This window comes from Bufo bufo, chromosome 2, assembly GCF_905171765.1.
Source record: "Bufo bufo chromosome 2, aBufBuf1.1, whole genome shotgun sequence".
Lineage (NCBI taxonomy): Eukaryota > Metazoa > Chordata > Amphibia > Anura > Bufonidae > Bufo > Bufo bufo.
In genome coordinates this window covers 84,802,814-84,946,992 of record NC_053390.1, presented here as the reverse complement: position 1 = coordinate 84,946,992, position 144,179 = coordinate 84,802,814, and the positions used below count along the sequence as shown (strand labels likewise).

Genomic DNA, 144,179 nt, shown 5'->3' with positions numbered 1-144,179 from the left:
CCAGAGATCTCCATAAATGTTGTTAGGAGCTTCACACATTTGATTTTCCTGACTAAGGATCTGTACACATTATGTTCAGAGAGCCTTGCTTTAGAAAAGCTCTCGCTGTAAGCATCAAACATACGTAATGTGTCCTTAGTGTCCCATTAACCTGCCAGAGGCCAAAATTGTGTTCCTTTGGCCTGTGTCAGGTGAGCATACCACACAGTATTTTTATGGTATGGAATAGTAAAGTACTGTAGATGCTATTCCATACAATGGTATAAAGGTGATATGTTTTTTTTCACAGTGGGATCCCATTAGTGGCATATTGAAGAAATCTAATAACTATGTATAAATATATCAGGGGTCAGTACAGAGATCTATCCCATCATCTATTTATCCCCAGGACTGTGACTGTGACGAGGGGACATCCTCTGCATCTGGAGGAAAGAAGGTTTGTACACAAACGTAGAAGAGGATTCTTTACGGTAAGAGCAGTGAGACTATGGAACTCTCTGCCTGAGGAGGTGGTGATGGTGAGTACAATAAAGGAATTCAAGAGGGGCCTGGATGTGTTTCTGGAGCGTAATAATATTACAGGCTATAGCTACTAGAGAGGGGTCGTTCATCCAGGGAGTTATTCTGAAAATGTACACAAAGTAGTTGACTACAGAAGCACGCTTATTTTCCGACAGATCAAAGGCGATTATTAGGTAATTCTGATCACTCATGAAATTGGTCAATAAAAATGAGGCCATCTCTGCCTTCACACCCTCTCTATCTATTGGTGTTTTTAAAGGGAGTCTGCTATCATAAAAAATGCACTTGTTAAGCCAGGCACAATGCCTTGTAGGGCTAGCTCAGCTAAATGTAATGACAATGTTTTACTTCTATTGCTTTATTCTGGAGAAAAAGTAATTTTAATTCATTAATTCATATGCAAATGAGCAATGAAGTGCACCAAAGGACGTCCCAGGCCACTCTGTGAGCACTTGCTCCCCCTGCTTCCTTTGCCAGAGCCTCCATCTCTGTGCACCCTTGCTCTTCCTATCTTCTTCTGCCAACCCCTCACTCTCCTTCTTGATTGACAGGACCATGTTCCTGCATAATTTTACTCTCCTGTGAAATGCTAGGAATGACCGGTTGAAGACTTTTAGTCAGAAGTCAGCATCTAAAACTCAAGCAGCTGCGCAGCCACTGCAGGAAAACACATGGTATTGCATGGTCCCCTTTTGAATGAATAGATGACCATGGACTACATGGCTATGCCGAGTCCTCCTCTCTTTCCAGCGGCCCATCGCTAGAGCTAATAGAGAATGAGATGGATCTATGACATAAATCTTCCCCAATAGGCCATGTGAGGCAACTTAAAGTTGAAGGTGTTTTTTACACTGATGACCTATCCTCAGGATATGACATCAGTATCTGATTGGTCATGGGTTGACACCTGGGACCCCGTTGATCAGCTGTTTGAGTAGACCGCGACACTGTGGTTAGTGCCGCTGCCTCCTCACAGCTTACCAGCTTCCTTGGTAATTCACTTGAATGAGACTAAGCTGTACCTAGACCTCGTGACTGATGAACTTGATGTCACTGGCCTAGGGTAAGCTGTGAGAAGGCCATGGCGGTCACTGGAGCACAGTGGCCATTTCAAGCAGCTCATCTGTGAGGGTGCCGAGAGTCCAGAGCATAGGCCATCAATATCAAACTCTCAAAAAACCCTTTTAAGTATATTATCATTTTATAATATCCTTATACATACAAAGTCTCTCCAAATCAGGCCTGTACGTTATCTTAGTGCAGAATGACCACACATTTCACACAGTTACTATAACTTGCTCTCTCTCTCTGCCCTCGCAATGCACCAAGAATTATAAAACCCTGCAGGATTGTGGATTGGAAGCAGAAAGGTCCATAAGCCGTTGCTTAGTTCAGATTTCAAAGGCAAAAGACAAACCTTTTTCTTCTGTCGCTGTTCCTTGAGACGGAGCAGTGCGTGTCTGTCTGCACCTCTTAAGAGTCCAGCGTAAACTGAGGATCAGAGGCTTCTATAGCCAGAGCATTCCATGCCTCTGCTTATGTATGACAGTGCGACAAAGCTCCAAGCTTAAACCTGTGTGGGGAAATCCCGGAGTCTGCAGGTGACGCTTCTCTCCAAAGCCAGCAATGATCTGAAGTAGCGTGCACTAACTTAACCATGCAAGATCCCAATAAGGAGCCACGTTTTATCCTGAAACAATAATTCAGTCAATTTCATTTTGTACAGAATTATAACATCTGTTTTATTATGTCTCAGATTCGCCTTTGCTACCTTTATCTCTTGTTGACAAAACGTAATCAAATAAATTTTCTACTTTTACAGAGTCCAATGGAAAATGTCCTAAGTAAACGTCTACTTTCATCTTAACGGTGGGGTATGTCGATTTCTAAGCATCTTTCAGCGCGGTTACTGCAGCATGCAGGCTGCATTTCATTAACTTTATGTGTACTTATATGGAAACTGGAAAGCAAAAAGGGCATCGTAGCTAAGTTCTAGACACCTGATGCCAAATTCAACAAATACTTAAATCGAATTTTTCAGTTAAAATTGCCAGCAGTCAATACAATGATGATATGAAAAATCATCATAAAGGATAAAGCAAGGATTATCCTCTAATAAGCTGCTTGACAGCTGTAAGAAGCTGCTAACCCTGGTGATAGGAAAGTAACTATATTACTGACAACATTACCTGAGCAGATCAATTGCTGGTAGAAGGTGCAGAACCACAGAAGTACTACTATAAAGGGTTAATTCCCATTGACAGAGTTAGTGCAATGCCTCTTGAGTTAAATGTTGTAACTTGTTATATACATGCACTTAATGGCATTGTATGTACAGCATATTGTTGACAACTTGGCATATTGTGTTAGGTTGTTAGGAGATGGACTAGATCCACCTCCTTACTAGTACAGTAAGTGTAGAGGGAGTCTAGTCTGTAGCAGCCTAGAGAGAAGACGTGTCCAAGTTCAGAGATCTCTAATCTGTGACCCTACAACTGCCCAGAAAGCAGCCATACTACCAGAGTACTCCAGAGAGAAGGAGAGACCAGACATCTGAGAAGGTCTACAACTCACAAGACCAGGCATTGGACTCAGACAGCAAGGTATTGTGCTTGTCTGCGGCAGAAAGGCTTTGCTGCTATGAGAAGGAATATTGCAAAAGCATCCTGTAGTACCCCAGAGCAGGGGGTATCTGTGAATGGCTTGTTCTATAATATAATGTTATTAAATGTTATGTCATATATTATGTGTACAGTTGGAATGTACTACTACACCTATTTTGCACTACATTAAAGAGATATATATTCTTCTAACTCTAGCCTACAGTAGTTTCTCAATTCCTTCACCATACACAACCTGCCTTGCACTCATCCAAATACTTAACACCAAGGGTACCCCATCTGCCCCAGAATCAGGGTGTGCCCCAATGGAAGAAAGGGTGCCCCCTCCTTTCACTGCACGACCCTAGGAGGCAACTAGGTGGGGACAGCAGCCATGATTGACTGGAGCAACCAGAGCCACTACCACTCCCATCCTATGCTCCAGCTCCTCATGGGTAGTAGCAATCCTCCATACTTTGAGATAGATTGGCTACCCCTATCTCAGTTCCGCACCCCTCAGTCCAGGAATAGCAGAAGGACTCAACAAGAACCTTATTGCATGTCTGTGATTCTGCTGAGAGACTACGAAGTGTCTTTAGAAGGTGGGAGTACTATAACCACTATCATTATTGCTGTCCATACACTGATTTTGAGAGAATATTGCACTGATATAAGTGAGATAAATGAACATGCGGAGTACCTGTAGGTAGAAATATATGGAGGCAAAAACAATTAAAAAATAATAATATACTGATAGGGGTCTGTTATAAACCACCTAATATAACAGAGTCCACAGACATACTGTGGTACTGTGACTTTTACTTTTACTTAGTAAAGAGACTTTGTTTGTTGCTAACAATGGGCCTGATCATTGTCTCCATCGTTCAGAGGTCCTGTCTTGCACCCGGCAAATCATCCAACATCAAGCGTACCCCAATCACTACCAGGCAAGAGCCCCAATAGCAGAGAGTGCCCCGAGTGAAGATAGGGCGCACCCTCCATTCACTGCAAGGCCCCAGGGAGTTCCAGACGGAGGACTGCCACTGGGAACTGTGTGTGCTACTACCCCTCTCAGGGCCACAACAACTACTCTTTTGCTCTCTGTCTAGCTCCTGTCCTGTGGCTCACTGCAAAAGCAATTCCTGACATTTTTAATTAGACCTGTTGAATATCGTAAACCTCACTCCAAGTGAGACTTCTGTCATCGACCTTTGGTCTATTCTAAAAGGTGTTTCCAGGAATTAGGATTAACCATTAATATCAGTTCAATCGGGGTCCTAATCTCAGCAACCTCAATGATCAGATAACTGAAGAAGCTGTAGACACTGGTGAGAGCCATGCCCCCTTCATTTACTGCTGCTCTCCGTAGCTCAGTCCCCTTTAAAGGGGTTATCCCATGAATAATGTAAAAAAATAAAATCAGACATCCTATAGTACATGACAATCTCTTTCTAACAAAGCTAGAACCAGCCCTGTACCTCACATGGATCCAGAGATCTCCACATTCATTGCTCTGCTAGATTTATATCAAGCTGACAGCTCAAGGGGAGTGTCCTTTCTGCTGCAGCTCAGGAGGCGTGTCCATGCTCTCCCTATCACAGTTCAGGAGGCAGTTGAAGGATGAAACTGAGCATGTGCGACCATCTCAGGGAGCCGGTTAAAGAAATAAGAAAAAACTGCAGGTGGCGCTACACAGATACCTTTTATTGAATAACTCAGTGACTACGTTACATTTTAAATTACATACATTTACAAAAGTATTCAGATCCAGGTGCTGGTTTGAAAACTGTAGAATGTTATTCATGGGACATCCCCTTTAAGTGAATGGGACTGAACTTCAATACTAGTCACAGCCACTGTTAAATGTATGGCACTGTGCCTAGCAAACTATGAGAGGGATGCATCACTCATAGCAGTGTCACAGCCCCATCGGCCAGCTGATCAATGGAGGCATCAGGAGTCAGACCTAAACAGATCTGATTTACATAGTACATATAACAAAGTACATAAGGCCGAAAAAAAACATTTGTCCATCCAGTTCGGCCTGTCATCCTGCAAATTGATCCAGAGGAAGGCAAAAAAAAAAAACTCTGAGGTAGAAGCCAATTTTCCCCACTTTAGGGGAATAAAAAATTCCTTCCCGACTCCAATCAGGCAATCAGAATAACTCCCTGGATCAACGACCCCTCTCTAGTAGCTATAGCCTGTAATATTATTACACTCCAGAAATACATCCAGGCCCCCCTTGAATTCCTTTATTGTACTCACCATCACCACCTCCTCAGGCAGAGAGTTCCATAGTCTCACTGCTCTTACCGTAAAGAATCCTCTTCTATGTTTGTGTACAAACCTTCTTTCCTCCAGGCGCAGAGGATGTCCCCTCGTCACAGTCACAGTCCTGGGGATAAATAGATGATGGGAGAGATCTCTGTACTGACCCCTGATATATTTATACATAGTAATTAGATCTCCCCTCAGTCGGGGATAACCTTTCAGGGATTTCCTACACTAATTTCTTTAACTGCTGAAAAACAGGTAATTTATGGAAAGAGTATGATGCGTTTTGGAACTTCATAGACACAGGCTCGGACTGGCCCACAGGGGTACAGATGGACCCCTGAGCAAGGTGGGCCACTGGTCTTCCACCCCCACCACAAGTAGCACATAACACAGTAGACTTACTGCTACATACTGTATATACAGCACCTCAACCAGCCTAAGTTCATATTAAAAACTGGGTTAAATATTTAAGAAACTCCTTAGTTAATTATTAGGAAGAAGTTCATGTGGCTGAGATTACTTATAGGCACAGAGGCAGGACAGCCAGTATCCTCCTTTCCAATAGACCTGCCTTCTCAAAGTGGTTGCATGACCCCATAATCAATCATCTTGTAGCTTCTTGCTGCTGAGTGAGCAGGTAATATTTAACCTCTTCAGGACACAGGGCGTACCAGTACGCCCTGATGTCCTGGTACTTAAGGACACAGGGCGTACGGATACGTCCTGTGTATTTCCGTCCGATCACCGCCGCCCGGTGGACGGTGATCGGAACCCGGTGCCGGCTAAATGCAAGGGGGGTCCCGTGACCCCCCCCCCCCCCGTGTCGGCGATCGCCGCAAACCAATTCAGACCTGCGGTTTGCGGCTTTACCTGCGGTTTGCGGCGGCGGTGCTGCCATCGGGTCCCCATGCGGCTGTAGGGGGGACCCAATGGCATGGAAGGCAACGCGATGCCTAAGGAAGGAATCGCGCTGCCTTCCGGTGATGAGCCTGTGAGATCCAGCCCGCTGGATCTCACAGGCCGGAAGCTGTATGAGTAATACACACAGTATTACTCATACAGCTAATGCATTCCAATACAGAAGAATTGGAATGCATTGTAAACGATTAGACCCCCAAAAGTTCAAGTCCCAAAGTGGGACAAAAAAAAAAGTAAAAAAAAAATTTCAAAGTTTTAAGTAAAAATAAACAAAAACGTAATTTTCCCCAAATAAAGTTTAAAAAAATTGGTGAAAAATAGGGGAAAAAAAAAGTATACATATTAGGTATCGCCGCGTCCGTATCGACCGGCTCTATAAACATATCACATGACCTAATCCCTCAGATGAACATCGTAAAAAATAAAAAATAAAAACTGTGATAAATAAACCATTTTTTTGTCACCTTACATCACAAAAAGTACAACAGCAATCGATCAAAAAGGCGTTTGCCCACCAAAATAGTACCAATCTAACTGTCATCTCATCCCGCAAAAAATGAGACCCTACCTAAGATAATCGCCCAAAAACTGAAAAAACTATGGCTCTCAGAATATGGAGACACTAAAACATGATTTTTTTTTGTTTCAAAAATGATATTATTGTGTAAAACTTACATAAATCTAACCTGTCAGATGAATGTTGTAAATAACGAAAAATAAAAACGGTGCCATATTAGGTATCACCGCATCCGTGACAACCTGGTCTATAAAAATATCACATTATCTAACCTGTCAGATGAATGTTGTAAATAACAAAAAATAAAAACGGTGCCAAAACAGCTATTTCTTGTTACCTTGCCTCACAAAAAGTGTAATATAGAGCAACCAAAAATCATATGCACCCTAAACTAGTACCAACAATACTGCCACCCTATCCCGTAGTTTCTAAAATGGGGTAACTTTTTTGGAGTTTCTACTCTAGGGGTGCATCAGGGGGGCTTCAAATGGGACATGGTGTCAATAAAAACAGTCCAGCAAAATCTGCGTTCCAAAAACCGTATGGCATTCCTTTCCTTCTGCGCCCTGCCGTGTGCCCGTACAGCAGTTTATGACCACATATGGGGTGTTTCTATAAACTACAGAAACAGGGCCATAAATATTGAGTTTGGTTTGGCTGTTAACCCTTGCTTTGTAACTGGAAAAAAATTATTAAAATGGAAAATCTGCCAAAAAAGTGAAATTTTGAAATTGTATCTCTATATTCGATTAATTCTTGTGTAACACCTAAAGGGTTAACAACGTTTGTAAAATCAGTTTTGAATACCTTGAGGGGTTTAGTTTCTTAGATGGGGTCCCTTTTTGGAGTTTATGCTCTAGGGGTGCATCAAGGGGGCTTCAAATGGGACATGGTGTCAAAAAAAACAGTCAAGCAAAACCTTCCTTCCAAAAACCATATGGCATTCCTTTCCTTCTGCGCCCTGCCGTGTGCCCGTACAGCGGTTTACGACCATATATGGGGTGTTTCTGTAAACTACAGAATCAGGGCCATAAATATTGAGTTTGGTTTGGCTGTTAACCCTTGCTTTGTAACTGGAAAAAATTATTAAAATGGAAAATCTGCCAAAAAAGTGAAATTTTGAAATTGTATCTCTATTTTCCATAAATTTTTGTGGAACACCTAAAGGGTTAACGACGTTTGTAAAATCAGTTTTGAATACCTTGAGTGGTGTAGTTTCTTAGATGGGGTCACTTTCATGGAGTTTCTACTCTAGGGGTGCATCAGGGGGGCTTCAAATGGGACATGGTGTCAAGAAAAGCAGTCCAGTAAAACCTGCCTTCCAAAAACCGTATGGCATTCCTTTCCTTGTGCGCCCTGCCGTGTGCCTGCACAGCGGTTAATGACCACATATGGGGTGTTTCTGTAAACTACAGAATCAGGGCCATAAATATTGAGTTTGGTTTGGCTGTTAACCCTTGCTTTGTAACAGGAAAAAAACATTTTTAAATGGAAAATCTGCCAAAAAAGTGAAATTTTGAAATTGTATCTCTATGTTCCATTAATTCTTGTGGAACACCTAAAGGGTTAACGACATTTGTAAAATCAGTTTTGAATACCTTGAGGGGTGTAGTTTATAGAATGGGGTCATTTTTGGGTGGTTTCTATTATGTAAGCCTTGCAAAGTGACTTCAGACCTGAACTGGTCCCTAAAAATTGGGTTTTTGAAAATTTCTGAAAAATTTCAAGATTTGCTTCTAAACTTCTAAGCCTTGTAACATCCGCAAAAAATAAAATATCATTCCCAGAATGATCCAAACATGAAGTAGACATATGGGGAATGTAAAGTAATAACTATTTTTGGAGGTATTACTATGTATTATAAGTAGAGAAATTTGGTATTTTTTTATAAATAAAAATGAAATTTTTTTACTTCATTTTACCAGTGTCATGAAGTATAATATGTGACAAAAAAACAATCTCATAATGGCCTGGCTAAGTAAAAGCGTTTTAAAGTTTTCAGCACTTAAAGTGACACTGGTCAGATTTGCAAAAAATGGCCTGGTCCTTAAGGTGAAATAAGGCTGTATAAATATATGGTAGTGCCTGCGCTGTCGCTATATAGTTGTCTCTATATGCGCTGAGGCAGATAGAGCCGCTGCTAGGTACCTGGAAGGATATCGGCTGCTCCGATCCAAAAAAAATCCGAATCTGGTCCTATGGAGACGTTTTATTGATGATATTGTTTTTATTTGGAAGGGTGGAGAATCCGGATTGAACCACTTTTTAAATGATTTAAATAAAAATGAATTTTATTTAGAGTTCACACCCAAATATAGTAAACAGCAGGTAAACTTTTTAGATCTTACTATATTCATTGAGAAAGGGCAGATTCACACTAAGACATACTGTAAGCCCACGGACTGTAACAGTTATATCCCTCTCAGAAGTTGCCACTTACCAACATGGCTTATTAATATCCCTCGTAGCCAATACATCAGGATACGTAGGAATTGCACAGATATTGCTCATTTTGAGGATGAAATCAGAGACCTTAATACTAAATTCATCGAGAAGGGGTATAAAATGGAGGACTTAGAACCAACCATTAAACACATCAGAGAGGTAGATCGTAACCTATTATTGAAGGATAAAATGCAGGACCCCGACCAATGCCCCTATTAAAATTCCGATAATCACCACATATAGCGAAGGGGACATATTGCGACAAGACAAACTGATAAGTGATAGGATCCCAAAAAATCCTACCTTTATATTTAGGAAGGCTTTAAATTTGTGTACTATGGTAGCGCCCACTGTGAAATTCCCCCAAAAAAAATTATTGAGTCATCTAACACAAAAGGGTTTCTTCCCATGCAAACTGTGCAATAACTGTAGGAAAATTAAATATGGCACAATAAAATTCCCCATTACAGAAATAGGGGACAATCATCACAAATATAAAATTAACCAGTACATCTCATGTAATACTCGAGGAGTGATATATTTTATCAAATGTCCCTGTTTTAAAATATATGTGGGCCGAACCAAACGAGAATTAAGAACTATGATGGGGGAACATTTAAACAATATAAAGAAAAAATATGATGGTCATCCCCTGTCCCGTCATTATGCCCAATACCATGCAGGTAACTTTGCTGGTTCTTTCTTTGGAGGTATTGAAAAACTAAAACTAAATCTGAGAGGTGGAGACATTATTAAACAGATGTCGAGATGTGAAAGCAAATGGATATTCAGACTGAATACTTTAGCACCAAATGGCCTAAATCGAGAGATGGAATTATTTGCATTTTGAATGACCATCATTGGAAAACCTATGGAACTCTGATCATTGTTTGCTACAAATAAACGTATGTTACCATCTATCCATGTAAGACTTTATGCAGGAATCCTGATGAGGTAAACTATAGCAGTCGCCATGGGGACCGGGCACCTATTTAATCCAGGGAACAAACAGAGCAATTATCCCTGACGAAGAAGCCCGTAGGCTTCGAAACGCGTAGGTCGCTTTTTGGTCTCTGGATCTCTCTGTAGGTCTGTCGTGACATCACGCTACACGCTCCGGAACCCTGTACCAACACAGCTCCCTGGCGCGCACGCCAGCCACCGGCCGGGGCGGCATACGCGCTGTGAGGTTGAGCAAGAAGCATGAAGCACTGCAAAGTTATCCCACCATACCGTTAGACCGGACATCTGCTGTATATCTCATTTGACCAAGCCATTTGTCCTGCCGGAACAAGGTAATTGACAACCAATACAATTTAACTAATCACCTATTCCTATATGTCCAGCGCTGGTACCAAACATTAGTTTGTTTATCTTTGAAATAAGGCTGTGTCCTGAAGGGGTTAAATGTGTCCGTATGGTGGGCCCCCAAAATAAATTTTACTGGTAGGCCCTAAACAGCCCAGTCCGACACTGCCCCAGTCCCTCATCCCTTGCACATAACACAGAAGACTGACCGCACCACATACAGATAGGAAGTGTACAGAATTTCAACCAGGGGCGTAACTATAGGGGAAGCAGGGGAAGCGGCTGCTTTGGGGCCCTGACCCAGAAGGGGCCCATCCAGGAGGAGGAGGACTAAAAGATTTTGTCAGGGCCCCCTCAACAGTATTACACAATGAAATTATATGCAGTGACAGTATAGACAGTGTAGAAAACGGAAGGAACAGCTGCCGGGCTGGGTCTGAGAGAGAGATCTTTACTAGCCACAGGAATGGGGGCGGCATGAAAGGAAGGGGTTGCGAAAAAATTACTGGAGGAGGGGGGCCCCATTCAAAAATTTTCTGTGGGGCCCAGTCATTTCTAGCTACGCCACTGATTTCAACCTATGTCCATATAAAAAAACACTGGTAGATTATTCAACAAACTACACAGTTTACTATTATAGATGCATCATGTGGCTGAGAAGACTTCTAGGCACAGAGGCAGGCCAACCAGCATCCTCTTTCCTCAAGGACCTGCCTTCTCAAAATCGCTACAGGGACCCCCATAATAATTTATTTTAATTGTCTTGCTGCTGCTTGCCATTGTGGTAGCAGGTAGTATTTGCTTGTAGCTTTACATATTTTTTTTTTTTTCTTGTTCCTGACTTTTTTTAAAAGTTTAGGATGCTTTTAAAAATATCCAATTTCCCATTGTCCCAGTTAGTGTGGCCAATGGGCTCTCTTAGCTGGTCACATTTTGCTTTTTTGAAGTTTGGTATTTTTGTTCCTCCCTGTAGAAACACTCTCTTGAATGACAGTTGGAAGGTTATTATTTTATGGTCACTATTTCCCAGGTGTCCCCCAACCTGCACGTCTGTTGTTCTTTCAGGTCTATTGGTTAATATTAAGTCTAGTATGGCCATCCTTCTAGTCGGATCCTGAACCAGTTGGGAAAGAAAATTGTCTTTGGTTATTGCCAAGAACCTGTTTATTTTATATGTACAGGTTTCAGTTTCCCAGTCTATATCTAGGTAGTTGAAGACTGCATGATAATGAACTCATAATGATTTAACGCCTCATCTGTATCCTTTACTACTAGATTTTCTGCGGACTCTGATATTTTAGGTGGCTTATAACAAACCCCCATCAGTATTTTTTTTAAATTGTTTTTGTCTCCATGTATTTCTACCTACAGTGACTCCGCATGTTCATGTCCCTCACTTATATCTTCCTGGAGTGTGGGCTTTAGACAGGACTTTACATAAAGGCAGACCCCTCCCCCTCTCAGTTTTTTTTATGATCCTTTCTGAACAGACTATAACCCTGTAAGTTAACCTCCCAGTCACAGCTATCATCCAGCCATGTCTCAATTATACCCACTATGTCATATGTTATTACTAATTCCAGTTCACCAATTTTATTAGTCAGGCTTCTGGCATTAGTATACATACAATTAAGAGGTGTTTGGATATTTTTTACCCGACAAGTCTCCTCATGAACTATTCTAGTCCCTCCCTCCATATGTACATCACTCAGTTCCATTACCTTTCGCCAGGCCACTATGTGCACTATATTCCCTTCCTATAATGTAATTATCCTCCCCCTCCCAGTCCCTAGTTTAAACACTCCTCCAACCTTCTAACGATTTTCTCCCCCAAAGCAGCTTCACCTTCCCCATTGAGATGCAGCCAATTCCTTTGGTAGATCCTGTAGCCAAATTAGAAGTTGTCCCAATTCTCCACGAACCCAAACCCATCCTTTCTACACCAGTTCTTGAGCTACTTGTTAACTTCCCTAATCTCCTGTTGCCTTTCTGGTGTTGTTCGTGGTATCGGTAGTATTTCAGAGAATGCTATCTTTGAGGACCTTGCCATGAGCTTGCAACCCAAGTCCCTGAAATCATTTTTAAGGACCCTCCACCTACATTTAAATTTGTCATTGTCACCTACCTCTAACTTTGCCAATGTGGTCCATGACCTCTGGGTCTTCACCAGCCCTTCCAAGTAATTTATCAACTCCAACTGCAATATATCAAACTCAAGTGCCAGGAAGACAACATACCATTCAACAATCCCAGTCTTTGTGACAGATCGCCCTGTCAAATGATTGAGTCTCCCACTACCAGCACCTGTCTGGCCTGCCCTGTACCCCTGGTCTCGTGCTTACTGGAGCTGACATTCCCTGGGCTGGCAGAGGAAGTGTCTCGCTGAAGGAGTGCTATCCCTAAACTGACAACCCCTATTGAGTGTTTGTGTAGTGGACAGGAACATCCTTTCCATATTGTGAAGCCATCTCAGTGTTGCAATTTGCTCATTTAGATACAAGATACAGGCTTCCAAATCTGCCATTTGCTTAAATTTTGCATGGCAATATGCACCCTCAAACGGCTGAACCTCCTCCTCATGAGAGTCAAAACACTGAAACACTGACATCAACAATAATCTTTAATGGTGCATGGTTGGGTTTTGTTGCCTCTTCTTAGGAAAAAAGAAGGCACCCTATGGGAGGGGCAGTGAAGACAGAGAGGGTGCAGCTGAAACTGAAAAGCTTCTCTGAGGTTGCAAGGAGGAGGAGCAGGAGGAATCCTGTGACCCCTGGCTCCAAGGCACAGTGTCAGACAATCTCATCCTCACCTTTTGGAAGCCAGGGAGAACTGTGGCCTACTACTATTGGCTGCTGCTACCCACAATCTGACTCTGGGAGGATGAGGCATGTTTTTTTTTTTTTTATACACTTCCATTTTCCAAACATTTTATTATGATGCCTCGCAGGGTTGGTACACAGATTCTTAAATGGTACTAGCAAAATTGCAAGTGTTTTTTCTGTAAATTAAGGACAGAGAATCCTCGGTATGTGAAAGCGGTACGCATCTCATACTACTCACATTCAGATGTTAAAACTCTACAGAGCATTGCAAGTGTCCATGCTTATTCTTCACTAATACAATGAGGGATTCCCATGGAATCTTTCTTGGTGTGACAAAATGGATGTCCTGCATTTGCTTCAAAAGAGTCTTGACCTCCTGACAGTGTCCGTCAGGCGTCCTCAATTGGGATTTCATGCTCCATGGTTTGAGTCAACCCAAAATCTCATTATGAGAGAAGGCATTCAGATGAGATTAATCCAGGTGGTGCTGCCTTCTCACAAGGAGGAGGGCAAATGAACCTCCCAAAACTGATTTGGCCATTGCTATCACTTGGGTCCACTAGGCAAGAGAGCTCCACTCCATTAAATTTGGCAACTAGAACTGATCACCAAGTCCATTGCATCTAACAGGGAGCGTAATTCAGCACTTCTGTCTGCTCTTTACCCCTCAACCACAGGCTGTACTGGGTTAGCCAGATGGTGGCGAGAGTGGTCTTAAGCAAAATGTCCCACTGTCACGACCATGGTCAAGGTCGTGACTCCTTAACCGCATGCGGTTGCCTGCGGTCTCGTGTCGTTGTTTCAACCACAGGTGAAGGCCGCTTGTATGTTGCCTCACTTGTGGTTGCCGTTGGCAACATGTTCCTATAATGTATGTGGCAGTATAGCAGCCTGAGTTGGTGTTAGGCAGCTAGCTGTAATGTGCATGCGGTTGCACCAGGCACCTGTGTTTGTATGTGTGCACTTTTGTTGTTTTGGTGTGCACGGGATTTATGTTATGAGTACACTTCCCCTTTAAGTTGCGGTCTTCCCTTCCCTGGGTTGAGAAGGGTTAATTTCCTTCCTAGACTGTGAACACTGGGTGTGTCTGTGTGGGTGTGGCTACTTGGGCCTATATAGCCTCTGCTGAGAGCAGTAGTCAGAGGGGTACTTCAGCCATGGTCTGCTGGAGTCATCCTCCTACTTTTATATCACCTGCCAGTGCAGCTATGGTTCTGGCTTCCTGTGTGTTTATGTGTGCTGTGTCCTTTTGTCTGTGTGTGGACTTCAGCACTTGTGTCCAGGGATCCAGTCAGTGTGTCTGTGGCAGGTAGGGGTGGAAGTCTTTCACTCTCCTGCCATATCCATAGTCTGTTTATGTTTATATCCCCTTGCAGCTCGGCCAGTTTTAGACTCCTGTTTCTCCACATCCAGGAGGAACAGGTGGTCTACCCAGCTCCTAGTTCATGGATCGGCGGAGGGTGAGTAGGGATCCGAAGTTCCTGAGCATGAGCCCTCCTACCTTCAAGGTCGGCTCATGCAGCTAGGAGTCAGGGTCAGATTAGGGATGCGTTAGGAGGTGACCTGCTCCCTAATTCTGTGGTCCTGGCCGAGCAGCGACTAACATGTCGTGGCATCGCACGGCTGAGGGTTTTCCCCATCCTCAGCCGTGACAGTATGACAACAAAGGCTCCTCACCTGGTAACACCTTCGGAAGAGGGTGCAGCATGCTTCGCCATATGTTTGTGGGGTGCATGCGCGTCCTCCAGAGGGAGATCGTTTTGGAGGTTTCGCCGCTGACGGCGCGGTGAGTGGTTTTTCCCCGCCATTCCTTCACCGTTGTCTGTCTTGGTGTCCCCTTATTTTTATTCTTTTTCCCTTGTTTGTGTGGTGTGCGGTTGCACGCCTTCGGAAGAGGGTGCAGCATGCATCCTCATCTGTTTTGAGGTGCATGCGCGTTCTCCGGAGGGAGAGCATTTTGGGGATCACCGTTAACGGCGCGGTTGGTGGCTAATTCCCCGCCACCGTACCTTCCGTGTCCGTGTTGGTGATCCCTCGTTAGTGATGTCGCGAACATAAAATTTTCAGTTCGCGAACAGCGAACGAGAACTTCCGCAAATGTTCGCGAACTGGCGAACCGGGCGAACCGCCATAGACTTCAATAGACAGGCGAATTTTAAAACCCACAGGGACTCTTTCTGGCCACAATAGTGATGAGAAAGTTGTTTCAAGGGGTCTAACACCTGGACTGTGGCATGCCGGAGGGGGATCTATGGCAAAACTCCCATGGAAAATTACGTAGTGGACGCAGAGTCGGGTTTTAATCCATAAAGGGCATAAATCAACTAACATTCCTAAATTGTTTGGAATAACGTGCTTTAAAACATCCAGTGTGTGTATACGATCAGGTATGATGTTGTATCGATCAGGTAGTGTAAGGGTTACGCCCGCATCACAGACATTGACAGACCAAACTCCCCTTTTAATGCACCGCAAACAGTTCATTTGCACAACCGCAAACTCCCCATTTGCACAAGGTTGGATACCAAGCTAGCCACGTCCCGGTGATGTCATTGAAGGTTTCTTCCTCCACCCAGCCACGTACAACACCAAGGGTCCCCGAAAGGTCAATTGAATTGATTTTTCGAACGGGGAGATGGTTAAAAAAACGCTGGCTCCCTCCCCTTTGTTTTTATCCACGGTGACTGCGTCTGCGCCGTGCAATTTACTGTCACACCCGATATGAGTGGTATTTTCTGTAGTACTATTCTCATCAGTTTAATCCCTCTAACGTCCCCAATCTGGGTGCCATTTATTGAATAGATTTTTCGAACGGGGAGATGGTATCAGTGGTTGGCACTGGCAGTGGGCACACTACAGTCAGTAGAAGCGGGCCTGACACACACTGGCAGCAGGCAAGCAACTGAAATTACACTAAAGTGTAAAAATTAAATGCCTTATTTATCGGCAAGCTACTGTGCCACCCGGTATGAGTGGTTGGCACTGGCAGTGGGCACACTACAGTCAGTGGAAGAGGGCCTGACACACACTGGCAGCAGGCAAGCAACTGAATTTAGACTACTGTCTAAAAATTAAATGCCTTATTTATCGGCAAGCTACTGTGCCACCCGGTATCAGTGGTTGGCACTGGCAGTGGGCACACTACAGTCAGTGGAAGCGGGCCTGACACACACTGGCAGCAGGCAAGCAACTGAATTTAGACTACTGTCTAAAAATTAAATGCCTTATTTATCGGCAAGCTACTGTGCCACCCGGTATCAGTGGTTGGCACTGGCAGTGGGCACACTACAGTCAGTTGAAGTCGGCCTGACACACACTAGCAGCAGGCAAGCAGCTGAAATTACACTAAAGTGTAAAAATTAAATGCCTTTTTTATGCAAAGTCCTGTGCCAGCCGGTATGAGTGGTGGGCACTGGCAGTGGGCACACTACAGTCAGTGGAAGTCAGCCTGACACACACTGGCAGGCAACTAACCTTAGATTAAAGTGTAAAAATTAAGTGCCTATTTTTTAAGCAAAGTCCTGTGCCACTCGGTATGACAGGGGTGGGCACTGGCAGTGGGCACACTACAGTCAGTTGAAGTCGGCCTGACACACACTAGCAGCAGGCAAGCAGCTGAAATTACATTAAAGTGTAAAAATTAAATGCCTTTTTTAAGCAAAGTCCTGTGCCAGCCGGTATGAGTGGTGGGCACTGGCAGTGGGCACACTACAGTCAGTGGAAGTCAGCCTGACACACACTGGCAGGCAACTAACCTTAGATTAAAGTGTAAAAATTAAGTGCCTATTTTTTAAGCAAAGTCCTGTGCCACTCGGGATGACAGGGGTGGGCACTGGCAGTGGGCACACTACAGTCAGTTGAAGTCGGCCTGACACACACTGGCAGGCAACTAACCTTAGATTAAAGTGTAAAAATGAAGTGCCTTTTTTTTAAGCAAAGTCCTGTGCCAGCCGGTATGAGTGGTGGGCACTGGCAGTGGGCACACTACAGTCAGTGGAAGTCAGCCTGACACACACTGGCAGGCAACTAACCTTAGATTAAAGTGTAAAAATTAAGTGCCTATTTTTTAAGCAAAGTCCTGTGCCACTCGGGATGACAGGGGTGGGCACTGGCAGTGGGCACACTACAGTCAGTTGAAGTCGGCCTGACACACACTGGCAGGCAACTAACCTTAGATTAAAGTGTAAAAATGAAGTGCCTTTTTTTTAAGCAAAGTCCTGTGCCACACGGGATGACAGGGGTGGGCACTGGCAGTGGGCACACTACTGTCAGTTGAAGTCGGCCTGACACACACTAGCAGCAGGCAAGCAGCTGAAATTACACTAAAGTGTAAAAATTAAATGCCTTTTTTATGCAAAGTCCTGTGCCAGCCGGTATGAGTGGTGGGCACTGGCAGTGGGCACACTACAGTCAGTGGAAGTCAGCCTGACACACACTGGCAGGCAACTAACCTTAGATTAAAGTGTAAAAATTAAGTGCCTTTTTTTAAGCAAAGTCCTGTGCCACACGGAATGACAGGGGTGAGCACTGGCAGTGGGCACACTACAGTCTGTGGGCCTGCAGCTCCTCACACACAGGCAGGCCAGGCAACTGCAATATGTATATAAAGGAAAAAAAAAAAGCAGACTAATGTTGCAGCCCTAAAAAGGGCTTTTTGGGGTGCTGTCAGGACGCTGTCCTTACAGCAGAGATCAGATGAGTCTTTCAGGACTGGAGTGGACACTGAATTCACTAGCCTAGCTATCGATTTCCCAATTAAATCAGCAGCAGTTACAGTCTCCCTCCTCTCACTAAGACTGCAGCTTCAGAATGAATCTAAAATGGATGCTGTGCAGGAGGTGGGAGGGTCTGGGAGGGAGGGTATGCTGCTGATTGGCTGGAATGTGTCTGCTGACTGTGAGGTACAGGGTCAAAGTTTGCTCAATGATGATGTATAGGGGGCGGACCGAACATCGCATGTGTTCGCCCGGCAGAGGCGAACGCGAACAAGCTATGTTCGCCGGGAACTGTTCGCCGTCGGATAGTTCGGGCCATCTCTATCCCTCGTCCCTCTCCATGTTCCTATCTCTGGTCGTCTGCTGGCAGCATTCGGTTAGTGTTCCGGCTGCGTGCTGGTTAGGAGTGTCTGCTGGCAGCGACTGGAGTGGGGACGTGAGTGGAGAGTGGACGCAGTGTCAGTGCGCTCTCCCCAGGCTGTTTCTTTGCTGGTCTCCGGTTCCTGTGTGTTGCTCTGGAGCCTGGCAGTCGGCTCCTGGTTCCTGTGTGTTGCTCCAGGGGCCGGCAGCAGTCCTGGGGAGACGCACATGGTATGGCACTGATTCCCCTTCTCCTATCCTCTTGTTGGGTCCCTCACTTGATTTCCTTTTTTTTTTGGTGGGGGGCTTTGAGGGGTGGGAGTGTCACGACCATGGTCATGGTCGTGACTCCTTAACCGCAGGCTGTTGCCTGTGGTCTCGTGTCGTTGTTTCAACCACAGGTGAGGGCCGCTTGTATGTTGCCTCACTTGTGGTTGCCGTTGGCAACAATTTCCTATAATGTATGTGGCAGTATAGCAGCCTGAGTTGGTGTTAGGCAGCTAGCTGTAATGTGCATGCGGTTGCACCAGGCACCTGTGTTTGTATGTGTGCACTTTTGTTGTTTTGGTGTGCACGGGATTTATGTTATGAGTACACTTCCCCTTTAAGTTGCGGTCTTCCCTTCCCTGGGTTGAGAAGGGTTAATTCCCTTCCTAGACTGTGAACACTGGGTGTGTCTGTGTGGGTGTGGCTACTTGGGCCTATATAGCCTCTGCTGAGAGCAGTAGTCAGAGGCAGGGCCGTCTTTACCAAGGGGCAAAAGGGGCAGCTGCCCCGGGCCCAGTTGCTCCTGGGGGGCCCAAGGCAGCTGCCTCTTGAGCCCTGCTAGCTACTGCCCCGGGTGTCAAGCTGTCAGCTACACAGGGGTGCTGGCATCATGATCGTACTGTGTTAAAGTTGTGATCAGGACCTTAATGACATCATCACCATGTGACCAGTAACCTAGCAATTACTGGTCACATGGCTATGAGGTCATCACAGGTCCTACCAGGAGTGTTCTGTGGAGCTTTTTTGTGTGAACATTACATCAGAAAAAGGTGACAGGGGCTGTTATGTTAATATACTGTAAACTACTGTATAGTGGTGGGCTGTATACTGTGTGGGGGGCCTGTATATTGTGGGGGGCCTGTATATTGGGTGGGGGCTGTATACTGTGTGGTGGGCTGTATACTGTGTGGGGGCCTATATACTGTGTGGGGGCCTGTATACTGTGTGGGGGCCTGTATACTGTGTGGTGGGCTGTATACTGTGTGGTGGGCTGTATACTGTGGGGGGTCTGTATACTGTGTGTGACTGTATACTGTGGGGGGTCTGTATACTGTGTGTTACTGTATACTGTGTGTGACTGTATACTGTGGGGGGGGCTGTATACTGTGGGGGGGGGGGTGTATACTGTGTGGGGGCGCTGTATACTGTGTGGGGGCCTGTATACTGTGTGGGGGCCTGTATACTGTGTGGTGGGCTGTATACTGTGTGGGGGCCTGTATACTGTGTGGTGGGCTGTATACTGTGTGGGGGCCTGTATACTGTGTGGTGGGCTGTATACTGTGTGGGGGCCTGTATACTGTGGGGGGTCTGTATACTGTGGGGGGTCTGTATACTGTGTGTGGGGGGGGTCTGTATACTGTGTGTGGGGGGGGTCTGTATACTGTGTGTGGGGGGGTCTGTATACTGTGTGGGGGGGTCTGTATACTGTGTGGGGGTCTGTATACTGTGTGGTGGGCTGTATACTGTGTGGTGGGCTGTATACTGTGTGGGCTGTATACTGTGTGGGCTGTATAGTGTGGGGGGCCTGTATAGTGTGGGGGGCCTGTATAGTGTGGGGGGCCTGTATAGTGGGGGGGCCTGTATAGAGTGGGGGGCTATACTGCTGTACTGTATACTGTGGGGGTCTGAATACTGTATACTGTGGGTGCGGTATAGTGTGGAGTGCTATACTGCTGTACTGTATAGTGTGGGGGGCTGTATCGTGTATAGTTTGGGGTGCTGTATACAGTGAGGTGTTGTATACTGTGAGGTGCTGTATACTGTGGGCTGCTATACTGCTCTACTATATACTGTGGGGTACTGTATAGTGTGGGGTGCTATACTGTATACTGTGTGGTGCTGTATACTATAGGGTGCTATACTGCATACTGTGGGGTGCACTGTAACACTAGGGTGAGCCGAGCCCCGGTCTCCTTCCTGCAGAGTGGTGCCCACTTCCAGCCTGAGCACAGCTGCCCAGAGCACTGATCCTGAGCGGCTGGAGTCTTCAGAACTGGAAGTATTTACAGTCATTCACTGAACTCTATGAGGTGTGGATTTTTTTTTGTGTGTGTTGTGGTGGAGGGCATGATTGCCTAAGGTGTGGGAAGGCGGGATCCAGGGGGCCCAAGTGAATTTTTGCCCAGGGTCCAATCAATATTAAAGACGGCCCTGGTCAGAGGGGTACTTCAGCCATGGTCTGCTGGAGTCATCCTCCTACTTTTATACCACCTGCCAGTGCAGCTATGGTTCTGGCTTCCTGTGTGTTTATGTGTGCTGTGTCCTTTTGTCTGTGTGTGGACTTCAGCACTTGTGTCCAGGGATCCAGTCAGTGTGTCTGTTCCTCTTTATCTAAAATGATACCTTCCTTCAGCACCTGCTGTAATTTTAGTTTAGGCTCCAGTTTAAGCCACTCACGCAGGGTCCTCTGAAAATGACTGGCTTCAGACTCCCCAAATTAATTGATTTCACTAGTGGTGTCTCCTAGCTCTTCATTTCTCTGTAGTGTGGTCTACAATTCCTGCAAGTAGTTTGTAAACTGGGACAATGCTTCATTGTCTCTCTGGTGCCGGCCAAAGAACATTTCCCCACCATAACTTCAGATGATGTATTACTATACATATCTTCCAGGACAAAGAAAAATCTGTTCAGATGTTTGTCCCTGTCTTGCAGTTTGCAGTAGCACTGTCATTCTCTCTTCCCCTTCTAATGTGCTTAAAGCAAGCTCCACCTTCAGAAGTGGGGGCAAATTGCACAATCAGGCTGCCCTTACTAGTGTCTCTCTCCTGAGAAAAGGTTAGATCCATTACATTTTAGCAAGTGATTTGGCAGTGCCCCACTGGAATAATTGGTATTCTCAGGTTTGAGAAAGATGTTGCTACTTCTGTCACCGTACTTGAATCCATCTTGCTGATTAGCCCTGAGTGTAACGTTGCAGGTGAAAGGCAACAATTACACTAAAGCAGGTGATGTAATTTGCAATTCTTTACTGAATACAATTATGATACAACAAATAATGTGACAGGTGCAACCAGCACACAACTTGAATTTATGTACAGTCGTGGCCAAAAGTTTTGAGAATTACATAAATATTGGAAAAGTTGCTGCTTAAGTTTTTATAATAGCAATTTGCATATACTCCAGAATGTTATGAAGAGGGATCAGAAGAATTGCATAGTCCTTCTTTGCCATGAAATTAACTTAATCCCCCAAAAACCTTTCCAATGCATTTCATTGCTGTCATTAAAGGACCTGCTGAGAGCATTTCAGTAATCGTCTTGTTAACTCAGGTGAGAATGTTGACGAGCACAAGGCTGGAGATCATTATGTCAGGCTGATTGGCTTAAGCCTTAAAATGACAGACTTGACATGTTAAAAGGACGGTGATGCTTGAAATCATTGTTCTTCCATTGTTAACCATGGTGACCTGCAAAGAAACGCGTGCAGCCATCATTGCGTTGCATAAAAATGGCTTCACAGGCAAGGATATTGTGGCTACTAAGATTGCACCTCAATCAACAATTTATAGGATCATCAAGAACTTCAAGGAAAGAGGTTCAATTCTTGTTAAGAAGGCTTCAGGGCGTCCAAGAAAGTCCAGCAAGCGCCAGGATCGTCTCCTAAAGAGGATTCAGCTGCGGGATCGGAGTGCCACCAGTGCAGAGCTTGCTCAGGAATGGCAGCAGGCAGGTGTGAGCGCATCTGCACGCACGGTGAGGCGAAGACTTTTGGAAGATGGCCTGGTGTCAAGAAGGGCACTTCTCTCCAAAAAAAACATCAGGGACAGATTGATCTTCTGCAGAAAGTATGGTGAATGGACTGCTGAGGACTGGGGCAAAGTCATATTCTCCGATGAAGCCTCTTTCCGATTGTTTGGGGCATCTGGAAAAAGGCTTGTCCGGAGAAGAAAAGGTGAGCGCTACCATCAGTCCTGTGTCATGCCAACAGTAAAGCATCCTGAGACCATTCATGTGTGGGGTTGCTTCTCATCCAAGGGAGTGGGCTCACTCACAATTTTGCCCAAAAACACAGCCATGAATAAAGAATGTTACCAAAACACCCTCCAACAGCAACTTCTTCCAACAATTAAACAACAGTTTGGTGAAGAACAATGCATTTTCCAGCACGATGGAGCACCGTGCCATAAGGCAAAAGTGATAACTAAGTGGCTCGGGGACCAAAACGTTGACATTTTGGGTCCATGGCCTGGAAACTCCCCAGATCTTAATCCCATTGAGAACTTGTGGTCAATCCTCAAGAGGCGGGTGGACAAACAAAAACCCACTAATTCTGACAAACTCCAAGAAGTGATTATGAAAGAATGGGTTGCTATCAGTCAGGAATTGGGCCAGAAGTTGATTGAGAGCATGCCCAGTCGAATTGCAGAGGTCCTGAAAAAGAAGGGACATCACTGCAAATACTGACTCTTTGCATAAATGTCATGTAATTGTCGATAAAAGCCTTTGAAACGTATGAAGTGCGTGTAATTATATTTCACTACATCACAGAAACAACTGAAACAAAGATCTAAAAGCAGTTTAGCAGCAAACTTTGTGAAAACTAATATTTGTGTCATTCTCAAAACTTTTGGCCACGACTGTATAATAGACAACCATAGCAATGCACAACAGTAAATATTCAACAGTCCTTACACCAGGTGCCCTTTTAATTGAATGACTTGCACTCACTCTGGGTTCTATCCAATGCTTATTCTGATATCTGCTGCTTCTCTTCTTGCAATGCACCCCTCTGTTATGGGGCTGGTACACAGGTTGTCATTTATAGTAACATAGTACATAAGGCCGAAAAAAGACATTTGTCCATCCAGTTCGGCCTGTCATCCTGCAAGTTGATCCAGAGGAAGGCAAAAAAAATTTTTGGAGGTAGAGGCCAATTTTCCCCACTTTAGGGGAATAAAAAATTCCTTCCCGACTCCAATCAGGCAATCAGAATATCTCCCTGGATCAACTACCCCTCTCTAGTAGCTATAGCCTATAATATTATTACACTCCAGAAATACATCCAGGCCCCTCTTGAATTCCTTTATTGTACTCACCATCACCACCTCCTCAGGCAGAGAGTTCCATAGTCTAAATGAAATAAAAAGGACGATTCCGGCACTGTATTTTCTTCCCATAAAATCTTCCTCTTTATTGAATCACAGCATAAGGCCTCATGCACACGTTGTTTTTCTCGGCCTCCGTTCCGTTTTTTTTGCGGATAGGATGGGGACCCATTCATTTCAATGGGTCAGCAAAAAAATGCTGATAGTTCATCCGTTTCTGTTCCGCGTCCGTTGTCCGTGTTTCCCTTCAGCAAAAAAAATAGTGCATGTCCTACTTTTTTCACATTTGCGGACAAGGATAGGCATTTATTACAAGGTATCTGTGGAAAAAACGGATCCTCCAAAAAAAAAAGGATGCCGCATCCGTTTTTTTTGCCAGACGCACAATTTACGGACGCAAAAAACAACTGTCGTGTGCATGAGGCCTAAGTATGCGGACAGTATCACAAACAAGCAGTTGTTTACGCGTTTCGGAGACCTTCTCCTTAGTCGTAACAATGTGGTCCGAGGGTTTGAAAAATGTAAAGACCCATGTGCCCTCCCCCATCTAGTGGGTGGTGGTAACATGACGTCATAACTTAATCAGCCCGGAGACTTACACCTGTGGTATCATTCTCAGTGAACACATTAGTTAAAAATAGCCCCACACGATGCGCTCCGCGCTACCCAGCGCTTGGACTGTGCATATCACCAAGGCTGAAAGCCTTTGCATATCAAGAGAGCAAGCACAAGGTGTGAGGAAACGCATCATGTGAATAAGGCATATACAAAGTGTCAATAACAAGTAAAATAAACAGATATAACCTGTAGAGAACTCTACATGCGAAATGGGGAGATGGATTTTACACGGCCACAATCTCCTAGTTATTATGGTGTAAATGGACATGTTAGCACTTACATATGAATGAACCAAAATAGACAGGCATATAATTGAGTATTTTTCGTCCAATGGCAACTGAAGGATCAAATACAGACATCAGATATAAATAATTACTGGTAAATATACTTCAGTTCTTTCTTTTGATTGAGACCTGTTGGCACCCTCGTGTTTAAAAGGAAAATCCAAAAGGCCTCTCTCAAGAGTATTTTCTTTTGATGGTCCCCTCCCCTAGCTGGCACCGTTACCTTCTCAATTGCAAATGCACGGAGGGATCCCGTACTACGACTGTGTGTGTGGATGAAGTGTTTGGCAGCACCACATATATTGAGAATAGATGGATTTGAAATATAGTTCAGATGTTCCAATATTCTATTTTTGAACTTACGTACGGGGCTGCCAACATACATCAAATCACACTCCAGACATTGGATAACATAGACCACCCCCGTGCTATTGCAATTGATATATGTTTTTAGAGGGAAGGTTGTGGAATGGTCAGCATTTTAAAAACTTTTTTTGACTGATACATAATTGCATGTTTTACACGGATGGCTACCACATTTCGTAAAGCCTTTGTATTTTATCCACATGCTCTGTGATTTTTTATCTTTATTGGCCATGTACAAGGAAGGGGAGAGGGAACTTGCCATAGTTAATGCTTTTCTGGGTACTATTTTGCAGCCATATTTTAAAGCATTGTACAGAATATTGTCATCAAATAGAATAGGCAGACACCTCTGTACAATGCTTCGTATTTTATTGAACTGCCGGCTATATGTCAGAACCAATGTTGGTAAATCTTTCTCTTCTATTTCCCGTTTAGATTTATCCCTTACTTTCCGCTTATCCATATTCATGACTTTCTTACTGGTTTGATTTGGTGCTTTCACATTTTCACTGGCTTTTTGGTCTGCAATTTTGTTCAGGGCATTTTTGGATCCAAATAATAAATCGCATCTAGATTTATTTGATGCAATATTGATCCCTCTTTTTAACATCCATATTGGATATCCCCTGATTTTTTATCTCCTTTTAATTCCATCACATTCCTTCTGAAAAACTACTTCTGTGCTACAGTTTCTGCGTGCGCGCATGAATTCCCCCACAGGTATGGCCCTTATCACGTGCGCCGGATGATGGCTGTTAGCATGTAGTATGGAATTTCCTGCAGTTTTTTCCTATAGGTCTCTGTATAAATTAATTCGTCCGGAACACCAGTTAATTTGAAATCCAGGAAAGTAATAGACTCCACCTCCACAGTGCAAGTAAATTGTAAGTTGTACATGTTGTCATTCAGATAGTGCTTGAAATCCAATACGGCAGACACATCGGCGTCCCATACAATGAGCAGGTCGTCGATGTATCTGCCGTACCACACCAAACACCGACTGAAAGGACAACTTACACTGTATATATATATATATCTCCTCCCAGTATGCCATTGTGAGGTTTGCCAATGAGGGCGAAAATTTCGCCCCCATTGACACGCCTCGTATCTGCAGATAGTACTTATTGTTGAACATACAATAGTTGTGTGTGAGTAGAAAAGATGTGATTTCACAGACATAATCAATGAAATCATCTGAATGGCCGGTATATCTGTGGAGGTGGAATTCTAAAGCCATATGGGCCACTCTGTGGGGGATCGATGGATATAAGGCTTCAACATCAGCAGTGACCCACTTGTATCGTGGATTCCAAACTAAATTATACATAGCAAGCAACACATCTCCTGTGTCTTTGAGATACCCCGGTATTCTTTTCAGCATAGACTGCAATATATAATCCAGCTAATTGCCCATGTGTTCAGTTAGGGACCCGATGCCCTAAATAATGGGGCGCAGAGGAGGGGGAACCACCCCTTTGTGTACCTTGGGCAAGGCGTGCATGATAGGGGTTATGGGTGCATTCACACAGAGAAAGCGATGTTGTGTATCATTGAAAAAAAAACAAAGTTAATCCTTTCTAATAAATTTATTAACGTCCAGAATGGTAGTGAATAAATCAAAATCAGCTGACGGTGCAAAATTCAAACCTAAGAATAACACTTGCATTTGTTTTTCTGTCAATTTTACTTTGGACAAGTTCAGAACATCCAAGTCCTTATTGTATGACTCTCCATTCTTTATTTCTTGTGTGTACGGGTAGACATTGCATATATTTTTTCTATGTTTGCGTCCTGGGCGTTTTCTTCGTTTTTTGATGACTTGCCATCGGTGAGATCTCGTTATTTTTATTTTTATTTCTTTTATAGTAGGACGGCTTTACTCTGATATTCTCACATTCACTTGCAGGCAGGCTAATGTCCTCCTGTGAGGCTTGTGAAGCTTCCGTATATTCTGTAGAGTCCAATTCAGACGAGAAGCTGACTCTTGCGGTTCTCTGCATCTTTCGTTGATATTTACTGTGATGCTTTAATATGGACTTTGGGGTGGAGCAGAGGTTCTCCCTCCTACCCCATTCATACACCTGGTTCCGTGCATAGTCGTGGAGATCTCGCTGAAACTTTGAATGTTTAGTGCTCATAATTTTATCTTCCAGTTGTTTAACTGATGTCATAATTTTTTGCTCCATCTCAGTATAATCACAAACGTTTTTTATCGTTCCATAGTCTCACTGCTCTTACCGTAAAGAATCCTCTTTTATGTTTGTGTACAAACCTTCTTTCCTCCAGACGCAGAGGATGTCCCGTCATCACAGTCCCAGTCCTGGGGATAAATAGATGATGGGATAGATCTCTGTACTGACCCCTGATATATTTATACATAGTAATTAGATCTCCTCTCAGTCGTCTTTTTTCTAAAGTCAATAACCCTAATTTTAATAATCTTTCAGGGTACTGTAGTTGCCCCATTCCAGTTATTACTTTAGTTGCCCTCCTCTGGACCCTCTCCAGCTCCACTCTGTCTGCCTTGTTTACAGGAGCCCAGAACTGTACACAGTACTCCATGTGTGGTCTGACTAGAGATTTGTAAAGTGTTAGGACTATGTTCTTATCACGGACATCTATGCCCCTTTTGATGCAACCCATTATCTTATTTAGCTTTGTATTATGATTTCAGCTTTCAACCTTCTGACCAGTTCTCACACTTTGCGCACTTCTTTCTCTCTGAATTGAGAAGGACACGCTTGGTGGCTAGCTCCACCTAGGTGTGTAGATAAATCTGTGTCTGTTTTTTCTTTGTCCAGGACCCAGGGTTCTGTCTTCAGCAATGTAGAACATTTCACTGTGCAGTCTCAGAAACCTTTCCTAGCTGTCTCCTGATGTTTGGTTTCACCTCCTTCTTCTGGATACTGCTGACACATAGTACAAAGACACTGTAGCAGGATTTGCATGCTGGGTGAGTGCAGTTCATTTCGTTGTCACAGATCTCCAACACTGTAGTGTCTGTTGACAGATGAAATACTCATAATATTGTCCTTCACCCAGTCTTCTATCTTTATCTAGAGGCACTATTTTTGATCTTTGGTTTTGTTTCCTTCCTCTTGCCCCACCCTTAAGTACTATGTTCCAGTTTCTTGTCTATGTTGTTACGGACCTTCATCTAGATAACAAACTGCAATTCTACTATTCATGGGTGCTAAAGGCAATTATTACCGCCCATGTCTCAACGTTTTAGTGATATTTCTATCTGGGACATTTATGGGGCATATCAGTGGGACATGACATAAATGTCTGATAGGGTGTGTCCCAACTCTGAGATACGCTCCTGTCTCCAAAATGGAGCCCAGAACTGAATGGAGAGCAAGCTGCGCATGCATGACCACTCTCCATTCACCACTCATCAATATGAGACTTGCCAAAACAGCCAAGCTAGTGCTTGGCTATTTTGGCAAGTCTCATATTGATGAATGCTTGTGTGGCTTGCTCTCGATTCACTACTATGGGAAAATAGCTGCTTAGCTCTCCGGTTATTAAAGGGCCCTGTTCTGGAGGTGGGAATCGCATCTTTCAGGCATTTATGGCATATTCTATTGATATACCATAAATGTCCTATATAGGACAACTCCTTTAAGATGAATTTGCTCATTCATTGAATATGAATGCAGACTCATCCTTGAACACCAGGTGGTAAATTGAACATTAAGGGGTCCATTTATTAAGACCGGCGTCTATAACCCCTATATCTGGCGGTGGATCTGCCGAAGTTATGAAGAGGCGCAGGCCTCTCCATAACTTCGGCGCATCTAGCACCAGTCTAAATGTAAGACAGCTTCCTTGCTGTCTTACATGTAGACCATTTTCTGCGCCTAAAACAGGAATAGAAAATGATGAATGAGATGGGCCTGCCAACCCGTCCCCTTCCCTGCTCACGCCCATTTTTGTACACCTGCCGTGAGCGGGGAAATGTTGCAGATTGTGGCGCAACTAACCATTGCACTGCAATCTGCACCAGAAATAGACCTTAGGCTACTTTCAAACTAGCGTTTTCAATTCCGCTATTGAGATCCATCATAGGATCTCGATAGTGGAAGAAAACGCTTCAGTTTTGTCCCCATTCATTGTCAATGGGAACAAAGCTGAACTGAACGAAACTGAATCCGGATCCGTCATGGATCTGAAAAAACTCTTCGGTTACAATAATACAACTGCATGCATCTATCATGAACAGATCCGGTTGTATTATGCGTTCTACAGCCATGACGGATCCGTCATGAACACCGTTGAAAGTCAATGGGGGATGGATCCGTTTTCTATTGTGTCAGAGAAAATGAATCCGTCCCCATTGACTTACATTGTGTGTCAGGATGGATCCGTCTTGCTCCACACCACATCACGGACAGAAAAATGCTGCTTGCAGCGTTACTCTGTCCGCGATGGGGACGCAACCAAACGGAATGTATTTTGGTGCATTCCGTTTCGTTCAGTTCAGTTTTGTCCCCATTGACAATGAATGGGGACAAAGCTGAAGCGTTTTCTTCCGCTATTGAGATCCTATGACGGATCTCAATAGCGGAATTGAAAACGCTAGTGTGGAAGTGGCCTAATATAGGTGGATTTCTGGATCATAAATGACCCCCTAAAACCGTATAGTGTTTCTAAGCGGCAGAAATAGGATTGTAACAGTCTGATGGAGCAGAATGATTTCAGACTACCTAAGCTTTGCATACAATGCTATTATTCTTCAGCATGCTATGCTATTTTTTACGGATGACACACTGACATATTCATTTCTATGGGGTAATGCACACATCCATATTTTTCACAGATCCATGTGGCCAACTCACAAATTTCAGCATTTCTTATTATTTTCAGAATAGTCATTTCTATTGATGGGAGTGAAATATACAGGCACTGAAGCTATCTAAATTTTGTGGATCTGTTTTATGCGGACGCAAATACGGATATGGCCATGTGCATGGAGCCTTAATTGATGCAAAGCTATAGACTCTGATCCTAGCTCTTCCTAAACATCTTAGGAAGCCATCAGCAAAGAAAATAAACAGCAGATGGGAAATACCCTAATCTAGAAGTTTAAAAACATACGGTACATTTTCTCTCTTCAGCATGAACCGCTAAAACCTAGCTAATTTGCAAGGGGATTGCTAGCAATAGTAGTGTCACCTAGTAAAGATCCAAGTATTTGGCTAAGTGGAGATGATTAGTACTTCACGGCATTCCTGCTGGAAGAGAAAGACTAGGGGGCACATTTATTAGGACTGTCGTTTTAGACACCAGTCTTAGGGCTGTTTCACACAAGTGGATGCCGTGCGTGTCATCCGCTGCGTGAAAGACAGCCAAGCCCCGCACTGGACAGCAGAGACACGGAGCATTAACATGATTGATAATGCTCCGTGCCTCTCTGTGATCTTTTTACTACAAAATCACGGTGACAACTTTATCTCACTGTGATTTTGTAGTAAAAAGATCACAGAGAGGCACGGAGCATTATCAATCATGTTAATGCTCCGTGTCTCTGCTGTCCAGTGCGGGGCTTGGCTGTCTTTCACGCAGCGGATGACATGCACGCCATCCGCTCAAGTGAAACAACCCTTAGTAAAGCCCCTGCTCTGGCGGTGGATCCTCTGAAGTTATGAAGAGGCGCTGGCCTCTCCCTAACTTTGGTACATCCAGCGCCGCTGCTAAATCTAAGCCAGCTTCCTAGCTTTCGTACATTTAGACCATTTTCCATGCCTAAAACAGGCATAGAAAATGAAGAATGAGACGGGCCTGCCAGCCCGCCCCTTCCCCGCCCTTGCTATGCCCACAATTTTAGAACTGGTGTGTGCGGGGAGAAGTAGCAGATAGCGGCGCAGCTAACCTAATTTAGGTGAATTTCAGCTTAGTAAATTACCCCCTAGGTTCACATGGATGAATTTCACCTGACAAAAAGAATGGTAGATCACTTGGCCCAATTTTGGCAGTGGAAATGCCACCAAAACTGTGAAAAAAATTCTAGTTGTTTTAGCCCTTCCTCATTGGCTTCAATGGGAAATACACTTGAAATTGACTTCGAAGAAGTAACAGGCAACTTCTCAAGTGGATTTTAAGTCAGTGGTGTTTTTCCCACTGAAGTAAATAGGAAGCTATTGGTGGTGTTTTGATAGCAGATTACGCTATTTTACATGGTTGCTGTAAAATACTGATAAAAGCATGAAAGTAATTCTCATAAAGGGTTATCCCATGATTAATGTAAAAAATGAACATCAGGCATCATATACAGTAGTACTGTACATGAAAATCTCTTCCTAACAAAGCTAGAACCAACCCTGTACCTCACGTGGATCCAGAGATCTCCGCTCTCTTAGATTTATTTCAAGTTGGCAGCTCAGTGGGCATGTCCTGAGCATATTAGAAAAAGAACAAACATCAGGTGGCGCTATACAGATAAATTTCAGCGAATAACTCAGTGGCTATGCTCATTTTTTAATTACCGGTATATGCAATTACAAAAGCATTCAAATCCATGTGCTGTTTTGAGAATATCGAATATTTTCCGTGGGACAACCCCTTTAAAGCTTTCCTACAGATGGCTGAATTGAAGCATGTGCATAATAAATACATCAAAATGCATGTACAATGCACACAACAATCATAAAAAGATGACGTTGCACGCTTGAGTAATGTGACACAGATCTCTTATGTTATCAGCTTTATTGAGGAAGACCGCACAATCTAACCATCTTGCAATTTATGGGAAAGGTCCTTTAAAACAGCCAGTATTTAAATAAAAGATTTTACATTGGAAGTGCTGGTAAAAAGCATTGACTCAAATAACTTATAAAACCACAAAACGACCAGTATTTCTAGTGGTTAAATTCTTAGTAAAAAGACACATTAGTAAGTATCTCATTTGTACCAAAATACAGTCTCCAAAGAATAAAAATAAAACATTTTTTTTTACAAGAAATTTGAAGATAAAACTGCAGCATCAATATAATCTCATATTACCAGGTAAAGTGTTTTAGCAAAAAAATATTATTAGACTACATTAATCTTAGAAGGACACTGGGAAAAACACATGGTACGTAGTGTTGTGTAATGATGTCATGCCTGCTGTATGTATAGGAGATGATGGGCTGTTCTCATCTGTTCTAAAAGAAAGGTTCAGATAAACACTTAGGCTAAGTCTATAGCATGCTTGAAGTTGAGGCTACTTCAACCTATCCGGCATAGCCAGTAACGGCTGGAGCACCGCCAGGCCCCATTGACTATAATAGGACCCAGTGAGGATCTGGCTTGTTTCCGTCATGAGAGCTGGGATTAGACGTGTTTTGTCTGGCCAAATCCCAGCATTCATGTCGGAAACAGGCCGAATCCCCGCCGGGTTCTATTATAGTCAATGGGCTAGGACGGGGAAAGGCAGTATCCAGCTATGTGGGATATGATGAACTCCAGCAGGCTGTTTCTCTGCCGGAACAGCCTGCCAGATGGTGTTAACGCCTAGTGTGAAAATTGCCTAACACTCCAATTCTCCCAATGTTCTGTATACGCCAACATATCCATAGACTTTCATTAGCTCTTCATTTGCTTAGGTTAATATATGTTGGCAGGCATAGCTATGACTCATGAAGATAACCCTTTTAAATGGAATCTGTTAAATCAATCAAGTTATTGCTACAGTTCCAGTTTCTCAAATCTGCAGAGATCAACTGTTGTCACCGGGAAAGGTCTATCTGCCCACCCAATTAACCTGTAGGCCAAATGAAGCATTGCATCCAGGCCATACAAATATATGGCCACCCATGGACATGAAGGGTAATGCATGGACATGAAGGGTCTACCTGAGCAGAATTCGCTTTTACAAAGTGTCTCTCCATCCTTGTTCATAGATGATGTCTGTATGCCCTAACAGGGTGTAGAGACAGGGGTTGTCTTCATGAGACACGTCAAATCTAGGCAACTGTTAAGTCATACATCAGCCTATATCTGGGGAATAGTGTATGTTACTTCAAACAGTCTTGTTGAGTGCACTCTCCAAATGTGGTATAAACCTAGCCTTATTTACACAAATTTTTAAAAGTGTAGACCACTAAAATAATACTATCTAATGAAAATCTGGATTGGTTTTGGAAGAATAGGCTACTTGTGTATTCAGATGGGTGGCCTGGCTATTTATGTCTAAAAATGAGTCTTCTTCAGCATGATCTCATGAATATTTTGTATAACAAGTTGTGAGAGTTCAGATACGTCGATTTTCTTTTGAAAAGTTAAGAATTATAATTTTTTATCATGTAAAGTAAAAAAAGATCAAAGGTTCTTAAATATCGTTTTTAAGTTTTATCAGAACTGTTGCCCATATTTTATTGGATCATAGAAAATCTGTTGGATTGATGGATAGATTCAATTACAGCTGAAAATGTTTTGCAATTTTAATTCATTGTATTTAATTTAATTGTATTTAATTTTAGTTATTTTATTATCTGTCATTATTATCTGTAATTTAAAATAAAACAACAGATCTATATGCATCCAAAGCATTATAACAGACCTGCATTTAAATAATGTACATCATCAAGTCATGAGCACTTTTGGGACACAATTGCACTAAATATTTATAACCGTATATGTATATGAAGTTCTTCAACTCTATCCTGACACAGAGAATTTTAGATTTTGATGTAGAATTACGATTATGAGTGCTCATAAAAACAGGCTTTATATACGTATCATAGCTCTACAACTGAGACCATTGGCTTATATCATCTAAAAGAGGTACATACTGTACTATTATAAAAGCGGTAAATATGAAACTGATATAATTTCTGCCACAAGATAATATTAAATGACCCAGAGTAGTAGCTAGGCTTTCCTTCTCCCGGGGCAAAGTTTCAGATCTGTACCCTAGTCCTGTAGCTAACTAGACTGGCCAAGGCAGAGTGACTTGTTGATGCCCCCCCCTCTAGAACCCAACATCCAGGGAACAGGACCTGCCAGTCCCCCTAGCTACGGTCCTGATGTTTTCCACCCACAGTAAAGTTAGTTGTAACAGGTTATCATCTCTTTTTGTAGAAGCCATGCACAGAACTGAAATGGGGCAGAGCAGATTAGATGCTACGTTGATGATGTATTTACATCACGAGCCAATCTCAATGCAATAAAATAAGTTCTTCTCTTATCTTGATGACATCAGCTGTAATGCCGCTTAGTTAGTATAGCCCAGCGAGTCCCTTCTTTTAGGTTCTTACAAGCCATAACTACAAAATGACCATGGTAGAGAAAACTATATAATAACTCATTGTAAATGACAGTTGTTAATGTACTAATATGAGTATAGACTGGCATTAGATGTCAAGAGACTTACCAAACACTCACATTTTTCATTTAAAAAACATTGGTGCCTCGATTTTCAGGCCTATCCGCCAAGTTAACCTGCCTTTTAACTTCACACCTATATGATCAACTCATAAATAGTGTTTTCTATTTTTTTTTTTTTTACATATAAATGTCTCCACATCTTTCATAACTAGAACACTGTCACATATTAAGACGTTTTAAGCAGATAAAACATATGGGCTCATTTTAAAAAACTGTCCTTGTTTCCCAATACAGCTAATCAGAGCTCAGCTTTCATCTCTAAAACTTCTCCTGAAAAATGAACACTGCTTTGTGATTGGTTGCAATGGGCAACAATGCCATACGTTGAAGTTTGATAAATGGGACCCAATCTCTTTTTTGATCATGAGAAAAAAACAGATGCAAAATTGTAGACACACGACTCACACTGAAGAGACATAGTAAACATTCTATTAAATAAATAACTTACAAAGAAACAGAGAAGGGATAGGGGATGGTAGAGTACACAGGCATAACACAATAGTCATTTTTTTAGAACAGTTTAATCACGTTTATGTATCTTGATCCTATACATTCTCATCAGAAATATCCATTATTTCTGTAGTGTTGACCCAAGTGCTTCTGGTAATTGCTTATGTGGCTGACGTCTCATTGGACCTGAATACGCATTGATGATCTTTGAATTTGAGTTAGTATCCCATAAATAACATTCCCAGAAGATCATCTGTCTCATATCCATGTATCGTATGAACATATTCTTCAAGCTGGAGATTTAGCTTTTTTATAATCCCACCTGTAGTCACATCTATGACACAGTACTAACAAAATGTCCTCCAATGTCCTCCTAACACACTCATGGTCCACCAGAAACATCTTTCTTTTACAAATGTTCTTCACAAGACCGTAGTCCAAAAATACATCAAATCCTTCATGTAATGTTATAAAGGCATGGGGAGAAAGTGGGCGTTCATATTTTTCCTCCTCGTTTTTGGTCCTCTCTTTGGGGTTCCTTTCCCATTCAGTGCCACAAACATCTGTCTCTCGTTATTTTTCCAAGTAAGAGATGCATACGTATTGTAGCCATTCTCCTCTATCCTCTCTCTTAGTTTACAGTCTATATTAAATTCTTTCTGTTAATAGACAAAAAAAATACATGATCAATAAATATGAATATAATTTTTTTTTTTAAGTTTATATAAATCTATAAAATGTTTATTACTATGGAACAGATAGAACAGAATTGGCTTACATAGGTTAGAAGTAAAGACACATGTCCATCAAGTGCAAACTATAGTATTAGACCTAGTTGTCTGACCATTGTTTATCCATTTTAATGGTAGGCTACCACTGTGTAAAGTCCATCTAAAATGTATGTGTCTAAAATAAAAAAAATGAGGCAACTTTGCAATTAGTAAAAAATCACCAGAAAATTTCTGTTTTGTGACTACAGCTAATATGTGTAGCCAAATCTTGCATTTATACTCCTTCAATCTTTCCCATACTTCTAACCTACCTACACTTAGTAACAAGTATGGAGCAGACAGAGGGGAAGTTGAGTGCAGGATCAGGGTACATCTGTTTTCATGGAGATGCATAGGTCTGCATAACAGTTGTATACACGAACCTTAGGAGATTTATAATTAAGATTTTTTGCAAATATAAATTTTTCATATTTGACGCAATGGAGAAATACAGGGCATGTAAATTTTTGAATGGATGTCCTCTTTACCGCAAGACTGACCTACCTTTGACTACCTATCTACTGTACGATTACTCCCAACACCTTTCCTACTTAGACATAATCACTAGAGATGAGCGAATTTATGAAAAGTTTAATTCGGGTGATTTGTCGAACTTTGCAAAAAAAAAATTTCTGTGACGAATTACTTCATCACGAGGCGCATTTTTTTGTAAGTAGCGGGTGCAATGACAGGGAGCTGCAATAGTGCCGCCCCCCCCCCCTCCCGGTCATTGTACCACTCAGATGCTGCGTTCATACATGATCGTGGCATCTGAGTGTAAAAACAGTGTAAAATTAACATTAAATTTTTTTTTTATCAAACTTACCGCCTCCATTTGCTCGCGATGGTCCAGCCGCCGCCATCTTGCTTGAAGATCTGGAGCAAACTATCACGCGGTGCGAGATTACGTCACCACGCACGAGACTTTGACGAAGATCTCCAATCAAGATGGCGGCCCGTCGTGTTCAAATGGAGGTAAGTATGAATTGTTTTGTTTTTTACACTATTTCAGGTTAAATCGATTCGCTAACGCGAAGCACAAGGGAATTTGGCTTTGAGGCAAATTGAATTTATCCTGAAAATCAGATCGAAAGCCACTTTGTGGGATTTGATTCACTCATCTCTAATAAACACACATGCTCAATATATTAAAGTATATGAGATTTTTTATGTTTTGTTCATGAGAGCTGGACATATCCTAGTCTTTAAGTAGAGCTCCTTCTAAGGCCACCTAACATTTTGGGTTGCTTTCTGTCAAAGAAAGACCACCACTAATATTTTTTTCCTGAGTGGTCTCACTGCTTACTAAAGTCCATACTGTTTTGTCCATATTTGTTTCACACTACGGTCAATGTAAGAATATCTCTATGTAAACTGGCTGCTCATGAAATTTCCTCTAGTCTGTGAAGATGTCAAGGAACAGTAAATTGTAAACTTCATAAGTGTAGAAATCAAGGTCAATGAATAAACTCATGCCATGGAATATAAATAATAGAGAAACTAAAGAAAAAATATTTTAAAGAAAACTAAAAAAACAAAATAAGTTAGTTACTTACCGAGCCATAGACTTTGCCTTTTTTATTCATGGCTAAATAATAATTGCTGTGGATTGCTTTGATGGCCACAATCCCCCCAACATCCACAGATGTTATCTCCAATATACCTAAAGTAGATAAAAAAGGAATGTTAGACTTTTTGAAATGAAATGCTAATTACAAAAAGCATATTATTTTAAAGGAATTGAAACAACTCATGAAAAAAATTGTTATTAAATACACCTCAATAGCACAGCAAATACAGTTATCCAAAACCATATTAGAAACCAGTCTGGCCTAACACATTTTAGAAGTGTGGTTACCACCTTATGTGGAAGTTAAAGGGGTTTTCCAGGCTACAGATATTGATGACCTATTCTCACCCCCAAAATCAGCAGTTTCACACTGTTGTTAGCCAGACACAAACAAACAGTGCATGGATCAAAGAAGGAGGCTCTCTACGTTGTGTAGTTTCTGGTAGAAGTGTACTGAAACTCAGTTCCCATTCACTTGAATAGGTGTGGAGCTGCAGTACCCCTGCATGGCCACTACGCAGTGTACAGAGCTGCCTTCCTCCAACTCTGTATACAGTATAGTATGGCACCTCAAAACAGGTAACTGCTGGGGATGCGGACCAAAGGAGAGGTCATCCATATCTGTAGCCCAGATGACCCCTTTAGAGTGTTAGCTGACTGACAAAGCAATATGTGACTTATGTATCAGATAAAACATGCCATGTAAAATTATTGCTGTGATTTCTCTATGTGTTGCCCCCTTTTGTTCCAAATAACGACCTCTCTCTGTATCGGTCAATCAAATGACATCACTTCCTGCTCAGTGGCCATATAATGTACGATGAACCTTCAAAATACATTTTATACACTCTTGTTGTCCTGAGCGTCTCTGTCAATGTTTCTGCTTTGCAATGAGGCTTGAATCTAAGTCGGGGACATTGACAACTGCAGGAAATCCCTCCAGAATCTCTCTGGTCCTAGACAACTTGTCTATCGCCACCCAAGTGTCTATGTCGGTCATGGAGGGGACAGATTCCCCAGCAGGAAATGGATGCACCATGTGTCTGGAGCTATAGCTCCACGATGAGCACACGACAAGGGTCTATGTGTTGGCTAGCCACTATTGACAGACTCTTAAGATCTTGAGCAGACTCAACAAAGTAGGTCTTTAACAGTTATGTGACTCCAACAGCTTAGTAATCAGAACTTTATCAGCACAGTACTTATAATGTAATTTGTATCTGTAGTTTCAGACAACTTTTCTGAATAAGCTGCCATATGTGTATACATGAGTGATATCACTATATCTGACCTTTATATGACTGCCATTTTTTTTTGCAGTTTTCTTCTGGTCAGCTCCTCCTGCTTTATAACATATTGCCTCTTGATTGTATACTGTCTTTTATTAGGACAGGTTCTCTATTAACATTACTGGTGCATAAGTTGGAGAAACTCTCAAAGTCTCTATGGAAAAAGCCCAGTCTTTGTTTAAATCCAGAAGAGAAAGGATGGCAGTTAACTTTGTTAAGGTTTTCTGCCCTGGGGACATTAACTCTTTCAGAACTCATCTCCACAGTGCTTGTTTCCGGTCACACTCTCAGACCTGATTCAGCATCTCTTGCTTTCCAACCACCAATGTGGTTCTCAGTGGTTATTCTGGTCCACATCTCCTCAAAGTCTCACAGAATACCATGCACTCAATGCACGCATAGCTCTGACTTGTTTCCATTAAGGTGACTCCCTGGGATCTAAAGTCTGCTGTCTCAGCTATGACGACTTTCCATGCACTCCATGTGGTCTTAGCCACACACTGACTCGCTTCCAACCATGCAGCTCTTTCTATGGTGTGTGATACTACAGTGATATCTAGTGGTAGCAATTACCATTGCAAGAATACATTCAATTATTTAAATTGCATACAGGTAGCGAATATCATAATTCAACCCAGTATAATTCAGTATACATGACATACAGTATGTGTGTATATATATATATATATATATATATATATAAAAGAAAAGAGGGGAAAAATGTAGGCGACCTATAGTTCCACCCTCTTACAACCACAGAGGCTTCTCTCCTAAAAGAAATAACTTTAACGGTTACACAGAATAGTTTAAGGGAGAACAGGACAAGGTGGATTCACCTATTATCCGCAAGGAGGCAGGAATTGTCCAAAGTGGACAACCCCTTTAATGTTTATTGCAACCAACAAACTTGGACAATACTAGTTGACAAATTAAATATGGCTCAGAATCTATCACCACTGGTGAATTGCAACATGGAGTAACAGATAGGAAAAAGAAACTTTGTGAGTGCAAACAGGGGCAAACCTAAATTCCGAGTAAGGCTCTCTGACACATGCATCCAATAGCTGCAGGCACATGGAACATGTTTTACTGGTGTCAATAACCAAGAGATTACAGGAAACAAAACAGAGTTAACTAGTTATTTGTGCCAAGTCAACGTGTGGAATACTTAACATACTTCAGCGGCACAGTCTTTCACACTATGGTGTTCTGCCAAATCCACCAAACAAGTAACACGATAAACAGATGAAGTGGCGGCATGTGTAAAACAGCTGCAATTCACATCTCTTTCTATTTTATGGATTATATGTATGTAACAGGTAAAAGACGGCATGGCAGCCTATGAACGTGCAGCACAGATAATCGGGCAGATCATTGTATCAGACGTGCAAGTGGAGGTGCTGGGCTAAACTTCTTTGCTGAGAAGTATTTTAATTGCCTATATATATTTTTTTTTATAAAAATGTAATAAAATGCAATGGCTGATGGGAAAGGCAGACTTAAACAATTTAATATGGAATTTAGACATTGTTAAAGCAATATGTACAGTTGAGTGCACTTTATTATATTTCTTATTGCAAAACGTGTTAGCATTGTTATTTTTTTTTATTGCACACTTTCCATATTAATCAGAATGTCAATCAGCTTGCTTTAAAATACCCAGCCCCATGGTGTCTAATGGTCAATGTGCAGGGTTGGATTTATCTTTAGGCCTCTCTGGTAGAAAGGGATCAGTTACAGATTAATAAACTGAATACAGGGCATTATTATGTTAATCCCTTAAAGTTTTTTTTTAGAACTTACATATTACTTACAAATCATTTGGGCCTATCCACCACAGCAAGGTGAGCACTTTCTGGATGGGAACCTACTCTATATGATTCCTGTCTCTGTGCCAACAGGCCTCAAATCAATTCAAGATGTGCAGGCTACAGCTAGATACTGCACTAATTAAAATTAGCCTGTGGTAAAGATGGGTTTTTTAGGAGTGCTCGACAAGAATGAAGACAGCCACACCTCCAAATTCATACTGCAAAAAAGTTTGGGGGTCCACCAACAGATCAGCTGTCTTGGGCAAGTGATAGGCAGTGGAAACTATACAGTGAATGGAGCTAGAAACAGATGGCTTTGTTCACTGTATAGTGGCCATTCATGGTACTGTAGCTCATAAGCTCATGGATTAATTGATAATACACTAGTGCAGCCACCTCCATAAAAGTAGAAGTTTTGGCATCTTGCTGGTCTGGAGCATTCAGACGTGTTAATGTCAAGGAGGAAAGACATCAGCAATGATCTTGGAGAAACAGTTGTTACTACCCATCAATCTGGGAAGGGTTATAAGGCCATTTCCAAACAATTTGAAGTCGATTATTCTACAGTGAGAAAGATTATTTACAACTGGAAAAAATCCCAGGCAGTTGACAGTCTTCCCAGGAGTGGAAGTCCCAGCAAATTCATATCAAGGTCAGACTATGCAATGCATAGAGAAATTAGAAAAATGAAGAGCCACATCTAATACTCTACAGGCCTCCGCTCACATGTTAAATGTTCAAGTTCATGACAGTACAATGAGAAAAAGACTGAACAAGTATGGCTTGTTTAGAAGGGTTGTCAGGAGAAAGCCTCTTCTTTCTAAAAAGAACATGGCAGCACCGCTTAAGTTTGGAAAGTTGCCTCTTAATAAATCAAAAGACTTCTGGTACAATGAAGCATATTTGGCATTGAAAATGTGCCAGTATTTTTAGTTTTTTTTGGACACTTTTTTTTGGTGCACAGTAAAAAATTCTGGCGCATAGACAAATTTTGACACAGACAGAATTCTAACGTTAATCTGGTGCAGGATTTATCTATGCACTCGAATAGTAAAGACTGTGATTTGTATTCTTAGACATTGCAAAGTACAACATCATTAGTAAATCTGTTCCAATGTTCTTTGGACAGACAAGACCAACTTGGAGATGTTTGGCCAAAACGTTACCACATTGGACGAAAACTAAACAGCATATAAATACAAATACCTCATAACAACTGTCAAGTACGGTGGCGAAGGAGTGACGATTTGGGCTTGTTTTGCAGCCACAAGACCTGGACACCCTGCAGTCATTGAATTGACCACAAACTCTTCCATATACCAAAGTATACAAAGATGAGACCATTTATCCAACAGTTAAGCTTGGCCAAAAACTGGATCATGAAACAGGACAGTGATCCCAAGAATACAAGCAAACCTACAACAGAATTGTCTGAAAAAGAAAAGGGTAGTGGAGCACGTGTACTGGTCAGCTAGTCAAAGTCTAAGGGACTGGTGACAGTGCTTAAAGGGGTCATCTGGGAATAATAAAAATGGCTGCAAGCAACCTGTCCTAGAATGTGAGCAAGACTGGTTGCTTCCACTTACAGAGCTGCCTTGGCACCTGCATAAACTACCGTACATATTGGTGAGCATTCCTGTCAGGCTGCTCAGCCAAGATGGCATATCGTAGGCAGGATCTATTGCCATCTATTGTAGAGTAGTGGAGTGTGTAGTGAGGCACACTCCCTAGACAGCTCTGCAAGTGGAGGCAACCAGTCCAGCTCCCATTCTAGGACAAGTTGGTTGTGGCCATTTTAAATCATTTTCTGAAAACCCTTTAAAAGAGGAACCTTACTGTGCACAATGAAGGAATAATCACAAACTGTGAAATATTCTTTATCCTCACAGAACTTTCTGTTGGAATGTGCACAGCTCTTGAAGTCCCTGATGTTGTTGAATAGATTTCGATGTTTGGAGTTAAATGTTCTGATATGCACATGTGCCTTCTCCTCTGCGCCTGTTTTCGTTGGTGTACATTTCCAGAGTTAACAATCTGTATTGGATTTATAAGGATTTTTTTTATTTGACACACAGATAAAACTGTCCAGTCCTGCAAAGCATTTTACTTCTTCATCCAGAGTAGAGATGTTTATAGAAAGGTTTCAGCCACAATACATGAGGTGGAGACGGTGGGGCCGGAACACAGAAATATAGCTCTAAATTTATCAGTAAAAAAATTAAACAAATATGCCCCTCTCAATAAAAAACTTGACGAGCTATTTTATATTCGACCTACAATGACTTATAAAACAGGGCAGAATGGATGATAGATACAGTACATAGAAAAATAGATAGATAGAAAGATAGATAGATAGATAGATAGATAGATAGAAAGAAAATTGAAGAATTAAGCAGCATTCCAAAGTAAGGTGAAAGGGTGGTGGACCTACTTAATTCACCCCCATATGCAATGTTTCAGCCCCCATAAAAGAGGCCTTTCTCAAGCTTGAGAAAGACCTCATTTTGTTGGTCTGAAATGTATTTGGGGGGTGAATAAAGAGGGTCCACCACCCTTTCACCTTACTTTGGAGTGTTGCCTAATTCCATTGGCCCATAACCCATGCCCTTGGAAGGATTGCACCCATTACATACACAACTCAACAAGTGCTGCTGTTTTCTTCTGTTGTAATAGATAGATGGATAGATAGATAGATAGATAGATAGATAGATAGATAGATAGATAGATAGATAGCACCACTCAATTGAAAAACAAACTGAAATCTTTTAGGTAGAGGGGGAAAAAAAACTAAAATAATGTGGTTGCATAAGTGTGCACACCCTCTTATAACTGGGGATGTAGCTGTGTTCAGAAGTAAGCAATCACATTCAAAATCATGTTAAATAGGAGTCAGCATACACCTGCCATCATTTAAAGTGCCTCTGATTAACCCCAAATAAAGTTCAGCTGCTCTAGTTGGTCTTTCCTGAAATTTTCTTAGTCGCATCCCACAGCAAAAGCAATGGTCCACAGAGAGCTTCCAAAGCATCAGAGGGATCTCATTGTTAAATGGTATCAGTCAGGAGAAGGGCACAAAAGAATTTCAAGGCATTAGATATACCATGGAACACAGTGAAGACAGTCATCATCAAGTGGAGAAAATATGATACAACAGTGACATTACCAAGAACTGGACATCCCTCCAAAATTGATGGAAAGATGAGAAGAAAACTGGTCTGGGAGGCTACCAAGAGGCCTACAGCAACATTAAAGAAGCTGCAGGAATATTTGGCAAGTACTGGCTGTGTGGTACATGTGACAACAATTTCCCGTATTCTTCATATGTCTGGGCTATGGGGTAGAGTGGCAAGACAAAAGCCTTTTCTTACAAAGAAAAACATCCAAGCTAGGCTACATTTTGCAAAAACACATCTGAAGTCTCCCAAAAGCATGTGGGAAAGGTGTTATGGTCTGATGAAACCAAGGTTGAACTTTTTGGCCATAATTCCAAAAGATATGTTTGGTGCAAAAACAACACTGCACATCACCAAAAGAACACCATACCCACAGTGAAGCGTGGTGGTGGCAGCATCATGCCAAGGGGCTGTTTTTCTTCAGCTGGAACTGGGGCCTTAGTTAAGCTAGAGGGAATTATGAACAGTTCCAAATACCAGTCAATATTGGCACAAAACCTTCAGGCGTCTGCTAGAAAGCTGAACATGAAGAGGAACTTCATCTTTCAGCATGACAACAACCCAAAGCATACATCTAAAATCAACAAAGGAATGGCTTCACCAGAAGATGATTAAAGTTTTGGAATGGCCCAGCCAGAGCCCAGACCTGAATCCGATTAAAAATCTGTGGGGTGATCTGAAGAGGGCTGTGCACAGGAGATGCCCTGACAATCTGACAGATTTGGAGTGTTTTTGCAAAGAAGAGTGGGCAAATCTTGTCAAGTCAAAATATGCCATGCTGATAGACTCATACCCAAAAAGACTGAGTGCTGTAATAAAATCAAAAGGTGCTTCAACAAAGTATTAGTTTAAGGGTGTGCGCACTTATGCAACCATATTATTTTATTTTTAAATTTTTTCTTCCCTCTACCTAAAAGATTTCAGTTTGTTTTTCAATTGAGTTGTACAGTTTATAGGTCACATTAAAGGTGGAAAAAGTTCTGAAATGATTTATCTTTGTCTCATTTTTTTACATCACAGAAACCTGACATTTTAACAGGGGTGTGTAGACTTTTTATATCCACTGTATGTATAGATAGATAAATGGATGATGCCAATATATATGGTTGATGATGGTTATTAGAGGTGGGACGAATCCAATTTTTTTCGAATCCGAATAGGTTCTCGAATATATTGAATCTTTCGAATCTCAAATCCTACGAATCCTGTACATAAGAATTATGGGGATCTGTGGATGACACTGTTATGGAGGGGTATTTGTGGATGACACTTATGGGGGGGATCTGTGGATGACACTGTTATGGAGGGGGATCTGTGGATGACACTGTTATGGAGGGGGGTCTGTGGATGACACTGTTATGGAGGGGGATCTGTGGATGACACTGTTATGGAAGGGGATTTGTGGATGACACTGTTATGGAGGGGGATCTGTGGATGACACTTATGGGGGGATCTGTAAATGACACTGTTATGGAGTGGGATCTGTGGATGACACTGCTATGGGGGATCTGTGGATGACACTGTTATGGAGGGGGAATCTGTGGATGACACTGTTATGGAGGGGGATCTGTGGATGACACATACCGTATATAGCATCTTATGCTATATGTGTCATCCACAGATCCACCCCATGACAGTGTCATCCACAGATCCCCCCACCATAACAGTGTCATTCACAGATCCCACCCCATAACAGGGTCATCCACAGATCCCCCTCCCCGCCGCTCACAGTAGTGTACATTTGACAGTCACATTTCTAAACTGTAATCCATATCCTGCAGTAACTTTAACTTTAAATAAGCGGCTGCTCATCTCTACTAGTACCTTACACCACTCCTCAGCTAGCTTCGGTAACAGGGCCAGGCTACAGCCTACAGGCAATGCACGGGCGGCTCTCACAGTGACGTCACGCGCCTGCGCCACCTAGTGGGAGGAGCAGGCGCGCCGCCCGCACTGCCTGTTAGTTGTTACAAAGCGAGCGCTGATTTAAAGTTAAAGTTACTGCAGGACCAGGTCAGAGGATACCGATTACAGTTTAGAAGAAATGTACACTCCTGTGAGCGGTCAAAATGAATGGGGGCACATTTCAGTTGGGGGGCACATGGGGGGGCACAGCGTGATGTAGGGGGGCCGTGGCCCCCTCTGGCCCCCCCTTGGTGGAGCCACTGGGGAAATAGCAGGCGTCTCGAGAGGCGCGGGGACGTGACGGCGCGGCGGGATTCGTCGGATTCAAATTTCGTAAATTACATCGGGATTCGAGTCCATGAATCCCAATAATCCAGCAAAATTCGAAGGGATTCAGGGATTCGTCGTCCCACCTCTACTGGTTATGTTATGATAGATAGATAGATAGATAGATAGATAGATAGATAGATAGATAGATAGATAGATACCAACAGATAGATAATCACCTGAAATGACACTATCAGTAATTTTGTGATACCCCTGTAGCCTTTGATGGATGTACTGTTCTCACAAAATATCCCTGCTTCTACGGTACCTAGTCATGAGAAAACTACTGAAGTAAATGAGCCTCTTCCCAGCCATCTGGTTCACGTTCCTCCCTTCACAACACCTGCCCTTTGCTTAGACCCTTTTAAAACACTCTTCTTTGAGATGTGTTTCAGGTGTCTCATTTGCAAAGTACAGATAAGACACTCAAAGCATTAGACGGAAAATTAAGAGACTCTCATGGGGGTCAACCTTCGCCTTTGAACATGAAAGTCTCTGAAGCTCTGAGATCACTGACAACCACCTGCATGAGCATAGTACATTATGAGGTGTGAACATGATTATGAGGTGTAGTTTTTTGCTAGACTAAAAATAAGCCTGCCAAAAAAAAATTCTGTAACGAGCTCATGTTAGCTCTCAAAACTAATAATACCAACATTTACACCTCTCATTGTAAGTATAACCTGGAGCAAAGAATTATGGAAGGCAGAGCTGTCTATATGCGGGCCCCCTGGATCAAAATGCAATAACATGTTTGATTTTTTATTATTATTATTTTCTATTATCTGCATATTATATTTATCTATCTTCTATCTATCTATCTATCTATCTATCTATCTATCTATCTATCTATCTATCTATCTATCTATCTATCTATCTATCTAGCAGAGGGCAGTGGTGAGCAATGCAACTGTAGGGGATGTGGAGGTAGCAATTACACCCAGACCCTGGTCAAGCAAGACTATGTGAACTTATCATGTAGGGCAAAGTCATGTGCCTTGGGCTGGTATGGTAGTACACAGAAGGGGAGATTTATCAAAACTGGTGGGAAGGAAAACCAGCTTAGTTGCCCGTAGCAAGCTATCTCATCCCACCTTTCAATTTTCAGTGGAGCTCAGAAAAAGGAAAAGTGGAATTGGGTTGCTATGGGTAACTAAGCCAAGTTTCTTTTGTACCAGTTTTGATAAATCTTCTCCAAACTGTGTCACGCGACAAACTCAGTCCTGCTACATCTGAACCTAATGAACAAAGTAAAGCAACTACCAGTATATTGGTATAAGTAGCTAGCTGAAGCAGCTGGAACTGGCTGAAGGGTTCCATGCATTTCTTTCAGACCTATGCTAAAGAAGCTTGCCTCATCCCGAATGATTTCTTCACCAAGAATTAAAAGCAGCTGCACCCTGCCGTATACTAAGAGGAGAAATTATCTGGTAAATCTGGTGCAGATTAGACTTAAATAATTGTATTCCGTCCTGTAACATAAACAGCCCCCCCTCCCCCGATACATCTACGATGCTCGGCGATTTCATATACAGTCATTCAACACCTCATCAGACTATGATAAAGACTTTCAACTCACCAACACACTTAAAAGGCCATCACACTGCGGCCATCATCTTACACCTTGGCAAATTCATTATCATCACATGTATTTTACAGGATGGAGTGGTTAGATCACTCAAAGTGATGTCTAGACTGACACTGTGATCTAGCTTCGCGTGTGAGTACGGGGGGCACTTCAACCGCGAGTGATGACAACTTTGTAAACTATGCAAGACATTAATTGCGCAACCAAGATGCTCCATTTCAAGTGAGAAGAAAATTTGTAGCCAAGATTTCATCTATTGTTTTCTAATTCTTAGAAACTTTTTTTTAGAATATCCCCCCCCACCCAGAAGGACCTGTTGAAGAAAGCATACCTACCTGCTCCTTAATGCTCAGTTCTTGACCCTACCGCTGTCTCCCCTGCACTTCGGTCCCCACAAGTAAGCTTCCAGCATAGGCAGGGTCACATACAACACTGCAGGCAATAACTGGCCGCAACAGTGACATGTCCCCAAGCGGCATGTGACCCAGCAGTGACATCCTGCTTGAGGTACCGTCACTGCTGCAGCCAATCATTGACTGTAGCAGTGAACATGTCCCCTTCCATGCTGGAAGTTTACTGAAGCACAGTGAAGACAGTGGTGGACCCTCAAAGCCGAACTGATTGTCAGGGAGCAGGTAAGTACACTTCCCGACAGGTCCCGATGGGTGAGAGGGTGTTTTATAGTAGGTTGCACTATACAGATACATCTAAGGTTAGAAAACCCGTTTAGGAGGGTTGATCATTTTAGAGAATCCCTTATGGTCAAAATGAGTCCATAATGATGCGTTGATGACTAGCTGTTCTGCTGCTCCAAGTCTCAGTGATTAGCTTTTCAATTCTGTTACAATGCCCCCACAGGAGAAATGCAACATTACACAGTTCCCAATTAAATGAATGTGCTTTCCATGTAAGGTGCAGACCAGTTGGGTCCTCCAGAGCAAGAGATAAAGGATCCCTCTCTATTAACTTATAATTCCCCAACTGAGTATTTGAAATGGGTTTTTCAGACAATTTTCTTATAGTGAAATATAACAAAAAATGGTCTTCTGATACATTATGGATAAATGTCAGAACTCAGAAGGTCATGTAGATAAAGCTCATGAGCTCAATTACCACCAATTTCCATAATGCATTGCAGGGGTTGCACTGGTCTATGGAACAACAACCCAAATATTTCCATCACTGCAAGTCTTGGACACAACATTCTTAGTTATATGGCTACTAGGTGTTGCTTCAGATATCTGCAACGTTGTGAATCTTTGAAAATTGGCAGGGGCCCATATTCTTTGACTTCGCCAGTGTGATCTTTTGGCATGTATCTATAACATATTGGGAAATCAAACATATTCCAATTACTAGCATTAGTAATCAAACTTCTCAAAACAGTCTCTGGGGAAAAACTGTGTCAATATGGCTGCCATAACAACCTCCATCATATACCCAACCTCCTAATTTTCCAAGACCCTAACATAACAAATCTGTCTTGTTATGGCATCTTGTCACCATCAGTGACTCTTTACCAACAGCGATCAAACTGTTCCACCCTCATTATGGTGCTAGATTTTGATCTCTAGGACGGAAGGCCATTGTTTTACATTTTCATTCCAAATGGGTCAAATACCCACCTATGTGTTTGAGATGGGACTCCTCCATAGGTTCTCCCTTATAGCAAAGGAGATGTCACTAACTTAGGCTAAATTTGCTCATTCCAAAGGAGCTATAGGAGCTACATTGTCTACCTCTACCACTGGTGACCACCTACAGGAATGTAGCCTCACAATTTTTTGGATCTCAGGGGAGGGGGGGGGGGGGGTGTTCTTATAGTGTCTCCCAATAAACTTTTGTTGAGCAGAAAAAGCATAGTAAATTCTTGAGAAGGACTTTTGTCTTTCCTGTCCAAACGATTTCGTGTTACAACATCCATAGTCTACACTAATCATTACGCATTACGCATTCTTAAAATAATTTGGATATTTGGATATTTTTTTTCCACATGCAGCATTTTCTTCCACAGTTCAAGGCGAGATATCCAGCATCTCTGAGAGACTATCTACAAACTGACAGATGTTTAGAGAAGGTCCAGAAAAGAATGCATAGCCCGGGTTTCAGATTTGCATAGCGCTTCACAGATACAAAGCGTAGGAGAGCAACGGAGTCTCAGATAAAAATGGGGTCAGTATGTAACATGCTTTGTGCTACAGCAAACTTCCTCCTGTCTCTTATTTATGAAGTACAGTGCGTTAGGGCCCCGCCAGTAATGAATATGTTTAAATGCAGGAAAATTGAAAACACATTGACGTGTAGCCGTGCTGAGCCAGAGCTCACTATGCTGCACATGCTCAACGTTTGCCTTATTATCTTGTTCAGTAAAATTCATCCAACATGTGCGCAGATCTCTGCAAGCCCCATCCAGAGGAATGAGACACTTACAGAAATGTATGCAATAAATCTGTCGCGTGTGAACATGCACTTAGAGGGCCTGATGGGTGGCACGGTGGCTAACACTGGTACCTAGCGCTGGGGTCCTAGGTTCGAATCTGACCAAGGACAACATCTGCATGGAGTTTGTGTATTCTTTGGTTTCCTCCCACACTCCAAAGACATACTGATAGGGAACTTAGAGTGTGAGCCCCATTGGGGACAGCTTGATACTAATGTCTGTAAAGCGCTGCGGGATATAGTAGCGCTACATAAGTGCAAAAAATAAATAAATAAATAAGAAAATAATATGACTAAGCACATTGCTAACAGTAGCTAATGGCGGGAGGCCATGTGCAAGGGGCCGTCTGAAAAACAGCACCGTGGTTGAAAGGCTTACTAAACCGACACCAAAAAGGTGAAGATTGTGGAGCATCTATTCTCATGACCGTTGTGTCATGCCTCTGTTATTCCACCAAGCATCTTATCAAAGAATTGCCAGCTGTTTGACACTGGCAGCACTGATTGGATACTGCCAGACTGTGCAAGGGCGAGCCCTCAACTGGGCTGATTTCAACTGCTGGATACTTCTGTTCTCGGGGAGATAAGCCAGTGCCAGAGATGTCTGGCAGCGGCTCTTCCCTTCTCCGTGTACAGGATATCTGGATGCCTGACCACACTAAGTAGAGGGGTCAGAAGAATAGCTAATGGCTTTACTTGCAGGGTTGACAAACCATGGGCTAGTGGCTTAAACTGGTTATCCCACGATTGATGTAAAAAATGAAAATCAGAGATCCTATAGTACATGACAATACCTTTCTAACACAGCTAGAACCAGCCCTGTACCGCACATGGATCCAGAGATCTCCCCATTCTTTACTCCAATTGCTCTGGTAGATTATCTTCAGTCTGGCAGCTCAAGGAGATGTGTTCTTTCTGCTGCAGCTCTCTCCCTGGAACTGCCCCAGCTTCGACTAGAACATATGGCTGGTGGCGGTTGAAGATTTAAACTGAGCATGTGTGACCAGCTCAGTGAGATGCACAAAAAAATAAGAAAAAGAACAAACAGCAGGTGTCACTATACAGATACATTTTGTTGAATAGCTCACTGGCTATGCAAAATTTTTAATTACATGGAATTACAAAAGTATTCAGATCCAGGTGCTGGTTTGAAAAATGTAGAATATATTTCATGACACAATCCCTTTAAATATGATTTTTAGACATCAACTGCAAATCCATGTCGATGTAAGATTGAGTGGAGCTGCAATGAGTTATTAATGAACCAACTGACCCACAGCCCAATCGCGAGAATATTAATACTACTACTTCTACTACTACTAATAATAATATGATTCAACTAGATCAACACAGCCTGTTGTTAGCAGGGATATACCAATTAGATATAAATCAACTTAAAGGAGGATCGGTACTAGGTGCATCAGCGGGTGCTACCATATCTATGCAAGCAAGCCGGTCAAAGTCTCTTTTTTCCTTACCCTGTATAAAGTAGTGTGTCAATGTGGATTGGCTCTGTTTGGCGTGTTTTTGTAAATGTGTTTTATGTATATGTCTTTTATGTCATTTAATAAAAATAACAAACTATTTTAATGGATACTAATAATAATAATAATAACAATAATCTTTAAAAACAAAATTAGACATTGCAAAATAACAAATTAACCTATAATTCATAGTGCAGAAATGAGGGCTTTCTCATGAGTGCTCACGATCTATGGGGAAGTAGAGGAGTAAAAGGGTAAAAAGAGCTTGTTTTCCACAATAGGCCGACCATCTTAATTAAATAGATAAATACATATAAAGCTGGATGAGCCACCTGGCAGTATATGTAGTGCTTTTGAGTGCATGTGTGTGGTGGTTGACAGGACCAGGTTCTGATTCTGACGAATAATGTAGAAGGATGGGGGATGGAGAAGCGTTAGATGTGGGGATGTGACAGGTCATCCTTGGAAGATCATCTTTTAGGGAGCACCTAAAACTGTGGTTGTTGGGTTTTAACCTGATTGTCTGGGATAGGTCATTCCAGAGAACTGGTGCAGCTCGAGAGAAGTCTTGTAGATGGGAGTAGGAGGTTCAGGTAATGGTGGATGTTAGTGGTAAAACATTGGTGGAACGGAGGGTGCGGGTAGGGTGGTAGAAAAAGATGAGTAAAGGGGACATACAGGGGTGCAGCTCCATGGGTGAGACTTTATGAGCGAGAGAGAATACACTCAACTTGATAAATAAATTGACAAGCACCAACAGATCCATCAACAGCAAAGTCCATCATCATCTAAGTAATAGTAACAATGGCTTTGATTATGTTTTCTGACCTGCTGTTTAGGGCTCGTTCACACGAACGTGTGCTGCCCGTTGCCGTATTGCGTACCGCATTTGCGGGTCCGCAATACACGGGCACCGTTCAGTGTGCATTCCGCATCACGGATGCGGACCTATTCACTTCAATGGGTCCGCAAATCCGGAGATGCTAAACGGTGCGGAACAGAAGCACGGAACGGAACACTACAGAAGCACTACGGAGTGCTTCCTGGGGTTCCGTTCCGTGCCTCCGCACCGCAAAAAGATAGAACATATCTATCTTTTTGCGGAACGGAGGGAGCGCGGACCCATTCAAGTGAATGGGTCCACGATCCCCATGCGGCTGGGCCACGGTCGGTGCCCGTGCATTGCGGACTGCAATTTGCGGTCCACAGCACGGGCGTGGGCTTCACGGGTCGTGTGAACAAGCCCTTAGTATGTAGTATAGTAGTCCAGCGTTATTAAGTTACTATTCCCTTTTCCTGCCTTGTCTGTGTGTGGCTCTTCCTTACACCGACCTACTACTGAATTTATGTAAATTCACGAAGGACAGGGCTACAAGTTCTACTGAAATAATAAGGCGGACCGATATTTACATGTCAGGGTTTTTAATCAGCAGGATCAACCCCACAATGTAGTATGACTGGTTTATTAGGGTTAATCCTGTTGACATGTATTATTTAAAGGGGTTGTCAAGTGTTAGTTTTTTACAGAAAAAGCACCATTCTTCACTGGGGCTGAGTTGGACAGAAGGGCCGCAGGCCTAAGTTTTGACACCAAATATTTTCTTCTAACATGTATGCTGACTATTAAACTTTCTGCACATAACGATAACATAACTGGTCCACATCCTCCAGAGCCACCTGGCTGACCTTCTCAATAAATATCTGAAAATGGTAGCGCATGTCAAGCAAACAATAATGATGGCAGGAGCTTACACATTATTTAAAGTGGATTGTAATTTCCCTTTAATTGCTTCTGGAGTGTGGTGGGAAAATAAAGTAGCCGAATGAGCCTCATAAAACATGTGCTGGAGACAGTTGGGACATTATTCTTCCCTCCCTTCAAACATGGATTATGTTACTTTAATAAGAATACCACGCTTTCATCTTAAAGATTTGTCAAGGTCGGCAGGGTCACTCATTAAGAAACCTTAGTGCTGATTGTGCAACTGCCATTTGGAAGCCGCCAGTCAAGCTGCCACCAGGTTTAGCACCGTAGACAATGACAAAAAACACAAAATAAGTATGATGGAGGCTGTAACTACGTATAACCATAGGGTCATCTGAATAATGTAATATTCCTGCGCCATGGCTGGACGTAAACTTGAGCCATGCAATGCCACCCATGTGACCTACTGAAATTGTAGTGTGATTAAAGGCCTCCTGTTCATCACCATTTTGCAATGCTTGTTGCTTGGTACCCAGAGACCCCTACTATATACTGTACCTCCATGTTCCCCCAATCTCATGCAAAATCTATCTAATGCCAAATTATTAAAGGGGTTCTGCAGTTTGTTTAAACTGATGATCTATCCTCTGGATAGATCATCAGCATCTGATCGGCGGTGGTCCGACACCCGGGACCTCCACCGATCAGCTGTTTGAGAAGGCAGCAGCACTCCAGCAGCGCCGCGGCCTTCTCACTGTTTACCATAGGCCCAGTGACATCACGGCTAGTATCAACTGGCCTGGGCGGGGCTAAGCTCCATTCACTTGAATGGATCAGATGCTGATGATCTATCCAGAGGATGGATCATCAGTTTAAACAAATTGCAGAACCCCTTTAAGGAAGTCTTCCCAGGAAGGCAGTTTAAGGTAACATGCATAGTACTTTAGATTCTGTTAGATGTCATACGGGCCCCATGAGGTGCCATATTCTCCTCTATTGGTCAATTGTAGCAATGGTGTATGTAGTGTTATGATAGCATTAAATGTGTCCCCTGTCACATGAGTTGCTCTGTAGTGTCTTGCCATACTTGCTCTGCTATATTATGTTTTCTGTTAAATCATTTATTTTTACTCTCTGGAGCACACATATAGACGCACAGTCACACTAAACGCAAACAGTTCTGCTGCATGTACATATATACACCCAAATTTGCAGCAAACACATTGTATGCACACATCTGTGCAGTACCCACACACTATACGCACAGCACTACTACATGCACAGTAGATACACACAGCACTACTACACACACAATAGATACGCAAACACACACCACTGTTATAAGCACATTAGATATACATACAACACTGTCAAATACACAGTAGATACACACAGTACTGCTACATGCACAATAGATACACACACAGCACTACTACACGCACAGTAGATACACACAGCACTGCTACACACACAATAGATACGCACAGCACTGCTAAACACACAGTAGATACACATAGCACTGCTACACACAATAGATACACACAGCACTAATACATGCACAGTAGATACACACAGCACTGCTACACACAATAGATGCACACAGCACTGCTACACACACAATATATACACACACAGCACTACTACATGCACAGTAGATACACACAGCACTGCTACACACACAATAGATACACACAGCACTGCTACACACACAGTAGATACACACAGCACTGCTACACACACAATAGATACACACAGCACTGCTACACACACAGTAGATACACACAGCACTGCTACACACACAATAGATACACACAGCACTGCTACACACACAATAGATACACACACAGCACTACTACATGCACAGTAGATACACACAGCACTGCTACACACACAATAGATACACACAGCACTGCTACACACACAGTAGATACACACAGCACTGCTACACACAGCACTGCTACACACACAACAGATACACACACAAACCACTGTTACAAGCACAGTCTATATACATTCAACACTGCTAAATGCACAGTAGATACACAGCTCTGCTGAATGCAAATACTATATATCCATCCCTGCTGAGAATATTGGATATCCTGTTTTCAGAACTGAAATGGTGCAAAAAAGTTGTGATTTTTTATTTTTTTTTGGCAAGTGACCCAATAAAGTCGCAAAGTCTGTGTAGCTCCATCAATGGAAGTCAGCTCCGGAGCTACACAGCTACATTGTAGCAGATTGCCATTACAGTGCTTCTCACATACAAGTCAATGGAAGCAGCCACTACAATGTTGACAGTGCTGTGTAGCTAATGCTCTGAGTTCTGTAGATGGAGCTACACAGACCAGCCGATCATCAAGGTTTTGAGGTGTCGGACCCCTGCCGATCAGCTAGTGATGGCCTATCCGGAGGATAGGTCATGACTTATAAAACCCTGGACAATCCCTTTAATGGTAAAGCAGCAGATGGAGTGTGTCCACACTCTTAGCCTAACAGAGGGCATAAGTGTGAGCAGGGATTCAACGATAATAATCAATGTGTTAATATGTTTCCAACAATCGTTTTTAGAGCAGCATGCTACTGGCCACTGGCCACGGCATGAAATCAAGGCTGTACACATCGGGCTGGTACTGGTAGACACATTTACTATTCGTGCCTGTCAATATGTCCCACAACCACCACAAAATGCTCAACGGTTATGCAAAGAAATGACTACAAATAAAGATTGTTTACTGGGTTGGTTCATTTGTAATGTTCTTTATACTATATAAATACTTTTTATTGCTTTTTTTTTACACACATATTATACATTGTGTACAATGTCCCAATGTTATTAAAGTCACAGTCACCCTGAATCATGTACATGACCATAGCTGGTGCTGGTGATATGACAATGCAGGAACCTGGCCTGGTCAATCAGGAAGGAGAGGGAGATTCTGGAAGAGGAAGCAGGAAGAGCAAGGGAGCACAGAGTGGCTTGTGCCTGTCCTCAGTGCACTTAACTGCTCATTTGCATATGGATTTTAAATAATTTTTTCTTCAGAATGAAGCAATGGATCACCAAGTGATCACTAAGGTATCATTATATTCAGCTGAGCTAGGCCTATCAGACACTGTGTCTGGTTTACCAGTGAATGTCCTGGTGACAGATACCGTTTAAATAGAACTAGTGTGACTACATGAAGAAGACTAGAAGGTCCCAAAGAGAAGCACATCATATAACGTTCAACTAAAATTGCAAAACAAAGTGACCAAAATATACCAGTCTGGAAAGGGTTACAAAGCCACTGCTAAGGTTCTGGGACTCCAGCAAGCCACAATGAGGCATTATCCAGAATGGTGGAAACTTGGAACGGTAGTGAACCTTCACAGGAATGGCTGGCCTTCCAAAATTTCACCAAGACCCAGACAAACATCTAAAGAAATACAGGCCTAACTTTCTATGGGAGAGCTGAGAGGCGCAAACCACTGCTGACCAAAAAAGAACACAAAGGCTTCTCCTAGGTTTACAAAAAACATCTATATGACCCCCAAGACTTTTCGCTAATTATTTTGTGAACTGTTGAATCAAATGTGGAACTTTTGGAAGACATGGGTCCCATTATATCTGGTGTAATATTAATGCTGCATTTTATCATAATAATTTCATACCAGCAGTCAAACATGGTAGTAGTAGTAGTGTAATAGTCTGAGCCTGCTTTACTTCAGTAGGACCTGGCAGGGGAAGCAGGACTCACACGTTTTCTCTGTGTATGGGTGGGCAAAGTAGACCTCACAGGATTCCTCTAAGTGTGGACATGGGAGGCAGGACTCACAGGCTTTCTCTATGTGTGGGTGGGCAAAATAGGTCTCACAGGCCTCTGTGTGTGGGTGTGGGTGGGGAAGCAGGACTCAGGTTTCTTCTATGTGTGGGCAGATGAAGCACGGACTCTATATGTGGGAGGAGGCAGGAATCACAGGCTTTCTCTGTGTGTGGACAGGGGAAACAGGACTCATGGGCTTTCTCTGTATGTGGAGGAAGCAGGAATTACAGACTTGTGTGGTCAAGGAAGACAGGACTCACAGGCTTATCACAGCTTATCACATGAAACCAATGAACCGACTCATAGAAATTCTACATTACTGAGCTTAGCATCTTTTCCTGTATCCATTACTACAGACAGAGTACCTGTCTAAGATGGTGTATTATATTATATTATTAAATTATGAGCCTTTCTGCAAATTGCAGCAGCTCTGAGGCTACTAGTGCCTATATTGTACTTGAGCTTTATCTGCTGGAATTTGATCCCCCTCCATTGCTGTGCTCCATTATTGGAGCTGGGTCTTTATAATAACAATATAATTCCTTAAAATACAATCCCCTTATATTATAGCATATGTAAAAGAATTATGACCAAACATTGCCGCTATCCATGCAGACATAAAGCTCCATACCTCAGTCAGATCTCACAATATAAGTAAACCAATATAATATGTTACTATATTTGCATAAATGAAAGAAGTTTTATAAGTAGAACAATATGTTCTCAATCTATTAGGAATTCACTCAGAACAATGACTTTCAGACGAACAATAAAAGAGGCCCCAATATTAGAGGAAGGCTATGAAAATACTTCTGCATTTTGGATGCCAAGACCTTTATAAGGTTGTAAGGACTGAAGTAATCAGGGGATTTACCCTACTATGTAACATGTCAATGTGCAGAGATAACATACCCTAAACATTGGCATGCAGCCCGGGCCTCCCCTGCTGTCAGGACTTGATGGGAGTTGTAGTTTCGCAAAAGTTGGAAACCCTCAGATCACTGCATTCAACTAACAGAAAATGAAGATTATAATAAAAAATTTTAGATGACTGAATATTTTTTTTGATTATTATTGACCGGAGGTATGTCGATAATTTGGCTGATATGAACCAATAAGGGAGGATGTTGTGAAAACTGACTGTATAATGATTAATTTACAGGAACTGATAGTCAATAATATATTTATCCAACGTCCTTCACCCTCACATACCAAACCCATCACCGGAAACAGATCCAGTCAATTATAAGTACTCTTAAGTACTCTAATCATTAAAGATATATAGCCAACCAAGGGGCTGATACAATGTGCACCAAATTGACTTTATAAGACGAAACTATAACATTAAAAGGGCTTTACAAGGTTTTAGTATCTGTTCAGATGGGGGGAAGGCTACACCCAGGACCCCCACCGATCAGCTGTTTCAGAAGGCAGACATTAATTCTCTAGACCCCCAAAGATGTTACAATAAATCATTAACTACACAGAGAGAACTGGTTTTCCAGTCACTGCCTATAAATATACCCTAAGGGGGAAAAAAACATATGGCCTTGTAGTTTTGCTGCAAAATGTCCACTTGGTTTTGCAGGTAAAAAAATAATTATCTCAATAGATGAATACACTGTAAATTACTTTAAGGGGGTTTTCGGGGATTTTATTCTGATGACCTATCCTCAGGATAGGTCATCAGTATCTGATCAGTGGGGGTCAGTGGGGGTCCGACACCGCTCCTGTGAGCACTGCGGCCTTCTCACAGCTTACCAAGCAAATTGTATAGCGTCTGTTCTTGGTATCGTGCTCAGACCCATTCACTTCAATGGGGCTGAGCTGCTCCTCATGACCGATGAACGTGATATCACATGGCCTAGGCTAAGCTGTGAGAAGGCCGCGGCGCTCACAGGAGCACTGGTGCCATCTCAAACAGCTGATTGGCGGGGTCTGGAGTGTCGGACCTCAACCGATCAAATACTGATGACCTATCCTAAGGAAGCCCACATCTGGAAGGGCAAGTGTAAGGAGCCTAAACTCAATAAGCCCTGATCCACCAAGTGAAAGCTATTTTTGGAAGTTTATAGATATTTTTGATATTAAAGGCTTGATTTGATTTAGAGTAGTTATAACTGATGGTCAATAAGTAACAATATTGGGATAGGTTCACATCTGGATCAATGGTTCCATTCGGAGCCTTTGTAATAGATTCTATCAAATTTGATGGCAGAAATAGTTTAGGGCACTATTGGGATCCAGAACTGCTGCTAAATTAGTTTTTGGGGAATTACATCTAAGGATCAGAATATCCTATCTATCTATCTATGTATCTCTATCCATCTGACCATTCGTCAGCTCATCCAGCTCATTTAAAAATGTATCCAACAAGTGGTGAATTAAAGGTTGTATCCTTTATATCCACTGCTATGGAGGTTATGTGGGTTTGTTTTACACATTTATTATTACCCTGATTCAATCGGTACACAGACTTATGTACACAGCTCCCCCATATGTTGTGCTCTACTGAAATCCATATGTAAACACACACCTCCATACAGTGATGTCACTGCAGACTAGTTTAGGGACACCTTTATTACACAATTTTTGAATATATATATAGTATGATGGACCATACCATTTTTGGTCCATACCAAATACCATTTACCGTAGATGTAAAACGTCCTCCATATCTATACTGTGAAGTCATAAAACAATGATAGTAGTGAAGACTAGTGTCGGGCGAGCATGCTTGGCCGAACACTAGTTCGGCTCGAGCATCGCTATGCTCGGCACATCGCAGTGTTTGGCTGAATATCGCGTGTGCTCGAGCGCGATGCTCGAGTCAGTGTATTTAAATTTTATTTAGCCTCTATTTCGGAAAAGTTTCTGGCGGGATTCGAACTCACAACCTTCTACATTACAGCCAATAATGTTAACCACTGCGCTATAGAGCGGTATGGCCAGTTGCAAAAAAAAAAAAGTTTTTTACTAACTGGCTATGCAGCTCTATAGTGTAGTGGTTAAAATTCTGGGCTGTAATATATAAAGTTGTGAGTTCAAATCCCTTCAGAAATAGAGGCTAAATTAAATTTATATATATATTTGTAAGAAAATGTGTAAAATTCATACATATATATATATATATATATATATACATATACATCCTCCAGATGTCTAACAATAACTGGCTAGATGGCATTAAGGAGGCACCAGGCTCTGATGTGTCATTCTAAGGATTCTACAAAAGATCCTCATCCCATGCTCAACCTCTGCACCCACTCATACACACAAGTTCTGTCTGCTCACCACCATGAGGCCTGATATCTTCAGTTAGATAAAATTAGTCTACCATAACTGGCCTTCAGCTTTCACTTGACTCTTACTTTATAAGTTATACCTCCCTATGTTGTAGTAAGGGGGTTATCTCCTATCCACAGTATAGAGGATAACTATTAGAGCCCCCGCCATCTTGAAAACATGGTCCCCACCATCTAACTTGTGTCATTTATAGTCTGGCAGATTGCTCAGGTACCAAGTCCTGTGAATGGCTGATACTTCATCCCTCATGGCTACACTCTGCATACAAGTGTTCATCAGCTGCTAATCACACTCTGGTTTTATAGGATAAAGAGTATAATCACGGCCAGGTTTCTGCATGTCGCTTTGGAAGCTGAAACCAGGAGTGAATTCTAAAAAGGACAACAGGCAAGTTGCAGGTGAGTTGCATGTCCCATGCAACTTCAATTATAGTCAATGGATTAAAAGTCAACAGCGACTTGTGATACAAAATTCATTAGGCCTGGATTTTTTGCGATTGTCACATCGCAGTCCTAGGATGTCGTGTTGCACTACAACACCATTTACAAACATTATGTGCAATGTTGCGTGGCTTTCTTGTTCCGCTACATGTTGCTGTGTAGCCCCAGCCTACATTCTATGTCATTGCATGGTGGAATTGTCCTCTTGCCATTTAATCTGTCAATGTCTGAGAAGTGCTAAATGTCATCTCAGAATCCAGACCTGCACAGATCCAGCCCTGGATCCTATTACACACTGCAGATGATTTCTTTACCATTAAAGGGGTTTTTCAGGCAACACATATGATAACCTATACTTAGGATAGGTCATAATTCTCAGATTGTTGGGTGTCCGACTCCTGGAACTCCCGCCAATCAGCTGTTTGTAGCAGTCACAGGCACCGGAAATAACTTACAGAATAGAGCCAGAATCACAGCTTCATTCTCAGCATAGTGGCCACAATGGGTAACTGCATCTTAGCTCCCATTCAATTGAATGGAAGCTCACCTGCGGTAACCTGACTGGCCACTATACATTAGGCTCTTGTCTCTCTGTTAGTTACTACAGCTGCTATTAACAGCTTATTGGCAGGGGTTCTGGGTGTCAGACCCCCATTAATCTGATATTGATGACCTATCCTACGCATAGGTTATCAATATATGTAGCTTGGAACAACCCTTTAACCCTTCACAGCACATACCCTGAAGTCAACGCCGGTAAGCTCTACTCTGTTTCCTGGTGCATTCAGAAGAACAGAAATATTGGGATATGGGATGAAAGAAAGAAATGGGCATCCCACAATAACTTACAGGACAGGGGAATTTATGATGCCCCAGGATTGTTATTTCATAGGGAATGCAAAGGTCCAGAAAGAAAACATTTGATTGAAATGTATAAATTATTTGATGTTTTTTTTTTATTGCTAAACAATGAAAATGAAGGAGTCAAAAAATATTAACATTTTCAAAAGAAGGACGCCCAGCACCCTGTGAGCGATCTGCTCAGCTCCTTCTGTTCTATAACAGATCGCATTCACCTGGAGTTACGTAGTTTGCACTGGTAGGTTTGTTTTTGAGCACTCACATAATGCTACGTCCGAGCGTGAACACCGTAATGTCAGTAGCTCCGGGAACAGATGAAATCTCATTAGGCTTTTGGTTACAGAGAACCATTATGAAACATTTGTTCTTGTTCGTCACAAATCACATAGTAAAATGTCATTATTAGTAAAACAAGAACTGTACTAAGAACTGACTCGAAGACCTCAAACACATGACCGAATTATAGCTTTGTATAAGTTCCAAGTAGAGATGAGCAGATTGATTCTACATCTACACAAATTAAATTCATGAATTTCCCAAAATACTCAAATTTCGGCGAATTCAAAACTTTTGTGATTGGGTCCGCATAAATTGCTCAAAATGGCAGCCACCACTGTACAGATAAGAAGACAGAGAAGAAGGCATCTGCCACCAAAAAAGGATAATTTTTGGACTGTTCTTAAATTTAAAAAATCCTCCAGTGCCATGTATTATTAAACAGGCTGCTTGTTTCCACCGGCTCCATCCGTTTACCCATAGCCCTATAGTTCACTGTCAGTTTAACATTCCAAATACTGTCTTGGTGTTAAAGAGCTTGGAAGGGGTTGGATGTAGTCCTAGGAGACTTCAGGTGCCATACACCACTTTTACTACCAAAATCAAATAGAACCTGACAGTCCAGATTCAATCAAATCGAAGCCAAAGCAAATATTCGGGAGTTCTCTAGTTCCCAGTTGTACAGAAACGTGTTGAGCTGCCCATAGATGTCTACAGACTCATATTGTACCCCTGTAGGTCTTTGATTTCTTTTGGAGGCTCAGACAGAGTTTTTCTTTATATTTATTCATATGGAGACTATGAGAAAATCTAAATCATGACATGTTCCATAGCATGCTTCACCGTCAGACAGTTCTATATGGAGGTTTCCTATGGCAATCTTACAGGCTCTATGCATATGCCATGTGTATACAAAAACAGAGGGGGAAATTTCCCAAGAACTGCGCTTTCTGCGCTGCCGGAGGATGTGCCTAATATATGAGCAGCTCATGCCTTATCATAAATTAAGAGCATCCCCTGGCAGTCCGTGTGTCTAAACATATTTCTACAGTATCTTCATTTGCACCAGAAAACTGACAAAAATGAAGACAAAAAACACTTGTTCATCGGGTGATCCTGTCGCTCGTGCAGGTACCTAAATTATCGTTCCTGGGCAGAAGATTGTGCTGTCTGAACAGCGATCTGCTGCCCAAAAACAATTCAGCTGTATAAGGACAAGCGATCGCAATGCAGAGCTTCACCTCCACTGAACGAACAGCCAACTGTCGGGAAGGAAGCATTCTTGCTGCTGCTCAGGACGTGTAAATGTGCCTTTATTCTAGGTTTATAATCTCTAAATATTAGACAGCATTAATAAATCTGCCCCTGAATGTCAACCTCCACAGCCATCACAAGATTACGCCCAAGGTGGTTGAAAGTTTTTAGCCCTTGGGTCCAGTTTTGGTTCTCATACTGCAGCATGAGTCAATCTGGCACTAGTTCCGGCAAAGAGGTAGTTTTACGTCATGCACATGGCTGTTTTACAGTGCTGTGTGGGAGCTGTATATTTAGTACCAAAAATGGGACTGGATCCTGGGAGATCAGGAGGGCCTATGCCAAAGCTACTGTGAAGAGATTCCATGACTGCCAAGTGCATCACCAACATTCTCTCTAAAAAAAAAAAATTGAACAGATCCAACAGATAATTCTATAAAGTTAAGGTCCCTTCTCAGTAGGAAAAAGCCTTGGGCCAAAATATTGGAGATAAGCGTTCATATCCAATAAATACTCCATATAAATGTGCCACTGATTACCTGTTGAATGAGCAGATGCTCATTCATCGGGTGGTCGTATCTTCTGGATCCAAAATCACTGTTTTGGAGCTGCACATCGTCCTGTGTAAGCAAGGATCTGCTGCCCGCAAACAATGAATGTGTATGGAGATGAACGATCACAGTAGTGATCACTTGTCTGTATATAGAGAGGAGGATTGCTGCATGTAAAAGATCTAGCAATTATTGGGAACGAGCAGTTCGTTCCTGATGATTGACTGTGAATCAGCCTATGTAAGGGGCCATTACATTTGCACGACAACCTTTTGATGGCAATGTCCCTTTAAAAAAAACGCTTGGGACACAGTTAGAGAGTATTATTTATTCAGCACTGGGTGGTTTATTTATTTATACTGACACTTAGACTCAGATAAGAGAGCTACTTCTGTGATATGAGACTGATCTTTCCAGCTCTCCGCGGTTTCCTATAGGATCAGGTTCCCATTTCCACAGGACAGGTAAGATAATAGCATTCCCTCCCCAGCCTCGGGTTTAAACTAAAACACACACAAGGGAAGGAAGGGCGACTCAAGATAAAAAACAAAGATGCTGAGAGATTCATTTTAAATCCTTGGTGATCAAAGATAGAAGGAGCCCAATACAAAAGAATTTCATGAGAAACCAGGGGGAGTTGTAGCTGTCGCTGCCTCCTCATCCTCTCATTATAGGTTTTCTTCATAGAAACAGAATACTGCGTTGTTGTAGAGAAGAAAATGAGGCACAATTCACTTTAAAAAAAAAAAAAGCATCTGTCCTACTTGTTTAGATTTTCGAAGGCTTTGATGTGACGTTAGGAATATCCGCATGGTTTTACCCTTGACTAGCCTGATTTTTAAGGTTAAGTTCAAAGGAGAGCCTGCTACAATCAGGCTGTGTCATTATTGCAAGAAAAATCTTTGAAAAATTAAAAAAAAGACACCGCCTTCTGTAAATTGACAAAAACAAACTAAGAAATTGCATAGACAGCAATTCCCTCATGTAGAGTTATTATTGAAATTGCTCCCTTCCAATAGTCAAAGACGGGTTAGCAGGTTATGTCAGCAAATATGTCAAAAGTCTAGGAGGCCTGTAGTCTGTCAATGGCCTTAGATAATATAGCGTACATAGGAATATTCTCCATCTCTGTGTAGTGTTGCACTTATTGCACCACTTTGTGCTCCAGAGCAGCTCTTCCTAGTGTAAATGCAAATAGGAAGTTGTAAGTACTGTATAGTCAGTTATCAGAGGCCATAGGGAATTTAGTCACCCCGGAAGCATATTTCCTTTTCTCCATTTCTGTAAATTTTATAGAATAAAGTTCTCAATACCTTTTAGACAGCTTATATCAGGGGGAGAAAAACAGAACTGGATCGGACATGCACAATGCTATGCTTAGATCTAATAAACTCACTTCTCAGCGCAATATTAAGTGTACAGCCCCCCATACTGCATGCTGTACAAGAGGCATTAGTGTACATTTTGATCAAAAGGCATAAGCCCGCTCACCACGTCAAGGTTGCCTCTTAGAGTGGGACTTGTAGTTTCTGATAGCAAAGGACATGTTGTGTTAGACAATTCTTCAGATAGTGCAGTACTGTGTCGTAGCCTTTGTTTTTGTGGCGCTGTGCTGGTGGGTGTGTGGGACCCAGTGCCGTGGGTGGCATTGTCAGATAGCAGGGTTGCTGTTTGACTCCTGGGTCCTGCCGCCTACTAGGGCAGTGCGAAGTTGTCGTCCGCACGGTGCCTCACCTATTTGTCAGAGTAGGTCCCACTCTAAGAGGCAACCTTGACGTTGTGAGCGGGCTTATGCCTTTTGATTAAAATGTACACTAAAGCCTTTTGCACAGCATGCAGTATTGGGGGCTGTACACTTAATATTGCGCTGAGAAGTGAGTTTAAATTAGATCTAAGCATAGCATTGTGGATGTGCGTTCCAGTTCTGTTTTTCTCCCCCTGATATACCTTTTAGACAGCTGTTAGTAAATTGTTGGTTCGGTTGACAGCAGTAGTATCTCATCCAACCCCCATATGCATGGATGCTCAATTTGGCTGAGCATGCATGTGATCTCAATAAGAAAAGTGGAATAAACCACTGCCAGACTCCTCTTATCTTCCCAAAAGCAAAAGGATAGGACATGTTGAAATCCAACTGCCCGATCCTTCTCTCCCCTGACATTGAGAGATGGGATGCGCTCATAGACAGCAGATGACAGTGCCAGTCCAGCCAAAATCGTCAGGTTCAGCCCAAAATAATCAAATGTGTATGACCAGCATTAGGGCTTTTGGTTACTACTGGAAACAGTGCAAAGGAGAAAACTGTGACACTGAGGTAGGAACATTTATATGAGAATCCACATGTAGGACCATGGAAGCACAGAAAGCAAACCCCTCCTTGAGCTTCCATGAATTTCAATGGTAGACACCAGTTATAAATATTAGCAATTTTTTTTATTTAAAAAAAGTATAATTTTACGGGTTGTCGACTTTTTAGGCAATCCATATTTAAATTCGGTACTGGCAAGTGTCCCTCTCATACAACCTCAGATGAAGTTATGAGAGCCTTTAAAATGATCATCCAGCTCAAGAAAGAAAAATCACATTAGCTATGGAATGGACACAACACTAGCTTTTTGGATTCGGTCGGCTTTTGCATTCTGGCGCTACTGAAATCTTGAACATCCCCATTAATTATAATTGGGACTGCCGGAGATCCGGCCGCAATCCGGCATATATGCAGAGAATTGGCCGTAAGAAAAAAACATATAAACAACATAACCAGTATATACACATAAACAATATATACGGTACAGTATATACATATAAACAACATACTGTATATAGTACAGTATATACATATAAATGACATACTGTATACAGTACAGTATATACACAAACATTTCCAGTACAGTATATATACACAAACTACATATACAGTACAGTATATAAACGACATATAAAGTACAGTATATACACATAAACGACATATAAAGTACAGTATATACACAAACTACATATACAGTACAGTATATAAACATAAATGATATATAAAGTACAGTACATAAGCATAAACGACATATAGTACAGTATATACACAAACTACATATACAGTACAGTATATAAACATAAATGATATATACAGTACAGTATATAAACATAAACGACATATACAGTACAGTATATAAACGACATATAAAGCACAGTATATACACATAAACGACATATAAAGTACAGTATATACACAAACTACATATACAGTACAGTATATAAACATAAATGATATATAAAGTACAGTATATAAGCATAAACGACATATACAGTACAGTATGTACACATAAACTACATATACAGTACAGTATATAAACATAAATGATATATACAGTACAGTATATAAACATAAACGACATATACAGTACAGTATATAAACATAAATGATATATACAGTACAGTATATAAACATAAACGACATATACAGTACAGTATATAAACATAAATGATATATACAGTACAGTATATAAACATAAACGACATATACAGTACAGTATATAAACATAAATGATATATACAGTACAGTATATAAACATAAACGACATATACAGTACAGTATATAAACATAAATGATATATACAGTACAGTATATAAACATAAACGACATATACAGTACATAAATAATATGTACAGTATATACATATAAATGACATATACAGTACGGTACTGTATATTTTTAACATAAGATTTTCTAAGGCTACGTTCACACTTGCGACAGAGTGATCTGGCAAGCAGGTTCGTCGCATGCAAGCGGACAGCATTTGTAGACGGATGCGAATGCGTATCCGTCTTACAAATGCATTGCGAGAACGGATCCGTCTCTCCGGATGTCATTCGGAGAAATGGATCCGTTATATATTCTTTTCAAATTTTTACCAGTCTGCTTATGCGCAGACCGGAAGGACGGATCCGGCATTGCGGTATTTTTAATGCCGGATCCGGCACTAATACATTTGCGGATCCGGCAACTGATCCAGAATTTTGGACTCATATAATACCGCAGCATGCTGCAGTATTTCCTCCGTTCAGTGAGTGAACTGAAGACATCCTGATGCATCCTGAACGGATTTCTCTCCATTCAGAATGCATTAGGATAAAACTGATCAGTTCTTTTCCGGTATTGAGCCGCTATGACGGAACTCAGTGCCGGAAAAGAAAAATGCTAGTGTGAAAGGACCCTTACTACTTTGAATTTCATAAAATGATGTGACCAGTTTAATCACAATATACTTACTCATTACGTATCGATAAAGATTACTTCAGTTGTTCCTCATAATGCTATGCCTTGGCGATTACAGTACTTTTTTTTTTTCATATAAAAATCTTTGGATTCAAAAATAAAATGCAAAACCAATGCCAAAAATCACAGAAACCAGCAAAACAATAATGATAACAGCACATACATGATATCACAATGATCTGCAGAAGAAAATCAGTGACAGAATATAAACTACTGTTCCCGGGGAGCTCACACATGCTCAACTTGCAGGGAATTCCAGTTAGATAAGACTCCTACAAGAATAAAAAGAAATGTGGTTGTCTTAGGCTATGGGCACATTTGCATTGTGGCTCCTGTTCATAATCAAAGCCGCTGCACACTGATCCATAGCATGGTGGATGCAATCAAGTATCGGTAGAGTCTGTCAGGGTTCCATCGAGAGTTTGTGGTTTTTATGAATGCTGTTGTGAATATTGTCTTACATTTGTCTCTTTCTTCCCTCACCACTTTTTGTGGAGTCCAACTTACTGGTGGAACTATGAGCTGCCCAGCATTCCCTCAAACAGATAGCGTAATACAAAATAGGTCAATAACTGAACTTGGTGGAAAATGTCAGCTGAAGCACGGGTAATCATAGCACAGTAAAAGGGGGCCCACCAACACATTAATATAAATTATATAGCAAGGGACAGGACTACAGATTCCATGGTCGGAGTTACTGTTGGGTCTCCATATATTTGGGGGCTGACGAGGCTACTACCATTGTTTTTATTTGGCCAAAAAAATATGCAATAAAGAAGAAGATTTCTTTACAAGTGTCCTGAGGAGGTGTGTTTTGCGCCAATCTGAGATCCAGTCATCTGTATATTGCAAGTTCCTTTGGAGAAAGCTGGGCTCCATCTCCTGAAGCTTCTGAATACGACGGCAGCATACCCTTCCATTGGACACATTTTATCTACATACGGTAGAGTTCTGCCTATTTGTAGCACAACTCTATAAGGGGAGCCTCCCTTTTTTACCTTGTTTATATGCTCCACTAATTTGGAACCTACTACCCTATGGGGCGCTTTCTGTCTTTTCTTTGCTTTCCTAGCAAAATTCGCCCGATTATAGAAATCCATATATTTGATTGTCATGGTGAAGGTGCTTTATAATTAGCATTTCATTCTCAACACATAGTTGGAAAGCAAGGGGCCCATATGCTGTTCTTGCACAGAGGTCCTCTGCTGTCTGTGTCCTCCAATGAACTGAAGGAATAATTTTTTTTACTAGTTCTAGAGGAACAGTTTTAGAAACACGGCAGGAGAGATGTCCATTCATCTCACTTTGGGTTTATTCAGTTTTTCCCAGTCGTTTAGGTCGCTGTCTCTATCACTACTTTCATCTCTGGTTCATGTTGCCTGGCCGGAATAATGTGTAATTAGCCTGGGTTCACACATGCAAGTAACTGATCAATAAAGAAGTGATGAATCACTTTTCAAAGAGTTCAAGTACCAGTGACATTAAATGGGTCACCGTCTGGTACTGGTTCAGACATTTACCGATGTGTCCTTCCTTACCTTACCTCTTGACTCAACATATTCTGAGATGTGTGGTGAGAGATGACATGTAAAAAATAATAACATGATATTAGATATTCTGTCACATGATGTCTAGCATATATGTCTCAATGTGCGGCCTAGTGATTGTGATATCTAGTGCATCCTAACAGTTTTGCTGACATGTCACAGTATCATCTTGAATTTGTTGAGAAATTAGAGTCTTTAACCAAATTCAAGAAAAAGTAAGTGTGGACACATCTGTAGCCACTATTTGTGTCCTGAAATACTTGGTTGTTTGCCTCCAGTCCTTACCCATTTCTAGAAAGAAGTGCAGTATGGCTCTCTGAATTTTTCTTTTCTCTTGTTTGCTAATAATGTACGAAGGTGAAGGCGAGGATGACACCAACTTATATTGAGAATTATCATCTCCATGGCTTCCACAGAAGGCTTCTAGCCTTCCTAATAAGTATGCCCTTGAATGGACATACAGTACCATGTATTTGCGCATGATCCATCTACTACAGAAATTACTGGCTGTACACTTGAGATAACTTTCAGCCAACTCTCCCGATTTAGCCAAGTGTCCATGTGTTGTGAAAAGGAAGAAAACCACTGGCAGCAGCTTATCTCTCCATGAACTAAGGCCTCAGTGGAAAAGACTCAGACCCTTTTATTTCTATGGGGCCGCAAAAAATGCGGACAGTCATCCATGTGCTGTTTACATCCTTTGGTCTGCATGTCCATCCTGCAACGAAGATAGAACATGTGAGAGTCAGGAGGCCCCCATACACATTAGATGGTCACCCGTTACCATTGAAATCCGCAGGTTCAGTCAACATCATCAACTGTGTATGGCCAACTTTATGGAATTGGACCTTGACCCAAATCTTGTCAATATTCTGCCCACATCCATTTGTTCAAATCAAAAAATTCCCAGCCGCCTAGCTTGCTTAAATCTTATATCTTTATTATCAAAAAATAGTCCTCTAAAGGGATGCGTTTCCAAAGGGACGGCTGAGGAAGGCTATGTGTGCCGAAACGCGTCCCTTTAGAGGATTATTTTTTGATAATAAAGATATAAGATTCAAGCAAGCAAGGCAGCTGGGAATTTTTGGATTTGGATTTTGTGTGGGGATCCCTCCCCTTTCCCGTGCAGCCGAAACAGGACCATGAGCTGTTGATTTGGATCACATCCATTTGTTATCACTATCGCTTTGTCTATTAACACAATGTAAAGTGTTCAGGTACTAACACATTCAGTCATAGAGATCAGCAGTTATCTGATAGCATCCCTTTTGCCACGTCTGAGGAGATTCTCTCAATTTTAATGGTACCTGACAAGATGGTCACTTTTGGTTCCAGACAAGCTAAAAAGCCAATTATGGGGGTCAAAAAGCTAAAACAGCAACAGAGGACAAGGCAACACACATGCAAACATATAGTGGTTTCCCTGACTTAATTTAGGAGAGCGCAGTGATAAAATCTTATTTTGGGAGGTCTTGGAGTGTTTTTCTAATACTACCCATTGGTACCAGGTCGGAATTTGAGGGTTTCTTTACCGGAATGTTATCTGCATAGGCAACTTGAGTTAAACACCCGGAGTTAAAACTCATGACAATTTACAGCTCCACTTGGCCCATCTTTTACAGCACATCTGCTATAAAGTTAAATGAACATTTCCTCTCTGGCTGACTCTGTGTGCATGTTTGCATCAAATGATTGTGGCTGACACCTTTGATCTGGCCAGTAAGTGATGTGCTTCTCAAGAGCTTTTGTAGTTTAGCAAGAGGAAAAGATAGTTTGAAAGGTGCTAAAATCTACTGTCACTACATAAGGACAACCCATCCTGTAGGCTTTATCAGGGCTACGTGTCAACAACATGTGAGGTTCCTACTTTTTATTGTGCACTTATAATTTCCACATTCTGCTCCCACATTAAAGGGAATGTTCTGATAACAAACCAAAAATGTGAAATATGCAAATCTTTCATTTCCAGACAAATACACAAGGTATTACATAAAACGCTGCATATTAGAAGGGCTCTATGAAGTTGGGACTGGATATAATAATCAAGGGTATATTGGGCTGCTGTTAACTAAAGCTACTTTGTCCTATGACTCACAGATTTATTAAAGATTCCGAATTTTCTGGGTTTCAATTTGGGAGAATCAAAGAGATGGAGAAACAGAGACTTTTCTAGTCAGTTGGGGCACTTTTGATTTGGGTCGAATTTATTTGGACCCAAAGAAAATCAGCCATCCAATTTGGTCGGAATTGGGACAATATTTTAAGAAATTTGCTCATCACTAGTGATTTCTTCTATGTACTTTATTGGCTGAACATAAAGAAAAACTTGCTCCTTCTGCAAATCCTACAAGAAGCCTTACATAGGATAGAAGAAGAGGGCACAGGATTTGGAAGTATTCTTAAAGTGGTTGTCTCATTGCATAGGTGGTTCTGCCAGGGAAAGCCACAGCTAGCCAGATATTTCCTCTGTAGCAGGAAATGCAGCACTACATGGCATCTAATACATGAGGCACTCTACTCGGCCAGAATTAACGGACAGGGCTCCAGTGCCTGTGTCCATATGCCTCAATAGGTTTTCAAATGCCGAATTCAGGGCAGGAGCCGACTGGGAATGGGAATAAACACAAAAAGTGGCCCCATTTTGTAGTTGGGTCCAAATTGATGGAAGGCATGGCAGCAATACCATATTGTGGCACATTATACCACCCCAACAGAGCCAAATACCACAGTCCATCCCAAAATACTGCCAGCAGCACAAACTCTACTGGCGGGCCATGAGGAGGGCTCAGGCGGCCCCCTGGGCATCTTCCCACCGGGAAATTTCCCTGTAAGGTCTATGATCAATCTGCCCCTGATTCAGGGTCAATACAACACGTTTCAAGGCCCAGAAAATGTTCTTCTGTTTGTTTGCAGACCCTTTTCGTCTTTGAAACTCCAGCTGATAATTGTTAATCATAATGTACAACACGTAATAGCTCAGTAGTTTGAACAGAGGGACCACAGCAGTTTGGGAACCTTAAAGAGCATGTGAGCAGGATCCACCCTATTAAACCAGGCACACTTACTGGTAGGGTTTCTCCTGCTAAAATACTACATGTGAAGCTGAGGTGTACTGAGGCTCCATCCCTTGGTGCACTTAAATAATCATTTGCATAAAGTCTTTTTTTGGGATCATTTTAATCAGCAGGGTCAACCCCACCAGGCAGTATGCCTGATTTAATAGGATTGATTATGCGGATAGGTGCACTTTAAAGGTATGTATACCCAGAAGTTTATTATGTGAACCTATTGGTCATTTTTAAAAAAAAAAAATTATTTTATCCCCCGATAATCTCTGTACAGAAATATTTACAGGAGTGTTTTTTTTCAGTATGTCATGATTTTTTGACTCACGTTTCATAATTGTAAGACAAACTTATGAATATCGAGAATCTAGGAGCAGAACGAAATAACATGACAAGTGTGCAGGAGCACAACTAAGCATAAAAGACATATAATAACATGTCTACAGTATTAAATAACATAAGGTGTCTGCTCTTTTTATGTTGACATACTAATAAAAATGAGTCCATTTTAATGAAGCCTTCTGAAGGAGTTAAATTGTGCCAAACATGGCAAATTGTCAGCTATAAATTAGACGCTGTAGAGATGTTGAGTGAAAATTCACAGGAAAGGCTTTTTCATAAAGTTTGGGTTATTAAAGAATAATAAAGCAGCTGGGGATTTCATTCTGAATCTGTGATGGACACACTCCAGAGCAGCAAGCTCGGCTACCGCATGTCCTGACTCACACCAATCAATTCTACAACACATGTAACATATTAACAGGCCAGTAATTAGCAGGCATTCCTACAAGCTTCCCTCCCGCACACACTGCCTTTCCTCCTCCTTCTAGCTTTTATTACCTTTGATGATTCACATTAGCCCCTAGCATCCACAGCTTAGCTCCACACTATTCTTTCTGGCTGCACACAGACTTGTATGGAGTCCTTAGACAATTTTATAGACTGTATTTAGATAAGTAAGTGCTGTTTAGGGCCCTTTTACGGGGGCCGACGATTGACTGAATGAACATTCATAAGAGTGCTTGTTCCTGATCATCACCCAGCGTGAACAGTAATCAGCCTTCGAACAGGTAGCGATCAGCCATCAAATGGGCGATCAAGAAATGCTCGCTGGTTGGAAGAACATCTACCCGCATAAACAGGGCAGCACATCTCCCCATGTAAACAGGGCAGCACATCTCCCCATGTAAACAGAGCAGCACATCTCCCTATGGCGGCACATCTCCCCATGTAAACAGGGCAGCACATCTATCTATGGCAGCTCATCTCCCCTTGTAAACAGGGCAGCACATCTCCCCATGTAAACAGAGCAGCACATCTCCCTATGGCGGCACATCTCCCCATGTAAACAGGGCAGCACATCTCCCTATGGCAGCACATCTCCCCACATAAACAGGGCAGCATATCTATCTATGGCAGCTCATCTCCCCATGTAAACAGGGCAGCACATGTTCCCATGGCAGCACATCTCCACATGTAAACATGGCAGCACATCTTTCTATGGCGGCACATCTCCCCATGTAAACAGAGCAGCACATCTTTCTATGGCGGCAAATCTCCACATGAAAGCATGGCAGCACATCTTCCTATGGCAGCCCATCTCCCCATGAAAACAGGGCAGCACATGTTCCCATGGCGGCACATCTCCACATGAAAACATGGCAGCACATCTTCCTATGGCAGCACATCTCCCCATGTAAAAAAGGCTGCACATCTTATGCAAACAGGGAAGGAAATCTCCCCAGGGTACCACATCTTCCTATGTAAACAAGGCAGCTTATCTATCCATGTAAACAGAGCAGCACATCTCTCAATGTAAACAGGGCAGCACACCTTCCCATGACAGCACATCTGCCCATGTAAACAAACTAGCACATCTCCTTTGGTAAACAAGGCAGCAAATCTCCCCAGGGAGCACATCTCCACGGCCAAGGCAGTATATCTCCTATGTAAACAGCGGAGGAACTGCCAACAATATGCAAACAGAACAGGGATGAATGATCACACTAACAAGCATTGATTGGCTTGTCATATGATCGTTTGGTGCTCGTTCTAGGCTGAAGTAGCGCACTCTAAAAGGACCCGTAGATGGATATACAATAGCTCACATTTCAAAAATTTGCCAGAAATGTCATAAAAGGGTTGTCAGGATTTAGAAAGTTCCTCCAATGAGAAACTAATCGCAGGTTTCTGGGACCCCCATTGATCAACTTTGGCATGTATGTAAACCTGGCAGCAAGTGCTCAATTTCCCTACAGTGCCTCTGCATGAGAAATGAAGCATTGCATAGTACCCATTGAAAGCAAAGAAGAATGATTTCTAGAAGCTTTCAGCCCTGGCAAATAGATGAACATCGTAGGTGCAGGACCTTCTGCAATTAACTTTGAAATCACTAATAGGGCATTTCAAAATATATATTTGTTTAAACCAGATAACCTATTTATGGGGCTATTCCACAGACCTTTTTATTCAGCATTTTAAAACACATTTAAAAAACTCCATAAATATCAAGCATGGTGTTTTTGCTATTTTTTTTTTATTGTTTGACATTTTGGACAGGATTTTTTACATAGACACTAACCAGAAAAATGCTACAAAATGGCAAAAAAAAAGAAAAACACTATGTATGTAAACTTTTCAAAATTTATACGAACTATGTAGGAACGTCTTTCTGTAGCATTTTTTCATAAAAGTACTGGAGCAAAACAACCATGAAATGCCACCGAAAGTACATCAAAACACTGGGTGCAAAACTAGCACTCAGGTGTAAAATTGGTGGAGCTAGTATACCCCCAATCTCAGGAATGATAGCGGGGTTTACTCCCCCCCCCCCCCCCAATAATGAATGCAACTGAAACCTCCAAGTACCAGTAGCTACACATTTTAAAAAGGCGGGGGGGGGGGGGGGAACAACATTTATAAATTCTTCAACAAATAAAAATGTCATAATATGATTTTTCTATCTTATTGATCCTGGTACTCAGCTGGCTGAAATGGAAATTGATTAGATGAGCAATATATAAGGACACAATATCCAATCAGTTGCTGGCGAAATTTAGCATGCCATAAACTGTACCTATATTACGCTGACCTCCGCTGCAGAGTGGTGGCAGGCAATATAGATGTGTTATAGCCTATGGGATTATTATAAGAGCACTTTTGCAATTCTAGAAATTAATAATTCAAGTAGCTCATTAAGTCTTAGCAAATTCAAAAACAGATATCTAACCCAAAATCAGTGACTCAAAACAAATAATGCTAGCCTGGTTACCTTAAGAACACAGCTCAAGTTAAATATGATTCAATACAAACTTCAACTTCATATACAGTAGTACTGTATATCATGAACTTACATATGGGGACAACAAAATCTCTAGACAATTTTTTGCCAAATTTTCAAAAACATTAGGACACATCCTAAACCGTTTTCACATGCCATGTATATGTCTTACCCTTGGCTTACAGCTTTACAACATTATGAAAAGATAACATGCTGTAAATATCACCCTGATATCTTTTTTGTCTTTGGAAATAACTATTTCCTTTGAGAGTCCAAAACAAGATTACAACTAACCTAAAGAGCAGTACAAGAAGTCATAATTCTTCCTTTCAGCCCTTCTGCGGTTGTTATAGATGGTATCCATATGCAACTCTTGAACACCTTAGCAATTGGCAGCTATTAACCTCTTTCCCAATCTTGCTTTGGGAAAGGTCATTCTACTTCACTGAAGTAACAAATGACATCCTCTCAACCATGGCCCAAGGTCAATACTGCTTTTATTGACTTGCCAAGGGCTCTCGGTCTGATAAACCTTAAACTGTGGCTTGGAGTAACAATTAAGAAAAAAACTCCAAGATGATCAATCAGGGCAGATTTCAAAATTGCTTCTGAAATCCAGACAAAATTAGCATGGTAACATTTTGATGGTCATTAGATAAGTTCCTCTGCTCCATCAACCTCAATGGCAGAGCAGGAACCATACACACAGACCTCCAGAGCTTCCTTGGCATAGTGGTCAACTAGAGTTGACTTTCTGGTTACATCTGGGGGAAAAAATAATATTTAGAACATTTGCTTCCCAGGGACATTTCTGATGCACGTCAGAAAAATCCTTTGTTTAAAAATGTTTTCTTCATGAGCAACGAACGTTGTCTTTGCCAATACGTGATACAATGGAAGCCTGCAGATAACATCTGTGAGGTAGAGAAGCTGGCAGAGCAGAGATAGTCTGTAACGTGATTATGACACATACATTGACAGGATACTGACATTTGTACTCTTTGTGCGCACGTCCAAATCCTTCCCCAGCCAATGGCTGGCAGTCTCTGTTATTTAAGGCACGCTTCCTATTGGGAGGGTACCTAAATTTTAGGTTTTCTAGTCTCTAGTATGCAGCAAAGGTGTTTTCTCTGTCTGAATACCCGTATAACTTATTCCAGCCTGACAACTGACTGACTTCTAGTCGTCTGCCCTGATGTTAACCTGTTTTTTGAATTGCCCAATTGCGTAACAGATATTAATAATAATGGGCTAATGTTTTAATATGTAAACTTATGTTTTGTATATTTGATACCCCATAAAATATTGTGCACCCCTATGATGTAATGAGTGTTGTGCCCACAATTCCACAGTTATTCCCCTGTGTGGTGATGTTATACAGAGTAATCCCTTCATACCCACTGTTCACATCACTTTTCAGTTGGCAGAGTACAGCATTCAATAGCTAGGCTTGTGCATACACAGAGGTGTCGACAGTTCCAGGGTATGGAGCCAGGTTTGAAATTGCACATGTGTGACCACCCAAAAATGCAACTACACTGCTTATTAGAAACATGTTTATTTTTACACTGTGAGTTAATGGGATTTGTTAATACCCCATTCTCTTATGTTGTTAGCCAAACCAGATTAACACCCATCTGTAGACAAAACTGTTTGGGAGTGCTTGCACCTCATCAGTACAGTGTAGAGTTCTGATTAACTCAGAAATGGTGCTGTCTACAAATGGGAGTGTCTGGTTTGGCTAATATTCCTAGTCATGCATCAAGTCTCTTTGATGGTTCGAGGATTGACTTACAGGGTAGCTACCTGTAGGAAGTACTAGAAAGACAGTTTCCTTCCTTCTGAAGGAGAGCTAATCCATAATCCTGTCCTAGAGATCTAAAGTCTGACAGTGTTTTCAAAATGGAATTCCCATCTGCTGCAAATAAGCTATAAGGGTCCCTACTGAATGACAGAAAGCAAACATCTTGAAAACTGTAGGGAAAATTGTATAACTTTACATCATAAAATGAAACATGTTTTTAATATGTCTTTGGATAGGTGGATGGGCATCCTGGAGGCTGTAACTTTTAGCCAACTAACTTTCAGTTTTGTTTAGCTTTGTCTTTACTTTTATGTGTAAATAGTTTAAAATTCTTCCCTATTTTTGAATAAGAAGAGACCTGTTGATGAAGCTGAGCTAGGTGGGACGAAGTTGGTGCGAGAACCGCTCCCAAGAACCTTCTTCCTGTTCCCAGGGTTCCAGCTTAGCAAATCAAAATAAAACATTGCTGTTTGTAACCAGGGAGCCTATTGGCATTTCATGCCAGCCCTTGGTTTGGCCAGCATGAAGCTCCTGACATGTTCCTTTTAATAATTATGCATAACCTCTACACATTTGACCAACTATGAGCAGTTCACTTGAAAAACCTGATTGATCATGTCAGCCCAATAAAAATGTTGCAAACTGCTTTTAAGCACATTGAACAAGGACATGCAATGTTTTATAGACTGAATTATGCCATCAGCCACCATGACACATGAGCCCCAAAGCATTCTAACACAACTCAATCAAGTTCACAAAGCAGCAAACTTTAATTCAACATCGTTTACATCTTAAAGAGGTTGTCTTGTTTAGAAACCTGCAGCAAAAACCATATTAGGGAGATGTTTATAGAGTTTTAATTGTTAGCCAGAGCAAAAACCTGCTATAAAGAGCTTCTCTCACTTTGAAGGACCCAGCTCATACACTATGTGGACAGTACAGTAACTTCGATAGACACAGTGTAATACTTAATTTCCCCTGTGGTGGAGCTGCATGGAAATAGGACTCTTGCCACCAGGTTCCAACTAAAGATTACAGCAGAACGCTGGGGATCCTAGTAGCAGGACACTAGGTGATAAGATTATTTTTGGGACTCTTCTAACTAAAGAACTAGAGGAATTTACTGATGAAAATGCAAGGATGACCAATTAAATGGGGAATGGGGGGAAGCGGTTAAAGCATGTGATCACAACCTCTTGGGAGAGCAAGAGATCCCTACAGTGTGCCTTCTACTGGCCCCTGTTCTCCCAATAGGAAGAAACAAGAGAAATAGAGATGAGTGATTTGATTACAAAAAAGTAATACCAAAAAGTAGAATCACAAAATTTGTGTGATTCGATACGGGAGAATCTAGAAAGGAGAGAAAGCAAGTGACCTTCCCATGCAATTAGGGCAATTTCAGAATCAAACCGAATCGAATCGTAAGAAAGTCACTCATCTATAGAAGAAATCCCACTCATACCTGAGATGGAGAAACCTCTTAAACTGTAGTCTGAGAAGTTCATGAATTGGTTAAATAATCATTGAACTGATTTTTATTTTTTGTGTAACAAGCAAAAATAAAAAATCCGGCAAACACTTTTCATCATGAAAAACAAATGTCTTCCCTGGAGCAATTTTTTAGCTACACAGCAGATCCTATGTATACACATCACAGCTTGGGCTGGAGGCCAGGATCCTGTATGGGTTGGATAAGGCAATGCTCAACATATGGATGATGGCAGTCGCATCTTGTCATTTGCAAGGAACATTACAACATAAACAAAGTGAGACCATGCCAGAAGACACAGTTGTGTTTCTACGCTTCATATTATCACAATTTCACACCGCCATTCATTACACGGTTCTGACAGCCTCCTACTCTTCCACCTCATAGCTCAGCTTAACGATTATTATGTATCAGGCTGCCTTATCTAATTCATTCTGCTCAACAAATTCATTACTCCACAGATTAGGAGCTTTCCCAAAACCACATGTGTCCGTCTGCCCAAAATTCCCGTCTTCATACCTGTGTTTTGGCAGCATGATGCAGGTAGCAGAAACACAATCTGCCTTTTATATTATTTTTATGGGTTCTGTTGACAGGGACTGGCAGCTTTTTGAATCCTTGCCCTATACTTTTTGCTTTCATTGCTGCTCAGTAATTTTCCCCGTGTATTACTGGAAATGCACAGTTTTTGAGCCAGGGAAGCTCTCAAGCTGTGTTCTTGGTATGATTTCCAATTATGAACAAACACTTCTATAAAGTCATCTGTTGTGGCACTGCAGCCTGTGTGGTCCCAAGTCAAGTGCAATGCCGTATAATGCAATAATTAGATTTGACTGAATTATTCTTAGACATGTCGACAAAACAAGTGATGATATCTGGTATCCTCTGTTTCTGTTGATTTTCAAGTAGACAAAAAAATCCACAATGAAATCAGATCTGTTAACTAGCAATGAATGCAGCAGCCAAGCCTCATTCACCTTGACCACCCTGTAGAAGATAAAAGTCCAGTATAGGTGACCAGTGTGGACAACAAACCTACAACCCCCTTTAGATAAGTGATTGACAATGATGTGCAGAACTTTTGGGCTGTCGGCTGCACTAGAGAACCAGTTTTCTTTCTTCTGGAGTAGAGTTAATTTGCATACTTGTTTCCCATATAGCTTTGCACATAGAACTCTATACAACAGTTGTGTCTCTCCATTGAGAACCCATAGCCACCCACCCAGAACTGCATCAAAGACATCTCATCCAACCAGTGCCCTGAAAAAATTACCAAAAGAGCTGTCTACTCATGAGTGTCTGGTTTGGCTAATATCTCTAATCATGTTTTAAGACTCTTTTATAAATTGGACATTGACTTATAGGGTACCTACCTACAGGTGGTGCTAGAGAGATGGTTGCCTTTCTTTTGGAGAATCTGCATTTTTACCATGTGCTTGTAACTCCATACACCAGCTGAATCTCCTCAATGAGAACAAGTATCCGCAAAGAAATCTCATCTAGAAAACCAGCACCCTTCTCCGTATTGGCAAGTGGCAAGAACCTGATATAGCTGTCTGATTTGGTCAATATCTCTAGTCATTCTTCAAAATTCCCCGGCCAAGAAAACTGAAGACTTGCCTGAATGCCGGCATTTTTTTCCATAGGAATGTATTAGTGCCGGATCCGGCATTCAAAAAAAGGTGAAAAAAATAAATGCCAGATCCGTTTTGCCGGATGACACCAGAAAGAGGGATCCAGCGTTTCAATGTATTTTTCTGACTGATCAGGCATTTTTAAGACTGATCAGGATCCTGATCAGTCTTACAAATGCCATCAGTTGGCATACGTTTTGCCAGATCCGGCAGGCAGTTCCGGCGACGGAACTGCTTGCCAGATCACTCTGCTGCAAGTGTGAAAGTAGCCTAAGGCTTGCGTTTTTGCCTGATACGGGCAGGGATCAGCAAAAATGCTTCCATTTGTGATAATACAACCAGTAGCATTTGTTATTAACGGATCTGTTTGTATTATTTTTAAAATAGCAATGACAGATGCCTGATCCGTTTTCAATTGTATCCGTTTTGCACCACATCCCATGCCTGAATAGCATGCATTTTTCTGTCTGGTACGGGAATGCAACCAAACAGAACAGAATGCATTTTGGAGCATTCTGTTCTGTTCAGTTTTGTCCCCATTGACAATGAATGGGGACAAAACTGAAGCGTTTTTCTCCGGTATTGAGATCCGAATCTCAATACCGTAAAAGTTAAACGCAAGTGTAAAAGTAGCCTAACTTGCATGCTGTGAAGGGGTAAAAGAGGACAAATTAACTCCACTTCATGGAAATGAAGGGTTAGGAAAACAAGACTGTCAAACATTTGGCACCACCTATAAATTTTTGGGAAATTTGGTACGATACACCTGACATTTTTCCAGATGCAGGATAATAAGATAAAAAAATAACCTTTTTACTTACAGAAATGTTGATGTTTGGAACAAATTATGAATTGATACAGTTTCAAAATCTAATCTCTTGGGTGGTCCTACATCTGTAGCAGCCCGATAATGCTTTTGTCACATGTTTGGCCACTTCTTTCTTTTAGATGGGGGAGTTGAAGGGGAAGTGCCTCATTTGTGTTTTTTTTTTATGTGCTTGAATGGGAACTTATTTTGGAGAGAGAAGTGCCAACAACATATTGTGGGTCTTTTATAAAGACATTATTTAGTAGAGTTAAAAAAATGATATTTGCTAGAATATTTTGCTGTTTTACTCTTGCTTAAGGGTTTTCTGTTTAAGGGAGCCACATATATTACTGCTGCCATTTACAGCAATATTCAGTACCCTATTGCCCACTGAATAATTGTACTCCAATAAATAGCACTTTTCACATCTGTACTTTTCTAGATATTCAGTAAAATTTGCATGTTCTCACAAAAGGCAAAGTAGAGATGAACAAATCAGTTCTATGCTAAACAAACTTATCATAAATTTCCCACAAAAGATTCTAATGTCAGCAAATTTCAAACTTTTGAAATGTGTCCATTACTCAAAATGGTGGCCACCATGTTACTGATTGGAAGACAGAGAGGAAGGCAATTTAAAAAAGCTAGACAGTGCAAACTGTCAGGAGCCGCTGTAGAGGATAGCAGTGGTAGTGGCCCTGATTAAGTGTTGTTTCACAGTTTACTCCCTCAGGCCATTGCTCTTTATGAATCGGTGCAGTGGAATTATTGTACAGAAGAATGAGACCAGTGATGATCGAGCACACGGCGGTATTTGGCTGAATACCGCATGTGTTTGAGCGCAATGCTCGAGTCTCCGCCCCACACGTTTCTTGGCAGCTAATAAACGTGCCGTATCCATGTTGGCTTCTGGCATTACAGTGATTGGCTGGCCGGAACGCGTCATCGGGTGCTATATAGCACCTGATAGCGCATGTTCGGCTCATACTTAGTCAGGGAGAGGTGAGAATAGGAAGGGACAGACAGTGTGAGGAGTGAAATAGGAATAATTTTATTAGAAAAACTTTTCAGAGACCCAAAAGTCCTTTTAAGGACTAATGTGTGTGACAGCAGCAATATATATTTTTAGCGCAACCTGCGCTAAATTGCTAAAACTTAACAGACCCAAAAGTCCTTTAAAGGACTATTGTGTGTGGCAGCAGCAATATCTTTTCTTAGCGCAAACTGTGCTAAATATTTAAAACTTTACAGACCCAAAAGTCCTTCTAAGGACTATTTTGTGTGGCAGCAATATCTATTTTTAGCGCATCCTGCGCTAAATAGCGTACAATAGTTAGGCCGCTGCAGACAGCGACATTAGCTGCGCCACATCTCCAGTGTAAAGTGTCCGCATCCAAAAAATATCTGTGACATCCAGTGTACTTTTTCCATAGACGGTGTCCGCTGCGGACAGTGACATTAGTTGCGCCACATCTCCAGTGTAAAGAGTGCTCATCCAAAACATATCTGTGACATACAGTGTACTTTTCAATAGACGGTGTCTGCTGCGGACAGTGACATTAGCTGCGCCACATCTCCAGTGTAAAGTCTGCGCATCCCAAAAAATCTGTGACATCCAGTGTACTTTTTAAATAGACAGTGTCCGCTGCGGACAGTGACATTAGCTGTGCCACATCTCCAGTGTAAAGTGTGCGCATCCAAAAAATATCTGACATCCAGTGAACTTTTCCCGTAGACGGTGTCTGCTGCAGACAAGTGACATTAGTTGCGCCACATCTCCAGTGTAAAGAGTGCGCATCCAAAAAATATCTGTGACATACCGTGTACTTTTTCAATAGACAGTGTCAGCTGTGGACAGTGACATTAGCTGTGCCACATCTCGTGTAAAGTGTGCGCATCCCCAAAATATCTGTGACATCCAGTGTACTTTTTCTATAGACGGTGTCTGCTGCGGACAGTGACATAACCAGTGCCACATCTCCAGTGTAACGTGTGCGCTTAAAAAATTTATCTGTGAGATATAGTGTACTTTTTCCGTAGATGGTGTCCGCTGCGGACAGTGACATTAGCTGCGCCACATCTCCAGTGTAAAGTGTGCGCATCCAAAAAATATCTGACATCCAGTGTACTTTTTCCGTAGACGGTGTCCGCTGCAGACAGTGACATTAGCTGCGCCACATCTCCACTGGAAAGTGTGCACATCCCAAAAATATCTGTGACATTCAGTGTCCTTTTTCCGTAGACGGTGTCCGCTGCAGACAGTGACATTAGCTGCGCCACATCTCCAGTGTAAAGTGTACTCATTTAAAAAATATCTGTAACATCCAGTGTCCTTTTTCCGTAAACGGTGTCCGCTGCGGACAGTGACATTAGTGACATTAGGTTTTACACAACTTCGAGGAATCAACACAGATGGTGAGCGGCGATAAGGTTATTATCAGCATAACCATCCCACTTCTGTGTCTACTCAAACACTCGCTGCTCACAATTAAGGCGGACATATTGCATATGAAAGAGGTGGAAATGGGGGAAGACAGAACACAGGGTGATAGCCAGACCACCCTCAGTTCATCTCCTCAGCGCAAATCGGATGATGATGAGGAGGAGGAGGAGGAGCAGAAGACGGTTGCCTCCGCTACAGAGGGTAGTACCCATGGAAGTTTTATTCCATCTGCTCAGCTTGGGTAGGCAGAAGAGGAGGAAGAGGAGATTGATAGTGATCCTCCTGATGACAACTCTTGCCTGTTCGTATTCTGGCACACATGGCTGACTTCATGTTAGGCTGCCTTTCCCGCTACCCGCGCGTTATACGTATTTTAGAAAACACGGATTACTGGTAGTTCACACTTCTCGACCCCCGCTACAAAGAGAACTTCTCATCTCTCATTCCTCTTGTGGAGAGGACGAGCAAAACGGTGCAATACCATAGATCCTTGTTGAAATATTGCTCCAAAAATTTCCATCTGACAACGCTGGCGGCAGAGTCCGTAGTTCCTTGGCCAACCGAGGAAGGGAGACAAGGGGAACACACAGCAGTTCCAACAGAGGCAGGGCAACACTCTTCAAAGCCTGGGACAGTTTCATGACACCCCGCCAGCACCCTCACCATGATACGCGGCCTAATGTCACAAGGAGGGAAAAATTTTGAAAGATGGTGAAGGAGTACATAGCAGACCGTGTCAGCGTCCTCAATGATCCCTCAGTGCCTTACAACTACTGGGTGTCCAAGCTGGACACATGGCACAAACTGGCGCTCTACGCCTTGGAGGTGCTGGCCTGCCCTGCGGCCAGCGTTTTGTCTGAGCGGGTATTTAGTGCTGCTGGTGGCATTATAACAGATGAGCGTATCCGCCAGTGAACTGAAAATGCTGACAGGTTGACTCTTAATTAAATGAACAAAGCCTGGATTGACCATGACTTCTTGACTTCACCAGAGGAAAGCTGATGAACATAAAGGCACTTTAAATGTGTTGTTTATAATATACTGAATAGACTGTATTCCCATGCACCCATTCCACCACAAACAAGGGTATATGGTTGAATCTTCCTTTTCTCATCCTCCTTCTCCTCTTCCATCATATTAATATGCTTATTCATATCATATAATGCCCTTCGCATATAATGTTCTACAGGGTCAGCTCACCACAGGCCCTTGTATATAATTTTTTAGAGGGTCAGCTCACCAGCAGGCCCTCGCATATAATGTTTTACAGGGTCAGCTCACCAGCAGGCCTTCACCTACAATCTTTTACAGGGTCAGCTCACCAGCAGGCCCTCACATATAATTTTTTAAAGGGTCAGCTCACCAGCAGGCCCGCACCTAAAATCTTTTACAGGGTCAGCTCACCAGCAGACCCGCACCTAAAATCTTTTACAGGGTCAGCTCACCTGCAGGCCCGCACCTAAAATCTTTTACAGGGTCAGCTTACCTGCAGGCCCTCACCTAATTAAACCTAATAGGTAATTTGAGCGCATGCTGCCTTGCTTGGATCTGGTAGCCATAGCCCTTTCTCAGTCTCCCTTTCCGGAATCGCACCATGATTCCCCATTACCCGTGGTCACCATGGTTTGCGCTGAAAATAACATTGAAAGTTGATAGGGCAGACATCCGAATGGATCGTCCCTATCACAGGGACGTGCGATCAGCCCCAGGTTATCTAGAGTCACTAAAGCGGCAGTAGGCCCTCGCCCATAATGTTTTAGATGGCCAGATCAGCAGGCCCTTGCTACAAATGTTTTTGAGGGTCACCAGCAGGCCATCAATCATCATTTTTCAAGGCTGTGTATGATGCCCTCCTTTATGTGTAACAAAGGGTGTATTGGAGTGTCGGTTCCTTGTAATTTTTGGCAGCCCTTTCCCTTAGTGCATAGGCTTTATGAGTGTAGGAGTCCCACTACATGAACAATTGTACCACAATGTAAATGAGGCCCTCCTTTATGTGATATACAGGTTGTATCAGAGTGCCTCTTCCTTGTCATTTTTGGCAGCACTTGCACTTTATATACAAGTAAATATACAGGAAAGAATGTTTCCTAACAATTTTCCTCTAAAATCGATTTTATCTTCGGTTTGGTGCTTATTACTCAGTCTGTAAAAGTGGCGTACTACTTGGACAACTTCGTTCCCAGCAGTGACCTGGGAGTCCAAAATGCATACAGAGATCCTCCCCATGCTGTTCCTGAACCATTTTGGTGGTGTTTCCATCAATTTATGACCCTTTCCTATGAACCAGGCACCCTCCCCTCTTCAGAGCAGGGGGTGCCTGGTTTAATGCTCGGGTTCTCCCATTGACTCCCATTATACTCGGGTGCTTGGTAGTGCACCCGAGCATCCCGATGTGTTCGGCCAGAGCACCCGAGCACTTTGGTGCTTGATCAACACTAGTAACAAAGTTTTTTTTTTTTACTAAGTGCAACACAGAACTTGAAATCCATACTGTAGCAGCCAGTAATTCTTATAGGGCACCAGCCAGGATATTGAGGCAGGTTGCTTGGAGGCTGCAATTCTGGACTTGGGTGATACTGGCCTAGTGGTTGTTTGATAATGGATGGCTTGGCTGTAATCCCTCACCTTACAGCAGTGCCTGTAGATGGAGATGTAGCAGGTCATTCTGCTGTCTCGACTCTCAAGGCAATTTGGAGTCGTTCTCTTTGGAGAAATCTGTAAGAGGAGCAGGAGCACAGCAAGTTGCTTCCTCTCCTTTACCTCTCTTAGTAAGAAGCAGGTCCAGCCCACTCCTCCCAAGAGTAGAGGAACAGGCTGGTTAATCCTGTTCCTTCCAACCTTTGCCATTCCATTCCTTGCTGGTAGCTACAACCAGGAAACAAAAAAGTACAATACATCAATACAACAATATTATTTGTAGTACCCCCAGGTCTGTGGTACTACACATCCATTTACCCATAGCCATATATGTCACTGTCACTCTGTTCCCAGCCAGGTCCTGGAAATAGAGACCAACTGGTTCAAGAGCAGCATTGTAATGCGGAGGATCAGTGAGGTGAATAATGTTTATTTTAAAATCTTAACCCATTTTGGCCAATACATTTTTATCGCCCTAGACAACCCCTTTAATACCTCTTTATTCTAATGATTAGTGGAAATCCCAGACCTCCACTGACCCCATACTGATAGTCTATCCTAAGGATGGGCCATCATATTTCTGGAAAAAATAACTTAAAAAGAAATAGTAAACCATGTGGCCAAGATCTGCCTACAACATACACCGTTGATGAAGCATCATTTGTTTCTTTATGCAGACCACTGATTATTGTGTATATTCTATACTTATTACTGATTATTGTCACAAGTGCGAGTAATATAAACCACAGTGAATGTACGATCAGACTCCCAAGTACATCATTATCACTTACAGATCCAGGACCCTTTTATTTTTGTAACTAAAAATCTTTTCAACAAGCCTTTCTAAAGTCACCGAAACCTCTGTCTACAAGGTTCCTTCCATCAGTCATAATGCGAGGTTACAAATGATAGATTACACATGCAAATGTCGTAGCTGTGTGTTTATTTAACAAGGGTATGATTTTTGTCGTTTCTGGAAGGTCATGCTTCACACACTTTGTAAAATAAATCCAAAGCTTTGACTCATTTTTAGCTTACTCCCAATTGTTAACACAGGAAAGCTTGTGAAAACATAATATTTTGTATGATGCCCACGCCTCACATACAAAGTCGTTAATAAATCAAATAAACATGGCCATCCAGCGGGTCCCGGTCAGCAGTGTTTTTGCCGACATGAAAGCGCAGTGTACAGGGTCTATATGTGTACACAGGAAGGGTTAGAAATGTCCTAGTCAAGTGGAACCCTCCCCTATAGCTTTCTATTAACTACTTCTCAGAACATGGTCCATGCTATATGTGGAGTTTACCACCCCAGTCTATCATGGTTACTCCTGATTTGCTGTCACCTTCAGAATGAAACATTAGAAATGGAACAGATCAAACTGGTGCAGAAGATCAAATGCCAATAAGTCAAATGACCATCAAACCTAATATCAAGGTTGCCCTAAAGAGAATGCCATATTAGATATTTAAAGTGGATTTCCATCTTTTAACACCATGTTATTTTAGGTGCTGATTTCTTAATATATATTTCTAGGAGTCAGAGCTCCATTTCTTCGGATACCCTAAATTCCCTGTGTAGACATAGTTATAAAAATTGTGGCCTCCTGCAACCACCACTAGAGGGAGCTCCTAAGATTACCACATACTATGTTATTATTGAGTTCAACTCATAAACTGTATGCATGAAGCTCCCTCTAGTGGTGGCAGCAGACAGCTAGAATTTCAGCTCTTCAGCGGTCTTTGCAGAAATTTTGAAGCTTTGTATGAAGAAAAAGACTTGTCTAAAAAGATATGTTAAGAAATTATTCAGCACAGAATTTAGCTTGGTTTTTCATTCACTTGTGTCGTGTTAAGCACTTTTAAGATTCCAGGAAAACCCAACCATAATGGTGACATAACTTATAGTCATATAGAAACCAATCTGTTTCAGCTTTTTAGTCGGATAAGTTTTTGAAAGAGGAATTGCCTGTTGCAAATCCTGGTATTCCCTATGAAAAATTCTCTGGTATCATTTCTTATACTGTAACTCTGTGTTGCTCCTAGTTCATCTCTGTTATTCCTTTACACATTTATGAATAAATTGGAGTCTAAATGTTACCATATCTCCTTTTCAAGCGGATGTGTCCTCACACAATGTAACACTGTCTGCATTGATTGGACACTATCAGACTGTGCAGGGACACCCTAGTAACAACCAGCTGTCAAGAAATAATAGAGGAATGGCACAGCATAAAGCTATTACAAATGCTCCAGAATTCTTATTGTAAGGTAAAAGGATTTACTGGAACAGATATATAAGGAGAGGTACTGTCATATGTACTGTCATGAAAGGATATGTGAGTGATTAGAGTGTTGGAGTAAAAGTCTCTATATTATTGTGTGGTCCCATTCAATGTCTGAGATTGGTACCAACTATGAGAATAGTCCTGCCATGATGAAGATGTATACAAGAATCAACAAAAAGCAGTCACTACTATATACATGTGTTTTTCGGTTCTGATGGAAAGCTTACAGACTGTAGCTGGCACTTTAACAGTTAAGCAAGAAAAGACAATTTACAGGGGTAAGTATTTCCTTCTGTGGTCTTCTCCAGCACTAATGTCCGGATGTGGCTTCCTAAGGCATTTAATAGGCCCCAGAACTAGTTATAGCGAGATGGGATCTACATACCACATAGAGATGGAGGATCCAAAGGGGTTCAGGGACAAGTGTAAAGCAGAAGAAGTGACAGAACGTATCTAATATATGACTGTTGATGTTTTCATATTGTTAATCGACGAGAACGAAACCTCCACCTTCTCTATAAAACAGATGACAAGGTTTGATGTTGTATTACAACCTGGCCTTTTAGTATGCTATAAATACACAGGACAAGACATTTATGGGACATTTCCAGGAAGGAATTACTATAATACCTAATAGACATCACAATATTATTTAATATTTACTTTAAGAGGAGCCTGTACATTCCACATGTAAGGCTGTATATATAGACACACGATAGATGGATAGATGGATAGATAGATATTTAGTGCATGCAAAATACAATTATTAATAACTATACAAATCTTTTTCTAGTTTTGTTACTTCGTTCCTTAGAGTGAAACTTCTCCGAAAGACCGCCTCAATAAAAGAGTTGCCCAGTTTACAAGACCCATATTGACATTGCTAGCATAGGAAAAGGCCGCAATTTTCTACTCCTGAAAAAAACCTTTAATAATGTGATGGCCTCTATTCAGGATCTTTATCCCTTGGCCAGAGTGGAGAGCAGTTTCAAAGAGCATCTCTAGCTGTGGAGGACTTGTCCATGCATTACACAAACAACTTGTTGAGTGAATGTGTAATGCTATATTTCTCCTGTTGGGGTGCTTCAGGGAAATTGAAAACTTAGTGACATGTTTACCAACAGATTACAGCTGGTTCCTGGGGTTCTGAGCAGACACTTTATGATCATCTTATTTTTAAAGGACTTTTTTAAAAATAATTCCCTATATAATCTAGGTATATCTATATTGTTGGAGGAAACCTGTTTCCTAGAAGATTATTCTTATTGCTTTTGTGGGAGGGTAAATCAATTAGATTTCAGGCTCACATGGTGCAGTTTGGTGCCCTTTTTTCTTACCCAAATCAAGGTGTGGATCTTAAAGAGACTAATATATATTTATATATATTTTTATAAAGGAAATAATTCTCCTGCTACTCTTTTTCATACATCTTATTTGGAATTCTAAAGTAATATAGAGGAACTCTAGGACCTTCATTATTAGCCAGTGCATCTACAAAGAGTATTCCTCTCTTTGGAGGACCAATGACGTTAATTTATTAAATACACAGTCCAATCATTTTAATAGAAACTGTGTAATGCTTCATTTGTCCAGTGGTGGCAGTGTAGGGAAACTGAGCTCTTGCAGTCAGTTCCATCATAGATTTTAGCTGCTGACTGGGTGTCCATGCAGAAGGACACCCTGAGATCAGCATATAGACAGAGAATTGTTAAAATGGACAACTCCTTGAATGATCTGGAATGTTTCATTGATGTCTAATGCCATTTAGGAACAGGGATGAACCTCCTCAGACGTTAATTATATTGACAATAATTCTAGTTACTAATGTGACTCAAATAAACCCTTGTCCTCCGAAAAGCGGTTTGAAAACCTGTAACACTGATCTGTTTTTATGGGAGAAAAGTATATAATTGTAACACAAACATGTGGTGATTCAACAGCAGATTCCCTTCATATGTAAACTGCTCACAGATCCGAATGACACAGAACCATGACTTTCCTCTTCCAGGTCTTAGTAAATAGGAGACCTGCAAAATTAGCTTGAGAAGGAAGAAAAAAGTTGACAAGCCAGAAAGAATTTAGTAAGCCATTTAGTATGTGTGGGATGGTTTTCATTATGCTTAAGTGAATTAGGCTGTTTCCTTTAAACAGGAGAGATTAACAAGCTGCCCTCAGCCACCTTTGGGATTTTGACACTTTTAGTGGCTCGTGACATATGACTTGTGAACAACAACCTTCCTCTTAAAGCTAAAATGGCTTCCACTGCCATGGGGTAATGGACCATTTCACAGGTTACATGTTTTAAAGGTGTTTGGAAAATTAGGCAAGACAATTCTAGTTTTTTCATTCTTGCAGTTGCTCACAGTTCAAGAAAGAAAACATTCCAACAGGTATCAGAGAAAAACATGCTATTTACTTCTACTTACTTACAGTAACTGTCTCATGTATTGACATTTTACCCAGGTTGTGCATTCCAGTGGAAACCCGAAAAGAATGAGTTTGCAAAGTTTCAGGCCACTCAAGTTAGCTGCCATGTTGGCTTTCCTATCTCAACGTATAAGTCCTTTTCTCCTATGTATCATTCAAAGTAGATCCAGAAGACAAGACATGACATGGTCTTGCGATGTCCATGGTCTCCACAAAGGAAGCATGCCCTATTTTTGGCCATGATTATTACGGGTCTGTGAAAACCACAAACACAATATGAATGGCATATGTTCTGTCAGTCATTCTCACAGACCATTAGTAGGCGATGCTCTGGAAATTCATTTTAAGCCTAGCAGAGGGCAAAAACAGGCACTTGGACCAAACATGGATCCTTCACAGACATCTTCACGGCTGAACCACTGACCATCTTTTCACAGATGTCATCAAGGTCATGGAGGTGTGAAAGAGGCCTAAGACTCAGTTTTTTTTTTCTTTTAGGGCATTTTTCATATGATCTCCCAATGTATACCTCCAATGGAAGGCATTCACCACAATTAAGTTTAACGCTTTATTTTCATCTTTAAAAACATATAACTCCGATATATAACTCAAACCAAAAATATTGCGTATGGAATAATACCATGAACACCTATAAATATACTAAACACCTCACGAAATAATGAACAAGAAACTTTATTAATGTACACACATCAAGACAATTGTATAAATAATAAAAACATATATTGAGAAGTGCAAGGATGTAAGGAAAAGATCCTTCCAACCACAGGACTAAGTACAAATCAATAATACAGCTCAGCAGCCTTAATAGTGTAATGCCACACGCCTATAATCATGGAAGTAAAACGGTACCAACAGTTATCCATAACCTACATATCACTAGGAACATCTGCAGTAACTCCTAAGGAGCCGCAGAGTCCAACAAATATGGCTGAGAACTATGATATACATATATAGTACATACCCGGGTTCAAGGGAATGGCCCAACGTCCGTTTCTCTATCGCGCTTTGTCAAGGGCACATCTTTAAAAACATGTGGTCCCTGATGCGGGTCACATACACACAGTTTTCTGTCTGGCTAACTCTTGCCGTATTGCTGGATTGCAGCCAGATCTCCGGTTGCATCCGGCAGAGCCTTATGTGATCACAGAATGTCATACACGACTTTTTAAGTAAGTTGGGGCACTCTTGATTAAGACCGATTCCACCGAATCAGACTCAAAATTCGATAGCTAACTAAATGGCTAACTATGGTTATAACTTCCTATCCCCAGTTATAATGGGAATAACAGCTCTGGAGCACTACAGCATTAACAAGTCTGGTACAAACTAAGCAGGAAAAATGTAATGTTAACCGGCACATGTTTGCATTACTTGGTGGAGGCAGTGTTGGACTAAGGTTCCCTTGGCCCACCAAAAAGAATTCTGAGGGCCCACCCGCCACATACTGTAAGAGTAAATCCACTTTTAATTTCATTGCAATTAGTGTTGAGCGAAGTTAAGCGTTCAAAGTGGAATTCGGTCCTAAGTATAGGAAAACTTCAATTTGCAACAAATACAAATTTCCTTATGCCTCATGTTACTGAATCAGTTTTTCCTAAAATAGCGGCTGCACATGTTACAAAGTAAATATAAGAAGCCTGGGAATGCGAGATCACCCATAATTCCATGCAGCCAGCCAATCCACAGGTAGCTATCCCTTGTGATGTCACAGCCCTATAAAGCCCTCGTCCCACGCGTATTCCGCCATTGCCCTGTGAGCGGAGGGAAGAGAAGTGGCAAATGCTCATGCGCTAGGGACGGTGTTGCTGCAAACAATTAATAGAAGAATACTGGAGAGGGAGGGTACAGGGAGAGGGCAGGGAGACTGCAGCTTGACAGTTTTAAAAGGTGGATGGAAAAGTGGCCATGCTTCACTTTTTGAGGTGAAGTAACTATGAGAAAAAGGGGACATGATACCCAAAAAACAATATTTTATTATTATTTGTTAAAAAAAAAAGGCTCAAATAGGCATATACAGACTTTGTCCAATATGGTGACTCAATTGCAAATACATGTATAGGGTGTAGGATAGGTGGGGGGCAATTGAAATGGGAGTATCTCTAGACATCCTTAAATAGGCCCTTAGCCCAGGGTCACCTCCTAAGTGTAGGGTCTCCCTGTCCTCGTTCCTATCCTAACACCCTAAAAAGCCCTACAAAATATGGTAATAAATATCCCTGCACCACGACGCGTTTCCCCTAAAGCAGAGTTCATCAGAGGGTTATGCTGGGAAAAAGACTAAGTAAAGAAGTTTTCAAATGCTGTAGTGTAGGGAAAAATAAAGATAATGCTCACAATGATAGTCATATAGATAATAGTAATAATATATAATGGAAGAGCTCATAAGTAATAGATAATTAAATAGTACTTGCCACCACAATCGATATTAATAGATGACTACCGTGGGGTAGTTATCAAGGTACCTGCAATAAAATATAAACAGCTGCTGTTGAGGCTGGACCTCTAAGTATTATAAATAGCCATTATTCTCATACTTACAGTGGTGAAAAAGTTACTGGCGTGCTCCTCCATTATGATGTCACATGGAGTTTCCGCCCGCCGGGCCTGAGATTTCCGGCGCTGTGAAACGCATCCCTGGAACGTAAGGGTCACTTCCGGTACCGTGGAACGCATTGGCTGCGGTGTGGAAGATATAGTATGGAAGAGGAATGGGGCCAACAAAAATTGTAGATAGATACAGCAGATTTTTAAGATAAGCACCAATGATATGATATCCTTTATTGCCCCTTTATTCTTCCCACATTTGGATCACTAATGGAGAAAGATATCGCCAAACAGGACAAAGAAAAGAGAAAAAAATTACCATGCAAAGATACTGCATAGTACTGTTAAAATAGTAACAGATACAGTGGTATATTAATTCACCAAAATTTTGGATGCTTCCTGCATCCATGACCAGTCACAGGCTACTTGGATACAAAGGGGAAAAATTAAAAGAAAAGTGAAAAGGAAAATAACCCATAGGAAAAATTTATAACCGCAGCACTCTCTGTCTTCAGTAATGTATAGTTTATTCACCAACTGTGAGATGTTTCAACTTCACAGAGTCTTTCTCAAGCATGTGTGTTACAACAGTGGGAGACATAGATATATACACCTAATATCAATAAGTTAATTAGATTAGGGGGCCGCCTTATCCAGGATCTTCCCACCATCCCATTGTTAACACCTGTGTTTATCTTCTTAATAACAAAATATAGATCATAATATAAAACTCTTTGTGCTTATATATCAAAAGTAAATGCATTCTACATACCACATTCGTGTCTCATAGGAAGCCGACATTGAAGGCATCATTTAGCGTGTCATAATGTCCATTGCACATAATGTCCCATATGAGGATGAGGGTCTAAAAGGGGCAGTAATCAATGAAGCAGAGTATAACTTTTTATTTCCAAAATCACCACAGATTGCGACTTTCTATGGCTTGCCGAAAGTCCACAAAGGCCTTCACCCTCTAAAAGGTCGTCCTATTGTATCCGGTGTTAACTCTTTGACCCACAATTCTGCCGTTTATTTGGATAGAGTTTTGAGAGGTTTTGTTTCCTCTCTTCCATCATACACAAGAGAAATGGACTTCCTTCGTAAAATTGAATCAATCGGTTGATCCTTCATGCATTCTTGCTAGCATTGACGTTGAATCATTATATACATCTATTCCACATGAAAAGGGTCTTCTTGCTATCTCTCACTATTTGAGCACCAGGGGTATACAGTTTAACAAACATAACCAATTTATCCCGAACCTCCTGAATTTCACTTTGACACAATTATTTTCTGTTTAATGGGTTCTTTTACCACCAGCTCAGGGGGACTCCGATGGGGAGCCCATGTGCCCCTTCATATGCAAATCTCTTTCTGTGCTGGTGGGAGGACACAATTGTCTTCCCCGATTATCCAACATGTTGGAATGATAACATATCCTTTTATACCCTTTATAGCGACGATATTTTTCTTATTTGGAATGGGAGAAGGGAGGATTTCCACTAGTTGGTTAATATCCTTAATAATAATGAGATAGGTCTCTCTTTTACCTATGAGACCCACATGAAAACCTTAACCTTTTTGGATGTCTCAATTGTAAAACAGGATGATCGACTAGCTACCTCTGTATTTCATAAACCCACTACCACCAATAATATTCTTCATTGGGACAGTTACCATCCACCCACATTAAGAGAGGCATACCGAAGGGACAGTACCTGCGCATGTGCAGGAACTGTTTCAATCGTGAAAGTTTTTATGTCGAATCAAAAAAACTCTATAACAGACTTCGGGCAAAAGGCTATCCTGAATCAATTTTGTGGAGCGCCTTTTAAACAGGCTGAGTCATGTGAAAGAAGTGATTTCCTTGTCCCAAGAACTGCAGGGCCTCAGGACCCACACTATATTCGCTTAAACTCTACATATGATATAGCCAACAAAGAAGTCACAGAGATCCTTAAGAATTATTGGCCTATACTATCTATGGACCCTGACCGTAACAAGGTAATTTCGTCTGACCCAATGGTTACATATCGTAAGGACAGGAGTTTGCAGGATCGTTTGGTTCATAGCTACTATGTTGGTCCCAAAAAAGAAGGCACCTGGCTGGACAGGAAACCGTTCCACTGTGGTTCCTGTAATGCATGTGATTTTATACGTACCTCTAAAACCATCAGGTGCTCAGTAACAAATGAGAACTATGTCATTAAAGACTTTATAAATTGCAGAAGCAAAGGTGTTATTTATATTTGCCAACGTACATGCCCCAAAGATTACATTGGCAAGACTATCAGGGAATTAAGACATATTAATGATATTGTTAAAAAGAATAACACCCCTGTGGCCAACCATATAGTGGATTTTCATGATGGTGATCCCCGAGCTATCAAGTTTTCAGCTCTTCAGTTGATACCGTTTTCTCCCAGAAAAGGAGACTGGGACCGGAGGATCCTTCAGAAAGAATCTGAGTAGATCTACCGTTTCCGATCCCAGTATCCTTTGGGCCTGAATGAAAGATTGACCTTTACTTATTTTATTTGATTACTTTATCCATTATGTCTGGGTTATTTTCCTTTTCACTTTTCTTTTCATTTCCCCCCCTTTGTATCTAGGTAGCCTGTGACTGGTCATGGATGCAGGAAGCATCCAAAATTTTGGTGGATTACTATACCACCGTATCTGTTACTATTTTCACAGTACAATGCAGTATCTTTGCATGGTAATTTTTTATTATTTCTTTGTCCTGTTTGACAATATCTTTCTCCATTATTGGCTCTCAGTGATCCAAATGTGGGAAGAATAAAGGGGCAATAATTGATCATATCATTGGTGCTTATCTTAAAGGATAACTGTCACATTTAGACCCTAATTTCAATTTTCATATATGTAGTTACTAATAACATGATATTCCAGAATCAGTTACTATTAGACTGACTTACCCCATATTTAATAAGATTCAGCCCTTAGCAACCAGTCTGCATAAAACTGCAATTTCAGTTAAGATGGCCGCCACTGCCCTCACCCTGAGGCTAATCCCGCCTGCCCTCACTAGCCAGTAACAATAGCCCCCCAAAAGTGTCAGTAACCAGAGCCCTCACCCCTAAAGGGTTAATCTGCAGCACAAAGGGGTCCTCTTACCACATGTTGCTTTCATTTATACACTGAGCAGATGGCAGATCTCCCTTCCCTGGTCTGCGCTGCACCAACTCTGCATTCTCCAGCTCTGCTGAGTGAGGGAGCGTCTGCCAGGCACAGGGACAGGGAGAAGTGCACACAGCCCAGGTACTGTTATCAGCTGCTGGGGAGGACCTGGCTTTAATCATTTACTTATAGTCCCTGGCTGTCAAGTAATGTGACCTTGCACACAGCGTACTCCGTCTAGACCAGGCATGCTCAAGCTGCGGCCCTCCAGCTGTTGCAAAACTACAACTCCCAGCATGCCCGAGCAGCCTACAGCTATCAGCCTATAGCAGGGTATTGTGGGAGTTGTAGTTTTACAACAGCTGGAGGGCCGCAGGTTGAGCATGCCTGGTCTAGACGGACCATGCCTAGCAACCCTATTTTAAGCACAGATAAAAGTAGGCAGTACAGGGAACAAAAATGTGGAATTAAGGGGTAATTGAATACACAGTGAAAAGTTGAAATAAGGCCACCAAGGTGATATTAATCACCACAATCCAATACTCAAAAAAAAAATCTTTAAAAATCTTCTGTATCTATCTACAATTTCTGTTTGGCTCCATTCCTCTTCCGTACTATATCCTGGCCAAGTTCGGCTCTTGCGTTCCACACACCAGCCGATGCGTTACACCACGCCGGAAACTCCACCACACCGGTGGGCGGAAACTTCATGTGACGCCGGGATTTAAACTCATTGCCGGCGTCGGATCACTGCAGTATCGCCTACTCATAATGGAGGAGCACGCCAGTAACTTTTCCACCACTGTAAGTATGAGAATAATGGCTATTTATAGTACTTAGAGGTCCAGCCTCAACAGCAGCTGTTTATTTTTTATTGCAGGTACCTTGATAACTACCCCACGGTAGTCATCTATTAATATCGATTGTGGTGGCAAGTACTATTTAATTATCTATTACTTATGAGATCCTCCATTATATAATATTACTTTTATCTATATGACTATCATTGTGAGCATTATCTTTATTTTTCCCTACACTACAGCATTTGAAAACTTCTTTTCCCAACATCACTCTTTGATGAACCCTGCTTTAGGGGAAAACGCGTCAGGTTGCAGGGATTATTACCATATTTCTTGTAGGGCTTTTTAGGGTGTTAGTAGGATAGGAATGAGGACAGGGAGCCCCTACCCTCAGGGGGTGACACTGGGCTGAGGGCCAATTTAGGGCTGTCTAGGGAGAGATACTCCCATTTCATGAAATTGCCCCCCACCTATCCCACACCCTATACTTGTATTTGCAATTGAGTCACCATATTGGACAAAGTCTGTATATGCCTATTTGAGCATTTTTTAACAAATAATAATAAAATATAGTTTTTTAGGAATCACCCCCCCTCTTTCTCATAGCTACAACAAACTAGTGTGACCCTGGGTCGTATCCCCATCTATCTTTTTGTTGCTTTTTTTCTTTGAGGTGAAGTAAGCCAGATTTATCAACTGTGACTCTTTCACATGAATGCGTTTGGTCCAGCAAACACACTCTGCATGACTGCCATATTCTTATACTGATTTGCCTGGCTGTGGGTATACAGTACTGCATAAAGGGCATTATGTGAGTACAGAAGAGTAGAACCGTGGTTGGGCAGAAACGTATGTGTCGTATTCGGTGTGGGAAATGCGGCAATCACATAGAGTGAGCTTCCTGGACTAAGCATGCTTGTGTAAATAAGGACAAAACGTGCAGTGTCGAAAGTAGCAACATCTCCACACAAAAGTTTTAGATTTAAAGATGCACCAAATTTCTAAAACATTGTGAGACATTTTATACATTTGGAGCCGATTATTAGTGTTGATCACGAATATTCAATTTTTGACTTTATGAGTAGTGTTGATTGCGAATCTTTTTTTTCAATTGCCAATTTCTGCAATCAAGAAAATGATGACTGGAGATAACAAATTCTGAAATTCGCGAATATATGGCGAATATTCACCCAAATATTTGCGAAATATCACGAATTCGAATATTGCCCCTGCCGCTCATCACTACCAATTATGGCAATGCAGACTTCTGCAAAACAGAGTTTAAAATTTTCCTCATGATACATCTCCCCTGATGGTGTTTTAGACCAGACCGCAGTCAAAACCATTATGCTGGTTTATAATGAAGTGTGATGGCAAATGTGGTGTCACAAGTTCACAACTCACTAACGGGAATGGGAAACAAATAACTCAGTTCTCAAGAATAGTGAGGATCCCAGCAGTTAACTCATACTGACTGGACCTCATTAAGACCATAAGTGCCCCTCAGTGATTTCCAAAAAGCATTGTGCTTTCTTCCAGATTCTTCAGTGGTAAAACACGTCTAGAGTTATGCATGTGACACAAATAACAGATCCTAAATTATACATGATCTCATTTTCAATAGGCTCAAGAACTGGGCAGCACTTCAAGGAACAAGGAAATGTCACCCATAAAGTATCTACTCAATGAAGTTAAGATGGAGACATGAACTATATTAAATATGTCACTGTCCTTCTCAGCTATGTCCCCATCTACTCATTTCTAGACAGGAAAATGAAAGGATACAGGGATTCCAGCACAGCCTGACAACTGGCTTTAGATGCAAGGTCTACCACTTAATAATGTGGCCCAAATTTTCTTAACAATTCTTGAATTCTTGAACATTTAAAGAAAACTATGATTGCTTTCTCACAGAAACAGCTCCATACCAGTCCAAAGAAAGTACTCTGAATGGGGCTGAAATGCAATACAACATGCAACCTGTGGACAGGTGGGGTGCAGTCTTTGGAAAAAAAAAGCTTCCATGTTTTTTTAAACCTAGACAAACCCTTTAAGCTTTTATGAGCCAATGAGTCTACAGTCGGATGTAACAGAAAACACAATGTATTCCAAGCAAGCAATGAAGACTCTTCTAAACAGGTCTACAACCAGCAGTCAAATGGACTATCAATTTGCGATTGTAAAGCAAAATTGGTGTTGGAGGCTTTTGATTGAGAAAAATGAATTCTACAGAATACAAATGACCCCAAGCCCATAACTGGGAAGAGTAAAATGTATTTATCAAAACATCTACTGGCCATCCAAAAGGCAATGGGGTAGACATGGTGGCAATACAAGTTGTTCCACAGACAAGGGGCCCTTTGCCACTTAAAAAAATAAATAAAGAGATCCCTACTATCTATTAGATTATATTTAAAGGGTTACACTCCATGTCTCCCAGTTACTGACAGACTGGAACGCGTGAGAGATTTACTAGGAAGCCTTGAATTAGACCGTTGTGATCAAATTAGCACTTGTTAAACCATAGATGGTCCTATCTATTTTTCTTGTACTGGAGTCCTCTGTTGTTGATGTCCACTCCTGCACTGGGGCAAATAATGACTGAACCGTATTTTTCAACCCTTATAATCCTTTTTTTTTTTCTGAGATAAGACATGCATGGCAGACATTTATCTCTCTCCATAGAAATAAACCATCATTACAGTCGAGCAAGTTTAAGGGTTGGAAGTACAGTTTGTGGGTGTGCAACATGTTGTACTGCAACAACAAGAGACCCAATCACACAACCAGAGCCACTTACTCATGACACTCATGTACTCATGACACTGTTAGCAAGTATCCTATTTCCTACCTTAGGTGGCCATATACATTACATTAATGTTGGGAAAACTCGCTGATACAAATGGGATCATCCAAACATCCAATGTCTGGCAGCAGTTAATTCCACTCTGGTAATTCAGAACACATGCACACTCTGTAGAGAAGGATAGCTCATTGGACTGACCTCTATCTATATGGCCAGCCTAAGGTGTGGGGTTTATTAGTTTTAGATAGTCCAAGCAATACTATGGTTGGATGGTTACTTGCACAGTGGGCATATTTTGGAGATGACACAAAAAGCCAAAGTACAATAGAGATAAGAAGAGGTAAACAGGAAGAATAGGTTAGAAACTCTTGATAAACCTCAAGCAGGGAAATAAACAAGTAAGAGTTGGAGGTTGGTCATGCCCTGGTAATTGTAACCCCTTAATGACCAGCAAAATGTTTTTTGCTTTAACCTCTCTGCAATTCAGCAGCTATAACATTTTTTTTCCACAAACAGCTGTTTGAGGTCTTGTTTCATCTGGTATAAATTTAATTATTTTTTCGGATTTGTTCGGGATACACATAAATCACAGTGTAATACATACATATAGATCCTGGGTTCACCAAAAAAGTAGAAAAAAAACAGATATGAATTATGTTCATGAACTTTGATATTGACATTTTTCACTAATTATGCACTGATTAATTAATGAGTGAATCATGTTTGTATGCCTATTTATGCACTTTCAAATTTACTTGGCTTGAGAAAGGTCCCGGAAGGGGACAGAAATGTCGCTGTGACATGCGTGAATAAAGGAAACTTCTTTTTTCACTATATCCTTAGGAGTTTTTGCGATAGTTTTTAATTAATTTTTTATGCCATTTATGTTTCACATTAAATAACCTGATAATTAAACTCTTCAGGTTAATACGCTCGTGTGCACAACAAAACATATTTTACATTAGATCATGGCGATATATATTTACAGACTATTTTTTTTTATTTTTTATTTCCATTATGAGATTACCATTTTATTATTTTATTTCACACTTACAATCTACTAGCATACTCCTGTAGGGTAATACATCATGCTCTGTGTTTCTATGACACAGGCTGCTGTTAGGGTAACACTAGTGTGCCCTAAGAGCAGGCTTACTGAGCAGATGAGCAGACAGCCCTGGGACCCTTCATAGGACTTCAGGGCTGACTGCAGATCACTCTCTCAGTCTTCCATCAGGTCACTGTGAGCCTCATTAACCATAAATGTGGAGAAACATAAAAAATAAGATCATGTGCACTCCTTCTCCACTTGGGATGCTTTAAAACTGCAATACATATAGCATAAGGACTTTAAAGACCCAAAATAAGATATCAGAGATAATATGTAAACCTTGAAGATCATTGCTAAAATATCACTTTGAACGATTCCATTTTGAACTCTTCTTCAGCAGTAAATAAAAAGTTTGCAAGGAAGGATCGTTAAGGTAAAACAGGTCCTCAGTCATAAAATCGTTTAGAGAGTTCCAAAGCTTGAAGACAAGAATATCAACTTCTGACTTCACAAAGAAATAACAACAGTTTGCATGCCATCCACAGATGGGTGAGGCAGACAATGACCATGAAACAGAACAGACACACTAAATGTTGAGTTTGTCTTCGGTCACAAGTGCATCTTCAAAGTGCTCTGTTTGATTGGCCGAGTGCTAAGTGACCTAATAACACCAATCACTGATCTCTATGATAAGAGATGGTATTTTGGAAGAACTCATATCAGATCATTATTGATGAAAGGTAATGATTTTTTTGTTCACTCTCCGATTAGCATTTAAAAAATATATATAAAAATTCTCAATTTGCACATTGTGAGTTTAAGTTGCCAACTAATAGATATTTGTAGGCCAAGAATCTAATGCAATGGGGTCTGTTATAGCGAAAATTACTTAGACAAGAAAATCTGACCATATTGTACCCAGCACTGGACCATGACTGTTGGTGCCCCCCATGGCACCTCTGGCTCCAACCTCACCTGATTTTCTACTGCAGTGACATATAGGAGAGGTGGCCACATGTGGCCTTCTCTACTGAAGTCTATAAAAATGATGGATCTAGTGATGCTCTCCAGATATCAAAAGAGAGAACTTCCTCAACAGCACAGAGAGTTGACAACTGATACTCTATGGATCCCCAAAATGATAAGGGCTCTAGGACATGTGCTTTCTTGACATGGTATTTTAATTACCGAACCACAGTTATAAACAGGAGTTCACTTCTGGGACTATCGACCAGAAAACAGGGTCGTTTAGCCTACAAATGGTGCATGTTATTCTAGGACAACACATGGGTATAATAGATGCACAGTGAGATTCCGGCAGAAATTTGAAGGGTTCCCTGGGATATTCATATTGATGGCTTATCTTCAAAATAGGTCATCGAGATGAGATTGGTGGGGATCCAACTCCTGGCACCCCCGCTAATCAGCTGTTTGAGCAAGCTGCGGTTACTGGAGCTCTAGTGAGTGCCATGGCCTCCTCCACCGAACTCATACTGATGACCTATTTTGCAGATAGGCCATCAATATGAGAATCCCGCAAAACTCCTTCAATACAAAAATAATAAAAAAAATTAAATAATCATGCTATTTTTACAATGGAAAGATATTTAGCTTTGCACTGTAAAAATAACATGATTATTTCATAAATAAATAATAAAAAAAATAAGCAAATATATAAATACATACATAAACAAATAAATAACTAGATAAATTAATCAATAAAAAATGTATAAATGGCATACCTCCTAAGTTGTATGTATACCTGCCCGAAATGGAAACACTAAGGGACACATTTATTAAGACCGGCGTTTTAGATGCTGGTCTTAATAAGACCCTGCACTGGTGGGGGATCGCCGAAGTTATGAAGAGGCGCCAGCCTCTACATAACTTCTGCATATCCACTGCCGATTCTATATGTAAGACAGCAAGGAAGCCCATTTAGCCCATTTTCTATACCAAAACCAGGTGGGGAAAATGATGAATGGGACGGGCCTACAGGCCTGTCCCCTTCCCCGCCCACACCACGCTCCCTTTTTTTAAGACCTGGCATGAGCAGGTAAGAAGTCACAGATTCTGCTACAACATGGTGTGCCACAAAAGTGACCCCCTTAAAGTTTGTCTTGCTAGCTTCAAAGATACATGTGGCCTATATTGTAGGCATCCCTACTGTCTTAGTATAAGTACTTTACATTTTTGCTAAACCCATATGACTGACAATAGTTGTCCCCAAGAGAAGAACAGCTCTGAAGCACAAACCGTTGCTCTAACAAGTAAATTAATAGACAGACAGTAGGAACATTCATGGACACATGTATGGTTCATTACCTGATGAGAGATGCACTTTAATGCAATCAATAATACTATAGGCTGAAAAGTTGAGTCCATACTACTGTACTTTATTTTAGATATTATTAATATCTATAAAGTGACATTATTGAATTATAGTCTTTCTATACGTCTGCAGAGGCTTGCAGCACAAAACTAGTCTAGCAGATGGTAAGCCCTACTATTTTGTGAGAAAAATACATAAGATGGAAATTCCACTTGAGCTTGGAGATCCCTATTTAATGAAACTTCCCAGAAAACCAGTATGTATGTAGGAAAAAAAAAACTGGAATATCCATACATTCTTAAAATGGAAAGTATATTCCCGAGCACAAGGAATGTTTGTTAACATTAACATGTATGTCTTGTGTAACTGTCTATTTAAATCACTTTAAACTTAAGAATAGTATAGTGTAATACGTGAGAGTCCCCGAACCACCGGGCTATACTCTACAGACAGGTTTTTGAATTGGTGCCAGTTATGCCAGACTAAACATTGTTGTGCTTTTCCATTTGGTGTAAAAAGCTACCAGATGACAGTTGGGATTTTGGCCTTTGAAGGTGTTTTCTGACTCTTAAAGGAGTTGTCCCAATACTTCATATTACATTTCAGGGAGCGCCATACTAAATTGTTTTGTTTGATCTAACAGAGAAATGTCATATTTTGCAGTGGGACAATTAAGATGAGATGTGCTAAAAATTACAAAAAAATAAATAAAAAATTGTAAATTCCATTTAGTTCCCCCACCTTTGATAAAGTGGTCACCCATCATATCTTGTCGTCATCTCATCACTATGATGCTTTGTCCATGGTCATGCAATATACTGGCTGCAGTTGTGACGTGTCCTCCAAACTGAGCTATCATTAGGATATGCCATCAATGTCAGATACGTAGGTGCGGGTCCCACCTGTATCTGTAACTGTATCTCTGCATAAAATGGATGTGACCACTATTAAAGGGCATCTGTCAGCAACTTTGTGCCTATGAACTAGCTGACCTGTTGCATGTGCGCTTGGTAGCTGAAGGCATCTGTGTTGGTCCCATGTTCATATGTGCCCGCATTGCTGATAAAGATGATGTTTTAATATATGCAAATGAGCCTCTAGGAGCAACGGGGGCGTTGCCATTACACCTAGAGGCTCTGCTCTCTCTGCAACTGCCGCGCCCTCTGCACTTTGGTTGACAGGGCCAGGCAGTAACATCATCACACCTGGCCCTGTCAATCAAAATGAGGAGGGCGTGGCAGTTGCCTCTAGGTGTAAAGGCAACACCCCCGTTGCTCCTAGAAGCTTATTTGCATATATTAAAAAATCATTTTTATCAGCAATGCGGGCACATATGAACATGGAACCAACACAGATGCCTTCAGCTGCCAAGCGCACATGCAACAGGTCAGTCAGTTTCTTAGGTACAAAACTGCTGACAGATGCCCTTTAATGCTCCCCTAGGGATAGATAGTCTCCTGGCTTTCCCTGGAGTCCTGAATGCTAAATCTGTTGAGCTATGCAGTGATACATCTCCTACTCCAGCAATGCAACATAATTAACCAGGTTTGTTTTCAGATATAGTCATGCACTTTTTGGCATAGTGGCCTTATTAGGAATTGAATTACAGTTTTAGGAGGGAACTACATGGCAATATTTTGTGGGCTCTGAAGTATCATTTGGATTCTGTATTATCTAGGCACTATATGGTGGTATCATATAGACTTTATAGTGCAGAGTTCTTATGTGAGCTGGAATTACCAGAATTTTTTTTTTTTAAATGGTAACCAAGCTCCTTTGCTTGTTGCCCAGCAACTAATTTTCTATAAATTTGGCCCTCAGTAAAAACACATAGGTCTTACATTACAGGTAGAGATGAGCGAATTTCTTCAAAATTCGATTCGGCTGCTTCGCCGAATAATTTAAAAAAAAATTTGTAAGTAGCGAGGGCAATGACAGAACTGCTATAGCGCTGCCCCCGTCATTGTACCCCTACATGATCGCGGCATCTGAGTGTAATCTTACACAGTTTTTAACAATAAAAAAACTATTTTCTCGTGATTCGTGTCAGCGAATCAATTTATCCTGAAATAGTGTAAAAAGCATAAAAATTCTAACTTACCGCCTCCATTTGATCGCGACGGGCCACCCGCCATCTTGCTTGAAGATCTCAGCCGAAATCCCGGTGGGCGCCAGATTACGTCATCACGCCGGTAACCAAGCAAAGGAGCCTGGTTACCATTGTAAATTCCTTTTTTATGTTTTTTACACTATTTCAGGATAAATTGATTCGCTGACACGAAGCACGAGGAAATTCGTCTTTGGTGCAAATCCAATTTTTCCTAAAATTCGTCTCGAATTCCACTTCGTCAGCTTTGATTCGCTCATCTCTAATTACAGGGTCCCCCAGGAGTTGCCACATGCAAAATCTCAGAGCCAAATCTCAAGGATGTTTTATATGGGGCCCCTAGTGAGTGTCCCATCCCATTTGCTATTTGATGGAGAGATCTCGCAAAGAACGCATTATTAACTAAAGAGAGGGAAATCAGCACAAAGATTATGGAAAGAAAATGGAGAAAGCAAACAAGCAACGGTCCTTTCTTTATCGAGTTGGCATTACCAAGCACCATAAGAGACAGTTTTGATATCTGCTATTTGTCCCTCTTTCCGCTATATACATTCCCACCAGTAATACAACTTTTGCTTCAGGATTTCTAAATAGCTCATCAGGTTTGCTTTTTTGGTTGTCATCCAAGTTTTCTTTTCTAGAAGTACTCATCAAATTCCATGAAAATGGAAAAAAAAAGTTCTAGTGGAATACAGGGTGAGATATATTAGACTGTATATTATAACCTTAGACTGTATATCATAACTGCAGTGTACTGCTTCAACTTTTATGTCTACCAAAAATGTAGATGACTACCCCCAGAAACGAAGAGTCTGGTGATAAATCACATACTACATGGGGTTGCAAGTATTACTTATCATGCTGCCTTCATACAAGCATTCAGACAGATCACTGGAATTCATCAAAACATGATTATTACCCTAGAGAACTGGATTATTTTAAAGGGGTGTCAGCCCTGGCCATGTTATCTATTACAGCAGGTGGATTTGATAGATGGGGGCCCCATTCTTGACCAGCTGATCCCCGGCGGGGTTGTCTAGATGGGACGGAGCCTTTAATGGAAAATCTTTAGCTAATATTACTATTTAGAGTAATAGTGATCATGGAACATTGTGTCCTGTTGTATCGGCTTATCATGTTGTTTTCTGCCAAACAGCTACAGTAAAAAAAAAATCCCTACCTGTGCTGTACAGATCTATTATATAATGGCCGTGGTCTGCTGTATAGACCAAGACTATACATTCATGTGTCTCACAGATGTACTATGTAGAGACATTCTGCCCTAGAAGCATTGCTTCTAAGAAATATTTGGTAAAATGTTGGGGGCATCATAGGGTGTAATAGAGTGCCTACATGACATTGATAGAAACATGTAGGAGAACTGGCTTGTGGTGCAGATTTGTAACGTGCAGTAGGTCAGTTTATACTTTGGATTTTCATTGTGGGTTTCAACCCTTTGCAGGACAAAGAGTAAAATCGGCTTCAAAAAGCAACAGCATTTCTGCAACGAAATCCGCACCATTTGGTTAGCTTCTTTAATGTGGAGGATTTCCAGTAGAAGCACCACAGATTATCCCGCAACGTGTAAACATACCCTAAAGCTGGCCATACACCATTCCTCAAACTTCTCTGTGAAAACTCTACATTTCTGACTGCAGCCTATGTTTTAACTTGCTTGATCACTATTATCCCTGGACATCTGTCATCAGGGGACATTAGGGAGGTCCGTATTCATATTAGAAAGTGGGCCGATGCAGTTAAAATGTATGTGTTTTACTGTATAATCTATGGTGTCTAATTACAGAGTGGGTTCCCTTATGGGACAATGCTGTGACCTGCCTACCTATAGTAGAGGACATTTTGAATGCAGCTCTTTATAGAAAAGTATTATGGTACAGAATTTTAGGATAATTTAAATGCATATAGTAAACTTCTTTCCATGAGCATCCATAAGGGCCCATTCCCATGGGCGGATGATTGGACTAATTACTGGGAACAATCGCATGTATGAATGCTCATTCCTGATAATTGCCATGTACAATGGTCCTATATAAACAAGGATGTGCTGGCGACAAACAATAAAACAGCTTAGGGGGGGGCTAACAATTATAGTAACGACCCTTCATTCCAATACAGAGAGGATAATTTCTGCATGTAAATTCAGATGAACAAGTGAGCAATGATTGGGAATAAATGTTCCTATCATGATCGTTTGCCGATCATTGCCCATTGTATAGGCCCATGTAAATGGGTCCTTATTGAATTCTCTTAAAGGGGTTTTCTGGATATTCATGGCCAATCCTCACGAATAGGCCTGGGCTATACAATGGACAATGCTGTGCTTGGTAAGCTGAGAGGAAGACGCTGAGCTCACCAGAGATCTACAGCCTCATCAAACAGCTGATCGGCGGGGGTGATGGGTGTCAGAACCCGCACTGATCAGGTATTGATCCTGAGGAAAGGCCATCAGTACTGAACTTGTGGACAACCTCTTTAAATGAAGGGTAATTGCCTCTGGGATATAAGTTTATTTAGGGCAGACTGTTCTGTGATAAAACAAAGGTTCTACCATCTCGGGGTAATTAATTGCATTTTACATTTTAACCCTTTATTTTTTATTTTGCTGCTCCTTGACTCAACATTTTATTACAAACTTAGATCTCAATTCACAGAAAACACAGCAGTCAGGGCAGCTTTTTAGGTTGAGATTTATAAACCAATTAAACTTGTAATGAATCATGAAAGGCATCGTACATGGGTGAGTGCATTAACTATATTGCAACTTCAGTATATCTTCCTAAATATGACAGCAGCTGGTGTAGTCTGACATTGTTGGGCACCTTTCCAAGAACAGCAAATCCTGTTATGGTATAGCTGTCCAGAATTAAGCACATACATAATCACCGCCTAATCCCTATACCCTAAACATTTATGCCAAACTGGCACCTCAGAATTTACAGTATATAAAGCTAATCCCATTGACAGGCCTTGATGGCTTAGACTGTAAACCAATCCGTGGAATGCTCTAATGTTGTTACTCTTTGCCAATTAAATACAGATAAGATATAGACTTATTTTCGTTCCTCTGGACCATTTTTTGGCATACACCATTTTCATATACACTCACCTAAAGAATTATTAGGAACACCTGTTCTATTTCTCATTAATGCAATTATCTAGTCAACCAATCACATGGCAGTTGCTTCAATGCATTTAGGGGGGTGGTCCTGGTCAAGACAATCTCCTGAACTCCAAACTGAATGTCAGAATGGGAAAGAAAGGTGATTTAAGCAATTTTGAGCGTGGCATGGTTGTTGGTGCCAGACGGGCCGGTCTGAGTATTTCACAATCTGCTCAGTTACTGGGATTTCCACGCACAACCATTTCTAGGGTTTACAAAGAATGGTGTAAAAAAGGGAAAAACATCCAGTATGCGGCAGTCCTGTGGGCAAAAATGCCTTGTGGATGCTAGAGGTCAGAGGAGAATAGGCCGACTGATTCAAGCTGATAGAAGAGCAACGTTGACAGATATAACCACTCGTTACAACCGAGGTATGCAGCAAAGCATTTGTGAAGCCACAACACGCACAACCTTGAGGCGGATGGGCTACAACAGCAGAAGACCCCACCGGGTACCACTCATCTCCACTACAAATAGGAAAAAGAGGCTACATTTTGCACAAGCTCACCAAAATTGGACTGTTAAAGACTGGAAAAATGTTGCCTGGTCTGATGAGTCTCGATTTCTGTTGAGACATTCAAATGGTAGAGTCCGAATTTGGCGTAAACAGAATGAGAACATGTATCCATCCTCTGATGGCTACTTCCAGCAGGATAATGCACCATGTCACAAAGCTCGAGTTATTTCAAATTGGTTTCTTGAACATGACAATGAGTTCACTGTACTAAAATGGCCCCCACAGTCACCAGATCTCAACCCAATAGAGCATCTTTGGGATGTGGTGGAACGGGAGCTTCGTGCCCTGGATGTGCATCCTTCAAATCTCCATCAACTGCAAGATGCTATCCTATCAATATGGGCCAACATTTCTAAAGAATGCTATTAGCACCTTGTTGAATCAATGCCACGTAGAATTAAGGCCGTTCTGAAGGCAAAAGGGGTCCAACACCGTATTAGTATGGTGTTCCTAATAATTCTTTAGGTGAGTGTATATTTCACAGCTGTTTACCTTATATACAGGTTTGGACTGGGATTCCTTGGGCACACCAGAGGAAATAATTTGTGGGGCCCAATCACCATATCATCCCTTAATTCTAATAGATTTTGTCTCCAAAGGCAGCTCCAAATTATTTTTTTCTTTGGGGTCCTTGGTATCAGAGCCTAGGCCCACTGAAAGATCCTTTGGTCCAGTAAGACATTGGCAGGGTTTTACTAAGGTTTCTTGGACCTTCCAGAGAACATTTTTAGGAGCCCAAAAACCATATCATCAATAAAGTCTAATAGAGGCAAGTGATTAGCTCCAAAGGCAATGCCAAAAGTTTTTATTTTTTCCTGGACCTTTGGGGCCCACTATGATATCATATCCTGGGCCTACAGTACCAGAGGATCCTGATCCAGTCCGACACCGATTATATACATGCTACAACATTTTATAGGGGTGTACCTTTTTGAACCCATTTTTATCACTCAAGTACACCTACAATAAAATCTGAAGCAACTTTGAAACTGCCCCTATGCAGACATGTTTCCATGGTTACAGACTACAAAAAAAACCTGTGTAGTCTGAGAATCTGTATAGCCAAGTGTTATTCTTCCCTGTCTCCAGATTACCAGGAAAAGGGGACAGGTAAGACGTTTTATATGCATGTGAACTATACTCTCTCAATATGAATTATCAATGAGATAACTGTAGTATAATTTGGAGTATAAAATATAAATCACAATCCTTATATAGTATATCAGCGTATTAAGGATTATTATTACTATTACTAATTTATATATGATAATGGGTTCGGGAAAACAAAATCATCTTTAACTCTTAAACAGATTGATACAATATTTGACCTGGTCTTTAACCATCAGCTGATCTCAGCCAACATTGATTACATTTTGGTTGCGGGATTTGGCTTACAGGGTCAGGTTCGTAGATGATCCCATTTATAATTTTGCTGTTATAAGGGCGCCCTAACCAACCAGACGAGCCGTGTACTAGGCAAAAGTCACATCATGGCATTCAGCCTTGACAGAGATTGGTTCATCAGATGTGGTTTGAAAAAGTAAAGGGGTTTGTTGTGGCATGGCTTGCTAGAATATATATTACTAACATTTCCTATATATGGTCCTCAATATAAGAACCTTATAGTTAAGACAGCATAGAGGGAGGGGATGGTCCAGATTGGTGATCACAGATGCCATTTGAAGTTACATTTTTTATCAAGCCTAGATAACCCTTTTAATCTAGACTCAATGTAATTCCAGACTTCAAAATTCCAACCCTATTTCAAACCCCAGTCAGACCCCAGACTAGACAACATCATTTAGACCAGAGTTTAATATTTAGACATCAGACCATACACCAATCAAAACTCCAATATCCAGACCCCAAATCAGATCAAATAATTCAGACCCTAGACTCCATAATTCAGATCCCACCTCAGACCCCAATATTCAGATACCAGATATCCTAATTCAAAGCCCAGATCCTTCAATTCATACACCAGGCCACTTTAATTACTGACTTCTTCTTGTCCCTCTTCTGCAGGCCCATCTCCTCATCATCTCAAGGTGCTGCCACATATGACATCCTGATGCTTGCCAGGCCTGCAGTGGAGGAGCTTGGACCAAGAAGAAGTGCGGCATTAATTCTGTCTGTTACCTACTGGATTAATGTTTTGTTTTTAAAGTCTCCTGACTGTGCCCAAGACACATTTTTTTTTATCATTATTGTCCATTAAAAAGAAGGACAGCCTTTGCAAATTTGGGACATCTGGCCACAATGAGATTGATATGGGATTGATGTTCATAGATAGATAATAGATCAATTGCAATAAGCATGAACAAGACAAGTTGTAAACTGGCTCTTATAAATGGAGAAAGAACCCTGCCAATGAGGGCTTAAAATCTACAAGATGGAACCACGCATGACCCAACAAAAGGGACAACAGTCGTGCCTACTTGTACATACACAAAATGATTTTTTTTTTAAAAGTGGGCTGCAATAACCATGTGTAAGACATTATAGAAACAGTACTTTCAAACATTTCTGAACTGTCCCCATTCACTAGCTCCAGAGACGCCCTTTATAACTGTGGCCTACCAGCAGCTGCAGACAGCCGTCTCTGTAACAGCAGCACAAAACATTTTTAAGAGCAAAAGGCCAAAATGTGACCAACCATAAAACCTGCTCTCGACTACCTAACACACATAATCAACTTCTAAGGAGGGCTCACATAATCCCTCAGCCGGAGTGGATCACGTCTAGCAGGTATGTGTTTATTTTTCAAAACAGCGAGCCGCAAGAAGATAACCGCTAATCCAAACATTTATTTAGAACTGGCAAAAGGGCACGCCATTAAAATCCCGCGGCTATTTATATGATGAACAGCTTGTATGCTTCAGCCCTTATAATATTTATAGAGTGACCATGTGATCAAGTGTTGGAGATACCAGTGGCACATCGCCATCTGTGGGCTACTCTGAAGTTACTCAGCAGATTAGGTTCTTTCTTACAAAATATCTTATGGCTTCTACGGGAACTGGACAGATGTTTCTCTCGGCTTCCAGCGTGTAATTTTTTTTTCTTTTCTTTTCATAAAGGAAGGGATAAAAGGAACATATCAGGTGTGGGTTTAGGATCAAAACTATCTAGCCTTTACTATAGTTTAAACATCCTAATTGGCTACAATTTACCATTTGGTGGGTTGACTAACTTGCCTTTAGGCATAGTAAGATCCTGTTCCCATGTAATTAGGCAACATTTAGACAATATCTTAATGACACCATGAACTTGTGCTGAGGGACTCCAGCTGCAAACCACAGCAGATTTTCTGATTGCACAACCAAATGTGGAATTAAGACTTACAAAACCTATACTTTTACCTCCAAAGTTTTTGACACAGATGTTCATTATAGACAAATTAGAGCACAGGGACGTACTGGAACATATATGCTGTTTTAGGGCCAAGCCTATGCAATGCTGTCTGCTGACATTTTAAAAGATCTGTAGGCTCTTTGATCTAGAAACTTCTCAACATCACTAAAGCTGATTCTTGTGTCACTAATTACTTGTGTAGAGACAATTACTGTAGTGAATACCACTCACATCTAAAAACAAAATGTCATACATCAATAGAATATATTACATTGCTTTTATATTCTGAGGAAGCAAAAATAAAGGACACGAGATTTGTATTATTTTCACTTCTGACACTCTCACAATGGGCCAGCTCCAGGTCCATGTGGGCCATTGGGTACAGCTCACTTGTCTACCTCAGTCTTGGTATGACAAGTGCAGAACACATTCACCCAAATGTCAATGGTACAACGTGACCCCTCAATCTGGCCAGGTTTGTATGGTGCTAACGCCAGCCCTGAAAATGTAAAATTGTGGGTGCAGTTGCAGCATCCATAGGTGGGGTATCGGCAATAGTTTGTTATATTTTGTATAAATGTCATGTTATGTATCTGCCATATGCTTCTGTATTGATAAGGTAGGGTTGGCATTAGGAATGGAACTTACCATTCCATTCCTCCCCTCTTGGTAGGAGCGGGCTGGTCCGACTTTCTGCCAGGAGGGGAAGATCTAGAAAGTTCTAGAGAGAGTTAGCTGAGCAAGCTTGGAGTGAGGAAGCATGGCTATCTGCTCCCACTCCAAGGGCCTTTTGACTAAAAAAATACAGCTTGTCTGTGAGGACTACTACTCCAAGCAGACTGCAGGGTTCTAGAGCACCAAAACATTTACAGGCTACAGCGTACAAAGACAGCAGAGTGATCAGCACCACAGCTATACAGACTTTGCTGCAGGTGAGGGGATAACAAGTTAAAACACCCATCAACACAGTTCAGGACAGGCACATGCAAAAGCCTGCATATTACAAGTTGACACCTACAGACACAAGTGCCAGTTTATTGCTGTTAGTAAAGGGAAATCAAGAGAAGGCGAAAGACTTCCCTAGAGTGTGATTGTCTGCCATCTTGACTGCCACCATACCTCATCATCTGGGGATAAGAGACTTTGCACCTTGTACAGACGACAGCTGGATGTACTGTAACTCATCCTTTGCACTTAGTAAAGAAAAACGTTTGTTGTTCTTCTACGTCTCCCTGATCCTTTTACAGCACCTTTTCACTGCATCAAACTCCAGGTAGCGACGGCCTGAGGAAGTGCACTGTGACACAACGTCTCATCAGGGCCACTACCAATCCCATCCTCTGCACCACTTCATCATGGGCTCGCTGCACAGTTATTTTCAAAGTCTCATGTATCATTCAAAAAGATAAGCCCCAAGAAGCAATAATATACAGGGTGACATCTAATATGCAAATAGGGACCATGCTTTCTTAAAGAGGACCTCTAACCTCTTCTGACCTCTTATTACAGATGCAGTCAGTGTTATTTTAACACCAGCTGCACCAGGATGGTCTCTTTAACACGATTTATTGTATTTATTATCATAAGAACTCGTAGATGTTCCAGAATTGTTATTACATGGACAATGCAGGTAGTTACTAAAACAGACATATCGGGAGAGAAGAGTTGAATGAACATTCGAGGAGAAAAGAGGGACAACAGGGACATTTGGGTCAAAAATAGGAACTATCCCTTTAGAAGGAGGGCGGTTTGGAGGCATTTATAAGTAATTATGTAACTCTCTGTTCACACTTGTGTTTTTCCTGTTCCGTCCTCGTTGTAGTGTGTTTGAATGCAATGACAGCGTAGTTTGCAGCGTTATTCTTGCTGCCCTGATGGATCCCACTATAAGTTAATGAGGTAAGTGACTGGTAAGTGTGCACCTTTATTAACTCATTAGTCTTGACTCCTGTTTATAGTAGTGACTCCTGATTCCCACACAACAAACACAAGCAAACCTTTTCTACAAGTAAGAAATGTCAATGCTGCTCACAAACCCTGCACAGATGTGGCGCTGTTTTTGGAATAAAGCAACCATGGCTTTCCAGTCCTGTATGACCCCATTAAACAAGGTACGGTATCTTCACCATATATTGAAACATGGCTGACATTTACATAAAGGCTTTCTGATACAAAAGTATCAGATTTGTATCATAATGGGTCTCATATTCCTCATGCATTGCGAGACATTTTAATGTATATGTCCCACAGACGAGAAATCTCTCACACACGACCCCCTTGGTGTCTCCCGTGATATGTTTATTTGGAGCACGGAATACAAACAAGGCTACTAACTTTTGGGAAGTACTCTACTCGGCACAACTTATATTATTTTCAAGCATCGATGAAAGCAGATACCCCCTGCAAATAAAAGATGTGTGCTTTGGCCGTGTAAAAAAAACACAACATTAAGGATTAAAGTCAGGATGATCCTGGGAGATGGGATACACCCATTGACTCTACAAGACATAAAAGTTAGAAACTTGTAGCGAGCTGTTAACCTATCAAAGAGCAATCCTGTGATGCTGAGACTCAGCAAACAAGAGGTGTAATAGCTACACTGGATGTCTGGCTACATAACAATCTGCCAGGATTAACAAATGGGAACGGTAGCACGACAGTGACAACATCAAAGCGACCCGGCTTTATTGACTTGAATAAAGAGCAAGGAAACCCTGCATGTGTAGCACCACAACACAATTACCGAAATGATGTATCATAATAACTCGCTGTCAGGTTGTAACAGCGACAAGCAAACAAATGGGAGGATGCTTCCAGGCCACACTGAGAAACCACTTACACCAGTCCAAATGTAGCAAACAGCGCAAAAGATATTATAATAATAATAATAATAATAATAATAAAATGTAAGCTAGGAGGTTGAAAAGGAAGAATAGTGCAGATTTGCCCAAGCGAAGGAACAAACAGATGCATTGAAATATGTCACACGCGGGACTACTTACAGCTGCTATTTGCCAGGATACACTTTTACTACACTTTTTAAAATGTTGCAAGATGTTTTATGCATAGGTCACAAAACTATCAACATTTCTGTAAAAGGATCAAAACCCCTCATATTATGCTTATAGAGCCAGTACGGTAGAGTTAAAAGAGTTAAAATTGGAAATTGAGTTAAAGTTAGAATTAATCACAACTTGAATTAGAAAATGTCACACTGCCGATCATCGAGGGCACGCACTGTGTTTCTAAAAGCATTCAGTAGGCAGGCAGCAATATGTACATTTGAGACCACCACCTAAAATTGCACTGAAAATGTTTTTCTAGAGGGATGTTCCTCTCAACAAAAGGGACAAAGTACACCTGGTGTAAGGACCAGAGGTTCATTTTTCCTGATGCAGTTTTGGAAGCCAAAACAGGAGTGAATTCAAAAAGTCACATCCGTCTCCTTTAATAATCCACTCCTGATTTTGGTTTCCAAAATTGCATCAGGAAACCTGAATGCGGGGCCGCACCTTCAGAGGTTGCCTTTGGTAGAGGTTCCATCTGTCTAGCTATCTACGGCTGTAGCAGGGTTAACACACATGCTTTATGAGACATGTTACCTAAACTAAATGCAACTAAATGCGTTAAGCAATTGGTTTTCAGTGGATTTTGTTTCAAGATAACGCGACGAGTTAAGAAATTTGAGTTAAGAGTGTGTGTGTTACCCCTGCTACATCTGTATGTATCTGTCTATTGAGTGAGCTGAAATGTTGCATCTTTGCTTATGTAGGTGAATACAAGAACACCTTTCCTGGATTATTCAGGAGTGCTGGGCCTTTTTTGAATAATCTACAGTGTTCCTGGGTCAGGACATACTGTAAATAGAAAATAATTCAAAAAGTTAGGCACCAGGAACAAATTTTTGTACTGGGTACACAGCATCTGAGATTTCTCCAGCCTTCATTAATAAATACAGTATACATATTTAGATAATAGATATGATAGATAGATAGATAGATAGATAGATAGATAGATAGATAGATAGATAGATAGATAGATAGATAGATATAAATAAATACATGATAGATAGATAGATAGATAGATAGATAGATAGATAGATAGATAGATAGATAGATAATAGATAGATAGATAGATAGATAGATAGATAATAGATAGATAGATAGATAGATAGATAGATAGATAGATAGATAGATAGATATAGATACTGGATAGATAGTTATTGCTTGAAAAAAAAGTCCCAGTAAGTGAACTGAAACATTACATGGGTGAATAAAGGACACATTTTCCTCACCATACGGAGGTGCCGTAGAACTATATAGATATAGACAGATAGATGGTAGATATTGATGGATAGATAGATAGATAGATAGATAGATAGATAGATAGATAGATAGATAGATAGATAGATAATTATAGCTAGATAACCTATATCAGATTCTTGGACCTATTCATCAAAATTGGAACACATGGACAGAAAAGTAATGAATGTGATGCAATGACCAGTTACATATAAGCATAGGACATAGATGTTAAATCCTGCAGCGTTGATCAGTTAAAGATGAAAGTAGAAGGTGTAATGAAGAAGAAGGCATCTAAAAGTCATAGGGACAAATATCCATTTTTTGGGCCGATATTTTGCATCCGCATGAAGATCTGAAGAGCTGAAGGCCATTGTTGAACCCGTTGGTTGAGCATTAGTTGTACACTCTATATGACCTCCAGAAAATACAGGTAAATTGGTCTTTAGGACACAATAGGACCACCCAATATCCAATATTTTTTCTAAACCTACATTTGTGTTTTCTTCTGAATCGGCTACCTGGCTTCTGGTATTAGTCTAGTCCTGCTCTACAACACATGGCCATGTGGAGTGTGCTGAAAATGAAATGGTAACTTCACATGACCATAGGTGTTTTGCGGTCCACAAACTGCAGATCCACAAAACACGGATACCAGCCATGTGCACTCTGCATCACGCTGCAGATCCATTGACTTCAATAGGTCCATGGTCTGCATGCTGCGGTGAAGAATAGGACATCCGTGCTGCCGCCCCGCAAAAGACGGGACATGTCCGATACTTGCTCACTTGAATGCCGAAGCCCCACATGGTTCTCCAGAAATTTCACTGTGTTGTCTCAATGAACAAAGGACCCTGCACAGTCCATATACACTACTGGATGTAGCAGCGTTTATTTTGACAGATGTAGTAGAGATGAATAGGTCACAAAAGAAACTGTGATATCACAAACACCGCTGAGTTATTAGGATGCACAAGCAAGTTAAATAACAAATTCACTACAGAACTACTTAATTTTTTAGCCTAACAAACCATGTTACTATAAAAAAAAAATCTAAGAACATACGCACGGATAACGCACATTACAAGCGTAGAAAATCTTTAGTGAACAGTACTTGATTTCTTTCTTTCTTTTTATAAGAAAGTATTTTCGAAGGTTAGCAACCCTGATCCAAACCCCCTGCTAGAATTCATTTGCAATATATTGGATATGTGCTCAAGCAAAGGAGGTCAAACCCATTAGGTAACTCACACCATACCAGACAACCATAGGGGTTTTGTATGAGTCTAGATTTATGGGTCTCTTATGAATGTAGACCTGTGCTCACAGAAAACATACGTAATAAAAAAAACTAAAAAAAAACTGGAGGTATTTAAACCAGAGACTATAATGCAAATGACAGTTCCATCCAGGTCCCATGTCTACTGACACAAATTGTACACAAGAAATACATAATCATAGCTAGAGAAGGAGGCATTCCAGCAATCATCAGCCATATGTAAGCGGCTAGTGATTGCATTTCGTCACAGAATTCAAATGCATCCAAACAAGGCAAGAAAACAGTGATGTAGTCATTATTTTTGTTGTCTACTTGTAACATTTGTACATAGTACAGTATATGATCCCTTTCTCCAGCCCTGCACCCTAATCAAAACCAGAACTGAGCTCTTAAGCAGAAATCAACTCTTTTTTTTTTTCATTGAAGATCATATACACTCCTTAAATAATAAAGGATAATTACTCTCAGACTCGGAAGATTTACTCCTTCAGATCTCTATCATCCTGAGTTTTTTTTTTCTGTTTATTTAGAAACAAATGGAACATTTACAAATAAACCAGTGAAATGGATACAAAGCTGCAAATGTATAGAGGACTAGAGGGGGGAAGAGGGAGCCAGGGGGTCTCCATACTGCATGAAAACACACTGGGCTAGGGGAAAAAATAACTAAATACTATAAAAAATAAAAATAAAAGCAGCAGATATTCTGCATTTATAAAACCACCCAGCTCAGATCAGCTTCTGTTTGACAGCAAAGATTGAAGAGAGATTGTAACTCTAGGTGACACTTCACTTTAAGGAAGGCAAAGTGGTATTTTTGACACATTTTTGCTCATTTACAACTGATTTCACAGGGGGCCCATACGAGGGACAGATGGCCGAGAAGTGTCATAGACTTGGGGTAATAGTGATACAGAAGGTGTATATATATATATATATATATATATATATATATAATACAAATGAAATATTTGTGCTTATTGCTCAAACCAAGCATGACATAGATGTCCACTGACTGACCTAATAGTGACAGCTTAAATACCTGATCTCTGCCTCTGGTATATAGATAAATAGTGCAGAGCTGGACATTCTGCAGATCTTCAGCTGTTGCACAAGCCCAAGACACAGCATGTCCTGCAGGGACTTATAGTTCCACAACAGCTGAGGAGCGGCAAGAAGCCCTTGCCTGAGCTAGTGGCTGCAGTGTCCAGTAAAGTTCACAGGTCTGCATGCCATGGTTTATGACCCTAGTGGTGCCTTTCTGTCCCAACAGCATGTAGACAGGGTGTCAGGACTACAACCACAGCTCATTAACCCCCTAGGATTAACGACTGTAAAATGACCATTTCCACCCCCCTGCACTCCCAGTTCTAGACTGGACCCTCTTAGTCAGAGGCACACTACATCTACTAGTCACCCACACGCTCTATAATAGCCACCCACTATGCCTGAAGAATACAACCAAACCATATTCTGTATATTTTTACAGACATTAGCATCCAACTGTCCCCAATGGGGCTCACAATCTAAGGTCCCTATCAGCATGTCTTTGGAGTGTGGGAAGAAACCAGAGTACTTGAAGGAAACCCACACAAACACAGGGAGAACATACAAACTCCATGCAGATGTTGCCCTTGGTCAGATTCAAACCTAAGACCCCAGCGCTGCAAGGCACCAGTGCTGACCACTGAGCCACAGTGCTGCCCACTATTCATTCAGACTTCCTGTAATTATCAAGCACTGTCCCTGCAGTAATAACCCACAGTTACTGCAGCCTTCATCATCTGTAGGACTCTCTCATATTCCTTGTCACCTATAGTCCCTTTAGTAACTACTTGCAGTTCATGTAATAGTCACCCACAGTCCCTATACTATTCAGTTACCCACACTCTGAACCAGTCAGCATCCCTAAATTAGTTAACCACAGCCTCTGAACCAGTCAACTACCCTCCCTGAACTACTTACCTACAGCCTGTGCACCAGTCAACTACCCTCCCTGGACTAGTTACCCACATTCTCAGCATTAGTTTAGTTATCCATGGTCTCTGTACTACTTAACCACATGCATGTTCCTGTACTAGTTATTTAGCCACCCTCCCTGGACTAGTTAGCTATCATGCTGTACCATGTATCCACCTGTATAAGTTATCCACACTCTGCCTACTACTGTAGTTAATTACCCACACTACTCTCACTAGTTACCCACACTCTATTTTCTACTTACCCACACTCTATTTTCTAGTTACCCACCCTCTCTGTACTAGTTATCCACACTCTGTGCACTCCCTGTACCAGTTACCCATACACTCTGTACAAGCTATCCACATTCTGTATGCTATTGATATATGGGGCAGGTAGGTTACTCACTGTAAAGGCAGTCATTCTTCTTGGTCCCGCTAACCCTGCCGGTGTCATCGATCTGGAGGAAATACTTGTGGAAGGAGAAGAGCTTCCTGCAGCGAATATCTCCTTGAAGGTAGTTGTAACTTCGCACGTGTCTCCCAGAGGAATAGTTGGAATAGTTTGAGGAGATCTCCTGGGGGCGCACTGACCCTCTACCCCAGACCTCATTACAGGTGACAGACAAGGAGTAGACCAAGAACAAGAGGAGCAAAGAGCGAGGCAGGTGACATAAGCCTGGGGCACCATGTGTCAGTATCCATTTCCACATTGTACTGAGGCTGAGGGCTTCAGAAGATGCCTCATGGAAAGACACATAATGAAAAGATAAAATCCAATGTGGGGTGAGCTGGGATCTGGTGACCACTGACTCCCAGGACTCTGCTCTGTTCTGTAGACTTTAGTGCATCAACATCCATAACTCCTTAGGAGACCATCCACAGCTGAGGAGCTCTCATGCCTCTGCTCACTTGGAGATCCACATCCAGAAGATGCTGCTATTGACTTGCACTGCCCTGTCTGCCTCTACTTCATACACCCACTTTCCCAGCAGTCTCCCAGCAAGTCTGCAGTGCCTGGAAAAAAATGAGATGACATTTTCACTCCCCCCCCCCAAAAAAAAAGTCTTAATCCATGTACAGCCCCCCTCCTCCTCCTCTTCTGGAGATGAGCAGTCAGCTCTGCTGTAGACAGGTTGGAAGCTGAAGTGTAAATGACAGTGATTACAATGCAGAGGTGGGATGTCTCTTGGTGGGGTCAGGCAGAGGTGGTCATCTGAAACCCAGGAGTTAGGGGGTGTCCCAGAGGAGAGGAGGGGGATTCTCTAGAAGGCTGTATAGACAGAGATCACTGATCCCTTGCACTGATCTGGATGCTACTAATTGCTCCTAAACTCCCAGCCTCTGGGAGCTGCTGCCCACCAGCAATGCACACAGCCCTGCTCTGCACACTCTGATGTCTCCTCCACAAGCCAATCCCCACCAGGGAGCCCCTGCTTGTGTTTTTGGCAGTGAAGTGCTCCACCTGGAGATTGTTTTACTCCCCTCTACTAGAGAAATGTTGCAGACAGGCACAGGACAGGGTGGATGGGAACAGAAAAAAAGAGCTTCCTATTGTTAACCCTTAAGTGCCCCTAGTCTGCAGGCATTAGTGTTACATCCTTCAGTGCTGGAGTCAGGAAATGATCATGCTGAAAAATAATCAAGATTAAAAGCCTGGGGACCCAGACCACCAGAGAAAGATCTGAAGTCAACACATAGAGCTAAGTCATAACCATTTTATGGAAAGATCTAGACAGATATATACTGTATATATATATATATATATATATATATATACACATACATACACAGCACACATACATCTATTATCTGTGTTCTATCCACTTATCTATGTAAAACTGTGTATAAGTACAAACTGATATTTAGACCATTATATAAGTATACTGAACAAAAATATAAACACAACACTTTCGGTTTTGTTCCCATTTTGCATGAGCTGAACTCGAAGATCTGAAAAATTTTCAAAATACACAAAAGACCCATTACTCTCAAATATTGTTCACAAATCTGTCTAAATCTGTGTTAGTGAGCACTTCTCCTTTGCCGAGATAATCCATCCCAACTCACAGGTGTGGCATATCAAGGTGCTGATTAGACAGCATGAATATTGCACAGGTGTGCCTTAGACTGCCCACAATAAAAGTCCACTCTGAAATGTGCAGTTTGATCACACAGCACAATGCCACAGATGTCGCAACGTTTGAGGGAGTGTGCAATTGGCATGCTGACTGCAGGAATGTCTACCAGAGCTGTCTCCAAAGGCCATCTCCAAAGGCGTTTCAGGGAATTTGGCAGTACATCCAACCGGCTTCACAACCGCAGACCACGTGTAACCACACCAGCCCAGGACCTCCACATCCAGCATGTTCACCTCCATGATCGTCTGAGACCAGCCACCCAGACAGCTGCAGCGACAATCGGTTTGCAATACTAAAGAATTTCTGCACAAACTGTCAGAAACCATCTCAGGGAAGCTCATCTGCATGCTCGTAGTCCTCATCGGGGTCTGTAACTGACTGCAGTTCGTCGTCGTAACCGAATTGAGTGGGTAAATGCTCTCATTCGATGGCGTCTGGCACGTTGGAGAGGCGTTCTGTTCACGGATGAGTCACGGTTTTCACTGTTCAGAGCAGATGGCAGACAGCGTGTGTGTTATCGTGTGGGTGAGCAGTTTGCTGACGTCAACGTTGTGGATCGAGTGGCCCATGGTGGCAGTGGGGTTATGGTATGGGCAGCGTTATGTTATGGACAACGAACACATGTGCCTTTTATTGATGGCATTTTAAATGCACAGAGATACTGTGACGAGAACCTGAGGCCCATTGTTGTGCTATTCATCTACGACCATCACCTCATGTTGCAGCATGATAATGCACGGCCCCATATTGCAAGGATCTGTACACAATTCCTGGAAGCTGAAAACATCCCAGTTCTTGCATGGCCAACATACTCACCGGACATGTCACCCATTGAGCATGTTTGGGATGCTCTGGATCAGCGTATACGACAGCGTGTTCCAGTTCCTGCCAATATTTTGCAACTTTGCACAGCTATTTAAGAGGAGTGGACCAACATTCCACAGGCCACAATCAACAACCTGATCAACTCTATGCGACAGAGATGTGCTGCACTGCGTGAGGCAAATGGTGGCCACTGGCCACACCAGATACTGACTGGTTTTCTGACTCCCCCCAGTAAGGCAAAACTGCTCACATTTCAAAGTGGCCTTTTTTTGTGGGCAGTCTAAGGCACACCTGTGCAATATTCATGCTGTCTAATCAGCACCTTGATATGCCACACCTGTGAGTTAGGAGAAGTGCTCACTAACACAGATTTAGACAGATTTGTGAACAATATTTGAGAGTAATGGGTCTTTTGTGTATGTAAAAAATGTTTCAGATCTTTGAGTTCAGCTCATGCAAAATGGGAGCAAAACCAAAAGTGTTTCGTTTATATTTTTGTTAAGTGTATGTATCTATACTACAGTATATATTATCTATCTATCTATCTACAGTATCTCTCTCTCTCTATCTATACAGTCCAAAGAATGTGAGCAGCACAGCATGAAGTTGTCACTGCTTGAGAAAAGTCCCAGTGAGAGGAGTGAAATGTTGCTGTTTGGTGATTGAAATACACTTCATTTGATATACTTTTGGAAGTGCCGTGGAATGTTTTATTTGTATCTATCGATCTATCCCAGGGATCAGCAGCCTCCGGCACACCAGATGTTCTGAAACTACAACTCCCAGATTGCTCCATTCACTTCTATCTGAGTTGTGAGAACATCTGAGCATGCTGGGAGTTGTAGTTTTACTGTCTTACTCTTTTTCAACCCATCAAGGTCTGCATTACTTTACATAGCACAATAATGGAGCAACACATTAAAAAGTACAAAATCCATCTGGTAAAATCTCTGATGATCATATTTGCTCTGCATCTAGTCCTCCAATCCTTCCTCTGTTTCTTGTCCTAGCTGGCAATAAAGCTGGCCATAGATATAAATATTAATGGAGACAGATGGTTTTGTCTGATCTGTACCATCTTCAGTTATGAATTGCTACTAGATCAAAAGATCAGCTTTGGACAATCTGATGAAAATCAATCTAGCGTTGGACTTCAGGTCTTCTTTCTTCAGGACCTGCAATGATGTCACCGTGCTTACCACGTGGTGAGCGCGGTGACGTCATCACAGGTCCTTTCGCAGGTCCTAAAGAAAGAAGACCTGCGCGATCAAGGCTGCGCGAGCAAGTGGATGAGGTGAGTTTTTTTTATTAGTTTTAACCCCTCCATGTCCATTTTATTTTGCATTCTGCCTTAAGAATGCTATTATTTTCCATTATAACACCGAACTTCAGTGAAAAAGGTCCAAACCCGAACTTTGCAGTTCGGGATCGCTCAACCCTAATTACTAGCAGTATCAGGCAGACTTTAACCACTACAGGACCGCCGTACGCAGGATTGCATCCTGGCGGCGGCACTGTTATTCCTCCTGGACGCGCCGGCGTGTCCTCTTGCGAGAGGCGAGATTTCCTGTGAACGCGCGCACACAGGTGCGCGCGTTCACAGGAACCAAAGGTAAACGAGTGGATCTGCAGCCTGCCAGCGGCGATCGTTCGCTGGCAGGCTGTAGATGCGATTTTTTTAACCCCTGAAGGGTATATCAGACGCTGTTTTAATAACAGCGTCTAATATACCTGCTACCTGGTCCTCTGGTGGTCCCTTTTGCTTGGATCGACCACCAGAGGACACAGGCAGCTCTGTAAAGTAGCACCAAACACCACTACACTACACCCCCCGTCACTTATTAACCCCTTATTAACCCCTGATCACCCCATATAGACTCACTGATCACACCCCTGTCACTGATCACCTCCCTGTCATTGATTACCCCCCTGTAAGGCTCCATTCAGACATCCGTATGTGTGTTGCGGATCCGCGGACAAGAATAGGACATGTTCTATAGGCTCTACAAAAAACGCAGTGTTCGCCCGATCAGGCCTGATCTTGTGCGCACACTTGCGTTCAGTCCGCCCCACCGCAGTGACAGAAATATTTTTTTTCTGATCACTGCAAAAACACCGTAAAATCGCTGCGGCGCTATAAAAAGATCACTTTTGAGGGGCATGGCGAGTTCATAAAAGATTTATTTATTTTTTGTCACAAGTTAGCGGAAATTGATTTATTTTTTTTAGTTTTTTTGTTTTTTCTTACAAAGTCTCATATTCCACTAACTTGTGACAAAAAATAAAATCTCACATGAACTCACCATACCCCTCACGGAATCCAAATGCGTAAATTTTTTTTGACTTCTTCTCACGTTTTAGGACCCCTAAAATGCCAGGGCAGTATAAATACCCCACAAGTGACCCCATTTCGGAAAGAAGACACCTTAAGGTATTTCGTGAGGGGCATGGCGAGTTCATAAAAGATTTATTTATTTTTTGTCACAAGTTAGCGGAAATTGATTTATTTTTTTTAGTTTTTTTGTTTTTTCTTACAAAGTCTTATATTCCACTAACTTGTGACAAAAAATAAAATCTCACATGAACTCACCATACCCCTCACGGAATCCAAATGCGTAAATTTTTTTTGACTTCTTCTCACGCTTTAGGACCCCTAAAATGCCAGGGCAGTATAAATACCCCACAAGTGACCCCATTTCGGAAAGAAGACACCCCAAGGTATTTCGTGAGGGGCATGGCGAGTTCATGTAAAATTTTATTTTTTGTCACAAGTTAGTGGAATGAGACTTTGTAAGAGAAAAAAAAAAAAAACATTTTCCGCTAGCTTGTGCCAAAAAAAAAAAATATATTCTAGGAACTCGCCATGCCCCTCACGGAATACCTTGGGGTGTCTTCTTTCCAAAATAGGGTCACTTGTGGGGTAGTTATACTGCCCTGGCATTTTAGGGGACCTAAAGCGTGAGAAGTAGTTTGGAATCCAAATGCATAAAAAATGCCCTGTGAAATCGTAAAGATTCTCATTGGAATTTGGGCCCCTTTGCGCACCTAGGCTGCAAAAAAGTGTCACACATGTGGTATCGCTGTACTCAGGAGAAGTAGGGAAATGTGTTTTGGGGTGCATTTTTACATATACCCATGCTGGGTGAGAGGAATATCTCTGTAAATTGACAACTTTGTATAAAAACTTTTTAAAAGTTGTCATTTACAGAGATATTTCTCTCACTCAGCATGGGTATATGTAAAAATACACCCCAAAACACATTGCCCTACTTCTCCTGAGTACGGCGATACCACATGTGTGACACTTTTTTGAAGCCTAGGTGCGTAAAGGGGCCGAAAGTCCAATGAGTACCTTTAGGCTTTACAGTGTTGCTCACAATTTAGCCCCGCCCAAAATGCCAGAACAGTAAACACACCCCACAAATTACCCCATTTCGGAAAGAAGACACCCCAAGGTATTCGCTGAGGGGCATATTGAGTCCATGAAAGATTGAACTTTTTGTCACAAGTTAGCGGAAAGGGAGACTTTGTGAGAGAAAACAAAAAAAAAATCAATTTCCGCTAACTTGTGCCAAAAAAAAAAAACTTCTATGAACTCGCCATGCCCCTCACGGAATACCTTGGGGTGTCTTCTTTCCAAAATGGGGTCAGATGTGGGGTATTTATACTGCCCTGGCATTTTAGGGGCCCTAAAGTGTGAGAAGAAGTCTGGAATCCAAATGTCTAAAAATGCCCTCCTAAAAGGAATTTGGGCCCCTTTGCGCACCTAGGCTGCAAAAAAATGTCACACATGTGGTATCGCCATACTCAGGAGAAGTTGGGAAATGTGTTTTGGGGTGTCATTTTACATATACCCATGCTGGGTGAGATAAATATATCGGTCAAATGCCAACTTTGTATAAAAAAAATTGGAAAAGTTGTCTATAAAAACTTTTTAAAAGTTGTCATTTACAGAGATATTTCTCTCACCCAGCATGGGTATATGTAAAAATACACCCCAAAACACATTGCCCAACTTCTCCTGAGTACGGCGATACCACATGTGTGACACTTTTTTTGCAGCCTAGGTGGGCAAAGGGGCCCACATTCCAAAGAGCACCTTTAGGATTTCACAGGGCATTTTTTACACATTTTGATTTCAAACTACTTCTCACGCATTAGGGCCCCTAAAATGCCAGGGCAGTATAACTACCCCACAAGTGACCCCATTTTGGAAAGAAGACACCCCAATGTATTCCGTGAGGAGCATGGCGAGTTCCTAGAATTTTTTAATTTTTGTCACAAGGTAGCGGAAAATGATAAATATCTCAGTCAAATGCCAACTTTGTATAAAAAATGGTAAAAGTTGTCTTTTGCCGAGATATTTCTCTCACCCAGCATGGGTATATGTAAAATGACACCCCAAAACACATTGCCCGACTTCTCCTGAGTACGGCGATACCACAAGTACACTTTTTTGCAGCCTAGGTGGCCAAAGGGGCCTACATTCCAAAGAGCACCTTTAGGATTTCACAGGGCATTTTTTACACATTTTGATTTCAAACTACTTCTCACGCATTAGGGCCCCTAAAATGCCAGGGCATTATAACTACCCCACAAGTGACCCCATTTTGGAAAGAAGACACCCCAAGGTATTTCGTGATGGGCATAGTGAGTTCATGGAAGTTTTTATTTTTTGTCACAAGTTAGTGGAATATGAGACTTTGTAAGGGATAAAAAATTTTTTTCAAAATCAACATTTTCCGCTAACTTGTCACAAAAAATAAAAAGTTCTATGAACTCACTATGGCAATCAGCGAATACCTTAGGGTGTCTACTTTCCGAAATGGGGTCATTTGTGGGGTTTTTCTACTGTTCGGGCATTGTAGAACCTCAGGAAACATGACAGGTGCTCAGAAAGTCAGAGCTGCTTCAAAAAGCGGAAATTCACATTTTTGTACCATAGTTTGTAAACGCTATAACTTTTACCCAAACCATTATTTTTTTACCTAAACATTTTTTTTTATCAAAGACATGTAGAACAATAAATTTAGAGAAAATTTTATATAGAAATGTATTTAAAAAAAAAATATTACAACTGAAAGTGAAGAAAATCATTTTTTTGCAAAAATTTCGGTAAATTTCGATTAATAACAAAAAAAGTAAAAATGTCAGCAGCAGTAAAATACCACCAAATGAAAGCTCTATTAGTGAGAAGAAAAGGAGGTAAAATTCATTTGGGTGGTAAGTTGCATGACCGAGCAATAAACCGTTAAAGTAGTGTAGTGCAGAATTTTAAAAAGTGGTCTGGTCATTAAGGGTGTTTAAGCTAGAGGGGCTGAGGTGGTTAAAGGGACATTCCTGGCAAAACTACTGTAATAAACTGTGTTAGGCCTAGTGCAGGGTAAGAGGGTGCAGGGCGTTAAATGGAATCAAAGGACGTCAGAGCGGAATCAAAGGACATCAAATCCTTGTGTCAAGCACAACCCACTTCAGGCACTGCACCAGGCATAACCCAGTGGACAGATTTCTATGTAATTCCTATGGTCAGTTCAAGGACTGACGTAAAGATCCCAATTTCTCTCCTCAGATTCTGCAGTTTATTAAACTGTGCACACTAAAGGGGCAGCAAGTGCAACACCATTTTGGGGAGTATCAATCACTGCTACATCACCATATTCATTGGTAATGATGATGAATAATATAGACCACATCTTCCTACAGATATTCTGTGGCATCAGCTGGAATAATGTACCTCATACAAGAGATTGTGATAATCTGATCTGTAGAAAAGCTCATGTCCTATGGCCTTCTGCTGCCATATGACCTGCTTGACTTGTAACCCTGTAACATGGTTATAAATCAAAGTTGTGGTACATCTATCTATCTATCTATCTATCTATCTATCTACTATCTGATGGCCTATCTGTCTAATATCTATCTATTATCTATCATATATATATATATATATATATATATATATATATATATATTTGTCTGTCTACCTATTATCTATCTATCTATATCTATCATCTATTATCTATCTATTCTTAAAATTATTTCTGATTTCAGAGTTAAAAATTCTGTAAAAGAAAATAAGCCAAGAAGAGTGAAAACTCCTCCAGATGGTGCTGGCTGTGGTCTATGGGTCTTTATACCAGATTTGACATTATTAATATACATGTTTCTCTGTGGTGTTTTCTTTTTCCCAGTCATTGAGCATTTAATAAGCGTGATTCCTAATCTCATCGGAAATACGTTTCTTGAGTTTGTATTAATGTGTAAGTTCATTTAATGATCATTAACAAGAAGGGGTCTTACAATTAGCTACACGGTGAAGCGTGAAGGAGCTACCTCCTATTTTCCATGGCTCATGTCTAGCCAGGTCATCCAGATCTGTAAGCTGTGCAGCCAACAGTGAGGGATTACATGACTTGCAGACATGTTTTCTAATGATACATCTGAATGGAGGTATCACCGCTGTACTATTCACTGGACCCTAGCACTCATCCCTGCACAGAGGTCCTGATGCAAAATCTGTATTAGTCCCCAACCTACCATCCGCCATTTATAATACTGGTGTCTTTGACAGAAGGGTGTTTAGAATACTTTCTGGCTTGCCGTGTGAAATGTAAGATGGTATGGTCTATGAACAACTGTTAGATAGTCAGGGACCCACATACTGCTCCTGCGCAGGTCCATCTTCTGTCTGTATCTGTCCCAGTTGCAGAGAAATGAGCCATCCACCACGCCACTGGCTTCCAACTGGAAGAAACAGAAGATACCCTAAGACAGGGATCAGAAACCTTCGGCACTCCAGCTCCTGTGAAACTACAACTCCCAGCATGCAAACTTACTCGGCTGTTCTTGTAATTCCCACAGAAGTGAAAGGAGGATTCTGGGAGTTGTAGTGTCAGAAAAGCTGGAGTTGCCGATCCCTGCCCTAGAAGAAATTTTCTTGGCTTGAACTTGTAAGACACTTCTTCCCCAAAAAAGGAACAGAAATGTAAGACCGGTTAATGCACAGAACTCAAAGCTTCTTGCTTGACACAAATCAAAAGAAGCCCCAAGATCTTTCAAACTCCAATTCTAATGCTGATCCCAGAATAATCTAAGCAATGCAGTGGTTTGGAGGAGATATGGGACGGGTGTGTATTATTGTATAAACAAAGGACATTAAAATATGTGTCCCAGCCATAGGTGTTTTGAAGTGCTGATTTGATAAACTCCACATTTCTGTGACAAACCATTCATTTTAATAAGAAATATGCTTAGGCAGGGTGCTGAATCTCCTTAAAGAGACCAGTACTAGATGGAGACTTACTGGAAGTACTCCATGGTATGCAGACCTTTAGGCAATGCTCCATGAGAAACAAATATTCAAAGAGGTATCTCCCAAGAAAAAGAACCATCTTGCCAACACCACCTATTGGATGTGGCTCCCTATGAGTCAAGATCTGACTTTCCAAAAAGGCTTGGGATTTGACAAGAGAATATAGCCAAGCTAGATAGTCATTCATAGACAGCTGTTTCAGGGTGCTTGTCCTCATCAGTATGGAGTAGGATTTTGGCTGGCTTAGGATGCCTTGGAAGTGACTTAGACAGGGTGCTGAATCTCCATAAACAGACCAGTCCTCTATGGAGACTTACTGGAACTACTCCAGGGTATGGAAACTTATTGTCAACGCTCCATGGAAAACAAATATATAAAGAGGTATCTCCCAAGGAAGAGAAATATTCAATAGTTGTTTCTCCTTTAGTTGTGCCTTAGGAATACTACTGGAGTCCTGCACGAATTCCAGCTAATCGCTTCGGTCCCAGCAGCATGACTTTGGAGAACCCTTCTATCAAAAAGGCATTGTCCAAAATGGACAACCCCTTTATAACTAAAGTAAGTGGGATCAGTTTTATCCTGCAACACTGAGCCATTTATTTTCCCATTGTAATTATATACTAGGTATGCAAATGAGCTCTCCTTCAGGAGGAAGAAAACTCTCTGTAGCATCAAGCCAATGCCCATACTGCCAGTTGGTAATCTCTGCAAGGAGTAACATTATAGAACCCCCCCCCCTACATTGAAGGCTTCTCACTCTGCCAGCCAGTACTCTGACCTGTACTGACGAGGGACAAGAACCCCGAAAAAGTCATCTACGGATGGGTGCCTTCTCCTTTTAGAGGACACTCTGGTTTGGTTGATATCCTTTGTCATGTTGCTTATTAAAGGCCCGTACTTTCTCATATTGGGTAACTACCTCCAATAGTTAGTACTAGTGAAACTGCATTCTTCCTTCTAGAGGAGAGCTAATTTGTATATCCTTTTTTTCTAGGGAGCGTTGCCAGACATGTAAGACTTCCTTTGCGAGCTGACAGTCTCCGCGAGGAGAAACAGTAACCCTCCGCCAGAGCTGATTATATACTGGAAATTCTTGCAAACCCCTTAATGATTGTATTTCTCTATTAGCTCTGTTCTATACAATGGTCCTAATATTAATCCAGGTTGCTGGTTCAAATGGATGACATGACCAGACCTTGGTCCTTTTGAGAACCAAATGTGTCACTTTCCTGCTACAACCTGAGGCTCTCAAGCTGTTGCAAAACTACAACTCTTGTAATGCCCAGATAGGCATAGGCATGTCAGAGCTTGCGGGCAGTGGTAGTACAGTTGCAAATTGCCCCAAACCGTGTATAAAGCATAGGGATAGGTGATGATAGGGGAGACCTACAGAGGGTATTTTGGTTGAAGTAAGTTATCCTCTATCGACAGGATAGGAGATAACTATCAGATGATCTTATCGCTGGGACCCCCAACTGAGCATAAGAAAGGGGAGTCAATATCCCATAATGTACCCCAAAATGAAAGGAGCAGCAGGTCAAGCATGCACTCTGCCATGTCATTCATCTCTAGGGGGAGTTCCAGAAATAGTCTACCTCTGTACTTGGCTATATCCAGAACTTCCATAGAAATGAATGGAGTGGCAGCGCACCTGTTCCACCTGCTGCTCTGTTCATTTTGGGGGGGCTCCACCGGACATGGGGTGTCCGTTCTCATGATCGGTGTGAGTCTCAGTGCTAGGACCCCAATGATCTAACAGTTATTCCCTATCCTTTAATAGGGGATGCCTTGCTACAGCCAGAATACACCATCAAGTCAGCAGGCCCTACCCTTTGGCAAAATGGAAAATTCTTAGAAACAGAATTGTATCGTTGGTTATAAGAGTTGATATTCTTAGTGTTAAAAGATTATGGGATGACAGGTGCGGGATGTAAATTCATAGACAGATTTTTCCTTTTTTTTCCATATTGCGTGATGACAGGGAGGGCATTTTGGAAACAGAGACCAAACGAAAAGCTGACATAGCTCTTTAGATTATATCTCAGGCTTTTTTTCTCTTTTCTGTATAGCCTTTTCTTTTACAGCACAGTCAAGTCTCTAAATACCCCACTACTCTGTATTGTTTGTCCACCATTTGGTTTAGCCTGAGAAAGCCTGAGAAAGGTTCCTTAGGAAAGATGCACTATTTAACGGAATTCAATCTGTCCCAATAGATTTGAATCACTAACATAAATGTATGAATGTAGATTATATCTCTGTAATGAGGCCTGAATCATTCTCAGTTACTTCAAAGGACTGAAACTTAACCTCCCTTTTTAGCAGCGATAATCAGAGCTTAATGGGTTTCTTTATTAATTGTTTCACTGCTAGGTTTGGAAAAGACACGCAGCCTTGCAGGTCTCACAGAAAGGTAGCTCTATCGTCACTTTTTCCACTTTTCAACTTTGGGATAGGTTTTAACACATGATTAGGGCCACAATATATATATATATATATATATATATATATATATATATATATATAGAAAAAGAGATCCTTATTTTAACCTTTTGCTATATGTTGACCTCATTTCTTTAAAAAAAGAATAGGGAAATATTATAAAGAAAATTAAACACAAGTAAGTGCACCCCATAGGAAAGAGTCACATATCACCACTAAAACTAGTTGATGTTCGTTATTGTCGTGTGAAAGGAATTTACCCCTATAATAAAAAATAAAAAAATTGTCTTCTTCTGTCAAGTTGTTTCTTAGTTATATCTCTGGGCGATAATAAAATGTGATATTGAGTTGGGTGGTATATTGGAGGGGCTAAAGAGTAGTGGCTAAAGATGAGCAAATCACTCAACATTTGAATCAGGTCAATTTGGGCGAATTGGTTGACTGCTTTGATTCGTGTCTGAACCTATTATACCTTAAGTGAAAGTGCCTCATTTGGACTGAAAATTAGTGCATGACACTTTGAGGTCTCGTAGGACTTGTGTTTTTTTCTCTCTTGTTTCTCACTTATTTTAAAAAATGTTATGAATTTCTCTCTCTTCTCTCTCTTTCTTAATCAAGATACTGAAAAATTCTGAATCCTGTGCAACTGTGAAAGAGTCCCACCACACAAAAACAAAAGTTTTAGATTTTAGAAAAACAGACTTTTCAAAAATGAAATTAGTCATAAATGAGTCCTTATCAGACTGGAAACGGATTACATGGAGTCCAGGAGAAATGGGACTACTTAAAAGGTGCATTATTGAAGGCAACAGAAAATTGCATTAGACTTGTCAGTAAAAGCAAAAAAAGGAGGAGACCAATGTGGTACTCAGCAGAAGTGGCCCAAATCATTAAAAATAAAAAGCTAGCATTTTGTAATTATAAAAAAACCCAGAGCAATGAAGATAAGGAAATCTACAAGATTAGGCAGAGAGAGGCCAAGCAAGTTATAAGAACTTCTAAAGCGCAGGCAGAAGAAAAACTAGCTCAGTCTATGAAAAAAGGGGATAAGACATTCTTCAGATATATAAATGAAAAAAGGAAATTAAAACAAGGAATAACTAAATTAAAAACAAAGGACGGAAGGTATGTAGAAGAGAATAAAGGGCTAGCCGACTGCCTTAATGAATACTTCTGTTCAGTTTTTACAAAAGAAAAAGGAGAAGGAGCTCCACTAGAAAGAATGACTATTAAATCGTTTGATGCATGTATCTTTACAGAGGAAGATGTTCTAAGTTTGCTGTCTAAGGTGAAGACAAATAAGTCACAGGGGCCTGATGAGATACACCCAAAATTATTAAAAGAGCTTAGTGGTGAGCTGGCAAAACCGTTAACAGATTTATTTAACCAATCATTAGTAACAGGAGTCGTCCCGGAAGATTGGAAATTGGCAAATGTCGTGCCCATTCACAAGAAAGGTAGTAGGGAGGAATCGAGCAACTATAGACCAGTGAGTCTGACATCAATAGTAGGCAAATTAATGGAAACCCTATTAAAGGATAGGATTGTGGAACATCTAAAATCCCATGGATTGCAAGATGAAAAACAGCATGGGTTTACTTCAGGGAGATCATGTCAAACAAATCTTATAGATTTTTTTGACTGGGTGAATAAAATAATAGACGGTGGAGGTGCAGTAGACATCGCATATCTAGATTTTAGTAAGGCTTTTGACACTGTCCCACATAGAAGACTTATCAATAAACTGCAGTCATTGAGCATGGACTCCCATATTGTTGAGTGGATTAGGCAGTGGCTGAGTGACAGACAACAGAGGGTTGTAGTCAATGGAGAACATTCAAAACAAGGTAATGTTACCAGTGGGGTTCCACAGGGATCTGTACTGGGACCGATTTTGTTTAATATCTTCATAAGTGATATTGCAAAAGGCCTCGCTGGTAAGGTTTGTCTTTTTGCTGATGACACAAAGATATGTAACAGGGTTGATGTTCCTGGAGGGAAACGCCAAATTGAAAAGGATTTAGGAAAACTAGAAGAATGGTCAGAACTCTGGAAACTGAAATTTAATGTGGATAAGTGCAAGATAATGCACCTGGGGCGTAAAAACCCAAGGGCAGAATATAGAATATTTGACACAGTCCTGACCTCGGTATCTGAGGAAAGGGATTTAGGAGTAATTATTTCAGAAGACTTAAAGGTGGGAAGACAATGTAATAGAGCAGCACGAAATGCCAGCAGAATGCTTGGATGTATAGGGAGAGGTATAAGCAGTGGAAAGAGTGAAGTGCTTATGCCGCTGTACAGAACACTGGTGAGACCTCACTTGGAGTATTGTGCGCAGTACTGGAGGCCATATCTCCAGAAGGATATAGATACTCTAGAGAGAGTTCAGAGAAGAGCTACTAAACTAGTACATGGATTGCAGGATAAAACTTACCAGGAAAGGTTAAAGGACCTTAATATGTATAGCTTGGAAGAAAGAAGAGACAGAGGGGATATGATAGAAACTTTTAAATACATAAAGGGAATCAACTCGGTAAAGGAAGAGAGCATATTTAAAAGAAGAAAAACTACCACAAGAGGACACAGTTTTAAATTAGAGGGGCAAAGGTTTAAAAGTAATATAAGGAAGTATTACTTTACTGAGAGAGTAGTGGATGCATGGAATAGCCTTCCTGCAGAAGTGGTAGCTGCAAATACAGTAAAGGGGTTTAAGCATTCATGGGATAGGCATAAGGCCATCCTTCATATAAGATAGGGCCGGGGGCTATCCATAGTATTCAGTATATTGGGCAGACTAGATGGGCCAAATGGTTCTTATCTGCCGACACATTCTATGTTTCTATGTTTCTATGTAACTAGAATTTTTTCATCTCTAGCATTTGCCAATGGGCCTCCACCACTACTTCCCTGCAGCCTTTCCCAGACACTCTCAAGCAAGTGTGTACCATCAAGGCAGACATGCAGCTCCTATGGGACCCTTGGACAGAAAGGACCTAGCTCTGCTTGATCCCATCTCTGGATGGCTAGAATCCGCGCAGTACATCACTTTTCAGATAAACTACATTGGTGCAAATAAATGAAGCGTTGTCCCAAAGATTGTTAAAAAGTTGTAGAAGCAGAAACAAACACCAGATCCTTCTGAGGGCCCATTTGGATTTTTGGCGTGGGGCCCTCTCTGTTTTACCTTTCTTTTATGTATGTCAATGACTTCCAGCAATAAGACACATGAGTTTGAAAAGATTTAAAGGGATATTTTTTTCTTGGACATTTATGGCATATCCCACTCCTGGGAAGAGGGCTTAGCTATTTTTGGAGCTCCCACAGAAATGAATGGAGAAAGCTGACTTGAGCAGCCTCCTCGCCATTCACAGCAGCCATGGCATCAGGCCGGATGGGGAGTCAGTGAACAAGCATTCTAACAATATAATGATTTTTTTTTTTGTATGTGTGTGGTAGACGAGCTGACTATACAAATTATATTACTAAGAGTCAGTACACTATAATATTACATCTTTGTTTAATGGTAGGTCTAGTTCTGTGGAGACTTCTGTGACAAAGGAAGTAGCTAATTTCTCCTACTTGTATATTGAGCAAAATCCAATATAGTGGTATATTCGTTATATTTACTTGCACACGTTGATCATTTTTTGTTCTGATCTCTAGATAACCATATATAGAAAATGTACAGATAAATAGCTGAAATAAAATGAAGTTAAAAGGGTTTTCCAGCTGGAAACATTTTATTTAGGTAAGAGGCAAAATGCTATAAATAAAGAAGCATTGCTCACCTCACCTGTCCCTGTCATTTCAGTGCTTACTGTGTGTCTGGTGGTCTGTGCTTAATGGTCCTGGCACAACAAACAGAAAATGGTAGGAAATGTCTGTTCAGCCAATTAAAGACTTCAGCACTGAAGTGCCTCAGCTAATGATTGGCTATTCAAACATCTCTTTTCATTACTTGTGTATCAAGCTGGGACCAAGAAGTGGAGAGCAACAGGGACATGGTACGCATTGGAACAGCAGTGGCAGTGGATCAGAGAGGTGAGTAATGCATCGAGTCTTTCCCAAGTATCTCACCATCAGAACAAACAATCACTCGGGGATCAAAGTTAACAGCCAGATCCTAGCTTTGTCATAAAATTAGCGCAAAACCATAACAAACCTGTGAGGTCCAGTAGGTTATCACTGTGTGAAATGAACAACATTATTCACCATGCCACTAAACTTGCCCGTGCAATTGCCCTGTATATAAAAAGGTTGAGCTCTAGGAATGTGTCTCAGTTCCCTCATGAATCTGCTGCAGTAGTCCAAATAACTTTAGGAAACAAGCAAATGATGAATGGCTTGTAGTATTTTACTGTCATATACAGTTGAAGTCATAAGTTTACATACATCATAGCCACATTCATTAAAAGTCAGTTTTTCACAATTTCTGACATTTAGTCCTCGTACGCATTCCCTCTCTTAGGTCAGTTACAATCACTACTATATTTCAAGAATGTATAATGTCAGAATAACACTAGAGACAATGATTTATTTCAGCTTTTATTTCTTTCATCACATTCGCAGCGGCTCAGACGTTTACATACAATACATTTGGTTTCTATTTGGTAACTTTGCCTCTAAATTGTCTGACTTGAGTCAAACGTTCTAGATTTTTGGCCAATTCCTCCTAGCAGGCTTTTAGGCCTCCTTGCTCATGCAAGAAGGTCCATAAATTTTCTGGGCTTTTTGATGGCCACTCTATTACTTTAAGGCCTCATGCACACGGACGTTTTTTTTCACGGTCCGCAAAAACGGGGTCCGTAGGTCCGTGATCCGTGACCGTTTTTTCGTCCGTGGGTCTTCCTTGATTTTTGGAGGATCCACGGACATGAAAAAAAAGTCGTTTTGGTGTCCGCCTGGCCGTGCGGAGTCAAACGGATCCGTCCTGAATTACAATGCAAGTCAATGGGGACGGATCCGTTTGACGTTGACACAATATGGTGCAATTTCAAACGGATCCGTCCCCATTGACTTTCAATGTAAAGTCTGGAGTCCCTTTTATACCATCGGATCGGAGTTTTCTCCAATCCGATGGTATATTTTAACTTGAAGCGTCCCCATCACCATGGGAACGCCTCTATGTTAGAATATACTGTCGGATATGAGTTAGATCGTGAAACCTCATTTCTGACAGTATATTCTAACACAGAGGCGTTCCCATGGAGATGGGGACGCTTCTAGTTAGAATATACTACAAACTGTTTACATGACTGCCCCCTGCTGCCTAGCAGCATCCGATCTCTTACAGGGGGCCGTGATCAGCACAATTAACCCCTCAGGTGCCGCACCTGAAGGGGTTAATTGTACTATCATATCCCCCTGTAAGAGATCAGGGCTGCCAGGCAGCAGGGGGCAGACCCCCCCTCCCCAGTTTGAATATCATTGGTGGCCAGTGCGGCCCCCCCCCTTCCTCCCTCTATTGTAATAATTCGTTGGTGGCACAGTGTGCGCCCCACCGCCCCCCCTCTTCCTCCCTCTATTGTAATAATTCGTTGGTGGCACAGTGTGCGCCCCCCCCCCCTTCCTCCCTCTATTGTAATAAATCGTTGGTGGCACAGTGTGCGCCCCCCCCCTTCCTCCCTCTATTGTAATAAATCGTTGGTGGCACAGTGTGCGCCCCCCCCCCTTCCTCCCTCGATTGTAATAAATCGTTGGTGGCACAGTGTGCGCCCCCCATCGGCCCCCCCTCCCTCTATAGCATTAACAACATTGGTGGCCAGTGTGCGGCCTCCCATCTCTCCCCCCCCCCCCCCCGATCATTGGTGGCAGCGGGTTACTAGCAATAGTACAATAGTAAAAGATTCATACTTACCTGGGAGCTGCGATGTCTGTGTCCGGCCGGGAGCTCCTCCTACTGGTAAGTGACAGTTCATTTAGCAATGCGCCGCACAGACCTGTCACTTACCAGTAAGTGGAGCTCCCGGCCGGACACGAACATCGCAGCAGCCAGGAGGAGGTAAGTATGAATCTTCTACTATTGTACTATTGCTAAGTAACCATGGCAACTAGGACTGTAGTAGCATCCTGGTTGCCATGGCTACCGATCGGAGCCCCAGCGATTAAACTGGGACTCCGATCGGAACTCCGCTGCCACCAATGATGGGGGGGGGGGAGATGGGAGGCCGCACACTGGCCACCAATGTTGTTAATGCTATAGAGGGAGGGGGGGCCGATGGGGGGCGCACACTGTGCCACCAACAAATTATTACAATAGAGGGAGGGAGGGGGGGGGCGCACACTGTGCCACCAACGAATTATTACAATAGAGGGAGGGGGGGGCCGCACTGGCCACCAACCTATTATTACAATAGAGGGGGGGGCCGCACTGGCCACCAATGATATTCAAACTGGGGAGGGGGGGAGGGTCTGCCCCCTGCTGCCTGGCAGCCCTGATCTCTTACAGGGGGATATGATAGTACAATTAACCCCTTCAGGTGCCGCACCTGAAGGGGTTAATTGTGCTGATCACGGCCCCCTGTAAGAGATCGGGTGCTGCCAGGCAGCAGGGGGCAGTCTTGTACACAGTTTGTAGTGTATTCTAACTAGAAGCGTCCCCATCACCATGGGAACGCTTCTGTGTTAGAATATACTGTCAGATCTGAGTTTTCACGAAGTGAAAACTTAGATCTGAAAAAGCTTTTATGCAGACGGATCTTTGGATCCGTCTGTATTAAAGTAACCTACGGCCACGGATCACGGACACGGATGCCAATCTTGTGTGCATCCGTGTTCTTTCACGGACCCATTGACTTGAATGGGTCCGTGAACCGTTGTCCGTCAAAAAAATAGGACAGGTCATATTTTTTTGACGGACAGGATACACGGATCACGGTCTCGGCTGCAAAACGGTGCATTTTCAGATTTTTCCACGGACCCATTGAAAGTCAATGGGTCCGCGAAAAAACGGCACAACGGACACGGATGCACACAACGGTCGTGTGCATGAGGCCTAACTCTGTTGTCCTTAAGCCTTTTAGCCATAATTTTGGATGTATGCTTGAAGGTCATTGTTTATTTGGAAGATCCATTGGCACTCAAGCTTTAACTTCCTGGCTGATGATGTTGCTACAATATCACCACATAATTGTCCTTCCTCATAATGCCATCTGTTTTGCAAAGTGCACGAGGCCCTTCTGCAGCAAATCAACCCCCCAACATAATGCTGTCCCCCTATTCTTCATAGTTGGAATGGTGTTCATTAGCTTGCAAGCCTCCCTGTGTTCTCCATACATAATTGTAATTATGGCCAAACAGTTACATCAGACCGGAGGACATGCCTGCTTCCATGAGGCTTAAACATGCATATTATTGTTTCAACAGATGAACATGGTACCTTCAGGCATTTGGAAATCTCTCACAATGATGTACCAGTCTTGTGGAAGTCCACAATTCTTCCTATGGTGTCTTAGCTGATTCTTTTGATTTGTCCATGAAGTCAAGCAGAGGAAAGTAGACCTTGAAGATAGGCCTTAAAATACTGCAACAAGTACATCTCCAACTTCCTGAAATTATGTCAGTCTAATGCCATGACCTTATTTCTGGAGTTTTCCAAGCTATTTAAAGGCACCGTCAGTTTGGTGTATGTGAACATCTGAGCCATTGGCAATAAAATATAAAATATATAATTATCCCTAATATTATTAGGACATTTGTCCTAATAATATGTTGTTGAAATATAGCAGTGATCTTAACATTATAGAGGGAATGTGCACTACGATTGTCAGGAATTGTGAAATTTTTGAATTTTGTGAGTTTTAATGAATGTTGTATGTAAATGTATGACTTCAGTTGTATATTATGAAGTACTGGTTTTCAGTAGACTCAGTATGGATAATCTGAAAGATGTGTCATCTAATTCAGGACAAGTTTTGAAAATGCGAAGCATGAATCAAACCTCCTTTAGGACAGTAGGTCGGTAGGAGTCATTCTTAGAACATTCACTGTGTCCTGCTGAGAGAGTCCCATCTGGAGGTTTAAAAGAAGCTCATCACCTATTTTTAGTGTGCTCCTACAGGGGTCTTGACTTTCTTGTAGATAGCACAGGCAGCGTCAGACTGGGGTGCCTAGAGCCCATCAGTAAAATTCATTCTGGGGGCCCACTGTATAGCTGCATGCAAATATTACCTGCTCACACAGCAATAGATAGCTACAAGAAGATTGATTATGGGGATCCTTGTAGAGACTTGGAGAAGGCAGGACCTTGGGTATAGAGGATACTGAATGTCATGGCTGTGGCCCTACAAGTCATCTAAGCCACCTAAAGCATCTATAATAATAAACTAGGAAGTTTGCTAAATAATCTACCCAGTTTTTTATATGAACATATATGAACATAAGCTGGTTGAGGTGCTGTATGCTGCCTATCTATACATAGTGCAGCCAGTCTACTGTACCATGTTCCACTTGTGCAGGGGTTGGGGAACTAGGAGCCCACCTTGCTCAGGGGCCCACCTGGGGATTCACCTGTTCCCCTGTGGGCCAGTCTGAGTGTCATTGCAGGCTGCTCACTCATAAGGTACAATAAATAAAAGCTGCTGCACTAATATTATGTTTATTATTATTATTATTATTATTATTATTATGACTATTATTATTATTTAAGGAAAGATTTTATGTGGTACCTGCAGAAACTGGCAGCAGGGGAATTTCCTGATGACCTGACGAAGTGGCAAGTCTCGAAATTACATTGTCTATTGGACCTAATAAATCTATTTTGATTCTACTTCATATTTGTAGTACTTGTCCATGGACTTTCATTTCCATAACCGCTGGTTGCATTGATGCCTTGAGACCTGTTTGATTCCCATGCCATATCTGCTGTGGACCTGCTACCCCGTAGATATATATCCAGTTGACAACCTGCATACATAGCTGTGAGCACCCACTTGCCACATGCAGGGTCCCACATAGGTGTGAAAAGTGGACACTTCAAACATCTGAATATGTGTATATTGAACCTCAATGTATGGTATTCTTTATTTTCTGGCTGGCAATGTCATTACCTCCAGTCGCCCCTAGGTGGTGCTGGCACCACATAGTATATATATATATATAAAAATAGAGCGAAAAAGACTTCATGTTGGAGCCGAAACGTCGCGTCACCACTGGGTAAATAAGTAGTTTTCTTTTTTCACCATACCGGAGTGCTGCTCTATATTTTTTTTTTTATTACCCTGGGATGCCTTTCCTATTGGAGCTTGCACCCAATTCTCAAATCAAAAGGTTAGTGCTGCCATTCATTTGGTGAGCTCGTGCAAATTGTAGCCTCTTTTTCCTATTTGTAGTGGAGAAGAGTGGTACCCGGTGGGGTCTTCTGCTGTTGTAGCCCATCCGCCTCAAGGTTGTGCGTGTTGTGGCTTCACAAATGCTTTGCTGCATACCTCGGTTGTAACGAGTGGTTATTTCAGTCAACGTTGCTCTTCTATCAGCTTGAATCAGTCGGCCCATTCTCCTCTGACCTCTAGCATCCACAAGGCATTTTTGCCCACAGGACTGCCTCATCCTGGATGTTTTTCCCTTTTCACACCATTCTTTGTAAACCCTAGAAATGGTTATGCGTGAAAATCCCAGTAACTGAGCAGATTGTGAAATACTCAGACCGGCCCGTCTGGCACCAACAACCATGCCACGCTCAAAATTGCTTAAACCACCTTTCTTTCCCATTCTGACATTCAGTTTGGAGTTCAGGAGATTGTCTTTACCAGGACCACACCCCTAAATGCATTGAAGCAACTGCCATGTGATTGGTTGACTAGATAATTGCATTAATGAGAAATAAAACAGGTGTTCCTAATAATTCTTTAGGTGAGTGTATAGACCTCATTAACACAAGTGCTCAGGAGTAGCTTTAAGAGTGCCTGAACACAACCAGACAATTTAGGCCAAATTGTTATTATCACTAACTTAACCTTCCGGATGGTAGTGAGAAAACATAAAATCCATTTCTAGATGAGTTTCCTGGCAAAGAATGAAGGAGATGTGTTTGCCTGCCATGAGGGGGATACCCTTAAAGGAAAACTCCTAGATGAATAATTATTAGCATCTTCAGTGCCAGTGTGCTGTGAAGTAAACATAGGCATTCTACTGGGATCCTTGCCTGCCAAGAGTCTACTCCTAAAAGGACTACTCCTTGAATACATTTGCCACTACCAGATAATAGGATTAACAGTGAACTTGTTACTTATGCCATATAAAACGCTTCTTATTGATGAACTGTATCAACTGTCCAGAGACTATTGATCATCAGTAAATGTTCAACTGGTTTACAATTACTGACTCCTCATTCTTACAACTATTACTCTCAACATTTGCACCCAACGGTGCTGGCGTCACAAGCCAAGGGCGCAGCCACAAGCACCCTAAACATCACCACCTGTTCCCTGCTGCTTTTAGAGAGAGGAGGATGTCCATGGAGGTGGACATGGAGGAGGTGGGTAACCACCTGTTGTGGGAACCAGACCGACACAAACCCGAAGGTGTCAATAAGATATGGCCTCATTGCAGAGGTGCCATGAAAAAACTTGACCAGTGGGTCATGAAAGACATATACTGTCCCTGCCCATAATAGCTGCTCTATGTGTTTAGGGTGGCATGTAGCTTGCCACACATGGACTATTGCAAGGAGCCTCCAAAATGCTATGCCATGTGAAAGTACGGGGATGAATTTTTAAAAGAAATAATGCCAGCTTGGTATCTTCCAGTGAAGCTAAGTGCACGCCATCAGCTCCTTAGAGGCAGCAGACTACACTGCCAGCAACTTGTCCAGGTGAGAGTTAAGCTAGTGAACCAGTGGATTGCTGGGAGCATACAGTTGTTTCCTGACCACACATTCCATTATTGATGGCTGAGGATGGAGTTGAGTAGGAGTAGGAGGAGTAGTCTGAGTGG

General features: G+C 41.5%; 1 protein-coding gene across 1 annotated transcript; it reads right to left on the bottom strand.

Moving 5' to 3' along the window:
• Positions 1-33,817: 33,817 nt before the first annotated feature.
• On the bottom strand, positions 33,818-121,564 carry FGF10 (fibroblast growth factor 10). Its single transcript, XM_040421269.1, has 3 exons — positions 120,937-121,564; positions 37,215-37,321; positions 33,818-35,547 (listed from the first exon to the last, which is right to left on the bottom strand). Exons 1-3 carry the CDS (start codon positions 121,238-121,240, stop codon positions 35,356-35,358), a joined length of 603 nt encoding a protein of 200 aa, XP_040277203.1. The 5' UTR covers positions 121,241-121,564; the 3' UTR covers positions 33,818-35,355.
• Between the last annotated feature and the right edge of the window lie 22,615 nt (positions 121,565-144,179).

Coding starts and splice junctions, on each gene's coding strand:
- FGF10 (XM_040421269.1), bottom strand. CDS start 121,240: ATGTGGAAATGGATACTGACACATGGTGCCCCAGGCTTATGTCACCTG. Junction 37,322..120,936: donor GAAGAATGACTGCCTTTACA/GTGAGTAACCTA, acceptor TATCTACTTTAG/GTATATTGGAGATAACATCT. Junction 35,548..37,214: donor AAGGCAAAGTCTATGGCTCG/GTAAGTAACTAA, acceptor GTCTATTAACAG/AAAGAATTTAATATAGACTG.